General features: G+C 42.4%; 4 protein-coding genes across 9 annotated transcripts; 2 read left to right on the forward strand and 2 right to left on the reverse strand.

Annotated features, from left to right (window-relative positions):
- Nucleotides 1-5242: 5242 nt before the first annotated feature.
- Nucleotides 5243-23174, reverse strand: st6galnac5b (ST6 (alpha-N-acetyl-neuraminyl-2,3-beta-galactosyl-1,3)-N-acetylgalactosaminide alpha-2,6-sialyltransferase 5b). 2 transcript variants are annotated; one of them, XM_010900654.3, is made up of 5 exons: nucleotides 22946-23174; nucleotides 22251-22445; nucleotides 10448-10860; nucleotides 6834-6941; nucleotides 5243-5887 (listed from the first exon to the last, which is right to left on the reverse strand). In XM_010900654.3, exons 1-5 carry the CDS (start codon nucleotides 22958-22960, stop codon nucleotides 5653-5655), a joined length of 966 nt encoding a protein of 321 aa, XP_010898956.1. In that variant the 5' UTR covers nucleotides 22961-23174; the 3' UTR covers nucleotides 5243-5652. The 2 variants fall into 2 exon arrangements, with proteins under 2 accessions (XP_010898956.1, XP_019904316.1); XM_020048757.2 differs by lacking the exon at nucleotides 22946-23174 and adding an exon at nucleotides 22682-22910.
- A 17764-nt stretch (nucleotides 23175-40938) lies between these two features.
- slc44a5b (solute carrier family 44 member 5b) lies at nucleotides 40939-78223 on the forward strand. Of its 4 annotated transcripts, XM_034293790.1 has the most exons (24): nucleotides 40939-41135; nucleotides 54681-54729; nucleotides 59203-59276; nucleotides 60990-61074; nucleotides 62605-62689; nucleotides 62813-62941; nucleotides 63766-63826; nucleotides 64164-64287; nucleotides 64470-64514; nucleotides 64863-64895; nucleotides 67985-68068; nucleotides 68549-68661; nucleotides 70127-70264; nucleotides 70574-70673; nucleotides 70798-70890; nucleotides 71646-71733; nucleotides 72050-72312; nucleotides 72521-72615; nucleotides 72709-72812; nucleotides 72926-72999; nucleotides 73197-73267; nucleotides 73461-73549; nucleotides 73637-73721; nucleotides 77647-78223. In XM_034293790.1, exons 1-24 carry the CDS (start codon nucleotides 41099-41101, stop codon nucleotides 77763-77765), a joined length of 2238 nt encoding a protein of 745 aa, XP_034149681.1. In that variant the 5' UTR covers nucleotides 40939-41098; the 3' UTR covers nucleotides 77766-78223. The 4 variants fall into 4 exon arrangements, with proteins under 4 accessions (XP_034149681.1, XP_028977453.1, XP_028977456.1 ...); XM_029121620.2 differs by lacking the exon at nucleotides 64470-64514; XM_029121623.2 differs by lacking the exons at nucleotides 64470-64514; nucleotides 64863-64895.
- A 3621-nt stretch (nucleotides 78224-81844) lies between these two features.
- On the reverse strand, nucleotides 81845-92482 carry LOC105028132 (LIM/homeobox protein Lhx8). 2 transcript variants are annotated; one of them, XM_029121775.2, is made up of 8 exons: nucleotides 92218-92482; nucleotides 90967-91113; nucleotides 90659-90780; nucleotides 88885-88988; nucleotides 87073-87176; nucleotides 86190-86285; nucleotides 82441-82627; nucleotides 81845-81994 (listed from the first exon to the last, which is right to left on the reverse strand). In XM_029121775.2, exons 1-8 carry the CDS (start codon nucleotides 92308-92310, stop codon nucleotides 81915-81917), a joined length of 933 nt encoding a protein of 310 aa, XP_028977608.1. In that variant the 5' UTR covers nucleotides 92311-92482; the 3' UTR covers nucleotides 81845-81914. The 2 variants fall into 2 exon arrangements, with proteins under 2 accessions (XP_028977608.1, XP_019904499.1); XM_020048940.3 differs by lacking the exon at nucleotides 92218-92482 and adding an exon at nucleotides 91485-91554 and having other exon boundaries at nucleotides 88885-89105.
- Nucleotides 92483-100641: 8159 nt separating this feature from the next.
- Nucleotides 100642-120883, forward strand: erich3 (glutamate-rich 3). Its single transcript, XM_029121637.2, has 15 exons — nucleotides 100642-100812; nucleotides 106023-106116; nucleotides 107045-107170; nucleotides 107797-107868; nucleotides 108799-108927; nucleotides 111656-111814; nucleotides 112154-112366; nucleotides 113071-113248; nucleotides 114539-114725; nucleotides 115367-115590; nucleotides 115881-116027; nucleotides 116577-117050; nucleotides 118074-118208; nucleotides 118307-120615; nucleotides 120764-120883. The coding sequence occupies exons 1-15, from the start codon at nucleotides 100700-100702 to the stop codon at nucleotides 120881-120883; spliced, it is 4680 nt and encodes a 1559-aa protein (XP_028977470.2). The 5' UTR covers nucleotides 100642-100699.
- The last annotated feature ends 3750 nt before the right edge of the window (nucleotides 120884-124633 follow it).

The raw sequence follows: 124633 nt of genomic DNA on the forward strand, positions 1-124633 counted from the left end.
TGAAATAGGTTGCACATCCTTATAAAATATAATTTTAGATATGTGTTGTACCAAATAAAAAATAAAAATGTAATGGTAATTTATTCAGTTATATTATAGAGTAGTCTGGGGTACCATGCCCCCCCTAAAATCAATGTCTATTTACTGACACAATAAAGAAGGATTTAGTGATTTTCTTCGTATGTTGAAGACAACTATGTTTAGGGTAATGGATTATAAAGTAAAATATGTGGCTACAGTTGACAAATCTGTACTTAATCAAATGTATTTTTCGGTTTGGGGCATTTTTTCCCAGCTACTGGGGTAATATGCCCCCCCCCCCATGGGGTTAGTTGCCCCACAGGGATTCTTATACCAATAGAAGATAATGCCTTAGTGTTTTAAAGAATTGGCCCTGTTTTTTAACACCACTTACATTTTCCTTGCTCGCCATATCATACAGTTAAACTTATTATGGTTTAAATAAGGCAATATTTTAAATCCCAGCAGTCTTTAAAATGAGATTCAGAAGAAAACATTTTTAATAGTTGGCTGAGAAGGTGTGATGATACAGAGGAAATTAATGCCAGCCAGAGGATGTGTTGAAATAAAGAATGGTGCCATTTTGTGTTTTTTGTGAGTTAAATGGGGGGGGGCTTCCAGAATGAAAACCAGATTTGTACTGGCTATGAAAACTGACCTTGAGCCACAAACACAAAACAGCTGTAAAACTCCCATCAGATGTCCCATCAGATGAAGGACACAAACGGCCACTAGATGTCAGATCAAACCAGCGCTAAAGCACGCTGACACAATCATAATCCCTATAAAAGCTTGCAGCAAAATTTGAAAAGCAATTCTTACACTTACACCACATTGCTGTGTAAATATCTGTAGGACAAGTTGACTTTTATCAACATTAGTTAAATATTAGCTAATATTTTATTTTTGTAGGAGATTTACAGGATTATCAAAACGCTGAGCTGAGGTAGCATAAACGAACCAAGCCTAGTTCGCGATTAGAAGGGATGAATGTCGTTGTCCCTGGCTGGTTTCAATCTGCGCTTTTCAGTGTGTCAGACTGTGTCTTTAACCATTACTCTGTTTAAACAGTGGGAATGCAACTTTTACCTCAGCCATTCAATTTTTGATGAAATAACATGGACAAAAGAACATTTATTAATGGAACTAAAGTGTACTCATGTACAAAGATTACTGTAGATGGCTAACTAATAACTATACAGTATCTATAATGACCATGGCTCGTTTGTTTCTTTAGAAAACAAAAACAGTATAAAAGGGTCACTTATTACAAATATTCTTTTAAATATATGAGATTCATGGTATATCAGAGTGGATCAATTGTTGTGCGACGGCTGAAAAGTACAGAGTGGATAAATATTTCTGAGAGACAAAAATTGGAACGTCTGAGAGGGGAATTTAACCGGGATCAAAATAGAGAGTGTCAGGGATGTTCCCACAAGACCACAAGGCCTACTGGTATTCAGTCCCCCTCTGTATAATATCCAAATGCAACTTTTATCCCAGCCAATTTTGTTGAAATAACATGGGCAACAGTGCGTTTATTTACAAATCTAATGTGTACTCTTGTACAAAGATTACTGTAGATCCACCCAATAACAGTTGAATAGCTAACCACTACGCTATGTGAACTATGAGTACATCGAAAGCATTGGCTGAATCTCAAACTGCACACTACATACTACCTACTACAAGTATGTACTTCCCGGATGATGGTGGAGTATGTGCTGTTTTGTATATAGTAAGCTAGTATGCCAGTGTTGGGACCGACTGGGACATCTACCTTGTCAGAAAATTGCATCTCTACATTAGATCATTTTGTCATGCATTAACAACATGCCAAGTTTGAATATTTCGCTAGACACCATTAATCATTGTCTTAAACTGACTAGCATTTCTTATTAAGTTTACTTCCACCTAAAGTAACATCTATGTGTGACGTTTTGGTTTATCTGTTCTGTTTGGTTTAGCTTGTGGTATTGAATGCAGCCTTGTCCTTATTGTTTCCCCCTGTGTCTTGTTTGCCCCTCGTTGTGTCCCTATTTAAGTTCCTCCTGCCTCAGTTGGTCATTGTTTGCTGTTACTGTTGCCTGTTCCTGCCGTTTGTGCCTTTTGTTTCTCTGGAAGACTTATTTAATTTGCCCTTGACAACATCTGTGCTTGTGTCCTGCTTTCATGCAAAACCATGACACTATGAACTGTATGGCATTTATATAACTATCAATATAAAAAACTGACTTTTTTATACTGTCAAGTGAAAAGATGAGAAAATCGTGGAAACCCCTCTTTTATTTTGCAAGGGGTTGTGGTCTATATTATCCCAAAAAGGGATGCATTGATGTGTACTTCAAAACTCCACAAGAAATAGTTGCAATGTAACATACGTTTTATTTTAGGCTCACTGTAACATAACTGCTGAAGCTTGCAGCCAGCTAAGATTTTCTCTATATTGAACAAATCCTAATACATACTTTGTTCTGTCCACGGCGAGGATCAAACACCAGTCACATGGCAGTCCACTTCTCTAATCAATACGCTATTTAAGTGTATAGTGGTTAGAGACTTTAGTTCGGCAAAAACAGACCTTATTTGAACTGATTTTAAAGTACATTTTGGTAAATGAATGGTAAAATGCGAAAAGAACCCATATCACATTTTGCCTCTAGGCTTTATGAGATCCGCACGCTTTGACTATTTCAGTCTATTTCCCAACCTGATAAATGGAAGTTCTTACTTGGAGTTCAGGATTTCTAGTATTTTTCTCATTTGGGGAAATGAAGAAGGCTCTGCAATATCTTTGAGCTTTACCACCAGCTCAGTATTGATGGTGTGGGCTATGGGATATTTTCCTATAGCCTACTTTTACGTGTGATCTTATTTTACAATGTACAAACTGCACTGTATGACAGAACACATTTCAGCAACAACTTTATAATTCCTCTGCAGCCCTCTAGTTGGTCCACTAGATGACAAATTCGTTTGTTTTTACTGAGAAATTGTTCAGGAACCCACTCCAAGCCCTCTCTGCACAACCAGGGGATATCCACATTTGTAATTTCTGCCATTTCAAGCCAGTGCTTATCGATGTCAGAAATTGGGATATGTGTCATGCTGGAAATTGCGGCTCAGGAGATCAAAGTGTCTGACTTTGATAAAGAACATTGGCTGTTTATCCTCCGGCTCAAATGAAAGAGGTGTCAAATCCTGACACATACTCTAATGTACTCTGTACCCAGCCTCAAACTGCAGGCTTTCTAGGTTGAGTTAAGCACTTTTCAAATAGGAAGGAGAATAACAAACATGTTTCTTAAATCCTGTTTTGACAGGTTCGTTTGGGTACATAATCCTCTGCCATATCAAAAGGCAAGACTGTTAATTATTTGTAAACCAAATACACCGATGGCATTTTAGTCCAATCCAACTCACACAAACTTATACAACAGGGGAAAAAGAGGCAGGATTGATGGTGAATACAGTTTGTAACATTTTAAGAATTCCCACTGCAAACTTTAACAACTAAATAAAATAGCTCTTGAATTCAGAATGTTCCTCACTGTGATTAGTGTGCCACCCCGTAGCCATGGTGATTAGTGTGCCACCCCGTGGCCATGGTGATTAGTATGCCACCCCGTGGCCATGGTGATTAATGTGCCACCCCGTGGCCATGGTGATTAGTGTGCCACCCCGTGGCCATGGTGATTAGTGTGCCACCCCGTGGCCATGGTGATTAGTGTGCCACCCCTGGCCATGGTGATTAGTGTGCCACCCCTGGCCATGGTGATTAGTGTGCCACCCCGTGGCCATGGTGATTAGTGTGCCACCCCGTGGCCATGGTGATTAGTGTGCCACCCCGTGGCCATGTTGATTAATGTGCCACCCCGGGGACATGGTGATTAGTGTGCCACCCCGTGGCCATGTTGATTAATGTGCCACCCCGGGGACATGGTGATTAATGTGCCACCCCGGGGACATGGTGATTAGTATGCCACCCGGTGGCCATAGTGATTAATGTGCCACACGGTGGCCATAGTGATTAATGTGCCACCCCATGGCCATGGTGATTAGTGTGCCACCCCGTGGCCATAGTGATTAATGTGCCACCCCGGGGACATGGTGATTAGTGTGCCACCCCATGGCCATGGTGATTAGTGTGCCACCCCGGGGACATGGTGATTAGTGTGCCACCCCGTGGCCATAGTGATTAATGTGCCACCCCGGGGACATGGTGATTAGTGTGCCACCCCATGGCCATGGTGATTAGTGTGCCACCCCATGGCCATGGTGATTAGTATGCCACCCCATGGCCATGGTGATTAGTATGCCACCCCTGGCCATGGTGATTAGTGTGCCACCCCTGGCCATGGTGATTAGTGTGCCACCCCATGGCCATGGTGATTAGTATGCCACCCCTGGCCATGGTGATTAGTGTGCCACCCCTGGCCATGGTGATTAGTGTGCCACCCCATGGCCATGGTGATTAGTGTGCCACACGGTGGCCATGGTGATTAGTGTGCCACCCCGTGGCCGTGGTGATTAGTGTGCCACCCCGTGGCTGTGGTGATTAGTGTGCCACCCTGTGGCCGTGGTGATTAGTATGCCACCGCGTGGCCATAGTGATATATGTGCCACCACGTGGCCATGGTGATTAGTGTGCCACCCCGTGGCCGTGGTGATTAGTGTGCCACCCCGTGGCCATGGTGATTAGTATGCCACCCTGTGGCCGTGGTGGCAGCAGGGTGCACTGCTCAAAGCCAGACATTACACCCATCCAAAAGGTTGCACAGGTGGGTAGATAATAAATGCTATTAGGATTCCCACCTCAACACTGGCTCTCATGGTGGAGAGACAAAATGAACAGCAGAGCGAGAGGCAAGTCAATATTCTGTCAATGGAGGCCTGTAGAAAGGAGGGCCGCAGGCGGGCCTGTGGTGGAATTCTAAAAGACTATCATCTGTGAGGAGTGACCAGGTGACTGGCTGAGGGGCTCCCCCGCTGTGAATCAACCTGCTCTGGGCAAACCGAAGTGGCTTGAATAGAACCTGCTGTGTTGGGTTCAAAGAGTTAACACCCAACAATTGATCAGGCTAATTTGTACCAGCCATTAACTATTGATGTACCATGAACATCTCAGGGCTTTGTGAAACAGGGTGATCCTTGGCCTTTTCTAGTTCCACCCTCTGTCTGCTTGTAATACAATAACTCTGTATTTCTGTCCAATATAAACAGTGCCAGTAGGCTTTAATGTGGACCCCCAACTCCAAAACCAGAAAAAATACATGAAAACTATACAGTCAAACAACAGGCAGTAATGTATGAATGTGATCTCTCAAATCCATACAATCTTTTAAAGTATAAAACAGTAACAAAATGCATTTGTTGACAGCTCTAATGAATGGTTCCATTATGAAACTGAAACAATAAACACATTAACACATCCTCCAGACTCATCCTAATGGCTGTGCGCTGCCACTTCCTTAATGTCTGATTCTTGAACTGTTGCATTCCTCCCCCACACTCCGATAAAGGGAGAGGGGGAGATGAGAAGTGAGAAAACGTCAGGTCCTCCCCAGGTCATTGGGACCTGTCTGTCTGTTTCTGTCTGTTTCTGTCTGTCTGTCTCTCTGCCTGTTTTCAGGAACCTGCTGAAGCCAGTGTGTGTGAGCTGTTTTCATTGGCTGACGGGCTCCAGTCTGGCTGGTAGAAGTGGATGTCAAACGTCCGGGCCCAGCTGGCGAACACTGTCTTCTCCGTGATGAAACGGTGGTGGCTGCCGTGCTGGCTGTGCTCATGGGAGAGATACATGGAGCACTCGTCAGGCCCAGACGGTTCATAATAATGATATGGAACAGAGAGTTGGGAGGGAGCCCTGAAAAGGGGAGGTGAGAAGAGAGGAAGAGAGATACAGAGGAGAGAGAGGGGGAGGGAGAGATATAAAAAAGAATTGTTAGCTGGAGAGAATTGTGCTCATCAAAGCTGGCCCTATCCCTGTGATAGTATTGACAGTCCTAGACCAGTAGGCTCAGGCCTCTGAGGCTTTTGAGCCAGCATGAATCATTCACACACCACAGACATTTGATTTGGTCCCATGGGTACCAGCTTCATATCTACTGCTGCTGGAATCCACCACATTCTGTCTCTGTTGCTGTTAGAACTCTCTATTTTTAAAGGGGAAGTTCACAAACGTATTCAGTTTCCCTCATTTTTTTACTCTTGTTTGGTTTGTATTCCTCAGCAAATTGTTGGTAATTATTTTGTTTTGTTATAATGAAAATGTGTTGTCACTTAAATATGGTTGCTGTGAATGAGCTTATGTTGGATAATATCTTGGGATACACTGTTGTTTTTCCCACAGTGCCATTAATCCATGTTTAAATGATGCTGTTTACAAACAAATATGCAAATACAGATTCACTGGACTAGTTATGTGTTATTTCCAATATTCAGTGCATGAACATGATCCAGAAAGGCATTTTGATGTCATATGAATTGTATTAGAATGTTTTGGATCATTTAATCTGATAATGATGTCTCATTATCATATTGCATTATAGTCAATGACAAGTCAGCACCAAACATGACAAAAAAAAACTCTGTAATGAAACAATGAAACAACAAAAAGGGTAAAAAAAAAAAACATGGGTGATCTCCCTTTAAGATGCACAGTTGGCATATTCAGGACAGCAGGTACATTTCATTTGTTAGAACCATAATAGTAATAAATGACCATATTCATAACAAAAATAATAATAATAATATTTGCTTATGATAATTTTTGGTCGGACTGACCCAAGGCCTGGCAGAACACCACCCACCTGCAGAAGTCTGGAGACACCATGCCATAGACATTAACACGGTCACACAGCTCCAGGGCTACAGCCATGGTGAACCAGCCTGTACTCAACCACGAGTTAGAGCTCTTCCTGGATGACAGCAGAAGACAGTTTTATCATGATGTGTTGCATAACTCAATGGACTTAAATTAACTTTGTACAAAACAACACATTGATTTAAACAAAACCTTCCACATACATTCTACCTATTTGCCCAATGGAGAAGTTTTTATAACATGACCTTTTAGACCTGAATTCAAAAATATTAAAGAAATAAAGGTGCTCAAAGTTAACCTGTTTTGCATACCACCATCTCATCCATACATTTATCACTGGAAAAGATAGACAATATGTTGTATTCTGAAATTGGCATTTGTTGCTGGGTAGACCCTACACTACATCATCTATGGTCTTTGTGTTGTGCCTGCTATGAATATGACACAAGTCTCTTTGTTCTCGCACCAGCAGGCTCAGGAAGAGTTTCTTCCCATCTACCAAAACCCTGCTTAACTCTGTGACCCAGAGAACTCTGGGACCCATCACTTACACCCCCCCCCCCCCCCCCCCCCCCCCCCCCCCCCCCCCCCCGCCTCTCTGGGACCTTGGGGCACTACTCCCTTTGTACTACTCTGACACTGCCTTGTTGTGCCTGATAATGGAAGTTTTCAGTTGTTACAGGTACGTGTCTACCTCAGGAACCTCACCACTGCTATCCCTGCATTTCAGTTGCACATGCACCTTCACATTCAACTTGCCTCTTTGCACATTTAGAATTGCCATTGTGCCTGCATTTTTTTTAACAGTTGTTACACACGCATTTTGTTACACACTATACCTAATACTTGTCTGCCCTTTTCTATTTGCCTTATTGCACATTTAGTATTGCCATTTGTACTGCATTTGCCTTCATTGCACATCTACACATTCCACGGGTAATATACAGTTAAGCCCAAAAGTATTCATACCCATGCCAAATTTTGAGCCATAGTGAATTTTTATTGGACCAATAGGTTTCTACCGGCTGGAAATGACAAACACGGTAAGTGACAAAACATGGTGAAACATTGTGCTGGAGATACAAATGAATAACGTAACCCTAACCCATAGCTGATGTAGAAGGTTAACAGACCAACATACAGTGGGGAGAACATGTATTTGATACACTGCCGATTTAGCAGGTTTTCCCACTTACAAAGCATGTAGAAGTCTGTAATCTGTGAGTGACGGAATTTCAAACGAAAATCCAGAAAAATCACATTGCATGATTTTTAAGTAATTAATTTGCTTTTTATTGCATGACATAAGTATTTGATACATCAGAAAAGCAGAACTTAATATTTGGTACAGAAACCTTTGTTTGCAATTTCCTGTAGTTCTTGACCAGGTTTGCACACACTGCAGCAGGGATTTTGGCCCACTCCTCCATACAGACCTTATCCAGACCTGCCAACAGTTGTTGCCTTCTCACCAAGCTGCTTACCTATTGTCCTGTAGCCCATCCCAGCCTTGTGCAGGTCTACAATTTTATCCCTGATGTCCTTACACAACTCTCTGGTCTTGGCCATTGTGGCGAGGTTGGCGTCTGTTTAATTGAGTGTGTGGACAGGTGGCTTTTATACAGGTAACGAGTTCAAACAGGTGCAGTTAATACAGGTAATGAGTGGAGAACAGGAGGGCTTCTTAAAGAAAAACTAACAGGTCTGTGAGAGCCGGAATTCTTACTGGTTGGTAGGTGATCAAATACTTATGTCATGCAATAAAATGCAAATTAATTATTTAAAAATCATACAATGTGATTTTCTGGATAAAAAATTACAGACCTCTACATGCTTTGTAAGTAGGAAAACCTGCAAAATTGGCAGTGTATCAAATACTTGTTCTCCCCACTGTAGCTGCTGTAGTAGGTCAACAGACCAACATAACCAATGTAGAAGGTTAACAGACCAACACGGCTGCTGTAGTAGGTCAAAGCTTTATGCTGGAAGACCTTGTCAGAACATGGGTTCATTAACTGTGGTGATCATGTGAATTTCACAACTCTTTCAGTTCCCGGTACCCATTCATAAATAATATATATGTTCCGCACATACTACCACTGAATCACTGTATTGCTGATGTACATGATGTGACCATCTCAAGGCTGATGAAACACAACAGCGCTTCCTGTAAAACGGAGCTGCAGCCAAGACCAGTCTGTCCGGGTTGGTCCTGCCAACCCCTACCAACTACTCACTGGGCACTGGGGGATATCCCAGCTGGCAACCATGCACCTCCTGTCAGGGATCATCTTGTTTACTATTGCCAGCCTCTGCCAGGCGGCACATAGAGGGTGCCAGGGAAAGTCTGGTAGGACCTGTAATTGGTTTCTGCTCCCTGCTTTGGCTCAGTGGCGTCATCTGGGGAGGCAGCGCAGTAGTCCTGTCAATTCCTGTCACCAGTTAATGAAGACACTAATTACCTTGAAGCATGCTAGTATTTGTAACTGTCATGTAGCTGCTGGATGTCCTGACACATGGCTAAATTGTATTGCTAGCTGCTAATCAGTCCGCATCTATTAACAATTAGCAGGCCGGCATCTGGTTAGCGCTCCATAACATGAATATATACGTTTGTAAGTTACTGCAGGCCGGCGTCTGGTTAGCGCTCCATTACATGAATACATTCGTTTGTAAGTTACTGCAGGCCGGCGTCTGGTTAGCGCTCCATAACATGAATACATACGTTTGTAAGTTACTGCAGGCCGGCGTCTGGTTAGCGCTCCATAACATGAATATATACGTTTATAAGTTACTGCAGGCCGGCGTCTGGTTAGCGCTCCATTACATGAATACATACGTTTGTAAGTTACTGCAGGCCGGCGTCTGGTTAGCGCTCCATAACATGAATACATACGTTTGTAAGTTACTGCAGGCCGGCTGACTCACAATCCTAACTGCAGTTTGCTGGAGTGTTTAGAGAGTTTAGCAGATACAAAACAGGCCGTGAAAACGTATCTGTTGTGTCAGCCTTGAGAAATTACTTATTCCTGTATCTGTCATGCTGTGGTAATGGGAAATTGGCAGTTGACCTTGGATTCTATTAACGTTATTGCACAACCTCTTGTTTCTTGTTCTACTTTGTCCATTGACAACATGATCCAGCATTTTATTGGGGACAGAGTTACTGTACTTAATGTCGTAGAAGCCCACTGGAGCTCTATGTCCTGTTTTAATGGGACATAGCCCCTTGCTCTACTGTTAATCCTCTTATGTCCTAACATACAGTGTAGTCAGAGTGCTTTGAACTAAATCCCATTAATGATACTGCAAGTGGTTGGGTGGTTGTGGGGTTTTTGGCTCATTCTTTTGTCATGAGCGTCAAAAATGCTCAGCAGCTTATACATTAGAATGTTCAGTCTGGAGAGCACTGAACACAATGCCCTCAGCTTTTCCGGGAATATCCTGCCTCAACTGGTCTTTAAACACACTGACTGCATTTTTTAAGATTTCCTCCATGAACAGAATTGGGAAATATAGACAGATGTCAAAAACAGACATGCCAAAACAACATTGCTTCACTGATGAATTGACTGAGGAGTCAAAATGTCAAATCCGCACCTGTCTTTCCCCGTTTCCTTCTTGAAGAGCTCATCAAACTGCAGCATCTTGAGGCGTGGGATGACATAGACCCTGAGCTGAGGCAACAGCTGGTTAACCAGACGCAGGTTGTTGAAGACCAGGCCTTTGCCGTCGCGCCGCATGCAACTGCTCGGCCCCCAAAAGAGGAAGACTGAGTCCTGGCTGGTGTTGAGCAGCTCCTGCCGACTCCGCAGCACCCTCTGCAGGCTGGAGTGGGCGATGACGCGCAGACTGGTCCGCTGACCCACATCCTTCCGGAAGCCATTACTGGTTGGGGCGTCGTTCATGCGGATGACGCACTCGGTGCGATCTATTTCATCCCCGCGGTTGCTGCCGATCAGGTGACCCGAGCTGGTTACCAGGGCGCAACAGTTGCAGTGCATCCGCAGCGGCTGGGGGCAAAGGTCAAATGTCAAAGACAGTACAGTGAGAGTGAATGTTACAGGTTGTCAGATATTTAGAAATGGCCCTCTGAACTGTTTGTCTTATGCAGCGTACTGGCAGTGCCCAGGGGACCTGCAGAGGGCCGAGCAAGTTAGCTCCAGTGCTGCCTTGTCTTGGCACACTCTAGCAACTCCTAGTGGCAGGTTGGGCCCCTGCAAGCTTGTGGTTGTCAGAAGGAAAATGCCCTCCCCTCCTAGAGCAGAAGTGCTCAGCAGGGTAGCCCAGGTGTCAGCAATGTTGGGCCTGTGGTTCTGTTCCTAACAAGTTAAACCTCATTGCTCCCAGGTCGTTGTTGTAAATAAGAATTTGTTCTTTGCATACTGACCTGGTAAAATAACAGTAACAATATGTATGTGTACAGGAAAATACTTCCTGGTTCAGCAAAACATTACACTAGCTCACTTTATCACCACAAAGGAAAAAGATAAAGAAGCATGAAGGTCTCAAGTTTTCTGAAATCAATCCCTTTTAAAGGGGTCACACAAATCATTATCATTCTTTAGAATAATAAATCTCTTACTCCGGCAAAGTATCTACCGACGACTTCAACAAAGTAAAAGTGTGAATCCTCCCTGACATCGAGGTCCATAGACACACAAAAGGAGAAGATCCTTCAGATCTCCCAGCCAGGAGCCAAACTGCACTCCCAAAAATCTAACAAGACAGTCGATACCTGCTACAGCACAGCGTCGAAGGCCAGACACAAGGGCAGCCATCTATAACAGTAAAGGCCTTGAGACCGTCCCCTGAATTATTCTAAGGCTTAATGCAGAGAGGTCTGTTGGCATTCAGAGCAGTTCTCTGAGCGTCATGCATGACTCGGGTCCAGTGTGTCTGTACATGCACATACTGTAGATACACTGCAAACAGGTGAGATTAGCAACTTCACTGCCTCCTGTTCCCACTCTACAGTTTCCATCTGTAATCTCTCTTTTTCCACATAGATTAATATGCAGATGACCCAAAGCCTGGGACATAATTAGGTCTTAGCAGCCCAGACCTCTTGACCGTTCAGACGTGTCTGAATTAGGGCTCCAGGTTCGGGGGACATGAATCACAGGTTGGGAAATTTTATTTCCAGGGTTCCGACTAACACTTTTTCTTGGGAATAGTATGGATGTATCGTCCATTTCCAGACATCCTGCTAGGAGACATAAAGACATGGAATATACCCTCCTAACCCTAACCCATGGAATATACCCTCCTAATGACAACAGAAACACTATTCTTCTTCATAAAGACATGGAACATACCCTCCTAATGACAACAGAAACACTATTCCTCTTCAAAAGGCATGGAATATACCCTCATAATGACAGAAGAAACACTATTATTTTTATCTCTTAAAGCGGAACAATGTAATAAAGACAATGATGTCAGAGTGATAGTTGATGCTGGTTGGTTTCAGTCTGTTCTCTGTTGGCAGGTAGTTCTTCCTGGTAACTGGTTTCCCACTCTTTCCACTGCAACTTTATTTCTTCAACTTCAACTGAATATGGTGGTTAGTCTCCTGGGAAAAGGAGGGGTAATGTGTCCTTTGGGTAAAACCTAGGAATGGATAGAACAAAGGGGTACATGTATTGTTGACATAAGAGCTGTGCAGTATCTCACCACACCTGTTTACTCTATAAGTACTGATGGTTTTCTGAGCTTCTTCAGAGACATTCACTATACCTGTATTCCCTATATCTCTGTATGCAAACAAGAAACTGATATTGTGTACTAGAGATTTAGCTCAGCCTCGCCTAACAATTACTGAGGTTTCTTCTAATATAATGTAATGCAGTAGCCTATGTTGGGAAATACACAGGCTAAGTTTTTAATTACTGATGTGGATATTTTTAATGATCAGAGCACTGGAATTCTCAGGAATATCATTAGTGTAGCAAAATGCTTACATTGAACCCAGAGCAATAATAAACAATTTTATTACTGGATCCCTTTTGTGGCCTGGAGAACCGGGGACATTCCCCCAGTATTTGTAATAAAAAAATGTTGACAGGAAGATTACATGAGCTTGTCAGGTCATTGGCTCTATGGGGAAATAGCAAGGACTTATCAATTATCAATCACATTTAAAAAAACAAAGAAAATGGGAATCCTTTAATAAGAGACAAACCTTATCCACAAGGATTTTCAATACAGAATAAGCAGGTTCCTCATTTGTCACGTTAATCCAACGCCCTCTCTCCCTCACTTCATCATGGACACCTGTGTTAGTTGGTTATTGGCCACCCCGGCCTCCCTGTTCTCTGACCCTGTGTTAGTTGGTTATTGGCCACCCCGGCCTCCCTGTTCTCTGACCCTGTGTTAGTTGGTTATTGGCCACCCCGGCTTCCCTGTTCTCTGACCCTGTGTTAGTTGGTTATTGGCCACCCCGGCTTCCCTGTTCTCTGACCCTGTGTTAGTTGATTATTGGCCACCCCGGCTTCCCTGTTCTCTGACCCTGTGTTAGTTGGTTATTGGCCACCCCGGCTTCCCTGTTCTCTGACCCTGTGTTAGTTGATTATTGGCCACCCCGGCTTCCCTGTTCTCTGACCCTGTGTTAGTTGGTTATTGGCCACCGCCGCTTCCCTGTTCTCTGACCCTGTGTTAGTTGATTATTGGCCACCCCGGCTTCCCTGTTCTCTGACCCTGTGTTAGTTGGTTATTGGCCACCCCGGCTTCCCTGTTCTCTGACCCTGTGTTAGTTGGTTATTGGCCACCCCGGCTTCCCTGTTCTCTGACCCTGTGTTAGTTGGTTATTGGCCACCCCGGCTTCCCTGTTCTCTGACCCTGTGTTAGTTGATTATTGGCCACCCCGGCTTCCCTGTTCTCTGACCCTGTGTTAGTTGGTTATTGGCCACCCCGGCTTCCCTGTTCTCTGACCCTGTGTTAGTTGGTTATTGGCCACCCCGGCTTCCCTGTTCTCTGACCCTGTGTTAGTTGGTTATTGGCCACCCCGGCTTCCCTGTTCTCTGACCCTGTGTTAGTTGATTATTGGCCACCCCGGCTTCCCTGTTCTCTGACCCTGTGTTAGTTGGTTATTGGCCACCCCGGCTTCCCTGTTCTCTGACCCTGTGTTAGTTGGTTATTGGCCACCGCCGCTTCCCTGTTCTCTGACCCTGTGTTAGTTGATTATTGGCCACCCCGGCTTCCCTGTTCTCTGACCCTGTGTTAGTTGGTTATTGGCCACCCCGGCTTCCCTGTTCTCTGACCCTGTGTTAGTTGGTTATTGGCCACCCCGGCTTCCCTGTTCTCTGACCCTGTGTTAGTTGGTTATTGGCCACCCCGGCTTCCCTGTTCTCTGACCCTGTGTTAGTTGGTTATTGGCCACCCCGGCCTCCCTGTTCTCTGACCCTGTGTTAGTTGGTTATTGGCCACCCCGGCTTCCCTGTTCTCTGACCCTGTGTTAGTTGGTTATTGGCCACCCCGACTTCCCTGTTCTCTGACCCTGTGTTAGTTGGTTATTGGCCACCCCGGCTTCCCTGTTCTCTGACCCTGTGTTAGTTGGTTATTGGCCACCCCGGCTTCCCTGTTCTCTGACCCTGTGTTAGTTGGTTATTGGCCACCCCGGCTTCCCTGTTCTCTGACCCTGTGTTAGTTGGTTATTGGCCACCCCGGCTTCCCTGTTCTCTGACCCTGTGTTAGTTGGTTATTGGCCACCCCGGCCTCCCTGTTCTCTGACCCTGTGTTAGTTGGTTATTGGCCACCCCGGCTTCCCTGTTCTCTGACCCTGTGTTAGTTCCTGCTGCCCCATTGTGTGTGGTGGGTCTGTGTTGTGGTTTACAACATATGTAACATTGTTTCTTTGGTGTAGGTTCGTCATATTTTAGTTTCTTCATTAAATGTCCTACATCCTCCGTGTCCTGCCTCCATCCTGCATCGTTACATAATTACTATCTATTTGAAGCCTCGAAATCCAACAAAAGATATCTGCATGAATGGGAAAGGAACGTTAATACTGTAGGTCTATGCATTTCAAAATATTTCAGATTTGTTTCATTATTTCAGTCCTAAGTAACTAGGCAGCATGAACATGACTAATGCAACCATCTGTGGAATCAATCATTCATAAACAGAATGGATGCATATTGCATTAAAACTGTATGTCACAAATGGCACTCTTTCCTCAAAAAGTGCACTACCTTTGTCCCGGGGCCACACTATGTAGGGAATATAATCCCATTTGAGACGTTCCCAGAGCTAGCATGGTGGTGGAGCAGATTCCCACTTGACATAACTCTAATGTGGAGTAGATGAGCTACGATTAATAGAGCTAAAAAATGGGATAAATGGGAGCACAACTCCCAGTTACTAGTACAGCTCCAACCCAGTCAGTTACAACCAAACATGGCAGAGCCATTGTCCCCCAGGGGAAGACAGGACCATGATTGCTTTGAGAAGAACCCCATCTATTCAACTTCTATTTTTCTTTCTCTCTAGCTGGCTAGCTTTCTGAAAGGGCTAATACACGGCACCCTGGACGGAAAGCAGTCTGTTTTCCAGTTTGCAAGTTCTGGAAATCAGTTTATGCTGTCACATGCATTGTGGAAAAGGTTCCCCTTTGTAGTACAGACACGGACTGTTCAGATGCCCCCTATACTTGTAAATGTTCTGCCCTCTTCTATTTGCACTTCTGGCCAGATGCTAACTGCATTTAGTTGTACTGTATTTGTACATGTTCAATGACAATGAAGTTGAATCTAATCTAATCTATTGAGGATTACTACACCTCCTCCCTAACCAGACACCTTGTGTCTGTTCACTCTTGTAAACACGAGTTGAAGTAGATGTTATATGCATACATGATATTTCAGAAACAACAGAGTGACTTGTGAGTCCAGACAGACAAAGCCCATCCTTCATGATGAATGAGTACAGCCTCACACATCCGAGGACATAGCAGATCTGGAAGAGTCCACGCATATGAAGGGCTGAAGTGTATTATCTGTGAATATTTCACTTCACCAGAGAAAGATCATTCAAATAAAAAGCAAGAAGAGTCTGTTTGATGTTGAATAAAATAATAAAATGAGTGGAGTAAATACAATGGAACACAACTGGTCCTTCTGTATTTGTAACATTTGAAACATATTTGAAACATTTGCCAACCTTAAATGTTTGAGCACAATTTCCCTTTAAGATACTGATATTTTAAAAATGAATGCAGTTGTTTTTTCTAACTTAATACCGTAGCTTATGTTGTGAAAATACAGTCCAAGCTCAGAGTTACTATTGTGGATGTTTTTAATGATAAGAGCATCAGAATTCTCATTACACAGAAATTCCTCCTGACAGTTTGAACACATGAATCTTTTCACAAACTGACACAGATTTAGACTTTCTAAAGTTTTGTTTTCACGATGGGTGGGGGTACTGTAGATAATGAGAGAGTCAGGCATTGGTGGAGAAAACATCGTTTTCAAGGCCTGCTCTGTGATATTTTCTAAAATGTTTGATTATTAAATTTAATCAGAATCTGCTAAATACCCAAAATTTCAGCTTGTATACAAAATGGAACTGCCTCCTACGAGACGATGATCAGCTCTTTTCCAGGTTCTCATCATGTCAGTATATCTCTTAGAAAGTAGGTAGTAGCTTTGATTAATTAGGACTTGGATCCTAGAGAAGGACAGATGGCAGCAGGACAACTCATAATAATGAGCTCCTTCTGTCAATGACACCCAGACTATGACGTCTGATCTAGCCAGCTTCTCTTCAGTCCAACAGACTATGTGGTAAAGATATAACATTGATGTTAGGCAGGGAGGCATGGATTGTCTTTCTATGGGTACTTGTTTTTGAAAAGGATTCTGGAGCCTTTGTCTGGTTTTCTATACAGCTGGGATTTGTAGTCTCACAAAGAAGTAATTTATGCACTTCAGATTTTTTGTCTTGGTTATCTACATTTTCCTCCTTAGTTCTGTTTTAAAAGCAAAGGGGTGGATTTCAGCATTGGAATAACGATTTAGCACACCCTCACACACACACACAAGCATGCTCACACACACACGCAAGCATGCACACACACACACACCCTCACACACACACACACACAAGCATGCACACACACACACACACCCTCACACAAACACACACAAGCATGCACACACACACACACACACACACGCAAGCATGAACACACACTCACACACACGTTAGCAGGGAGATTTGCAGAAAGATTCCAGTTTTTTTGGTTATCATGTGAAAGGCCAGTGCAGACTGATGCAACTCACTACTCTTTAAAGGTCAACATCTCTTTTAGAGGAATCAGCAAAGCTTTAGAGTAGGGGTGGAGGAGGAAGACGAGGTGGGGTGGAGGAGGAAGACGAGGTGGGGTGGAGGAGGAAGACGAGGTGGGGTGGAGGAGGAAGACGAGGTGGGGTGGAGGAGGAAGACGAGCTGGGGTGGAGGAGGAAGACGAGGTGGGGTGGAGGAGGAAGACGAGGTGGGGTGGAGGAGGAAGACGAGCTGGGGTGGAGGAGGAAGACGAGGTGGGGTGGAGGAGGAAGACGAGCTGGGGTGGAGGAGGAAGACGAGGTGGGGGGGAGGAGGAAGACGAGGTGGGGTGGAGGAGGAAGACGAGGTGGGGTGGAGGAGGAAGACGAGCTGGGGTGGAGGAGGAAGACGAGCTGGGGTGGAGGAGGAAGACGAGCTGGGGTGGAGGAGGAAGACGAGGTGGGGTGGAAGATAAAGAAGGGGTGGAGGAGGAAGACGAGGTGGGGTGGAGGAGGAAGATGAGGTGGGGTGGAGGAGGAAGACGAGGTGGGGTGGAGGAGGAAGACGAGGTGGGGGGGAAGATAAAGAAGGGGTGGAGGAGGAAGACGAGGTGGGGTGGAGGAGGAAGACGAGGTGGGGTGGAGGAGGAAGACGAGGTGGGGGGGAAGATAAAGAAGGGGTGGAGGAGTCGGAGGGTGGGAAAGGGGGTGGAGTGGTGGTAAAAGGATGGAGGAGAGATGACAGAGGAGGAGTGCGAAGAGGAGAAGGGTTAGTGGAGGAGGAAGAAAACAAGGACTGGAGGAGGGAGGAGGAGGAAGAGGCGAAGGGTTGGAGGAGGAGACACGAGGAGAGGAGGGAGGAGCAAGTCATAGGATGGAGGCAGGATGTGCAACTAACTGTAGTCTAGTGTATCTGTGTGTCAGTGTGTGTGTTTGTGTGTGTGTGTGGGTGTCTATCTGTGTGTCTATCTGTGTGTGTGTGTTCCCTTGAAGGACAGAGACAGACAGAGACAAGTAGAGACAGACAGAGACAAATAGAGACAGACAGAGACAGGCAGAGACAGACAGAGACAGGCAGAGACAGACAGAGACAAACAGAGACAGACAGAAACATAGACAGGCAGAGACAGACAGAGACAGACAGAGACAGGCAGAGACAGGCAGAGACAGACAGAGACAAACAGAGACAGACAGAGACAAGCAGAGACAAGTAGAGACAGACAGAGACAGGCAGAGACAGACAGAGACAAACAGAGACAGACAGAAACAAAGACAGGCAGAGACAGACAGAGACAGGCAGAGACAAGTAGAGACAGACAGAGACAGGTAGAGACAGACAGAGACAGACAGAGACAGGCAGAGACAGGCAGAGACAAACAGAGACAGTCAGAGACAAACAGAGACAGACAGAGACAAGTAGAGACAGACAGAGACAGGCAGAGACAGGCAGAGACAGACAGAGACAGGCAGAGACAAGTAGAGACAGGCAGAGACAGACAGAGACAAACAGAGACAGTCAGAGACAGACAGAGACAGGCAGAGACAAACAGAGACAGTCAGAGACAAACAGAGACAGACAGAGACAAACAGAGACAGGTAGAGACTCTGGGAAAAATTTGTTTGGCACCCCTATTTTAAACTACTGCTATAAATTTGTCCTGCTCAAATAGGTGAAGTAACGGCCACTAACATGGACACTAAGGGAATTATCAGGGGACTGTACATCTTATCATCGCAAACCACAAAAGCTTTGTTGAAACTTGAAAGGAGTGCATTCAGGTGTAAAAGTAGAAAAGGTTAGCTTTGATTGGCTACTGAGCAAACCAATATGCGTGTGTAGCATGTAGGATGTGGGCCTTTATACTCTCAATGATGAATGTGGGGTCGTTTTCAGCCTCAGAGCAGGGAGAAGATTGGTTGGGGGGCTCTCAGATACACCATCACCACCCAGCTCAGTCAAATCTACAACATACACTACTAAACAGATCCTCCAGAGCTTTTGTATCATTTCAGCCAATAGTTTTCAAGGTAGTACTAAAGAGCCAAAACAACTCCCCAAAAATATTTTTACAAAATTTACCACGCCATCTATTTCTTATAATATGTATAATATAATATGCTGCACATTGCAACAAGGAGAGACACAGGAAATGGACGCATCAGTAGTGTTTCACAAAACAACAGAAAGAATTGAGGAGAACCCCAAAAACCAAAGGAAGGGAGGCTGCGTCACCGTTTGGACGCCTCACAGAGGTGGTTTGGGGCAGCTGTCTTCCTCATATTCTGGGGCAATAGGGGAGTAGCATCAGGGCTGTGAGGTGTGAAATCAAACTCTTCCTTCTCCTGCCTTCTGCAGCTTCTGGTTCTTCTTAATCTTCCTATTCTGCCTCGGATCGAAGCCCTTTACAAGGTCATGATGGGAGACAGCTGTGCAGGGCTGAGATGGTCCAGCCTGCCTCCAGAATGTTCCAGCACCTGCCGGCTTTTCCCCTGGGGGCCGCTGGTGCAACGCAGGTGTAGACAAGGGCACATTTAGACCACACAGTCTGTATATATTGCTCTGAATGGTTGGGGTGTGTTGTGGAGAATTTGGGGTTTGGGGGTGCGCGTGTGACACGCTCACGTTTCTGAATGATCAAGAAGCCCTGCAGAAGAAACCGATTCAAACTCTCCCTGGAATGTCTGTAGATTGATGCCAGGCTCAAAGAGCTTCGAGTTGAGATAGTCATGGATTTAATGGAAGCTAGAGTTCAGTCACTACAGCAGAGTGAAGACCTGAGCCACAGTGGTCCATGGTTGGAAACGTCACTCAGCCAGCCGTACAAACAATGACAGGGGAAGGCTGGAGGAAAGATGGTTCAATATCTACTGAACACCAGGCACCGTAACCTAAGATGGGGACCTGAAAAGACTAGAAAAAGACTTTGAAAGGAAACCTCACATATCCTCAGATGGTTAGCTGAACATGGAGTCGACACTGCTGCAGCATCTCTGGAAAACATTGCTCCGGATAAGAACAAAGAGCGTAGACATGTACATTCCTGTCACAGCCCTCTCTGAAGCGTGTAATCATTCAACAGCAGTGAACAGGCAGGCTCCTGACATTACAGTAATCTGGTTTTCAAAAGCCAGTCTTGTAACCTCTCCTGTCCAGCTCCACCTGAGTGACACAGTGTCCTTTCACACTGGCTCACTGCTTCCGTTACTCTGCTACTCTGAAGGAGCTGGCGAGGCAGGCAGAGCAGCACTATCTCTGGCCCTGCATTCTGATAAGCCTTAACAGAACCAACATATACAATACTGATGAGTCCACTGGGCCATCTCTTTCTCAGGAACAGCAACAAAAAAAAGTATAGGGATGGGGGTGGGTGGGTGTGTGTGTTGGGGATGGGGGTTTGTGCGGTATGTGTGTGTGTGTCTGTGTCTGCGTGATTGTGCATTTGTTGGATCATGTGGGTGTGTGTGTGTTCAAAGGCGAGAGGCCATCTCAAACAGACACGGTTATGAATTCATGCACAGTCAGTATCCCTGTATTCATTTGATATTTTGAATTGACACGCTGCTTGATTTTTCCACGGGCGGGAGCTTTAGAAGCAAGAGCTTTCTCTTACAGGGAGTACTTAGTTACCGAAACACATCATGAGCCTTTTGATTCACGTTAAGGTCAACAATGTGTTGTCTTCGTCATAGCTCTGAGAGCATGAGAAATACAAAGTAGGCTGAGCTCGTAAAATAAAGCAACCGTATATGATATAAAGTCATAGGTTAGCTCTGGCTGAAGAATACTTCTGGAGCTTTGGAAGCTTCATGGAGAGAAAGCTTTTCCTTTAAAGCTCTTTCCTCATTAAATATTTTATGTCAGGCAGATGCATCAATTATGAATTTGGAGAAAGAGTAGTACATTACACAGAGAATTTAAAGATGTTGCTTTTTTGCAGGGACTGATAAGGCCAAGCAGGACGCTAAAGACAGACAACATACCAGCACATGATTCAACTCAATGAGAGCCTGATTCAATTTAATGAGAGCCTAATTCAACACAATGAGAGCCTGATATAACTCAATTAGTGCCTGATTCAACTCAATGAGAGCCTCATTCAAGTCAAGGAAAGCCTGATTCAAGTCAAGGAAAGCCTGATTCAAGTCAAGGAAAGCCTGATTCAAGTCAAGGAGAGCCTGATTCAAGTCAATGAGGGCCTTATAACAATTTGAATCCCCTGTGCATGGCCGGGCTACAATAACAATGTATACTACTGGGGGTATGGAGGACTGGAGTTGGGAACCACTGGTCTAGAAAATTCAGGTTCTTGTTAAGGCTCTGCCCTATTGAGGGGTATTTCCCTATACATCAGCCCCCTGTCAGAAAGACAGAACCCAACTGGTGAAGGATGGGCAGTGGGGGGCTGGCAGAATCACACAGGCCCAACATTTAACTGTATCCCCATGGTAACAACAACACAGCACAGTCCAGTGAAAGGAGCACAGGGCAGTTAGAAACCTAGTACATCATTATTCAATATATGTATTAAATACACTGACACCCATCAGAACTGACCATGGCCAAAACTCTGCCATAATCCACAACCTGCTATAATTGCATTGATTTTGAGCCAATTTAATTAAATTACTGCTAAGGAGCAGGGAATCAAACACGTTCTGAAAACCATTTTTGAAGTAGCAAACACCCTGTTGGTGTGGTACAAAGGAAATCCCCTGAAGCTTTATCAATGAGCCATTTGAAGTGGAGTCTACCTGGGATATCTGTGAGCTGGCCTGCCAGCTTTTCCCGAATGACAGCAGAATACAAATAAGCAGTATTATACACACACATCATCATGAGTGCAATCAATGAGCCTCTGAAGAGCCTGATGCCCAAGACAGGCAACAGCCACTGATTAGAAATATACTCAGAAGACACAGAATCAAATACAGTATGGAACACAACGGCACTGGGTTGGCTGGTTTAACATTCTAATGACAAGCTGGTTAACAGCGCTTGGGAAAATGGACTTTAATACTAATGCCTACCTCCAAGCCTTTGTAATAAAGGATGCATAGAACAGCATTGGTTTTCCATTGAACTGTATATTGAGAGTGAATTCTGATAGCCTAGAGAATGAGTGTAACCTACTGTTTACCTTGTGATTGATGACTCCTGTGTATCCCTCTAGGGTAGATGGTCGTGCTTTAGGCTGCGCTTTCCTGGGCTTCTCTGCCGGTCCGGTAGCTGTAGCACCCGAATGAAACCCTGATGTGACGTTGAAACTGTTGTTGTATACAACCACAAGACTGGTACCCATGGTAATAACGATAATACCGAGAACAGCACTGCGCTATAATAGAGAAGAAAATAAAATAGGCAATATGATGTATTCTGGCGGTTTGTTAAGAAAAGTGACTCAAAAAGATATACAGAAATCTGCAGTAGTTCGCGATCTTAATTACTTATATTGGCTATAGCCTTTTTAATAATAGAATTCACTAGGTCTATCTTTGAGGTCTACAAAAAATGTATGAGATGACAATAAGCCTAAACAGCATATTTTGTATATTTGTAATAACATCTCACCATCTCATCTCTTTCTGTCATCTCACCACTCACAACAACAGATGGGCTCTTCATGATTAAAAAACAATGGCAGCAACACATAGGCACTTTACATTATAATCTTTAAATCCATCATCCAACCTATTGTCACAGAGATAAGAGCCGAACATATTTGAATAGCCGAGTAACTGTTAGCTACCTAGGGTACTAGGATAAGCATTAAACCGCAGGCTTTGTCTATTTCTACCACAACTTCCCTCTTTTCAAAAGAGTTTAGAAACATACCACCCGTGTCTTCATTTTGCGGATGTCCTACTTAAATGGTCAACTTCACATCCCGATTTAAAAGCCCGAGCCTACACGTTGCTGAAAATAGTTGCAGCGGTCCAGTTTGTGCCAAATAACACCTGGTTTTGTAACCAGTGACAACCAGCGCGTCTCTCAACGTACATTACCGCTCGGGCGGATAGCAGTGCTACTCTTTCCTCTGGTATCCAGGGCGCCCAGTAACTCCGCGTGGTCAAAACGAACGCTTTAAGGATACAATTTCGTGCTCATTCATGTGTTTGTTCCAATTAATACTTTGATATTTTCAATTAAGTGATTCATTTAGATCGAAGAGTGAAATGTAATCGTCTAAATGTAGCCTTTTTTATGTCAAGTAAGCTATACGCAATGCAAATTTCGCATAGACATATTTCTGTTTCATTTTGTTCATTTTTATTTTACTACATTTCAGAATTTTTTCATGATGGATGCACTTTACAGAAGGTATCCCAATTCTTGTTGTATTCAGTGCTTGAACCAGAAACCTGGTACCAATTGTGAGCGCGCAGCTAATGAACTATGGCGTCTTGACATCTGTGTGGGTAGCCCCGATAGTAGTGTCACAATTACACTTGCCGAGCTTTGCCATGCAAGCACCTACACTGGGGGGACCTAGTGAGAATAGATACCAATCACCCCATCTAAAAATGGCAAGCAGAGCAAGGCACCATCTCCTCACTGGAGAGCAGATTTGCTGGAAGCTGTAATCTAATCTGGAGCTGCTGGGAAATGGGAATAAGTCTTTTTATAGCAGCGCTCTGGAGTTTGTTGAATCTCAGACTTTCTCGTGGTGCAGCAATGGAAGACAATGCGTGGCAGTGCTGAGGCGTTCACTACAGCAACGATCTGGATTTGGGAAGGAAGGATTGTCAACATGGATTCCCTCTACTCCAGCAACACCCTCATGAGGGTTGGGCATCTGCAAGTTAAACTCAGGTCATTTGTCTAAGGATGTCTAGTTAAGGTGATTCTCCCCTTGAATTTTGAACATAGTATGGTGTGAGCCAGCTCTTGCTTTTAAATCTCAATAGAAAACAGTAGAAGTTGCCTTAGCTAAAGTTATAAGTAGGTGGAATATTCAGGTATTCTTTGTGTCCCTTTCTTCTCAGGCCTAGATGTACATTTAATGATACGCATGTCCTCATTAGTGAAATCGGCATGGATTTATGGTAATTAGCAATAATCAAAGTCTTATATTCAGATGCATGTGTTCATCTTCTCCCCTCATAACTGGCTCTAGGGTCTTGTAGCCGTAGCTAATTCAAATGAGTTTAACACTGAACAAATTCAGATGTGACTAATGGTGAGAGGCCGTATGAGGTCATAAATTGCTTGAAAGTTCCTGGACATATAGGACCTAGAGGCAGAAAGGTAGAGTGTAATAAAGATGCACTGGTAGAAAATTAATCATATTGTTCCCACTTCCCCCTGGGGAGAACATCTGTGATCATGGACGAGCAGCCAAAGGACACCACAACAGTAGAAATCACAAGAAAACATGTTGTTTTGATTATTGGAAGAGCCAGAATTTCCTATGTTAAAATTTTAATTAACACATTAAATTGGGCGGGGGGGGGGGGTATATTGTACCTCACCAGGTTTCAAGGTACAAGGCCACAGGCAAGAACAGAGGAAATCTTCAAAAGGAATCCCTGCTTTGGGTTTATTGATCCACACTGTCTGCATTAATTTCACTGGATAGGAAATATGTTGTGTCCACGCAGATGAGTTGGAGATTAAACATCTTTTACTTCTTATTCAACTTTCTTTCTCTTTCCCTCCCTCTCCCCTCATACACACAAATGATTACAAATGCAAGAGTAAAGTATTGCCGTATTTTAGTTTTAGGACACAACCCATCTGCTTAGAAAAAACGAAGAGGTGATTCAAAACACTTTTATGGGCAATTGGAAAATGAGCATTAGAGTACAGGATTACATTTACTGTTAACCTAATGTTTAACCATACAACCAAACCGCTACTTCTGTTGTTCATATTTTGAATTTGTGTCCATAGAATTTACAAGAACCTGGAAGTCAGTTGGGGGTTTTGGTTTGACATCAAGGTCAACACACAATTTCCTACAAAATAACTGCTGTGTGATGTAGTGCCCATGGATAGTTGGGGCATTTTCCGTTCCATCTGAAAGAGCCTACACAGCGCAGTGTCCCATCAGTGCCCTGGGGCATTGGGATTAGATGTCAAGACCAGAGGGAAGAGTGCCCCCTACTGGCCTCAAAACGCCACTTCCCTGCTTTGACAGATTAAATGACTATTCCTCAAGTGTGTCCCACAGGCTGTAAACAGTGTGTGTATTTAATTAGATAGCTCCCAGAGGTATTGTTCATCTCAGAGAAGAGTTTAGGGAGCCATGGTGACAGAATTGAGGTGATTGCTGTACGTGAATCCAAATAATATTTGTAATTAACTAGGCTCTCTGGTGAATCGACATACAGACGGGTCTTCCACAATGTTCCAGGCATATTATAAGAGAGCAGTAGACAGCTCGGCTGGCGTCTTGTTGATATTCCACAAGCTGTGTCACTCATTGATTGTCCAGGTCTGTGAAGTGTCATCTACACTATGTGACAATGATTATTTCCAATCCAATTTTGGCTTTGTAGACTGGATCTTCCTATTGGATGACTTTCAGCCAAACTTGTTTCATCTGAATAGTATCAACTTCGCAGACAAAATGTTCTTCTCAAAGTCTCACAATGCAATGCTATTAACCCTATATTGTTTCCTAACTTGCACTGATATAAAGGTTATGAGGAATATGCCAGAACATAATATGTTATCTGGTATTTGACAGAAAAACAAAATGGGTGAGCTGGGGATAACAGGACAGTTTGAGGACAGATACACTATCCACACACGTTACTGTAAAATGAGCTTAGCGGGAGGCAGAACAGTGGACACCACCCTTTCAACTCCAACAGGGTATAGTGGGGAAAACAGACAGCATGGACACAGCTGGATGTTCATTTATTCTGGATAGATGCTGGTTGGAAGCGTTAACTCTACTGCTCCAGGTGGGCCTAAGGGTTGGCCAGACCCATGTCTCAACCTGGGCCAACCACTAAGAGACTCAGCAGATCAACAGCTACTTTTAAAACAGTATCTGGCAAGAAGACAGAGTTGCCTGTCCAGTTCTCCGTTGCCTGCAGTCTGCATCATTTAGGAGATTCGCAAAATTAGTCTTTGAAGAAAGTGTCTGTGGGTACCATGCCTTTCATTATGGATATTATTTACTCTTATATAGACAACAATCTGCAGCATGGTACCCCACATTTTGTTTTCTCATCATGATCCTTTTTCATAGTTTGTTTTGTTTTTTTCGAGAGCTACAGCATTGCAGAGCGAACCTCGACTGAATCGCTGCCATTCCTCATTTTGAAACATGTTAGGTTTCAATTACAGGGAGTCGCTGGGGTTGATTGCAAACTCTGTTTCTTTACCTACTCAGCCGAAACAGAGATAGCGTTCAAAAGCATAGCTGTGCCCTCTCTGCTCGGATTGTGAACTTACTGCAGTTCGAAAATGGCAAAGTGAAATTGCAGGACGCATTTCTGCAAATAGAAAAGCAACGGACGCATTGTCTGCAAATAGTAAAGCAACGGACGCATTGTCTGCAAATAGTAAAGTAACGGACGCATTTCTGTAAATAGTAAAGCAACGGACGCATTGTCTGCAAATTGTAACGAAACGGACGCATTTCTGCAAATAGTAAAGCAACGGACGCATTTGTTCCAAATAGTAAAGCACCGGTAGCTAGTCAGTTTGAAACAATAGAAGGAGATGGGAACACCAGTGACCTGTCACATCTGTCATGTACTACAATTATATAAAATGGAATTATTAAGCTGTTGCTTTTCTCTTATTTCCAATGCATGTGGATCAGATGGCGTGACAGACAGCTTTTGGAAACTCTCAGTATGAGTGATTTTTGATAATCTGGCTTATGCAACTTTAATGTTGGGGTAGTTACTTTCCTCAATCGTATGCAAGAAACATATCCAGAGCAGAACAGTCATGATCAATTGCTTTAATTAATTTTCTAGAATTACTTGTTATTTTCAGATCACGTCTTGACCCATCTAGACCAGCAAAACTTTAACCGTCAGTCGTTTTCATTCATTTCAGCTTTGTATTAACCAAAAAACTACAAATGTATTACAATGTTCATTATAAGTCTTGTTTGGTCATTTGAAATGGTATTTAATAAAACAATAACAATGACATGGCCTTTTATTTTCCTATATAAGCTGATTTTAGAAAGCATTTATAGAAGTCAAATTAACAATTCAAGAAGAACAAGCAGGTTAAAGTTACAGGAGAAAACAAATGCCATCTTTTGGCCTTGAACCCCTATGAAACACTTGATTCTATCTTATAAAGTAAGGGTTTTACAAATTATTTAGTTTGATTGTCTTATTAAAATAAATGTGGAATTGTTTTAAGATGGTCACATCAATGGATCATTCTATTTAAGTATACTTTGAATCAAGTCAATCAGGTCTGACTTACAGGGAAAATCTAGGCGCCAGTGGCACATTTTTGTGACAGACTCCCCATTATAAATAGCGTAGTGGTTAGAGACACAGACAGCCACACAGGAGACTGGATATCAAGTCTGGCCAGGGACAAGTAACATTAGCTGTGGACAAGCTGCCTATAAGCATCAGTGGCTACATACAGTAAACCAAGCAAACAAGCCAAAAGGAAAATACAGCCTCATCTGCTGAACTGTCTGCAGAGGCTGGATATTTGCCACAAATATGTTCTTGTTTACAAGCTGCTGAAATCCACTGGAATGCTGTTTGGGTCTTTGTGCCTCAAAATGAACATGTTAAATAACACTATTTATTCAGCTGAATAAGCCTCTTTACCAATCAACACTAGAATATGAAGTCTTGACTTTATTCTTTACATGGACACTACTTTTTAAGGATAGAGATTACGCTATCATTCGTAATAAATATGTCACAGTGATTCATCGGTACGTATGTAATGAAGATAAAGCACTAGTCAGTTGTTATTATGGACAGGGTCAGGAAGTGGTTGAAGATAAAACACTAGTCAGTTGGTATTATGGACTGGGTCAAGAAGAGGTTGCAGATAAAACACTAGTCAGTTGGCGTTATGGACTGGGTCAAGAAGAGGTTGCAGATAAAACACTAGTCAGTTGGTATTATGGACTGGGTCAGGAAATATTTCAAGATAAAACACTAGTCAGTTGGTATTATGGACTGGGTCAGGAAGTGGTTGAAGATAAAACACTAGTCAGTTGGTATTATGGACTGGGTCAGGAGGAGGTTGAAGATAAAACACTATTCAGTTGTTATTATGGACTGGGTCAGGAAGTGATTGTCTGTAAACACTCATGCACTAATTAAATGTTCTGGAAGTCTATCTAGCCCTGCGGCCTTGAAATTGTTAACTTCTGTTACTCAAGTTAGTTACAGAGAGCCAGAACACATAGTTGCCTGGAACAGCATGTGCTTTGATGGATGTCTCAATGGTTCTTGAAACAAAGGGAGCAAAGAAAAGGCATTTAGCTTGTCTTGTAGGCTCCCGTTGTTGGTCAGTTCTCCACTGGGTTTCCCTTCAATGCTTAAACACAATTAATTACAAAAATGTAATGCAAGAAATATAATTAATATTTACAGGGGAAATCACATTTCTTTAATGCATTCTAAACTTCAGGACTTTTCACAATGTTCAGTGTATTAAACTGTAAAGCAGAAAGAAGGAACTACAATTTCCATCCCTATTAACAATAATGTCTCCTTGTTTCAGTGCATCAGATCAGTAAGTCACCATATGATCTGCCCGGGGGAAGTTAATCAGTTTTTAATGCCCTTTGGCAATTGGAGAACTTAAAATGGGTTTCTTCAACAGCAGCATTAGAGAGACAACACGTTCAGGTGTAAAATCTCTGGCAGTCACGTCACATAAACAGGGATAAAGTTCAGCATCTAAAATCTAATCTGTTTCACCATACTATTCATTGTGGAAAAACAAGTTACCGTTCATTTGAACATTAGGCGCTACCAGAGTAATTTCTTTTAGGTCAAACTTCCTGCCATGACCCAGCCTAGAATAGAGTGTGTGTTTACTGTATGGTTATGTGTGTTCCTGTTGCTTAGTCTCCCTGTCCTTAACCAATCTGCTGTAGCCTGTTTGTGTGTGAGGGGAGGGAGGGAGAGAGAGAGAGGGAGAGGGCGACAGAGAGAGAGAGCAAGAGAAAGAGAGCGAGAGAGAGAGAGATCGAGAGCGAGAGAGCAAGAGCGAGAGAGAGAGAGAGAGCGAGAGCGAGAGAGAGAGAACAAAGAAGTTCAGTTAGCAAGGGAGACAGGAGGGTGTTTCTAAAAACACTTGAGCAACAGGAGAGTGAACTGATAATGAAGTTGTGAACCTGTTAAAGGGATTCTTCTGATAATGACATTGTGGCCCTGTTAAAGGGATTCTTCTGATAATGACATTGTGGCCCTGTTAAAGGGATTCTTCTGATAATGACATTGTGGCCCTGTTAAAGGGATTCTTCTGATAATGTCTTTGTGAACCTGTTAAAGGGATTCTTCTGATAATGACATTGTGGCCCTGTTAAAGGGATTCTTCTGATAATGACTTTGTGAACCTGTTAAAGGGATTGTTATGATAATGACATTGTGAACCTTTTAAAGGGATTCTTCTGATAATGACGTTACGACCCTATTAAAGGTACTCTTGGTGGGAAGGTTAAAGTTCAACTTCATTGTTTTCTGGATGATGTAAGCCCTGTTGGAGACCACATGTACATAGATGACATATTGAGGCCTTCCTCAGATATTATACTGCATGGGTTCTAGTATTTATGATACAATTATGTGGGATATTACACTGCATGGGTTCTAGTATTTATGACACAATTATGTGGAATATTACACTGCATGGGTCCTAGTATTTATGACACAATTATGTGGGATATTACACTGCATGGGTTCTAGTATTTATGACACAATTATGTGGAATATTACACTGCATGGGTCCTAGTATTTATGACACAATTATGTGGGATATTACACTGCATGGGTTCTAGTATTTATGACACAATTATATGGGATATTACACTTCCTGCCTGTTGGGCCCTGTCCGGGGCCTCCCCCGGGTAGGGCCACAGTGTCACCGGACCCCCCCGTCTCAGTTCAAAGGTGTTACGCTGCTATATTATTGTGCTGGGGGATATGAGGGATGTACTACTAACAGTTTTAAATTTTAGGAGGAGATGAGGTCCTGGTCCACACCAGCGGATTACCTGGTTTGGGGGGCCCGTTGCTGTCCCTGTCCTTGTCCACCTGGTCATACTTCTGACCTAGTCTAAAATCAAATAGACTCTGGATTTAGCCCAGAGAAATGTATTTATTATTCCAATTGGACTCTTAATATCTCACCCGGCACAGCCAGAAGAGGACTTGTCATCCCTCTGAGCCTGGGTCCTCTCTAGGTTTCTTCCTAAAATTCAACCTTCTTAGGGAGTTTTTCCTAGCCACTGAAATTCAACACTACTGTTGTTTGCTCCTTGGGGTTTAAGGCCGGGTGTCTCTGTAAAGCACTTTGTGACAACTGCTGTTGTAAAAAGGGCTTTATAAATACATTTGATTTATTGATTGATACACTGCATGGGTTCTAGTATTTATGACACAATTATGTGGGATATTACACTGCATGGGTTCTAGTATTTATGACACAATTATGTGGGATATTACACTGCATGGGCTCTAGTATTTTAAGACACAATTATGTGGGATATTACACTGCATGGGTTCTAGTATTTATAACACAATTATGTGGAATATTACACTGCATGGGTTCTAGTATTTATGACACAATTATGTGGGATATTACACTGCATGGGTTCTAGTATTTATGACACAATTATGTGGAATATAACACTGCATGGGTTCTAGTATTTATGACACAATTATGTGGGATATTACACTGCATGGGTTCTAGTATTTATGACACAATTATGTGGAATATAACACTGCATGGGTTCTAGTATTTATGACACAGTTATGTGGAATATAACACTGCATGGATTCTAGTATTTATGACACAGTTATGTGGGATATTTTCCCTCACGATCAACACTTGAGGAGACTTTTCCTCAACCCTAAAATAAAATCTCTCCCAAATACAGGCAGGTAGATATGGATATTAGATAGTATCTGTGCTGTCACAAGACGCCCTGCAGAGGACAGTATTCCTCCATAATGGACCTATTGAAAACCTGAGTGATGCCTCACATGACAGGTGAATGTATTAGACAGAATATTTATTTTTCTGTAATATGATCTCTATGGTACACAGCAAACCAAACCAGTGTGGGGAAAAAATGGTATACACGACCAAATATAATGAAAAATAATAATGAAAAATGGTATACACGACCAAAAATAATCAATCAATCACATTTATTTATAAAGCCCTTTTTACAACAGCAGTTGTCACAAAGTGCTTTACAGAGACACCCGGCCTTAAACCCCATGGAGCAAACAACAGTAGTGTTGAATGTCAGTGGCTAGGAAAAACTCCCTAAGAAGGTCGAATTTTAGGAAGAAACCTAGAGAGGACCCAGGCTCAGAGGGGTGACCAGTCCTCTTCTGGCTGTGCCGGGTGAGATATTAAGAGTCCAATTGGAATAATAAATACATTTCTCTGGGCTAAATCCAGAGTCTATTTGATTTTAGACTAGGTAAGAAGTATGACCAGGTGGACAAGGACAAGGACAGCAACGGGCCCCCCAAACCAGGTAATCCGCTGGTGTGGACCAGGACCTCATCTCCTCCTAAAATTTAAAACTGGAGGAGACTGAGAAAAGTTAGTAGTGCATTCCTCATATCCCCCAGCACAATAATATAGCAGCGTAACACCTTGGAACTGAGAACAATAATAATGAAAAATGGTATACACAACCAAAAATAATGAACAATAATAATAAAAAATGGCTCACATGGGTGAAAGTTATTAACAGATCATAGGGCTCTCTGTTAATCTGTTAAAAAGATATTGGTTGTATCTGTTCTTTGTTCTGTAATTATGTAGCACATCTGTCTTGAAAGGATAATTTACAATGGTCATTTAGTGTCCTGGGGAAGGGGGGTCACAACCTGCAATGACTCCTATTTATCCAGCTTACGGACGTCATTCAACTAGCAGTGTGTTGCATACGAGACTGTAAGCACTGTTTCCTGCAATTTGTCTATTAATAAAGGTTCCATTTGAGTATTCAGACATTTCTTCATCATTTCTGGTCCTTTCCACAACATCATCCAGATATCTTCTTTGAAGAATTCTCGATTTTCCTGCTTATTCCCTTCCATTTCCAGCAGTCTTCTGTCTGGGGTTTCTGCTTTGCAAAGGGATATGTCATAAAAAAAAAGAAAGAAAATGTGTTGTGCCTAAAGTGTGTACGACCAACCCAATGGAATATGTTGTCAAGAACAATCAACATTTTTGTTTTTGTGAAATGGAATGATATGATGACTAAAGTATGAAAGATTGCTTCTGGAGTGATAAACTTTAATCCTCAAGTTCCTCGTCTTAACCAATGACATTAACTTGGACATGGGTATAATTATGGGCTTGATTTATAATCTAATGTAAAACATAATTTCTACATGAATTGTATATGACATATTATTTCTAAATATACATCTTCTAAGCAGCTACAGAGAAGGAGTGTTTTCAGAGAGGCCTGATTTACATCACAATATTGCTATTTCCTTGGTACCAAAACCTGTAGAGTGAAGCAGGGAAAAAAAAGATCCCATATTAATCTATTCAAAGTACTGTTTTTCCCCTTTTATCTATGCCTGGTGTTTGCTACTTGTTAAATACAGTGGGGAGAACAAGTATTTTATACACTGCCGATTTTGCAGGTTTTCCTACTTACAAAGCATGTACAGGGCTGTAATTTTTATCATAGGTACACTTCAACTGTGAGAGACAGAATCTAAAACAAAAATCCAGAAAATCACTTTGTATGATTTTTAAATAATTAATTTGCATTTTATTGCATGACATAAATATTTGATCACCTACCAACCAGTAAGAGTTCCGGCTCTCACAGACCTGTTAGTTTTTCTTTAAGAAGCCCTCCTGTTCTCCACTCATTACCTGTATTAACTGCACCTGTTTGAACTTGTTACCTGTATAAAAGACACCTGTCCACACACTCAATCAAACAGACTCCAACCTCTCCACAATGGCCAAGACCAGAGAGCTGTGTAAGGACATCAGGGATAAAATTGTAGACCTGCACAAGGCTGAGATGGGCTGCAGGACAATAGGCAAGCAGCGTGGTGAGAAGGCAACAACTGTTGGCGCAATTATTAGAAAATGGAAGAAGTTCAAGATGACGGTCAGTCTCCCTCAGTCTGGGGCTCCATGCAAGATCTCACCTTGTGGGGCATCAATGATCATGAGGAAGGTGAGGGATCAGTCCAGAACTACACGGCAGGACCTGGGCAATGACCTGAAGAGAGCTGGGACCACAGTCTCAAAGAAAACCATTAGTAACACACTATGCCGTCATGGATTAAAATCCTGCAGCGCACCCAAGGTCCCCCTGCTCAAGCCAGCGCATGTCCAGGCCCGTCTGAAGTTTGACAATGACCATCTGGATAATCCAGAGGAGGAATGGGAGAAGGTCATGTGGTCTGATGAGACAAAAATAACACTTTTTGGTTTAAACTCCACTCGCCGTGTTTGGAGGAAGAAGAAGGATGAGTACAACCCCAAGAACACCATCACAACCGTGAAGCATGGAGGTGGAAACATCATTATTTTCTGCAAAGGGGACAGGATGACTGCACTGTATTGAGGGGAGGATGGATGGGGCCATGTATCGCAAGATCTTGGCCAACAACCTCCTTCCCTCAGTAAGAGCATTGAAGATGGGTCGTGGCAGGGTCTTCCAGCATGACAACGACCCGAAACAAACAGCCAGGGCAACTAAGGAGTGGCTCCGTAAGAAGCATCTCAAGGTCCTGGATTGGCCTAGCCAGTCTCCAGACCTGAACCCAATAGAAAATCTTTGGTGGGAGCTGAAAGCCTGTATTGCGCAGTGACAGCCCCAAAACCTGAAGGATCTGGAGAAGGTCTGTATGGAGGAGTGGGCCAAAATCCCTGCTGCAGTGTGTGCAAACCTGGTCAAGAACTGTAGGAAATTGCAAACAAAGGTATCTGTACCAAATATTAATTTCTTCTTTTCTGATGTATCAAATACTTATGTCATGCAATAAAATGCTAATCAATTACTTAAAAATCATACAATGTGATATTCTGGATAGAGGTTTTAGATTCCGTCACTCACAGTTGAGGAGTACCTATGATAAAAATTACAGACTTCTACATGCTTTGTAAGTGGGAAAACCTCCAAAATCGGCAGTGTATCAAATACTTGTTCTGCCCACTGTAGGTCTTTAGCAAGCATGGAACTAAATTAGCAGGAGAGTGGTTCAATATTCTGATGCAGTTGTCACATCAACGCATTTGTCAGTGCTGCTGTAAATCGGATAAGATAAGACATGTTAAACAAGAGAGTCAGTTGCTTTGTGTATCAGCACATTTGCTTGAGAAGATTTCATTGCAAAACTGCCCACAAGTTTCTTGGCAAATATGCTATAAAGAGCTGTCTGTTAAGACAAGCACATGAATCCAAGCTCCCTGCCCACCAAACCTTCTAGGTAGTCAGCCTTAAGTACCTTTTCTAAAGATTTATTTCTGGAACAAAAGATTAAAGGTAATTTTTATTCAGTCAAGGGCCTATTTTTAGTGTGCAGATCACACAACACTGTGGTCTGTTTCAGATGTTTCAAATGTAATGAATTTAAGCCACTCTCATGTACTATACAGAATGGCCTCTCAAGTCCTCTCACAAGTTCACCCTTGAAAGAACGGGAGAATGCAGTACGCATTTTGAAACAGACCATGATTCAGTTTTCTTTTAAACAACCATTACAAGTCTTAGTTGACTTTGGCCACCACTTGCTGAATGTTAATGAAAGTGTTTGTGAGCATTTAAGAAAACACTGGATGAGTTTAAAGGGGCCATTTGTAAGATATTTAATGTACTACTAGCATAAACACAAACCAAAATGACCAGTAGACATCTGCATTTAATGGTTTAAGTTATTGTTAATTTAAAAAAAAAATCCTACAAAATGATTCAGAGTGCCAAAGATATTCCCCCAACGCTCTCGCCAGTTCATCTATCAGTTCAGATTTACTCTCCACATTCGCTTCAGACACTCACAGTACAATCTGTAGACACTCACAGTACAATCTGTAGACACTCACAGTACCATCTTCAGACACTCACAGTACAATCTGTAGACACTCACAGTACCATCTTCAGACACTCACAGTACCATCTTCAGACACTCACAGTACCATCTTCAGACACTCACAGTACCATCTTCAGACACTCACAGTACCATCTTCAGACACTCACAGTACCATCTTTAGACACTCACAGTACCATCTGTAGAAACTCACAGTACCATCTGTAGAAACTCACAATACCATCTGTAGACACTCACAGTACCATCTGTAGACACTCACAGTACCATCTTCAGACACTCACAGTATCAACTGTAGACACTCACAGTATCATTTGTAGACACTCACAGTATCATCTGTAGACACTCACAGTATCATCTGTAGACACTCACAGTACCATCTTCAGACACTCACAGTACCATCTTCAGATACTCACAGTACCATATTCAGACACTCACAGTACCATCTATTACTGATCGTAATAATCTCATGGTCTCTATAAGTGAGGGGGCCCTTGCTTATATCTTTTCAGGGGACCTAGGATTCCTGGTAACGGCCCTGCTAGCAAGTCTTGTGACCACATCTGATAACTGTTGCTTGAATTCTTGTAATGAGATTGTTAATTAATTTCTGCCAGACAGCAGAATTTATTTTTAGTATTTTTTCCTTAAAATTTCCCACACCATAAAAAATAAGTATCATCCTCTTTATTACACAGGTTCAGCCAGACCCATTTACCTGCAGAACAGAGGGAATTTACCTGCAGAACAGAGGGAAGATACCTGCAGAACAGAGAGAATTTACCTGCAGAACAGAGGGAATTCTTCGACATGTTTTACAAAGTGTTGGACATTTTCCAAAAGGACGTCCATTCTATCCCAGATTGCTACATTCGGGACACTTAATCACTCCACTGCTAGGCAATTTTCTGATGCCTTCATAGCTTCTCTGTTTACTAGCCTTACAGAGACAACCTCCTCCTCTCTGGGAACAGAAGAACTAGTTATTCTGTTTAATACCACCGTTACAGACATTCTTGATACTGTTGCCCCACTTAAACTCGACCCAAAGTCAAAGCTCAACTCTGGCATAACAGTGAGACTTATGCCCTTAGACAAGTGTAGGAAAGCAGAGAGGAAATGGATAAAGATAAGCTGCCAGTGTCCTATGAAATGCTGAGAGATTGCCTAGCGTCCTACCAACGTCTTGTCAAGGCATCTTAAGCAAACATTTCAGCTATTATATTTAAAAGTGCACACAGCCCCAAAACCTTGTTTAGTCTAATAAACTAAACCATGTTACTGTCCTCCCTGATGTTACTTTTGAAAATACAGTATACATTTTGAGTTTCTTCATCAAAAAGGTTGACATCATTAGATCTTGTATCTCACCTACTGATCATGACCGTTCTGATTTCATCATTTGCCCTGCTTCTCTCAATTGCTTGTAGCCTGTGGCCCTCTCAACATTGTTGGATATAATCTCACACATAAAGCTTACTTCTTCCCCTACAGACAGAGTTGCCCCATGTCTTTTGAAAGAGGTGTTAGATTCTGTTGGTCCCAGCCTGATGTCTGTAATAATTTGCTCTCTTTTAAATGGCACTGTTCTGTCCAGTTTTAAACATGCTCTGGTTCAGCCTCTTATTAAAAAACCCAATCTAGAACTTACAGATTGTAACAATTTTAGGCCCATTTTTAAATGATAATTTATGTCCAAAATACCGGAGAAGGTATTCTCCAACGTTCAGTCAGGTTTCAGAGTACACTATAGCACAGAATCAGCACTTCTTAAGGCACTGAATTATTTGTTGCTATTGGTCATTCTGGAACTGGTGCTGTTTTACTCTTGCTGGACCTTAATGCTGCGTTCAATACTGTTGATCATGTCATCCTCCTGGGTCGCCTCCAGATAGAGGTTGGTATTCAGGGTGTTGCTCTGCAGTGGTTCAACTCTTAATTGAAAGATTCTTTGGCAGCGATCACATGCAGGGTACCTCAGTTCAATCCTGGGGCCAGTTTTATTCTCTTTGTATATGCTCCCTTAGGGATCCATTCTCCATAGACACAGTATACCATATCACTGTTATCCTGATGATGCACAGCTGTACTTACCGCTAAAACCAGGTGATGCAGTGGTGTTCATGAGTTTACATACCCTGGCAGAAATTGTGAAATATTGGCATTGATTTTGAAAATATGACTGATCATGCAAAAAACCTGTCTTTTATTTAAGGATAGTGATCATATGAAACCATTTATTATCACATAGTTGTTTGGCTCCTTTTTAAATCATAATGATAACAGAAATCACCCAAATGGCCCTGATCAAAAGTTTACATACCTTTGAATGTTTGGCCTTGTTACAGACACACAAGGTGACACACACAGGTTAAAATGGCAATTAAAGGTGAATTTCCCACACCTGTGGCTTTTTAAATTACAATTAGTGTCTGTGTATAAATAGTTTGTTAGCTCTCACGTGGATGCACTGAGCCGGCTAGATACTGAGCAATGGGGAGCAGAAATGAACTGTAAAAAAACCTGGGTAACAAGGTAATGGAACTTTATAAAGATGGAAAAGGATATAAAAAGATAACCAAGATAGCCTTGCAAATGCCAGTCAGTACTGTTCAATAATTTATTAAGAAGTGGAAAATTCAGGGATGTCTTGATATTAAGCCAAGGTCAAGTAGACCAATAAAGATTTCAGGCAAAACTGCCAGAAGAATTGAACCCACTGGTAACCTCAGGAAATACAGACTGCTCTGTAAAAAGATGGTGTGGTTTTTTCAAGGAACACAATATGACGATACTTGAACAAAAATGAGCTCCATGGTCGAGTTGCCACAAAAAAGCCCAGTTACAATATGCCTGACAACACCTTGACAAGCCTCACAGCTTCTGGCACACTGTCATTTGGAGTGACGAGACCAAAATAGAGCTTTATGGTCATAACCATAAGCGTTATGTTTGGAGAGGGGTCAACAAGGCCTATAGTGAACAGAATACCATCCCCACTGTGAAGCATGGTGGTGGCTCACTGATGTTTTGGGGGTGTGTGAGTTCTAAAGGCACGGGGAATCTTGTGAAAATGTAGGGCAAGATGAATGCAGCATGTTATCAGAAAATACTGGCAGACAATTTGCATTCTTCTGCATGAAAGCTGCGCATGGGACGCTCTTGGACTTTCCAGCACAACAATAACCCTTACCACAAGGCCTAGTTAACACTCCAGTGATTACAGCAGAAAAGGTGAAAGTTCTGGAGTGGCCATCACAGTCTCCTGACCTTAATATCATCCAGCCACTCTGGGGAGATCTCAAACGTGCAGTTCATGCAAGATGACCAAAGACTTTGCATGACCTGTAGGCATTTTGCCAAAACTAATGGGCAGCTATACCACCTGCATGATTTGGGGGCCTCATAGACACCTATAACGAAAGACTGCATGCTATAATTGATGGTAAAGGGGGCAATACACAGCATTAAGAACTAAGGGTAGGCAGACTTTTGAACAGGGGTCAGTAATTTTTTTTCTTTGTTGCCATGTTTTGTTTTTTGATTGTGCCATTCTTTTACGACCTACAGTTGAATGTGAATCCCATTAGAAATAAACGACATGTGTTTTGCCTGCTTACTCATGTTTTCTATACAAATGGTACATATATTACCAATTCACCAAGGGTTTGCAGAATTCCCTTTATGTCTCCCTGAAAGATATTAAGTGTTGGAAGGCTAAAAACTTTCTCCAACTTAATGAGAGTAAGATGGAAGTTATACTATTTGGCACCCCCAAAATGAATTGAGGAACTGTCTAAAGATGTTGGGCCCTTCTCCTCAAAGCTGGATCCCTTTGCAAGAAATGTGTTATCTTTGATTCAGCATAAAAATTTGACAAACAAATTAATTCTGTTGTCAAAGGTAGCTTTTTTCACCTTCCTCTCTCTTAAGGACTTGGAGATTGTTATGCATCCACTTATATTTTCTCTAATTGATTATTATAATTCTTTGTACTCTGGAATTGGTCACTCACCATTTTCACGCTTGCAGCTTGTCCAGAATACGGCTGCTAGATTGTTGACTGGTACCAGGAAGAGGGACCAACTCTCCCTGATATTGGCCTCTCTTCACTGGTTACCAGTCAAATATAGAATTGATTTTAAGGTCAAATCAGTTCCTTTTAGCCATTCCACAGTCTCGAATGAAAACAAAAGGTGATGGTGCCTTTTCGGTTGTGGCCCCTAAACTGTGGAATAAACTGCCCATTATTATCAGGTCATCCCCCACCTGCAAACCATTTAAGTGTTGTCTTAAAACATATTTTTATTCTTTGGCGATCAAGTCAGTTTAGGGACATTCGTGCTTAACTGTCTTGTGTGTTTCTTGTTTCTTTTCATTGTTGTATGTTTTTTTTGCATAACCTTTACAGCAATTTGTTCAACATTGGTTGTTTTTATGTGCTTAATCAATAGACTTGACATTTTAGCGGGAGGCTTCACCTCATGGCAGATTGAAATACATTCATGCTGTTAACACCCCATTTCATTACATACCAAATATGGCCTGTTGGGTTGAGGTCTTGGCAATGTGCAGACCAGTAAACAGAAACAGGATTTTGTGGATCAAGCAGTGTTTTCCCACCGTTCTGTTCTCCAGTGTTGCTGAGAACAGTATATCAATCAATATATTTTCTCAGTGATTTCTTTTTTTCTTCACAAGTTCCATCGCATCTTAAACTTTTTACAAATTGTATATAAATTGGCCGTTTCTAGTGGTCCGAGAAGTAAATCCTCTCAAGTTCAAAATGTAAATGCACTGGAAAGCAACGGTACGTTTTGCTAATCAATATACCCTTTCAGCTAGCCCACTACCATTTTATTTTATAGAAATGTATGCATTGAAATTATTTTAGACAAGTTGCAGTCCGTGAAATTCGACTTGCACGACAGACCAGACGTCATTTAATATCAAAGTATTTTCTTTACCGGAAGACAAGAAAGCTAGCTACAACTTTCTACTAGACACTTTGATGACAATGATTACTTGGTACAAGATGTTTTTCAAAATTTCTGTTGGATATGCTGATAATAGGGAGTTCTGCAAGATTATTTAATTTTAATTCTTCAATTTCAACAGACAACAGTAGCAAAACTGTATGTTTGTTTGGGTTTGAAGTGAACATATTTCAACGCATTCTGTTCAGAGGAAGAGAGGTCCGGTTATTAAATGTTTCTTTTTTTATTGTGACTTTTAATGACTTCATTCCGAGCATCCTCGTCTGTCCCGCATAATGTTCAACGAAACAGTAACTGAATCCTTTATATAGCAAGTCACAGTCACGTGACATAGCGAGCGCAGCAATTTATGTACCTGACTATGGTGGTGTACAGTGCATTAAGTGTCATTGCACGACGCACAGTCCAGTACAACTATAACTGATGTCGCGTTATTACTTTATTGATCCACTCTCAGTGTAGATGACTGTCACTGCGGTAAATCAGTACTATATAAAGATTATTGTAAATAAAATAACACTGTCACGTCAGCATGTGCCAGCCCTCAGGCAGCGGCGGACGTCTGTGGCGTCCCCTTTAAGGTGACGGTGACGCTCTCTCGTGCTGTAAACACCGTGACGCTTAGCTGCGTGGCGGAGACTGCTCTTTGGATCGAGAGCTCGAAGTACTGTATTTATACGGGCCATTAAAACGCTATTCACGTCCCAAGCGTCATATGCTATCTCAAAAACAACAGCGGTGCAGAATATCCTGTCTGAGGTACAATGGCTAGAAAGACGGACATTCCCCCTTCATACTATGGTGAGTCGCCACATACGTCTTTGTTTAACGTCGGTACCTCAAGTTCTTTCTTTAAGACAATATGACAAAGGCACGGTGGACTACAACTGTACGCTTTGGATGCTGTTCTGTTTATCTTGGATCTGAATTTCACTACCACTGATGTTTTAAATGTAATATTGAATATGCGATTTCAAAATAAATTTAAATGTAGCGTTAACAGGGTTGTACTTTATTACAGTATTGGATGCCTATAAATTACAATTGCTTTATAATAAATCATATTTTTAATTCACTTCAGTCAAGAAATGTAATACAAGGAAAACTGTATTACATATTTATTTGTGGATCTCGGCTGTTTACAGAACAGTCATAGCACTCTATCTGGGGGATTGGCGCTTGGCAAGTACAGCCTCCAATGTCTAGGAACATAAACAACATGTCTTTGTGTGCCAAATGTTATTGTTAGTGTTTTAGACACAAACTAGTGAAATCAAATTGTTTAACAATGTCTAGTGTCCTGTTCAACCCTTTACAGTAGATGACAGGCGTGAAGGTATTGTGTTGAATGTCAAGATCAACAGCAACACTCATAAACAATACCCACTGTTATTTGGCCAACAGTCTGAAATACATGTTGTCTCTGTGAGATTCCTGAATGGTTGGAATATGGATGTTCAATCTCTAGGCAGAGTATGAAAGTATTTAAAAAAAAAAGAATATATATAGTAATCCTGGACTCTGCCAGATGCCTTATAAGCCCCATTATTACTGTGTTTCAAGTGTGAAATTACAGATTTTATAAGCAGACAGTAATAGCAGTTTACCCCAGATATGCTAGACAAAGGACTACTGCAGGTTGCAAGTAGAGGAATGCAAGCTGTAGCAGTGGATTATATATATATATATGGGGGTATTTGACTCATACCAATTGCTATTACAGAAAGTACACAGATGTCAAAACGTCTGACCAGTAAAGTTTTTACAGCCATGCTTATAAGATGGACACTCATTATGATGGACAGTGGCAGATAGTTACTGATCCGATGTTCAAACACAAGGCTATGGTATGAGCTGGCAGGGTGAAACAATCTGTCATGTCCTTGAGCAACACAGTTTACTGTAATTGCTCCTGTAATATACTCTGGAAGAAAGCATCTACAGAAATTACTGAAACGTAAATATAAAAATTAAATAAAGCTAATTCATATTTTCATTACTAGATGTGATCAATAACAAGTGAAGTCCAGCATCCATTACATTCATTTCATTGGTGAATGATCAAATGACCAGAGTGTTGGCCACTCCAGTCCAAGCTTGTCTTGATATAAATCATTCTGTTTCTGACCCAGCTAGCCGAATAACACAGTAGAACTGATTGACATGGTCTGGAAACTCCGTGTGAGGGAATGATCAGACTGCCCCGTCTCTAAACACGCTGTGTCATCAGGATTCCATGACATTCCTGACAATCATGTTTGTTGTTTTCCACTTAGAGTCAGCAGTTGGCTGAAGAACAAGCGCCTCTCACTGATATTTGTAAGATAATCCTAAACTAATCCCATTTTGGTGAAATTATCGAAACATTTGAAATGATTGTACGCTCCTCCCCTGAGGGAAGGTAATTAGGCAGTCTGGGAGACTCGCTCTCACTCACTCAGTCTGGGAAGTTGGAGACTGACTCCTCCATGTTCAGTCTGGGAAGTTGGAGACTGACTCCTCCATGTTCAGTCTGGGCAGTTGGAGACTGACTCCTCCATGTTCAGTCTGGGCAGTTGGAGACTGACTCCTCCATGTTCAGTCTGGGCAGTTGGAGACTGACTCCTCCATGTTCAGTCTGGGCAGTTGGAGACTGGCTCCTCCATGTTCAGTCTGGGCAGTTGGAGACTGACTCCTCCATGTTCAGTCTGGGCAGTTGGAGACTGACTCCTCCATGTTCAGTCTGGGCAGTTGGAGACTGACTCCTCCATGTTCAGTCTGGGCAGTTGGAGACTGACTCCTCCATGTTCAGTCTGGGCAGTTGGAGACTGACTCCTCCATGTTCAGTCTGGGCAGTTGGAGACTGGCTCCTCCATGTTCAGTCTGGGCAGTTGGAGACTGACTCCTCCATGTTCAGTCTGGGCAGTTGGAGACTGACTCCTCCATGTTCAGTCTGGGCAGTTGGAGACTGGCTCCTCCATGTTCAGTCTGGGCAGTTGGAGACTGACTCCTCCATGTTCAGTCTGGGCAGTTGGAGACTGACTCCTCCATGTTCAGTCTGGGCAGTTGGAGACTGGCTCCTCCATGTTCAGTCTGGGCAGTTGGAGACTGACTCCTCCATGTTAAGTCTGGGCAGTTGGAGACTGACTCCTCCATGTTAAGTCTGGGCAGTTGGAGACTGACTCCTCCATGTTAAGTCTGGGCAGTTGGAGACTGGCTCCTCCATGTTCAGTCTGGGCAGTTGGAGACTGACTCCTCCATGTTAAGTCTGGGCAGTTGGAGACTGGCTCCTCCATGTTCAGTCTGGGCAGTTGGAGACTGACTCCTCCATGTTCAGTCTGGGCAGTTGGAGACTGACTCCTCCATGTTCAGTCTGGGCAGTTGGAGACTGACTCCTCCATGTTCAGTCTGGGCAGTTGGAGACTGGCTCCTCCATGTTCACGTCAGCTGCTCTGTCCAAATGGTCTCTCTGGTGTTTTTGCTCAGTCAGCCAGTCAGTAAATGGCCTTTGACTCACAGTTTGCTCAGCCTTCAGCTTTCCGGCAGAGAGGGTTACTAGGAGCCAAACAGCCGGCTAATGAAATAGATGATGGTGACACGCTAGGCGAACAGGCTCCAATACACATCGATTTGTTGCACATTTGCAGGCTTCCTCCGTTTCTGCAAATACCATGGCACAACAAACTTTCACACTTGTTGTGTATTTTCACACAATCCTCAGTCATGTATTTGCATCGTCACAGACACTTCGTTCATCCTCACCTGATCAGGCCCACGTCGTGACATCCCAGAATCCACTCACTAACACCGCCATGATGGTCAGTCATTTATAAAGGTCCAAAGCACTTTATTGACTAGTTCCCAAATCAATACTTTAAAAGTGTTGTACTGATAATTAACACATTTATTACACAGTCAGTTTCCATGAGAGTAGCATTGCTGTACCCAGGCAATGGAGACAAAGACCCAACAAGAAGTTTCTCATCTCTGTATGAACTGGAGCCTATCCCTGTTTGGAACTGGGGTGCAAACTGACAGAAATCCTTTTCCCCTTTCATGTGGCTCATCTGTTCACAGTAGGCAGATAGGTGCCATGGTTGTATGCAATACTCCTACACACTTTACTCTCAGAGACTCACATACTCATTATTTTTAATGAGGTACTTATTACTTCTGTCAGGCTATTGTAGGATATCACTGTTTCCCAGATATTTCAGAGATTAGTGAGAGGCAGGCTTGAGGAAATACTTCCACAAATTTTAGGAAGAAACCTAGAGAGGACGAGGATGCAATGAGGGCCTCTGAGATTCATCCTGGATGAGGTGAGGGCCTCTGAGATTCATCCTGGATGAGATGAGGGTCTCTGAGATTTATCCTGGATGAGGTGAGGGCCTCTGAGATTCATCCTGGATGAGGTGAGGGCCTCTGAGATTCATCCTGGATGAGATGAGGGTCTCTGAGATTTATCCTGGATGAGGTGAGGGCCTCTGAGATTCATCCTGGATGAGGTGAGGGCCTCTGAGATTCATCCTGGATGAGGTGAGGGCCTCTGAGATTCATCCTGGATGAGGTGAGGTCCTCTGAGATTCATCCTGGGTGAGGTGAATGCCTCTGAGTTGTGCTGCGTTACACCATGTTCACGGCCAACAACGGGCTGATCTGAAGCAGAAAATCAGAGGGAGAGGGAGAGAACACGAGGCTTATGAGACTCTTTTAACTAGTGGATAATCACCACAGTTCTCATTGGATAATCACCACAGTTCTCATTGGATAATCACCACAGTTCTCAATGGATAGTCACCACGGTGTTCTCATTATCACTGACCACATTAAGGGGATGGCCCTCCCCTCAAGGCCTTAAAACCAATTCTTACTGTCACTCAATCAATTTAGTTTAGTCGGTCTGATTGCTTTGGGTTCTGTGAAGCTCTGTGTGATCGTTTATTTGTGTTTAATCTGTTCAGCTGAGTTGCCTCAGACCTACACAAGACACAGAAGGTGATTCAAGATGACTAAACAGTCATTCCCACAGCTCACCCCTAAAATCCATATCAACTTCTGCCAGTTGAACATGATCCACTAGGAGAGACTCAGTTCCCAGCTGCATCTGCCACACATCAGAGCCTGCTACATAACACACAGCTTTGGTTCTACAGTCAGAGGCCGGCACTGAAGTCCTACCCATAAACCCCTGGGGAAGCCAACCCTGTACCCTCTCCAACCCCCTGGATGAACCAACCCTGTACCCTCTCTAACCCCCTGGATGAACCAACCCTGTACCCTCTCCAACCCCCTGGATGAACCAACCCTGTACCCTCTCCAACCCCCTGGATGAACCAACCCTGTACCCTCTCCAACCCCCTGGGAAACCCTGTTTTTCCCTGGCCTATATATTGTGGATCATCAGTGGCTTCTGTACATTGCTGCTGATAGTGGATAGATTAAAAATTGCCCATGTGTTGCTGTATCCAGTCACCCTGTCAGAGCCAGATATCCCTGTTGAGTGTAGTTTGGATGGCTTTGTTGTGGCCCAGTTGGTTAGAACGTGGTGGATCCATATGGGCAGAAACAGCTGAGAAACTGGGTTAAGCTCTGTGAAGAGTCAATGTCAGATCTGTGTATATTTCCAGGGATACAGGGGTTTTTGTCTCTCAAATTAGAACGTTTATGGGGTCCGGGGCAGGAGAGGGGGAGGATGAAAGTGGGACAAAGAGGGGTACAGAAAAATGAATAAAAGGAGAGTGGGTTAGAGAGCGAGAGAGGTGGAGAAGTAAGAGGGGAAACAGGGGAGGGGGGAAGTAGAGTCCATGTTTTTAATAATCTGAAACATAATATGCCATCTGTAATTGTTATACTGCTTTGAATCCTTCTGAGATTAATTAAGTCTTATTTTCTTTTGGACAGAGAAACAGTGTGGGTGGTCTGGATTACAGTGTGGGTGGTCTGGATTATAGTGTGGGTGGTCTGGATTACAGTGTGGGTGGTCTGGATTACAGTGTGGGCAGTCTGGATTACAGTGTGGGTAGTCTGGATTACAGTGTGGGTGGTCTGGATTACAGTGTGGGTGGTCTGGATTACAGTGTGGGTAGTCTGGATTACAGTGCGGGTAGTCTGGATTACAGTGTGGGTAGTCTGGATTACAGTGTGGGTGGTCTGGATTACAGTGTGTGTAGTCTGGATTACAGTGTGTGTAGTCTGGATTACAGTGTGTGTAGTCTGGATTACAGTGTGTGTGGTCTGGATTACAGTGTGGGTAGTCTGGATTACAGTGTGGGTAGTCTGGATTACAGTGTGGGTGGTCTGGATTACAGTGTGGGTGGTCTGGATTACAGTGTGGGTAGTCTGGATTCCAGTGTGGGTGGTCTGGATTCCAGTGTGGGTGGTCTGGATTACAGTGTGGGTAGTCTGGATTACAGTGTGGGTAGTCTGGATTACAGTGTGGGTAGTCTGGATTCCAGTGTGGGTGGTCTGGATTACAGTGTGGGTAGTCTGGATTACAGTGTGGGTAGTCTGGATTACAGTGTGGGTAGTCTGGATTACATACAGAACCAGCAGGATCATCAAGGCTTTCTGTGAAGGACACTTACACTGGATTTGCATTTACATTTTGTCAGGATTTACTGCCAGCAAATTCAGCACTGTCAAACCTTTGGGCCCTGAAGACCTGCTGTCTTGACCCTCTCTGACAATACACTCTCTGTATTCAGCTGTGTCTCACTGGTCTAGTTCTCAGTGGCGACGACCAAGCAGCATAGTGGACTTTAGGGAAAACTGGGAAAAAATAACCTCATATGGAAACAGCCTGTGTGGCATTATTATGAGTCTATAGTGGCATCTATATGAAAACATGTATTCTAGTATCGAAGCTAACAAGAAAACACAAATGGAATAGTTTTTGTCATGAAATTTGTCATTGAAATTTGTATCAACATTATAAAATATCTCCTGTCCGGTTTGAACGTTTGAATTTTGTAATGAGCAACATAAAAACACTGGTGGTGTTATAAAAGAATACAGTTGCTTTACAGTAAATACAAACTGGAGAGAAGCCTAAAAACTGCTGCTGTTTTCTTATGGATCTGCAGAGAGCTTCAGCGTATCAAATATAAATGAAAATCCCCGCTGTCTCCAACCCGGCATACTGCGCCTGCCTTGTTAAATCATGATATTTGCAATGCGTAACGTTGAAGATTTCAGGCTACTTCAGACTCACTAGCGCGATAAAAGGCGAGGGGTTGATATGTCAAATGTGAATTCTGCCGTCTGGCACTCTCAGTCTAAATATGTTCTCCCAAATGGCATCTGGGTTCCAAGATGGGAAATGCAGCTGCATTGGTGGAGCTGTCTTCAGTGCTGTCTGCAGTGCTGTCTGCAGTACTGTCTGCAGTGCTGCATGGTGAAAGAAGCCTTCTGTTACCTAGTGGAGCATGTGGACTGTGGACTCACTGTCTGCCTGGGTTGGTGTGTTGATCAGCTGGGTATGGAAAAGGTTGACAACGGGAGAGAAACTGGGATAGTAGGAGAGAAACTGGGATAGTGGGAAAGAAACTGGAATAGTGGGAGAGAAACTGGGATATTGGGAGAGAACTGGCATGAAGTGAGATGGCACACTCAATCGAACTAACAAAGACAGGAGATTTTTTTGTTTGGCTAAAAATAAAAAAGGAGGCTATCTCCCTGATCAAAATGTATTTCTGTGTGCTACCTATCCACCCCCCCCCCCCCCCCCCCTAGAATCTCCATACTACAAAGAAGAGATTTTCTCCATTCTAGAAGAGATCAGTAACTATCAAGCCCTGGGAAATGTACTGATCTGTGGGGATCTAAATGCTAGAACCAAAGAAGATACAGGTGCCTGAGACACACAGGGGGACAAACACATAAACCTAAACTTTCCCCTCCCTTCACATCCTCCCAGAAGGAACTTTGACAAAATCCAAAACTATAATGGGAGAGAACTACTGCAGGTCTGTCGAACGCTGGGTCGGTACATAGTTAATGGAAGACTACGAGGGGACTCCTTTGGCCGTTATACAAACAGCTCACCTCTTGGCAGTAGTACTGTAGACTATGTAATCACAGACCTTGATCCAGGATCTCTCAGAGCATTTCCCACTAACACCACTATCAGACCATAGCAAAATCTCTATCTAAAAAGGGCAGAAACAAACCTTAAAGCTGAAAGGCCCCATGGACTACACCAAGCAAATCCACCATACAGATGGACTAATGAAACTACCAAAAAGCAATTAACAATGAACAGATTTCATTTTTTGGCCCACACATATCCTCACAACAAAAAGTTAATCTGGTTGTACAAAACATAAATAAAATATTTGACAAATTGGCGTCATTATTCGATTAAAAAAATACACCTAAATACAGTAAAAAGATAAACAACCACAAATGGTTTGATCACGAGTGGCAAATCTATAAGGAAAAAACTCAGAAATCTATCCAACCTAAAACAGAGAACCAGACAACCAAGATCTGCGCTTGATCAGCATTTGACTCAATTTGGCATGAAGGAATTTTTGTAAAGCTAATTGAGAGTGGGGCAGGAGGAAAAAACATATGATATTATCAAATCAATGTACACAAATAACAAATGTGCAGTCAAAATTTGAGATATTATAATAATTTATAATTATTTTTTCAAGGATGTGGTGTTAAACAAGGAAACAACTTTAGGCTCAAGCCTATTTAACATCTACATCAATGAACTGACTCTAATGCTTGAACAATCAACAGCCCCAGGACTCTAAACGACAGAAATAAAAGGCCTCCTGTATGCAGATGATCTGGTTCTACTGTCACCAACAAAAGTGTGCCTACAGCATCATTTAGATAGAACTGATGTAGTGTATCAGACCTGGGCACTGACCGTCAACCTAAAAAAGACAAAGATCATGATATTTCAATATGTCAAGAAAACAGATATTGGGCCCCACTCACACACCTACACATATTAGGGACTAAAAATGAGCTCCACAGGGAATTTCAACCTGGCTGTGAATGAACTGAGGTATAAAGCAAGGAGAGCTTTTTATGACATTAAAAAAATTAGACACACCAATTAGGATCTGGCTCAAAATATTCAAATATGTAATTGAACCAATTGCACTATATGGCAGTGAAGTGTGGGGCCCGCTTACAAAACAAGAATTTAACAAATGGGACAAACCAATTGAAAGCCTTCATGCAGAACTCTGGAAGAGTATCCTGAGAGTCCAGAGAAAACCCCCAAACAATGCATGCAGAGCAGAACTAGGCCGATTCCCCCTTTTGATTAATATACAAAAAAAGCCACCAAATGTTATAATGATTTAAAAACAAGCCACCCACACTCCTACCACCACAAAGCCTTCCAATACCAGGAGGAAAACATAGAGAAGAGCCCCTTCAGCCAGCTGATACTGGAACTACATTCACAAACCAATACCGACCCAATAAAACACCAGGACAATCTGGCCCAACCAATTTATTACAAAACAAAAGGAAAATGATATCACCTATAAAAACACCACAAAAAATCTAAGCAAACTTCACTGCTATTTGGCTCTAAACAGACAGTATCCAGTAGCAGACTATCTGACTGCTGTGACTGACTATCTGACCGCTGTGACTGACTATCTGACCACTGTGACTGTGACAAACTCAGTGAAAACACCCTGACCATAGAAACAGGTCGTCACAGACAGATCTGGCAACCCAGAGAGGACAGGTTGTGCTCCCTCTACCCAGAGAGGACAGGTTGTGCTCCCTCTACACAGAGAGGACAGGTTGTGCTCCCTCTACCCAGAGAGGACAGGTTGTGCTCCCTCTACACAGAGAGGACAGGTTGTGCTCCCTCTACCCAGAGAGGACAGGTTGTGCTCCCTCTACCCAGAGAGGACAGGTTGTGCTCCCTCTACACAGAGAGGACAGGTTGTGCTCCCTCTACCCAGAGAGGACAGGTTGTGCTCCCTCTACCCAGAGAGGACAGGTTGTGCTCCCTCTACCCAGAGAGGACAGGTTGTGCTCCCTCTACCCAGAGAGGACAGGTTGTGCTCCCTCTACACAGAGAGGACAGGTTGTGCTCCCTCTACCCAGAGAGGACAGGTTGTGCTCCCTCTACCCAGAGAGGACAGGTTGTGCTCCCTCTACCCAGAGAGGACAGGTTGTGCTCCCTCTACACAGAGAGGACAGGTTGTGCTCCCTCTACACAGAGAGGACAGGTTGTGCTCCCTCTACCCAGAGAGGACAGGTTGTGCTCCCTCTACACAGAGAGGACAGGTTGTGCTCCCTCTACACAGAGAGGACAGGTTGTGCTCCCTCTACCCAGAGAGGACAGGTTGTGCTCCCTCTACCCAGAGAGGACAGGTTGTGCTCCCTCTGCCCAGAGAGAGGTAGATACAGCCACATTTTCTCCTATGCTGCAAAAACTATGTTGATATACGAGAAATAATTTCCCCAAAATGTTAAACCCAAATTGAATGCTTTGAGAGGACAACTGAAACTGAGAAAATGCAGCTATTCAAGGAGAAAAACCTAGTTGTGCTATATTAGCAGCTAAATATTTAGTTTCCTGCCACACCTGAAGGGACAACAAACTTAATAACGTTTTAGTATAATGCATCTACAGTAATACCTGTATCCTTTCCCTTACTTACTGAATAATGTATTAGGATAATGAATCTACAGTAATAGCTGTATCCTTTCCCTTACTTACTTAATAATGTATCAGGATAATGAATCTACAGTAATACCTGTATCCTTTCCCTTACTTACTTAATACTGTATCAGGATAATGAATCTACAGTAATACCTGTATCCTTTCCCTTACTTACTTAATAATATATCAGGATAATGAATCTACAGTAATACCTGTATCCTTTCCCTTACTTACCTATAACTGTGATCGTTGTTGTTCACTGTTCTGTTTTCATTTATTTATTTTTTTGTCTATAGTTTTTATATATATTGATGTTTGCTTTGGCAGTGTATGTAGTAACACATTCCATGCCATGGGGAGAGGGAGCTGGAGAAACAACCGTACTGCGCTTGTATTGATGTTGGTGTGTAGTTGGACAGCAATGTGCAAACAATCTTCTTTATGAAACTGTATCTCCATAATATGCTATTTAATAGAGGAATATTCTACTGCTTTTGCAGCCTGAATAACATGTTGTAATAGACAATACATTCAGTCTGACATCCATGGACAGCCTATTCTTCAGCCCTGTACCAAGGACACCCAGCTCTACCAATGATAATGAGACAGTTTAGTTTGGTACAATTTCACAGTACTGTCAAAGGATCCTTGTCCACAAGTGTGTCTCCAGTAATAAGGCTGCATCCTTCTCACATGGAACTAGACCAAGAAATGACTGAATGAACTAACAGATTTTTTGGCAAGTAACAGTGAATTGATTTGGATACTAAAAGTCCTTATGAGTCCTGTGAAGTCTTCATAATACAACCAGGACAATCAGGATGTTGCCAGTTTAACAAGGCAAAACGCAACCCAAAAGACTTTCCTCTGAAGCATTTTCTTGATTCCACGGTGGGCTGTTTTGTTTGGCTCCGTTCCAGCACACAGTCTCATCTTGTCTATTGGATAGAAATTAGGATTGGTTTTCTATTCAGGGTGTCCTTTATCGTCCAGGACCTCCAATGATTAACCACCTAATGATTTAAATGTGGTTGGAGTTACACAACCTTGTTAAACCATCTGTTCTGTACAGTAGAACACTGTCAATGCTGTCAGGTCAGTGCTGGTGTCTGTTGTAGATTGACACACAGTAAGCCTGCTGTGCCAGACAGAGGATTGCGATTAATGACAAATCCTGTCTATGAATCTGATGTGTAATTCCATAACCAGGAGTCTCAGGGCCCAGACCGATGCTAATGACTGACGTTGCTTTTATTTTTCTCCCACAGAAATGGCAAACCTTAGACATTACATATTTCCTGAGGCTTGTTATTTGCTTTGCTGAACAGGCCAGGCAAAAAATTAACTAGCCTTGATTTTGCATGAAATACCTCACATTTCCTACATACTGCCTCCCATCATACACTGCCTTTTGAATACAGTTAATAACATCCTGTTTTGTTACCTAAAGCCTGTACATACACTATTAACCTATGACACTGGTGTGCCTCAAACTGGTTCATCATCTGTTTTCTTACACGACTCCGTGTGAGAGAATCCCACGGACAGTGTTCTTCTAGCAGACCCCTGGCGACCCGACACACTGGCATCTAACCGGCCCTTTGTGTCAGGCAGACATGTTCCACACGTTGGTGACAACAGCCTTTTGTCCGTCCGGAGACCAGAAAAACATCACTGCCACCAGACTAAACACTGTCACAATAATACTGTTAACAGTGAATTTCACCCAGTCGTGTTTGTATTTCCTGCTGCGGGAGTCGCCTGACATTAAGATCCAAGGGAGTATTCCTCCTGCAGTATGTTGAGACACCTACTGCTCAGCACATTGAAGGCCAAGCTCCTCCCTCCCAGTGGGCTCAGGACGCTGGCTCCTCAATGGTTGGACGATTGGATACCATGGAGCTTGTCAGCGACATGGAGAGAGAGATTGATCTCAGGCCCTCCTGAAACCACGTCCTCCGGTCCCTCGCCGTTGAACACCGTTCTCTCACCATTGGCTTCTTGTTCAGTGTGAGTTGTCCTGCCTTCTGTACAGACCACTCTGTTCTGACCACAATGGCTGACCGACACGATGGAGCCACTCACTCTGAGGTATTCACACAGCACACGGAGATCAATGAGAGGGATTTCTTTTTCATCCATTGATATTGTGCCTGGTTATTTGCCTGTCGGATCACAGTCCCCCCCCGGCAGCTGCTGCTGTAATTATCTGTCAGATGAGTTAATGTGATGCAACCCACCAGCCTCCACTTTCTGTGCCCATCTATAACTGCACCTTTAGGCAACTAACGATGCGTCCCACAGGGTTGTCTGGTTTCTGGAAGTGCATCAGGTGTGATGTGACAGATCAGCTGATCTCCCGTCACACAGGTTCTGCCCTCAAATATCTGGCGCTTGAACCCCACCAATTGGAAAACGTGTCCCTGATGACTGTGTTGCTCATTGGCAGTAAGTTGAATGGGCTTTGAAAGTGCTGTTGAAACCATCTGCAGGGCCGTGCTGCAGGTGACCTGGGACCCATCCAAAGCGTTCGGGGAGTTGTCCACGCCTGAGTCAAACCATGAGCCGGCTGAGAGCCTGGATTACACTGGTTTTACTCTGCATTGGCTGCTTGTGAATGTGAGAATGGACATGCTTTTATGCTGTCTCCTCTCTCTCTCTCACTCCCTCTCTCTCTCTCTCTCACTCTCTGTGTTCCAAGGTTGCTGTTGTCTCCTCCTGACAGCACCTGGCCCAGTGTCCTTGGTTGAGACATGCAGATTAATCCCAGAAATCCTTGGTCCTGGGAATCTTTATTTAGAACCAAAACACAACAGCCCTGCAGTGGAGAACAATAGATTGGATTCTCATTAGGTTGGAATAACCCGGGGCTTTCTGAAAAGTTATGGGATCAGCTCCCCTGGATCCAACACTGTTAATTTGCTTAGGATAAAAGTGTCTGCTAAATAATGAATGACTGCTTTAAAAAATTGCCACAGTGCTGCTTTGATAATGTCTCTAAATGTAAATGATGAAGCTCACAGCCATGTGAGAGATGTTTGACGTCAGAGCAATGGAATGTTTCATCCTCCCTCTTAACGCCTCAACCAATGACATCCTGTCCTTAGTGTGGGGGGGTCAAGTGGGCGGTGCCATTCTCCCAGCACTGGGTTTAGCCAAGTGGGCGGTGTCTCTGAGAGCAGAAGCAGGGCTACACTCTGGCAGATGGAAGCTCTCTCGGGCTCTTCGGAGAAATGACACTGTTTGATGATGAATTTGCTCACAGGAACAGTTCTTTCTGGAACTCCACCGGGCACAGACCGAAACATACAGTACAATACACACGCATTACGCAATACACACGCAATGACGTACTTGTACGTACACACACACACACACATTTACAAACTTGGGCCACACATGCACACAGGTTTAGGAGGGGCTTTGCAGGGTGCGATATGTAGATGTTTGGACTGACAAAAATTTTAGGGACCAAATGGGGTTTTCTATGCAGTGATCCAGGAAGGTCTTTTGGCCAGTGCAGTTTGATGATTTCTGAACCTTAATGCTCTGCTGGTCCTATCAGCTGTCATCCTGTTAACACCTCTGTAAACAGAATGCTATCCTAGTCCCTTCAGTGCCCTTCTTTGCGTAATATCTCTGAAATGTGAAAGACTATTGGTTAATGGACAGCAGACTAACCATGTAACTATGTGTTTCTTCTCCTTTTACAGGTGAGCCTCGTAAGTTTGACCCGACCTTCAGAGGACCCATCCAGGACAGGTCTGTACACACTGGTCAACACCTAAAGTCCTGCCTGTTTCCTGTCAGCTGAAGAAACATCCTCCCTGATTTTAGGCATCGTAGTTATTTTGTCAGTCTGACGCAGGATGTCATTGCTGAACCCCCGCCCACCCATAATTAAATGATTGACCTCACTGTTTCATAAGCTAGTTTGCTCGTCCATCTAGGTGTTGACAGATTGATCACTGGTCTGTCAGTATTAATAGGCGGCTTGGCTGAGTACTGTCTGGCTGCTCTCTGCTAGGTCACACTGATCAATGGCTCTTATTCAAACACACCCAGGACGCACACAAACCAGTAACACTAACTCACATTAGAAATATTTTTCTTTTACAGCAGACAACTATCACCTACAATCGAATGCATGATGGTGTTTTGTGGACTGTGTCTTAGGCTCCTACGTAGTTGGTTAAGAAGCGTTCCAATTCTCTGGCCTTTCTACGTGGAACAGTTACAAAAAAAGTCCCTGATTCGAATTGACTATTTCGAGGCTTCCATTCAAATGGAAGCGGACGGTCTTGTGTTGTCCCAACAAACAAAGGCAGATGTCCAAAGTTTGGGAACATCTCACTCAAAAAACTAAAGATAACTACTTTGTATCAGAATCAGATATGCTGAGTGTAGTAGTTTCAGTTTAGCTACGTTAGCGATGTGTGTTAGCTAGGTAGCTAGCTGCAGCCTACATGCGCAACTTTAGCGAAGACATGTCTCTGCTGATAGACGTTCCCCACTAAACCTTGGCCTTGCATGAGCAATGAAAGTGTATTTCGTGTGATATTCTTAGCATGTGGGGTTTGTTTTAATTACAAAACAAACGGAAATTGTAATCTATTCATTAAGCGTGAAGTGTAATGCAGTGCAGTTTTACTATTATCCAGCATATCGACATTTACATTTTTTTAACGAGTTATTAATTTAGTTTGATGAGTCACATTTTCAGTGAGTTCTGTAGACATCCTGATTTCCTTTTCAGTGTCTGAGTTCAACCTAGTTAACAGAACTGTTCAGGTACCAGCATGCTGCCCATAGCCTGCTATGTTTTTCTGTTGATACCCAAGGAGAATAGATGTATTGGAGAATAGATACTGTATATTCAAGAGCAGTTTCACAGGCTGGTGGGAAAGCATGTTCAAGTCCTCCCAAGCCTCTTTATCTCACAGTCTGCCGCTCGTTTCAGTACTACAGCTGTGTGCACTAAGTGAAGGCACTTTGATGTTTCTCTGGCTTAGAGACGTTTTTTAATGAGAACTGGGAGAGAACTGACTGGTAGTCTTTTTTTTTTTCTTCACTGAAGCTGGCTGCTGTAATATCTTTATGTGTGGGTATTGAATAGTCCTCCAGAGAAGACAAAAAATGGACACTATTGTTGATCACTGATGGACTAATTCCACTCTATGTTCTGCTGCTGTATGTGGGGTACAGATGGCCAGTCTGTAAGATTTCTCTGTGTGTGTGTGTGAATAATTCATTCAGTAGTTTTGACAGTCAATAGTGGAGCGCTCACCGTTTGGTCAATGCCTGAGGCACGTCCATAGAATGAAACCTTGACACTTCAATCCGAAAAGTTGAAAAACCTTTGACAACCCTGCGGCCTCTTCCTGCTGTTTGCCCTCCGGACCGTAAGAGGGTTCCCTGTGTGTTGGAATTAATTCCCTCCCAACCGCTCCAATTCCCCACGAACCGCTGCACCCCCACAACCGCTTCATTCCCCCCAAACAGCTCCACTCTCACCAAACCACTTCATTCCCCCAAAACAGCTCCACTCTCACCAAACCACTTCATTCCCCCCAAACAGCTCCACTCCCAGCGAACCACTTCATTCCCCCACAATAGCTCCACCCACACCGAAGCGCTTCTTTCCCCCCGAACAGCTCCACCCCCAATGAACCACTTCATTGTCTCCATGTGGGGACAGGCGGCCCACCAGATTGAATTGGAGTCAGCATTCTGAATTCACCTCTCTGTCGCTCACATGGTGCTGACAGGAATACCGGCCAGTTCTCACTGCCTCAGAGGAAATGCACATACCCACCCAGCAAGGGAAAAGTAAATCGTTCCAGCCGACAGCCTTTGGTTCAGATACGGGAGGAGATCTAAGTCTTTGGTGGTAGGCCCGGTCCGGAATCAGAATGAGTGAAGACTGGGACTGGGATCTGGCTTTGGACCACATTTGCAGTCAGTGTGCGTTTGCTTCTCAGAGATAAGAGAGAGAGCGAGAGCTTTTTTCCATTCTCTGGCAGCTTCTTGTCAGTGTTCACCTTTGAATGACTCAAAAGGTGATTTTGTATTGGCTCTGAAGTGCTAGCTTTCACTTTGCTTTAATGAGGCACTCTGTAGGCCCTGGGAGGGTGGCGTAGGCCCTGGGAGGGTGACGTAGGCCCTGGGAGGATGACGTAGGCCCTGGGAGGGTGACGTAGGCCCTGGGAGGGTGGCGTAGGCCCTGGGAGGGTGGCGTAGGCCCTGGGAGGGTGACGTAGGCCCTGGGAGGATGACGTAGGCCCTGGGAGGGTGGCGTAGGCCCTGGGAGGGTGACGTAGGCCCTGGGAGGATGACGTAGGCCCTGGGAGGGTGACGTAGGCCCTGGGAGGGTGGTGTAGGCCCTGGGAGGGTGGCGTAGGCCCTGGGAGGGTGGTGTAGGCCCTGGGAGGGTGGCGTAGGCCCTGGGAGGGTGGTGTAGGTGAGCTTGACATCTCAGCGAGGCAGTAAAGCGGTGGCAGATGTTCTGATTCACGGCTCCACCCCCTGGATCTCGGTGACTAATCACCTTGGGTTTCTAGCTGACCAGTTGTCCTCCACACTACCTGATCTAGCTCGTAATCCACACAGGGAGATTTATTCCTCACTGTGGCAACTTTAACAACCCCCCCCCCTTCAAATGATATTGACGGGAATGAGTCCCTGATCTCTGTTATAGGGTGTTTAATGTTACAGGTGGTAGTGCCTCTGTCCTAACAGGTCCAGTTTCCACTGAGTCACATCAGCTCCAGCAGGAATGTCGTTGGTCTGAATGTGAGACAGGAAACCATTTCTGCCTCTACTCCCTTTGTCTGGGTGTGTTTGGGAAATATAGCTTCATATTCAGTCTCTGTTCCATAACTTTTGCGTTATAGACCCGTGTGATTTCTTGAATCTGTGATTTACGTTCAGGAGATTTCTGGGTAATGGTGTGTGACGAGGTGATCTGGGCAGATGATCTATGGGTCAGCCTTTAGCTGTAAGGGCGTACGGTCAATGTCATTTGGGGAGATATCGCATAATTATAGTCTCCAGACTATAGAATTCAGATTGGTAGTGAAATTGTTGTTTAACTCATCAGTGAGGAATCACTTTTACTATAGATAGGGGAAGAAATCCCAATTTTAATGTTATTGATTTGGTCGAAGCCCCTCTGCTGTTTCATCACAAAATGGCGCAGGGAGGCTGAGACCTCCAGTCATGTACTTATGAGGTTGAATATATCGTTGTACCATGCAGCATACAGAACAAGCTGTCACCTCTGAAGATCTCCACGGTAGATCTGCTTTAAACACCCGCAGGCTTCAGCCTCTACTTGAAACAGGCTCTAATCCTCTCAGTGAAACAGGAAAGGGTTTCTGCCAAAGGTCTCTTGTTTGGGTGGGTCGATCTTTACACCTCTTGCAGGAAGTGCTCTGTAGGGTTGAGGTTTGCCTTGTACTATTTGAAGAGCTGAGGTTTTGGGGAAGGTTTTTGAAGTGGTGCCTTGTGGGATTGATACCAAGGGTGAGAATCTAAACATCTAATACCATGTTTTATGTGGAGAGGGTTTGAGGGGTTTTGAATGTCTCATTTTAAATTCAGTAAATATTATTTTCCCCCTCTTTGTTCAAATGCCACCTTGGGTCTGTACAAGCTTACTGTCAAAGATGTACAAGCAGAATATAACAGCAGTGTATTTGGCCATTAATATCTGATTGAGATTCATGAGCAATCTGGTCTCTGCCATCTACTGGCCAGGTTGTGGAACTGCTTCTATGCGATCGTACAGAAACCAAAATGATTCAACTAAATTAATAAATACTCTTTGACTAAAAATATCCTTCATATGGCTTGAAAGTAATTACATTTATTTGAAACTACTTAATGTAGCAAGAGACTGCAAAGCTATACTGCTGTCAATTTAACGTTTGTTTGTCAGATTTAAGACTTTTGGGTTTGTTGTGTCTTTTATCTACATCCTGAATCTGTTCTTCTGGAGGTATCAAGATAATCACAGCCTTTTAAATTAAAACTGCAAAAATAACAGACCTGATTAAAGGTCAGTTTGAATGAACATATCCTTACTGTACCCCTTCCCAGAGGATAAAAACACTTCCAACAATCCCATCCAATTGCTGGAATCTGGTCAGTTAACCCTGTCTTCTCCCTGTCTCCTCCCTGTGTCCTCCCTGTCTTCTCCCTGTCTCCTCTCTGTCTCCTCTCTGTCTTCTCCAGGGGCTGCACAGATGTGGTTTGCTGTGTTCTGTTTGTTGTTGTCATCCTTGGCTACATCGCTCTTGGCACAGTGGGTGAGTTCGGATTTCCTCAGACATGGTGGTTTTACAGTAACACGGCCACCCTGATGTACTACGTACTGTGTTTGTGATCCCATCTTACACACTCAATAAAACATGAATTTTAAGGATCCTTTAGGGGTTCTTGAATCATATTGTCAGAGAACCCAATCTCTATCTAAAATGGAATTTTAAATAACTTTTTTAGTTTTTTGTCCTTATTTGGTAGTGGAGGACTTCCTCCCAAGTCTCTAATTGACAGATTGTCAGTGTTTTGAGATGAGCAACAGAGCCTCTGATTGTGGGGAGTGTGTGGGAGGTTGAAATGTGAGTGCTTGAATTTCCCCAGAGAAGCGCTGCTTAATGAGTGGGACTTAGCAACAGGAAATATAGCCAAGTGTTACTTTCTGTTTTCTGTATTTTATTCCTGTATGGCATCTGCTTAGTCTGTGAAGGTAATGTGTTGATTGGGGATTTGACCCGGTTCTCTGGGGATGGGTGACATGTTCTGACCAGCCTCTTTGTGTAATGAGGGAAGATCGTCAGGCTAAGAAGTGTTCCCTTCAAGAGATTGGAACCAATCATGCGACTCTCCTCACACACTACGGTCATGTGCACACACACACATTGATATACACACCCAAAACGTCCCTCACCCAACACACACTACACACACGTCACCCATGCACCCCGAGTGAGTCAAATGAAATCAAATGTGAGGTCTTCTCTCTAAGTGCAGTTAGACTCCAGTTGGCAGTTGAGTCACGTCAGAGTCTGGGCAATGGATGGACTCTGTCTGTTGCCCAATTACTCCAAGAGAGCCGGAGCAAAGAAAATGGAGGTGACTTCAGATAGACACTGGCATATCCGCAATTACGTGAAGAGCTTTTTATTCTTTCTCCTCGCCCGTGATTTTCCACATGCGTAACTTCTGTATCTTGTCGTCCAGATAGTGTTGGTCAGATGCAGGGGAGCTGGCAGGAAACACCCTCTGGTTTAAAATACTCTGTGATTAGAACTGTTGTGGTCCAAGGTAATTCTTTGCTGTGTCTCTTGAATAGGTTAGAAAAAGAAATGAACACCCGATTTGTTATGTTAATTTACTTTTAGAAAACGTTTGAAGATGCCAATTGGTGTTTGCCTAATAATTAAAGTTTGCCTTGTTTTTTTTAGCGGTTTCCACTCGTTGTCTTCTTGATAAGGATAGCCTCAAAGGGTTATCAGGTTGCCCTTTAATTGCTGAACAGCTAGCTCACAGTTTGACATGACAGTCTGTCTTCTTGGAGTGTGATTGGTAACAGTATTCTCCCTTTGATACCATCTCCTTGCTTTTCTGCTCGGATGCAGTTGTGTGACGTGATTGTGATAGAGAGTTACAGGCCTGGGGTGACAAGAATGGACTGAACCTCTGACCTAATCTGAATATATTTAAATGTACAGAGGATAAACTGTTTTATTCACCTGAACATGAGCCAAAGGTGGAGCCAAAAACTGAAGACTGCTCAAATTCTTTTTCCAATTTATTTGATTGATTACCAATCTAGCTTTCTGGACTAACCTAGTGGTTTAGTCCTAGATGACATTGTTATTGTTATTATTATTTATTGCGTATAACAGGCCTAAAGAGGCTGTGGTCACGGACAGGGTTCCCTCCAAGGACAACATCTCACATACTGTCAAAACAGCCCTGTCAACTGAATGAAGACGTGTCTATCTGTCTGCCTGCAGCCTGGATCCATGGCGATCCCAGGAAGGTGGTTTATCCCACAGACAGCCATGGACAGTTCTGTGGACAGCAGGGGACCCCCAACGAGTAAGTACCGAAGAAAGAGAAGTGTAAGTGTCTGTAGAGGAGCAGTACTGTATCTCTGATGTAGGAGGCAGTAATGCACAGGAACAGGTTTTCTCTATGCAATTGACACTCAGCCGTGGTCCAGTGTGAACTCTTTTTTTAATGTCCTTTTCCGCTACTAATTCCCCATTTGTTTTCTAAGGGGACAAGGGCAAAATGCGTGAGAAGCCCTTTATAGAGTACCACCAACCACCACAGACCTTCCTGTAGTCTGCATGTTCTCTTGTGTCCATACCTCAGTTTGATAGACTGTCATTGTCTGGGATATTTGTCCATACCTCAGTTTGATAGACTGTCCTTCTCAGTGGGATATTTGTCCATACCTCAGTTTGATAGACTGTCCTTGTCTGTGGGATATTTGTTCATACCTCTGTTTGATAGACTGTCCTTGTCTGTGGGATATTTGTTCATACCTCAGTTTGATAGACTGTCCTTGTCTGTGGGATATTTGTCCATACCTCAGTTTGATAGACTGTCCTTCTCTGTGGAATATTTGTCCATACCTCAGTTTGATAGACTGTCCTTCTCAGTGGGATATTTGTCCATACCTCAGTTTGATAGACTGTCTTTCTCAGCGGAATATTTGTCCATACCTCAGTTTGATAGACTGTCCTTGTCTGTTGGATATTTGTCCATACCTCAGTTTGATAGACTGTCCTTGTCTGTTGGATATTTGTCCATACCTCAGTTTGATAGACTGTCCTTGTCTGTGGGATATTTGTTCATACCTCAGTTTGATAGACTGTCCTTGTCTGTTGGATATTTGTCCATACCTCAGTTTGATAGACTGTCCTTCTCTGTGGAATATTTGTCCATACCTCAGTTTGATAGACTGTCCTTCTCAGTGGGATATTTGTCCATACCTCAGTTTGATAGACTGTCTTTCTCAGCGGAATATTTGTCCATACCTCAGTTTGATAGACTGTCCTTGTCTGTTGGATATTTGTCCATACCTCAGTTTGATAGACTGTCCTTGTCTGTTGGATATTTGTCCATACCTCAGTTTGATAGACTGTCCTTGTCTGTGGGATATGTGTTCATACCTCAGTTTGATAGACTGTCCTTGTCTGTTGGATATTTGTCCATACCTCAGTTTGATAGACTGTCCTTGTCTGTTGGATATTTGTCCATACCTCAGTTTGATAGACTGTCCTTCTCTGTGGAATATTTGTCCATACCTCAGTTTGATAGACTGTCCTTCTCAGTGGGATATTTGTCCATACCTCAGTTTGATAGACTGTCCTTTTCTGTTGGATATTTGTCCATACCTCAGTTTGATAGACTGTCCTTGTCTGTTGGATATTTGTCCATACCTCAGTTTGATAGACTGTCCTTCTCAGTGGGATATTTGTCCATACGATAGTAGTCTTTGACAGACTACTCAAACCGCTGTTTTTTAATACAATGTTTGTTTCCAGTGTTCTCTAATTAAGCAGTCAGTGTGCTCGTGTAAAACTAATGACTGTTCTGTACAATTCCCTGTGGTTGCAGAAAAAAAGCCATATTGTTCTACTTCAACATACTGCAGTGTGCCAGTCCTGCCGTGCTCATTAACCTACAGTGCCCTACAACGCAGGTGAGATCTGGCTGGGAAGCGAATCAGACATTATGCTGTAATGTTCCTACTCCTTCCTTTCCGGCTTGATTGTACACGGCCGTGTTCTCTGTGGTTGTTGAATTGTCTCCTTTGTCTCTCCAGCTCTGTGTCTCCAAGTGCCCGGACAGGTTTGCCACCTACCTTGATATGCAGTACAATTACAGGTACAATAAGAGCTACTGGGACTACTACAAGCAGTTCTGCAAGCCAGGCTTCGACAACCCCAGAAAGGTACAGAGGCTTATGATCTGAAGTCCTTTAGTTTTCAGACGTGGTTTTCAATCTGTAAGGTGTCAGTCGTAATGAATAATCAATAATCTTCCCTGGCATTCAATTGAGATCCAAAACAATTGCTTAGTACTATGGACTAAGACTTATTATAGGGAAGATAATTTAAACCATTTTGAGAAACATTGATATGCAAAGCAATATCGGGTTGTATTGCAGTGATAGGAAAGAAAAATGTGTGCCATGAAAGTGCTGAAGCCCGTCCAGTAACTACGCAGGACAGGGAGCATAATTAGACTTTTTCAAGTCCTGTGACAGACGAGAGAAGGTCGGCATCTGCAGATGTCATTCACGGCTTGGTCGAGTTATTTTACAGAACGCAGACTGCAATAATTGCCCATGTTCGTCAGACATGCTGGCAGAACACCTCAGAAGAGATGGAGAGACTGAGAGGACAGGAGGGAGATGGGTAATCAGATAGTCACCCTGTGTTGACTCATTTGCTCTCTCAGTCAGTTTCCAGACCAGATTAAACTGACGAATGCCACCCATCAGATCGCAGGGTTTCCCAGCATTCTGTGCCGTGTGAGAGACTTGTGTTCCTGTCCAACGCTGCCACACACCCACTCCCCTCCTGGTCCTGTTTGATCAAAACTCTTAGGGTGTTGTGACGCATCTCTCACAGTATTTTGTCTGTATGTAGTGAAACTAACCTCTGAGGTGAAAGCCCAGTTTACCCACCCAGTCAGTTTTTTTTGTAGGAATTGGGTAGTAAATGTATATTATAATTAAAAATAGGTTTTTTTCTTCCTCTCTCGTTGGTTTAGTCCATTGCACAAGTCTTGCGTGATGAGGATTGCCCCTCCATGATAGTTCCAAGCCGACCGTGTAAGTGAATCCAGACTGTCTGTCAGAACTTACACACCATCTACTCAAACTCTTTGATGTTGTGGAAGGGTGTTAAGTTGGGGATGTGAAAGGCACTTATTTTTTACAATGCATGTCTGATTTTATTAACTGGGTGGTTTGAATCCTGACTTCTGATTGGCTGATAGCCGTTTTGTATGAAACCATATACAGTACAACAGTGTAATTCCTTGCTTTAATGCCCTGAGGGGTTTGTGGAATATTGCTAATACAACAGCTTTAAGCATATAAACCCAATAATGCACAATGGGATAACCATCAAAATATCAGATATAATAAGGAAATGTGTTTGTTTCAGTCCTCCAGCGTTGCTTCCCGGACTTCATCACCAGGAATGGGACGCTAACTGTTGCCAACAAAACCAACTTCAAAGACGGGCTTGGTAACCTGAGGAGTGTGATCGATCTGCGACACGCCGCCAAGTAAGTCCTGCTCTCCCCAACATCCCTCTGCAGACTTTGGTTCTGGTGTTTCTGCTGAGTGAGACTATTGATTGGATTCTGAAAGTGCAAAAATAAAATTCCCCAATATGTATTCCTTAAAAACCATGTTGTACAAATCTGTTCACTGTTTGGGGGATTTATATGCTATGATGTTGTCATAGGGATTCCAACCTTGAACCCAGAGTGAACTGGACAACTATTGCAGGGTAGGACTAAGAGGTGTACATGACCCGGGCCTGGTACTGCGGCTTGTGGATCACTGGAAGACCTCCTGTCATGTTTGCATGAATAAGCAGCTGAGTCAGTAGCATGAGAGTGGTGGAGCGATCTCCTTCAGGCTAATGTATACAGCCTCTCAAACTATCAATCCAGGTGGATCCATCTGTGGGATTGATAAAACAGAGGATACATTGAGGATTGCAAGGTTTTGATCGTTTCATAGCAATGAGCTGCCATTATAAAGTCCTTGTTTTTAATGGTTGCATTGATTTAACTCTGTTTGTTTGCCTTGGTAACAATTAATTAATGACCAGCTGAATGTTTTTTCTTTATAGCCAAGTTACAGCCATGCAGCAAGGAGTGGAAAGGTCTCGAATTTATTAAAAGAATTTCCAACCTTAACTGTGACCTAGTATTACCCCAAACTCACTGTCTGTAAACTAACCTTTCCGCCTGGCCGTGCATCATGGGTAATGTGGTCCTCTCCAGCTCTGGAAGGGAAAGCACATCACCTCCAGGTCTGGTCTCTGATGTGGCGTTAACATCCATTAATTGTAGCTCACCACGTTGGTCAAAGCTAAGCGTTGCTATTGTTCCCTCCATGTTTTCCTTCACTCATACTTTATTCTGATGTTTGCAGAGATTTGGTAAAACTCTAAAAAAAAGGCCCAACGTCAGAATAATGACGCAATGTCCCCTTTACTGCTCTTCAACATTTGAGTTTAAATGTAAATGTAAATTTTTAAACCAGAGGGAAGAGTGCCCCCTACTGGCCCTCCAACACCTCTTCCTGTAGCATCTGGTCTCCCGTTCTGGGAACTACCAGGACCAGCCCTGCCTGCTCACTGGTTTTCTAATAATATTTTGTGTTATTATTATAATTAGGCAGTGTTTATAAAATATAATTAGAACATAGTTATACTTAATTTACTTATCTGGATACAACTATTTTCAATGCAGAGATTCACTCAGCTAGTTGGCCAACTTACTGCACCAAGAATTTGAGCAATATGGAATTATTGACCGTCAAAAAAGGTGGGAAAGTTCTTACTTTTTTTTTTTACAATTATAGTCACTCTAGCAGAACAAATATGTTTAGAATAGCAGAATAAATATCCAAAATGTATTTTGCCTAAATAGCGTGACATGCTAATAAGGTGTTGCAACTGAGAGGACTTGGTTGCAGTTTGTGTCCCAATAGAGAAAACAGTTTAGAATTAATGTTATTTTATGTGTCATTTACAGACTGGTTTTGACTGGAAAAGCTACTGTCATTTATTTTGTTTCTGCGACCTCTGTATATCTAGTTACAATGAAAATACAACCTGTTAAGAATGACAGTTATTTGCGAAGAGCATTTCTTAAAAGGTTGTCCCTGTTTACTCTGCTCAGAGTTTAACCCTTCAGGCTGGAATCCTTCAGGCTGTCCCTCAGATGGGACTACACAACCACCCACCACTGCCTTTCAGATGAATACCAAGCATTTCAACAAGTCCAATTACATTGCCTACCACAAAAACCTTCAACAAGGCATCTATTGTTTTGGTTTTGACAGGAGGTTTCTCTAAACTCCATCTGTTAGAGCTTGGAACACGAAGGCACATCACTGGTAGCTTTATTACATCTGCGACTCCCTTTTCGTAACTAAATTACTTGATGATGCGTTACTATATTTGTTTTAAAGATTAATATGATGGCCCTGTTTAAATGAATACCTATGGAGCTTTGCTCCTGATATGAGGGAGCTGTCCCCATGGAAACGTTTCTGAGCTTGGTACTCGACTCTGGAGAGTGGAAGGTTGGTTGTGTCTTTCCAACAGACCTGTAGTTGCTGACAGTCTAGTGAGCAGTTCGGTTCAGATATCTAATCAGGGTCCGAAAATAACACCTGCTAAACGCCAAATGCGTGTAGATTTTCCATTTTGCAAGTAAATCTCCGAAGGCCTCCGCCTCACTTGGGGGGAAATGTTGGTACCAAAATAGTCATGTAATAAAATATCTGTCATGATGGCTCGGAGGAAATTACTGATGTTTGCATTACATTGAAATGCACCATTACTTCAGTGAGAAAATGTGCGTGCATGTTTTAAGGAATACGGTGCTAAGTAGTGCTAAGTAGTGCTAAGTAGTGCTAAGTAGTGCTAAGAAGTGAAAACTGGTTTCGGGCATGTCGATTTACAAACAATGTGCAAGGTGACCATGCATGTTATTTGTAAATATGTAATTGACCAAGCTTTTTAATAAAATTTTAAATATAAAGTAATAATATCTAATTCATTTCAATATCCCCCTGTAACTGCTTTACACAATTCAAATACGTTTTTAGTTTTTGAAATATTGTGAACTAGTGAACCAGTGACTGAACCAACAGAGACAGAGTGGCCCAGAGAGGAGTGAGAAATTCAGCAGTCAGCAAGGTTTTGATTTAGTAGTTATAGAAATAAAGTGCTGAGCAAATATAGTATACATTGTTAATATGAGTGTACGTAGTTATAAAGCCTTTAATAGATAGGGGTTTATAAGGTATTTATTCAATATTTTCACAAGTCATGTATACTAGTTTTCCTATTAGTGACACCTCCATCCCCTTCTTTTAGCCAGCCTAGTAAAACGCAGGGCAAAGAGGTTGGATCCTGAATAACTTCAATGTAAATGCCCCCCCCCCCCCCATAAACAGCACTGCGTCCTGACCCATCCTGCTTAGAGTCATACAGCCCCCCTGATAAACAGCACTGCATCCTGACCCCACTGCGTCCTGACCCCACTGCGTCCTGACCCCACTGCGTCCTGACCCCACTGCGTCCTGCTTACTCAGAGTGATGGTCACACAACACAGGTCGCTGGTGGTCTCAATGAGCATGTTCTCTCTCCCACTCTTCCTCTTTCTCTCTTCCACCCCCCTCCTCCTCTCTGTCTTCCTCTCCTCCTTTTTCTCACTCCCCTCTCCTTCTCCTCCTCCCTCCCCCTCCTCCTCCTCTCTCCCTCTCTCCTCCTCCCTCCCCCTCCTCCTCCTCTCTCCTCCTCCCTCCCCCTCCTCCTCCTCTCTCCCTCTCTCCCCCTCTCTCCCCCTCCCCGTCCTCCTCCTCTCCCCCTCCTCCTCTCTCCCTCTCTCCCCCTTTTCCTCTCTCCCTCTCTCCCTCTCTCCCCCTCCTCCTCCTCCTCTCCCCCTCCTCCTCTCTCCCTCTCTCCCCTCACTCCCCCTCCTCCTACTCCTCTCCCCCTCCTCCTCTCTCCCCCCTTTCCTCTCCTACTCTCTCCTCCTCCTCACTCCCTCTCTCTCCCCTCTCTCTCTCCCACTCCTCCTCTCTTCCCCTTTTCCTCTCCTCTCTCCCCCTCCTCTTCCTTCTCTCTCCCCCTCCTCCTCTCTCCTCCTCTCTTCTCCTCTCCCCCTCCTCCTCCTCTCTCCTCCTTTTCCTCTCCTCCTTTCTCCCCCTCCTCCTCTCTCCCTCTCTCCTAGTGGCATTACCAGTCTGCTAGATGCCAAAGAGGTTGGCATGAAGATCTTTGAGGATTATGCCAACTCCTGGTACTGGATCTTAATGTAAGACCTGTGTTTCTGTGCTGGCATCTGTTTTCCTGTCAGATGGGCATTTTTCCTTTGTACCTTGATGTGTGGGTGTAGGTGGATTTGGGTGGGTGGGTGGGTGGGTGTGTGTGTTTTAGGTTTAACTATACTCATGGGGACTAAATGTCCCCATGAGTATAGTAAAACCAGAAAAACTTTGACTCATGGTGACCTTTTGCTGGTCCCAGTGAGGTAAAAGTCAATTTCCAGCTCTGGGTTTATGGTCAAACTTACAATTTATTTTATAGTTAGAATGAGGGTTTCTTTAAGGTCCAGGCGTTGTTGGTTAAGTTTAGGGTTAAGGTTAGGCATTACATCTAGGTAAAGTTAGGGTTAGGGTTAGGGTTAGGGTTAAGATTAGGGCAAATGAGCATGCAATTTCTATTTTCTGGTCCCCATGAGGATAGCCATACAAACTTGACGTGTGTCTGTCTGTTTGTCTGTGTGTGTGTCCAGAGGTCTGGTGATAACCATGCTGGTCAGTCTGGTCTTCATCTTGCTGCTGCGGTTCACAGCTGGAGTTCTCCTTTGGCTTGTCATTTTTGGAGTCATCGCCGTGGTGGGCTACGGTTAGTCACACACTCATCCACAGCGGCGGGCTACGGTTAGTCACACACTCATCCACAGCGGCGGGCTACGGTTAGTCACACACTCATCCACAGCGGTGGGCTACGGTTAGTCACACACTCATCCACAGCGGCGGGCTACGGTTAGTCACACACTCATCCACAGCGGCGGGCTACGGTTAGTCACACACTCATCCACAGCGGCGGGCTACGGTTAGTCACACACTCATCCACAGCGGCGGGCTACGGTTAGTCACGCACACTCATCCACAGCGGCGGGCTACGGTTAGTCACGCACACTCATCCACAGCGGCGGGCTACGGTTAGTCACGCACACTCATCCACAGCGGCGGGCTACGGTTAGTCACGCACACTCATCCACAGCGGCGGGCTACGGTTAGTCACGCACACTCATCCACAGCGGCGGGCTACGGTTAGTCACGCACACTCATCCACAGCGGCGGGCTACGGTTAGTCACGCACACTCATCCACAGCGGCGGGCTACGGTTAGTCACGCACACTCATCCACAGTGGCGGGCTACGGTTAGTCACGCACACTCATCCACAGTGGCGGGCTACGGTTAGTCACGCACACTCATCCACAGTGGCGGGCTACGGTTAGTCACGCACACTCATCCACAGTGGCGGGCTACGGTTAGTCACGCACACTCATCCACAGCGGCGGGCTACGGTTAGTCACACACACTCATCCATAGTGGCGGGCTACGGTTAGTCACACACACTCATCCACAGTGGCGGGCTACAGTTAGTCACACACACTCATCCACAGTGGCGGGCTACAGTTAGTCACACCTGACCAAAACCAACAGCTAGTCATGTTACTTTAATCAGCTGTGTATTTATTCTGTCTGATGAGTTATGAGAGGTTTGTCAGTGTTTCCATTGGTCAAATTCAAGTAGGTCCCGCACGGTTTTATTTTGTTTGACGAATCTGAGAGGGACCTGCCTGATACAGCCCAACCAGATGAAAAGTACCTGAGGTGTCAGGTTAGGTCTGGAGGAACAGTGACACCTGTCAGTACCCTGAGGACTGGAGGGGAACACCCTAGATCTTCCACAACCATTGACATTCTAGTTGTTTAACAAACGCTCTAGTCCAGAAACACTCGAATGAGCAATTACAGTATAGTGCTTTAGTCAGGAGGACTACAGAGATTTAATCCAGTTGGCTTTGGATTTTGGACAAGCAGCCTTTCAGTTGCTGGCCAAATCTCTAACCACTAGTCCACTTTCCACTCCAACCACTACTTCTGCCTCATCAAAGGCCTCTTTCATTGAAAGGCTGACCTTAGCGTGTGTACAGTATCCCCACTATGGCTACAGTATATCTCTGTGGGAACCAGGGCCCTCCACTCCCAACACGTCTGTTGTCATGGCAATCTAAATGCAGATAGAATGTTTTAGCTTCTCACCTGTCTCACTCTACCCTGTCTGTCTCTCTCTCAGGGATCTGGCACTGCTACTGGGAATTCAGCACACTGAAAGGGAAGCGTCACCTTGATAGTGATGTCACCATCTCTGACATTGGCTTCCAGACGGACTTTCGGGTTTACCTGCAACTCAGCCAGACTTGGCTCGTCTTCAGTGAGGCGTCCTCCACTCACATCCTCCATCACAGCTGTCCTTATTCTATCACATCTCTTTAAATTGATGTAAAGCAGCAAGACATGTCTGCTTGTTATGTTCGTTTTCTTGTTCCTGCTTCTAAATATGCAAATAATAGATGAGAAACCCTGGATTTTCCTGTTAACTGTATGCAGCTGGATCATTTTGAAACTAGGCCAAATCCCCTGAGACGCTGTGGCCCGAGTGTCTAGATGTTTGTCCATCTAAGCTGTATGTTCATATTTATTTGATTGTTCTTCTACTAAATTGTAATGATTCATTTTGCAGTGATCTCCCTGTCCGTCATGGAGGCGGTCATCTTAATAATCCTGTTTTTTCTGCGGAGGAGAGTAAGGATCGCCATCGCTCTGCTGAAGGAGGGGAGCAGGTGAGGGACCTCCTAGAGGAAGACCTGACCTTTCACCTTTGTTGCCCACCACCATCTGTGTGCTAAATGTTGGAACATGGAGCAAACGTTGACCTTTCCACCCTTGTGTCTGTCTTTTCTCCAGGGCCATTGGCTACATTATGTCCACTCTTTTCTACCCGATCCTGACCTTTGTGCTGCTGGCCATCTGCATAGCGTACTGGGCTGTCACCGCTGTGTATCCTTTATATACGCAGCAGATATCAGACCGGACCACGACTTACTGCAGACAGGACCAAGACTACAGACAGGACCAAGACTACAGACAGGACCAAGACTTACTACAGACAGGACCATGACTTACTACAGACAGGACCAAGACTACAGACAGGACCAAGACTACAGACAGGACCAAGACTTACTGCAGACAGGACCAAGACTTACTGCAGACAGGACCAAGACTTACTGCAGACAGGACCAAGACTACAGACAGGACCACGACTTACTACAGACAGGACCAAGACTACAGACCGGACCACGACTTACTGCAGACAGGACCAAGACTACAGACAGGACCAAGACTTACTACAGACAGGACCATGACTTACTACAGACAGGACCATGACTTACTACAGACAGGACCAAGACTACAGACAGGACCAAGACTTACTGCAGACATGACCAAGACTACAGACAGGACCAAGACTTACTACAGACAGGACCACGACTTACTACAGACAGGACCAAGACTACAGACAGGACCACGACTTACTGCAGACAGGACCAAGACTACAGACAGGACCAAGACTTACTACAGACAGGACCAATACTACAGACAGGACCAAGACTTACTACAGACAGGACCAATACTACAGACAGGACCAAGACTTACTACAGACAGGACCAATACTACAGACAGGACCAATACTACAGACAGGACCAATACTACAGACAGGACCTAGACTCGTGTTTCCTTAACGGATTTCACCTCAGCTTTTTGGCCTCGTCTGGTGACCCCGTCTATAAGGTCATGTCAACGCAGGACAAATGCATGTATTCCAACATCACCTGTAATCCGGAGGTCTGTGTTTCTCTGTTCTTTCTCACTGGGGTTTTACTGCTGCTAGCAGTCCATCTCAATATACTAGATTCTCCCACAGTACTACATGTTATTAGCCTTGACATGCTGAATTAGACCACAACACTTGACCGTGACCACGACACTTGACCGTGACCACAACATTTGTACATTTGTATGACAAATCAAATAAGCAGTCAGATGTGTAAATCTCACATTTCCCCCTGTTTATCATAAGATTTGTGACCCAATAAATTCCCTGTTATGGGGAATCGGTCAACACATTTGGACTGAGTCAGTACCCTGTCCCTCTCCCCAGGCGTTCAGTCAGACCAACGTCACAAAGGTCTGCCCGGGCTCCCAGTGCACCTTTGCTTTCTACGGTGGCGAGAGCCTCTACCACCGCTACATCCTCGTGCTGCAGCTGTGCAACCTGCTGGTGTTCCTCTGGCTGGTGAACTTCACCATCGCCCTGGGACAGTGCACCCTGGCTGGGGCATTCGCCTCCTACTACTGGGCCCTACAGAAGCCCCAGGATATACCCCCATGTCCTGTGTTGTCCTCTTTCAGCAGGGCTGTCCGGTGTGTGATCAGGGCTGGGCACATGGGGAGGAGAATGCGTTTAGAACACTGAATATTGGAAGGGTTTTAGCCCAGGGATATGTCCCTGGGCTAAAACCTACTGTTATTAAAGTGTTAAGGCTGTGACGGGAAGATTAGTGGATGTATGAGCTTCATTGTTTGACACACATGAACAGACTGGTATTAAATGGGTTTGTGTATATCCTAGGTTCCACACAGGTTCTCTGGCATTTGGTTCTCTGATCCTGGCTATAGTACAGACGTTCCGGGTTGTTCTGGAGTATCTGGACCACAGGCTCAAAGGTGTGACATTTGCTTCTATCAGTTTGTTTGCAGTACTCCTGGATATTTACCGTGACATGTTGTTTCATGAGGATCTTACTCATGTCTTTTCAGGTGCTCACAACACTTTTGCCCGTTTTCTCATCTGCTGTCTGAAATGCTGCTTCTGGTGTCTGGAACATTTCATTAAGTTCATGAACAGGAACGCCTACATCATGGTGGGTTTTGACATGTTTAGGGATTTTTGGAGGGGTGCAATTTTAGTACAGCAGATCAGTTAGTTCTTACAATATATGCAACTGTCAGAATTGTTATAATTTCTTGCCCCCAGATTGCGATCTATGGGAAGAACTTCTGCACATCAGCCAAAGATGCTTTCTACCTCCTGATGAGGAATGTAGTGAGGTACTGTAAAGCCTGGCTTTGTGTTATATATTCTGCCTGTCTCTCTGTCTACCTGTCTCTCTGTCGGTTTCTGTCAATCAGTCCATCTGTATATCTGTCTTTTGTGCCTGTATATCTGTCTCTGTATGCCTGTCTCTCTCTTCCTCTGTGGGTTATTGTCTTTCTCTGGGCCTCTGAACTTCTCCTCCCCTCTGTAGGGTGGCTGTGCTGGATAAGGTGACAGACTTTTTGCTCTTCTTGGGAAAAGTGCTTATTTCAGGGAGTGTTGGTGAGTTCCCACAGTCTTTCCCACACATAGGTATAACTAAAGTGGTGTAGTAACGTTGGTGTAGTAACTAATGTGTAACCACTGTATCACCTTCTCTGCAGTGGGTTTTTGTAGGACCTCATAGCTGAGTACAAACATCTTCCCTCTCTGAAAGTTATTTTTTTTCACATGACAAGCAATTTGTCTTTTCCAGGTGTTCTAGCCTTTTTCGTTTTCACTCGTAAGATACCTGTTATTCAAGAGGAGGTGCCGTCTCTAAATTATTACTGGCTTCCACTTCTGGTAAGGAATGGTAACGTCAAATGGAGTTTTAATCAGCATTGCATGATTCTAAGCCTGTTCACTGACTGTCTCTATTGTCATTGGCAGACGGTGATATTCGGATCCTACCTGATTGCCCACGGCTTCTTCAATGTCTATGCAATGTGTGTGGACACCTTGTTCCTCTGTTTCTGTAAGTGAATGGATCACTTTAAATCTGGTCTCAGTGTAGGGTGATTGTGTGATACATGGTATACCATATGGAAACCACAGGGCTTTAGAACTGACAAACGGTTCTTCTGAACCAATTGAGAGTTTCTGTTGTTGTCCTCTGATAACATTAGTGGTGTAGATGTTTCTGTTGTTGCCCTCTGATAACATTAGTGGTGTAGATGTTTCTGTTGTTGCCCTCTGATAACATTAGTGGTGTAGATGTTTCTGTTGTTGCCCTCTGATAACATTAGTGGTGTAGATGTTTCTGTTGTTGCCCTCTGATAACATTAGTGGTGTAGATGTTTCTGTTGTTGCCCTCTGATAACATTAGTGGTGTAGATGTTTCTGTTGTTGCCCTCTGATAACATTAGTGGTGTAGATGTTTCTGTTGTTGCCCTCTGATAACATTAGTGGTGTAGATGTTTCTGTTGTTGCCCTCTGATAACATTAGTGGTGTAGATGTTTCTGTTGTTGCCCTCTGATAACATTAGTGGTGTAGATGTTTCTGTTGTTGCCCTCTGATAACATTAGTGGTGTAGATGTTTTTAAAGGAGGGTTTAGGCTGTCGCTCGTCATGGTTATCTGACCTGAGGGAAATGGACACAAATTATCTAGAACCTTCCTCTTGTTTTACTACGTATTTCGCTGCCTATTATCATTGTTTAACCAATAAAAGCTTGTTCTTCCAGAGATGATTGACAATATTCACGTTGTACTGGGCTTGTGTTGTACACTAATCACTAAACCAGGAAGACAATGGCTGACTAAAACCAATAGAAGCCTTTTCTTAATCTTCCTGCCTGATTTTCCAAATTGCCTGGCTCTGCTAACTCCTGTCTTACTTTGTCTTTGTTTCTTTTCCCGCCTTTCTACCTATACATGTTCTCTCCTCTTGCTACGCCTCTTGCTCTGCCTCTTGCTCTGCCTCTTGCTCTGCCTCTTGCTCCTCCTCCTCCCTGGGGCCTGGTGATCCAGGTGAAGACTTGGAGAGGAACGACGGCTCACCCCTGAAGCCCTTTTATATGTCCCCTCAGCTGCACAAGATTCTGCGCAGAGAGAAGAGCTCCAAGCTCTACACTACCTCCTGATAGGCTACAACACTCAACGTCTGCCTTGTGATTGGCCAGTACACCGAGCATCTGTCTCCTCATAGCCCACAGCATTGAACATCTGCCTTGTGATAGGCCAGAATACTAACGGCCTGGACCTATCCATTTACAGCCTGTTGGTTGTCCGGAGCACAGCGGAATGAGGCTCTAACTGGGCAGGAGGACCTTGGCAGGACATGGCTGGACCTAACGTGGGCGGGTTTAGAAAGGGGCGGGGCTCTATTCAACTTCCTGAAAGTTCTGATTCTTGCCTTTTCTTCCTTTGTCCTCCTTGTGTTCCTCCCTCTGCTGTGCTGACATTGGTGACCCCTGCTTCAGAGCTCTGCAGCACCTGTGTGAGTGTGTGTGTGTGTGTGTCAGAATTGCAGTTACCCCCAACACACTGCAAGGGGCAAAAAAAGGATGTATTTCAGATGCAACTGTCTTCTTTTGTGATTGGTGGAACACTCTGGAGTTGTGGGGTGAAACAGTACAAGGGCACCCCCTGGTGATACTACGGTGTTTGTGCAATGGTTTCATGTACTGTAATGTAAGGTCATGTCTAGGACGAATCTGTTCTTAGACAGTGATCCTGGGTCAGTTTAGCTTTTTCTTCTCTAATGATTATGGTTAGGACTGGTGCTAGATCTGTGCTTAGTGTAAAACGTCACCCTGGAGATATTTTCAAAAAATGTCTGTGGGGAAATGAAACTGAGGTGGCTTTTCTCTCTTGCTGGAATGTTTTTGTTGGTTGTTTATGCTTAAAATTGGTTGAAGAGGCACTTTTGGTCCATTTATTGACACAGTTCTGGGCACAGGAACACAACTCCAGACTTTACGTGACACTAAAGACACAAAACACACTAACATTCGATGTACATTAAGAGTGTGTCAAATGACACTTGTAGGACGTTAACAACCAACACTTTGGTTTTACCCTCATTCATATAATGTAGGTGATAGTTATAATGTAAGCTAAGGGAGGTCATCCCTTCTGAATACACTGGATGCTAAAATGTGGAGATTTTAATAAGAGCCTGACATTTCAGGAAGTCCGAAAGCAGTTGCTAGTAAATGTGCCTAGTTCTACATGGAGAAATGTCCCTCTTATTCTTTAGCGATTTTATAATCTACTGCTGAGAACTTTTTAAAATTCTCTTTATAAAAGGATGGTAAAGCCATTTTTGGTAATTTTATATGGATTAGTATGGATGTATTGTAGTGATGTTTTTAATACTAGGTTCTGTAACACATCAGTTCCCAGGTGACTTAATGTTTTTGTACAGAACACTTTTGTATCAACAGCCTCATGATAATGTGAAATCACTTTTATAAATAAATCTGAATGGTGTGATGATATCACAACTGTTAGGTGAGTACATTGTATTTGTATGCATTCTAATATTATCCCTCGTCTTTGGGTATTACAAAGAGGATTTGGAAAAGGCTGGCTGTCTAAAGGTAGATCAGTTGAAATCTGAGGTTGTGATCAATGGGTTTTTATAAAACTGAAGTATATTACAATGTTTAGTATTTTAAGTGGATCTAAAGGAGTTTACAATCAGTGAGTTTGGAGTACATTTCTTTTATAGAATGTTTAACTGTAGGTTGAGGTGTGTATGACTATTTAGAATGTTTAACTGTAGGTTGAGGTGTGTATGACTATTTAGAATGTTTTACTGTAGGTTGAGGTGTGTATGACTATTTAGAATGTTTTACTGTAGGTTGAGGTGTGTATGACTATTTAGAATGTTTAACTATAGGTTGAGGTGTGTATGACTATTTAGAATGTTTAACTGTAGGTTGAGGTGTGTATGACTATTTTGAATGTTTAACTGTAGGTTGAGGTGTGTATGACTATTTAGAATGTTTAACTGTAGGTTGAGGTGTGTATGACTATTTAGAATGTTTAACTGTAGGTTGAGGTGTGTATGACTATTTAGAATGTTTAACTGTAGGTTGAGGTGTGTATGACTATTTAGAATGTTTAACTGTAGGTTGAGGTGTGTATGACTATTTAGAATGTTTAACTGTAGGTTGAGGTGTGTATGACTATTTTGAATGTTTAACTGTAGGTTGAGGTGTGTATGACTATTTAGAATGTTTAACTGTAGGTTGAGGTGTGTATGACTATTTAGAATGTTTAACTGTAGGTTGAGGTGTGTATGACTATTTAGAATGTTTAACTGTAGGTTGAGGTGTGTATGACAATTTAGAATGTTTAACTGTAGGTTGAGGTGTGTATGACTATTTAGAATGTTTAACTGTAGGTTGAGGTGTGTGTGACTATTTTGAATGTTTAACTGTAGGTTGAGGTGTGTATGACTATTTAGAATGTTTAACTGTAGGTTGAGGTGTGTATGACTATTTAGAATGTTTAACTGTAGGTTGAGGTGTGTATGACTATTTAGAATGTTTAACTGTAGGTTGAGGTGTGTATGACTATTTAGAATGTTTAACTGTAGGTTGAGGTGTGTATGACTATTTAGAATGTTTAACTGTAGGTTGAGGTGTGTATGACTATTTTGAATGTTTAACTGTAGGTTGAGGTGTGTGTGACTATTTTGAATGTTTAACTGTAGGTAGGAGAACAATAACTTATTGAATTGTAGGTAGGGGTAAATTACGCATATAATGTGTAATGTAGGTTTGAGTAAATTACTCATAAAATGTTTAATTGTAAGTTGGGGTAAATGACTGTTATATAATGTGTAATTTAGGTTGGGGTAAATGACTTATATAACGTTTAATTGTAGTTTGGGGTAAATGACTCAGAGGTCCTGTGTTATTTGATTGTCTTTGTGTTTCTATCCATAGTGGTGGATCTGGAGGTGAACAATGGTTCTGCAGCCAGACCTTTCTACATGAGCAGCTCCCTGAGACACATCCTCAATAAGAAGAACCAGAAGAGGAGGAAAGACAAAAGTCTAAGATGAGGCAGGAGAAGAGAAGGAGATACTTGGGAACTTTTCTCAACTGTATGTTCCTTACCTCACTCTACTCATCTACATCACATAACCCAGTGGAGGAGCAAACCAGAAGTCCTCCCCTTGGACATTCTCCTTCAGTGGGTTTTAAGAAGGAGGTGAGGGGAGTATATGCAGTCAGAGGCAGGAGCGAACATTGAGATGGGGAAGAAACCAGTGCATGATTGACATACTGTAGCCTGGCTGTATGTCTCCCGCCAACCATCCAGGATTTGGGCCAAAGGTGTGAGAAAAAGCACAAACATATCAGGGACCAGGCTAATGATGATGTGTAGAAAAGACAGTATGAATGGCATCATTACTATCCCCTTAGGACATAACCGGGGAAAGATGTCTCCATACAGTACTTGTTATAATACACATTTACAACATGTTTAGTAAAACTGTAGCCAAATCATTTGTGTAAAAGCATTTGTCACTGTATCCTTTGAGTTTAAGTAGCCACAAGGTCTTGCTGGAAATGTTAAGAGACAGTGTTTCCCAATCCTCATCCTCGAGACCCAAAGGGGTGCATGTTTTGGTTTTTGCCCTACCACTCACACACCTGATTCAAATGTTGCCCTACCACTCACACACCTGATTCAAATGTTGCCCTACCACTCACACACCTGATTCAAATGTTAACCTACCACTCACACACCTGATTCAAATGTTACCCTACCACTCACACACCTGATTCAAATGTTACCCTACCACTCACACACCTGATTCAAATGTTGCCCTACCACTCACACACCTGATTCAAATGTTGCCCTACCACTCACACACCTGATTCAAATGTTGCCCTACCACTCACACACTTGATGTAATCAACCTATCATCAAGTCTTTCATTTGAGTCAGGTGTGTGAGTGCTAGGGCAAAATGTGTGTCCCTTGGGGCCCCCAGGACCAGGATTGGGAAACACGGTACAAAGAGATTACACCAAAATAAATCATGAAGGTTCAGTCAGTTTACCCATGATCCTCTAAAACAGTGCTAAGGTGTGAGGAGTCAGGGGTGAGGGGTCAGGGGTGAGGAGTCAGGGCTGAGGAGTAAGGACCGTGGGGAAATTGCAGGGTAGAAGATGCCGAATTGAAACCAAATTCAAAATAATAACCAGCAGAGGGAAGTCTGGGCATCTCTGCTTAGACTGCTGCCCCCGCGAACCGGCCCCGGATGAAGCGGAAGAAGTATGTATGTATAACCAGCAATGTATTTAGTGTTTTCAAAGTGTCTCTGCCAAGAAAATGCTAAAGACCCCCGGCTGTAAATGAAAACTGCACATTATATGTCAATACCTACTTAGTATATTCATTTATAAATATGCTTTTCAAACTCCTTGGGGGGTTAACTTACATTTTTCTCATATTGAGAATGATTTGCCATGCATTGCTAATTTCTCTTTGTTTCATTTGTGTAACTGTAAGTGTGTAATAGTGGAACGATTAAAGTGATTTACGCCCAAAACAACGTGAATCCTATACACTCTGTACTTCAAAGCAGCTAAGCCAACAAGTAGTGTTTGAAGAAGTTTATTCAGATCCTTATTTTGCTTTTGCCAAAGCAAGCGTGGGTCCACGCATGAAAAGCAGGATTGTAATGGAAATGCTGTGAAAAGTGCATGGCTCAGTTTACCAGATGGAAAATATACCATGTGTTTTTCTGGGACCTGCCGTTCAGCTTCTGCATATGCAGTGATGCACATCTTAAGGAGACGATAAGTGTGAGGTGAATAAAATCATCTCTACGGGAAGAGCATGTCTTTTTTTCAATACTGTAAACAAATCATTAAAATTAAAATTGTAATGGGGCATTAGTGGGCTTTAGTTACCGTCTATTTCTGCTATAACATGTTAATGGAGCACTAATGTCAGAGATAAGATGGCGGTAGATGTGGTTGGAGAACAAGAGAGAGATTTCATGTAAATGGCATTGAATCAATTTGTTTAAAATCTTGAACTTTGCCTGAACTTATTTCCATTTTACTTTGCTGTATTCATTTGTTTGTCTACTGTTGGTTGTTGATGTGAGTAGTGACACTATTTTATAAAATAATTCCAAGTCACTTTGTCAGTATAGACATTTAATTTCTTAATCACACACAATAAATTAAACAACAATAATTCAAATACGATGTACAAAGATTTTATGACTTTAGAATAACTTCACAATGGTTGTCAATGGCATCAAACTGTCACCCTGCAACAAGAACAAATGACCTCCATGCTTTCACCATAGAAGATGTTAGAGGCCTCTAAATGGACATTGCCACTGAGAGCGTCCAGGTTGTCAATTGTGTGGGACTTCCTAAACCTTGTCAAAGAAAGAACACGTGAGACATTTAGTTAAGATAAAATGAATAGGTCTAAGTTCAGAATGCTTTAGTTGTTATCGGTTCACTGATCTGTACACACATAAAATACTGGGATGTTATAGAGAGGATCTGCTGTCAACTTTCTACTGACTGATCTAGAAATGATTGTATGTCTATATTAATTTATTTTTCCTGGTAAGTTGACTGGGAACACTATAATTTACAACAACAATCTGATATCAGTTGGAGTTAACTGTCTGGCTCAGAGGGAACAAATTATTTTGATAGTTTGAATCCTGAATGCTGATTGGCTGCTAGCAAAGGATAAATGAGACCATATACCACAGGTATGACATCAAATTCAATGCGATAATTGCCTTGGTAACCGGTTTATGAGTGCAAAATGGCATTTTGGGGGTTTGTGATATATCAGGGGTTTGTGATATATTGGTCATATACTACAATTGCTCCAGCCATGTTGCTTAAATATATCACGATTCAAACGTCTGCCCAGGTAGGTTGCATTCTAATAAATGCACATTTTAAATTCTTATAAATCACATTTTCAATGTAACTTGTGATTGTATTTCTATATATTTGCCTTATTTCCATTTTCCATGTCTTATTGTTATAAGGCTGAGCAGTGAAGGAGACATTGGTAGCAGTTGATTTCTCTATAAAGGGAAATAAAACCATTGACTACTCATTCAGTAAGACAGTTAACTCTTATTGCTCCCTCTGAGATGCAGAGGGATTGCTGCACCTCTATAATATTCTCTTTCCCATCCTAATTAACATAGTTTTGGACCTGAGTTTGAGGATCAATAATCTCTGTTGTGGCAGAGACGTCACAACACTGTCTCTGATCTGGTACTGCCCACATAGATTCCATAATGTTCCTATTCTTTATGCAGTTGATCGGCATGAAGAAATTATACACAGCGATTTAGCAGTTTCTCCACAACAAAAACTTTTGATCCAAATGCATTGTCCATTGACTGTAAACCTTGAGTGTGTGTGGGACAAATAAACACACAAATCCACTACATAAATGTTTCATTGTAGGCTTCAGATATGGACCTTAGTGAGATTAAATGTATGTGTGATTGTGTAACATGTAAACAGGTTTTACTATATAAACAGGCACAACCCCCCCCCCCAAACTATGGTTAAATCAGATAAAGCAACTAACAGGGAAAGGTTCTCTGTACCCATTTTAAAACTGTTTTTTTTTTTGGCTTTAGTGTTTGGTTTAGGGGGAAAGTTAAAATTGGGGTTAGAATTGGCATTATGAGTTAAGTTTCATCAGGGCAATAAACTTAGAAAGCTAGGTGGTGTGTGTTAATTAGGCGTGGCTCACAGGCAGAGGTGTGTGTTAATTAGGCGTGGCTCACAGGCAGAGAGGTTGTGGGTGTGTGTTAATTAGGCGTGGCTCACAGGCAGAGGTGTGTGTGTGTTAATTAGGCGTGGCTCACAGGCAGAGGTGTGTGTGTGTTAATTAGGCGTGGCTCACGGGCAGAGGTGTGTGTGTGTTAATTAGGCGTGGCTCACAGGCAGAGGTGTGTGTTAATTAGGTGTGGCTCACGGGCAGAGGTGTGTGTGTGTTAATTAGGCGTGGCTCACAGGCAGGGGTGTGTGTGTTAATTAGGCGTGGCTCACAGGCAGAGAGGTTGTGGGTGTGTGTTAATTAGGCGTGGCTCACAGGCAGAGGTGTGTGTGTTAATTAGGCGTGGCTCACAGACAGAGGTGTGTGTGTGTTAATTAGGCGTGGCTCACAGACAGAGGTGTGTGTGTGTGTGTTAATTAGGCGTGGCTCACAGGCAGAGAGGTCATGTGTGGGGGGGGCAACAGGGGCGGGAACATCATGGACTGAGGAGAGTGAACTGTGGAGAGAGAAAACAACCATGAGACACTTCAATGCATTGAAGACTGTCAGCAAAAAATTTACAAGAAACAGTCGGTCCAGGGCCAGTTCTAACCTCTTAAGGGCCCCAACCGCTATGAGGGCCCCGGACTGCTATGGGAGAGGGCCCCAATCAAAACTAATGTGACCCAATCTGTTGCGTGTTAGTCATCGTACCTCACAGTCTTTTGTTAGATGTTAAAATAGCATTTGGTAGAACTGTTGGTGAGAATACGGTCCCTAAAACTGTAATTGACAGTAAGGACATTGCATCCTTGTGCGTAGAACATTTTATTTGGGGCCCTCCCGGTAGCAGCTCCTAGAGGTCATGGGCCCTAAGTGACTGCTTATGTTGCTTATGCCTGGAACCGGCCCTGCTCACAAGGGCCCTTAAGTAGTGAACTCTAACAGTCCCTTCTGTCTTACCGTCGATGTAGGAGTGCAGTGCGGACAGCATTGACCCCTCCGGAGTGGCGTAGGAGGTGTACTGCAGCTCCTCTGGCCCCGGGGTTGGCTGGGCGTGGCCACCGGTCTGTAGGGAGGCGTGGCTAGCTGTGGAGTGGTTGGGGCTCACATGTTTCTTATGGCGCGCTCTGCAATTCTGGAACCAGACCTGAACCAGACACAGGAGGAGCCATGGTTTCAAGAAACAGAAAAACATTTAAGGCTAAATATGATCAAACCTGCATTGCAGTATTTACAGAATCAATGCTTTTCTTGAGGACTGTAAAAAAAAAAAATGGTACTACCAGGGCAAACCCCCCGTACTGCCATGCTTTCTTTTCAGAATCACAAGTGTCAGTGGGGGATATTTTAAAAAGAGTCACAGCCTTTTAATCAATGTGTGTAAAAAGCAGGAACCCCACAACATGCTTTGATAAACTGATGGACCTGAGTGCTACAGTTGAGCTGGAGTTGAATTGTTTGTCCAACACATCTTACCCCCAAAAAGATTACAAAATGAAAAATCGAAATTCAGTTACTTTCTAACTTACTTTCTGATGTACAGTATCTCACAAAAGTGAATACACCCCTCACATTTTTATAAATATTTGAGTATATCTTTTCATGTGACAACACTGAAGAAATGACACTTTGCTACAATGTAAAGTAGTGAGTGTACAGCTTGTATAACAGTGTAAATTTGCTGTCCCCTCAAAATAACACATTATGTGAACCGTGAACAAATTAATGTCTAAACCACTGGCAACAAAAGTGAGTACAAAAAACTCATCTCTACAGCACGGTTTATAATTAGGTGTAGCCTGGCCCGGGGGCGTGAAGGTGACCAGTAGGCTTGATACTGTCCATCCTTGCTGTTTTGCCAGGTGGGCTCTCGTCGCCACTGGGATGCCCTCCCTCCAATGCCTTTCGGGGGAAAAGTCACTGGCTTGTTGTTGTCTCTCTGTTGCGCACTTGTGCAATTGGGCTGTACTCTGCTGGCAATACTCGGCCCTCTTTCAGGGGGGTTGCGGTTGGTGGGTGTCCCTTTGGTTGATGCCTGGCAATGTGGGTGGATTGATTTCTTACCTGTTGGTCACAGTGTCGCCGGACCCCCCCGTCTCAGTTCCATGGTGTTACGCTGCTATATTATTGTGCTGGGGGATATGAGGAATGCACTTTCTAACTTTTCTCAGTCTCCTCCAGTTTAAAATTTTAGGAGGAGATGAGGTCCTGGTCCACACCTGCGGAGTATCTGGTTTGGGGGGCCCGTTGCTGTCCCTGTCCTTGTCCACCTGGTCATACTTTTGACCTAGTCTAGAATCAAATAGACTCTGGATTTAGCCCAGAGAAATGTATTATTCTAATTGGACTCTTAATATCTCACCCGGCACAGCAAGAAGAGGACTGGTCACCCCTCTGAGCCTGGGTCCTCTCTAGGTTTCTTCCTAAAATTCAGCCTTCTTAGGGAGTTTTTCCTAGCCACTGAAATCCAACACTACTGTTGTTTGCTCCTTGGGGTTTAAGGCCGGATGTCTCTGTAAAGCACTTTGTGACAACTGCTGTTGTAAAACAGGCTTTATAAATATATTTGATTGAAATAAATTTGATTGAATGAGTATGGTCTGAGCACTGACAGGCTGACCCCCCACCCCTTCCACCTCTGCAGCAATGCTGGCAGCACTCATACGTCTATTTCCCAAAGACAACCTCAGGATATGATGCTGAGCATGTGCACTCAACTTCTTTGGTCGACCATGGTGAGGCTTGTTCTGAGTAGAACCTGTCCTGTTAAACCGCTGTATGGTCTTGGCCACCGTGCTGCAGCTCAGTTTCAGGGTCTTGGCAATCTTCTCATAGCCTAGGCCATCTTTATGTAGAGCCAAAATCTTTTTTTCAGGTCCTCAGAGAATTCTTTGCCATGAGGTGCCATGTTGAACTTCCAGTGACCAGTATGAGGGAGTGTGAGAGAGATGACACCAAATTTAACACACCTGCTCCCCATTGTAACACTAACGACCTTGTAACACTAACGAGTCACATGACACCAGGGAGGGAAAATGGCTAATTGGGCCCAATTTGGACATTTTCACTTAGGGGTGTATTCACTTTTATTGCCAGTGGTCTAGACATTAATGGCTGTGTGTTGAGTTATTTTTAGGGGACAGCACATTTACACTGTTATACAAGCTGTACATTCACTACATTACATTGTAGCAAAGTGTAATTTCTTCTGTGTTGTCACGTGAAAAAAATATGTATACAGTGGGGAGAACAAGTATTTGATACACTGCCGATTTTGCAGGTTTTCCTACTTACAAAGCATGTAGAGGTCTGTAATTTTTATCATAGGTAAATCACATTGTATGATTTTTTAATAATTAATTTGCATTTTATTGCATGACATAAGTATTTGATTACCTACCAACTAGTAAGAATTCTGGCTCTCACAGACCTGTTAGTGTTTCTTTAAGAAGCCCTCCTGTTCTCCACTCATTACCTGTATTAACTGCACCTGTTTGAACTCGTTATTTGGGACAACAAAGCTACAGACAGGCAGAGGGCGAAAACAACTGTCCACTGGCCGAGGTGACCATCAACTCATTTGAATGTCACTCAACAACCGTAGGATGACATCAAGTGACCTACATGAAGAATGGCAAACAGCAGCTGTGGTGAAGTGCACGGAGAGGACGGTTCGAAACAGGCTCCTAGGGGCAGGGCTGAAGTCGTGCAAAGCTAGAAAAATGCCCTTCATCAATGACAAGCAAAGAAGAGCCAGGCAGAAGTTTACAAAAGATCATAAGGATTGGACCATAGAGGAATGGAGTAAGGTCATCTTCTCTGACAAGTCAAATATTCAGCTTTGCCCAACACCTGGTTGTCTAATGGTTAGACCTGATGAGGCCTACAAGCCACAGTGTCTCACACCCACTGTGAAAGGATCGGTGATGATTGGTGGAGGATCGGTGATGGTCTGGGGATGCTTCAGCAAGGCTGGAATCGGCAGATTTGTCTTTGTGAAGGACACATGAATCAAGCCAAGTAAAAGGTTCTCCTAGAAGGACACCTGCTTCCTTCTGTTCTGACAATGTTCCTCAACTCTGAGAAAAGTTTTTTTCCAGCAGGACAATGCTCCATGCCACACAGCCAGGTCAATCAACGTGTGGATGGAGGACCACCAGATCAAGACCCTGTCATGGCCAGCCCAATCTCCAGACCTGAACCCCATTGAAAACCTCTGGAATTGGATCAAGAGGAAGATGGATAGTCACAAGCCATCAAACAAAGCCGAGCTACTTAAATGTTCGTGGCATAAAGTCACCCAACAGCAATGTTACAGACTGCTGGAGAGCATGCCAAGACACATGAAAGCTGTGATTAACTATCAGGGTTAAATATAGATTTCTGAACTCTTCCTAAGTTAAAACATTAGTATTTTGTTTTTGAAAAATGTATATGAATTTGTTTTATTTGCATTATTTGAAGTCTGAAAACAGTGCATATTTTTTTTACCAGGTCATATTTTCTACAAATAAATACTCTAAATGATAATATTTTTATTGGAATTTGGGAATAATGTTGTCAGTAGTTCACAGATTTTTGATTTTACTGAAACACATACCTATAAAACCAGAGAAACTGAGAATTATGCAGTGGTCTCTTAATTTTTTCCAGAGCTGTATATATATATATATATATATAATATGTACTGTGTATATTAATCTACTCACTTGAATGACCCTCCTACTGAGGCCTGTCTGCTCTGCCAGCTTCTGCAGGGTTTGGGCATCAGGGTTGTTGTCTTGGGCAAACTGAGCCTGCATCACCTGTGGGAGACAGAGGTCAATCACAGATCAATCACATGACATCATCCCCATGACTTGAGTTAACCCTGGCTGGGAAATGTCTCACAAAGGCTTGTTGAGGTCTGCACAGACAGGATTTGTACTTTTAACATTTTTGCAGTTGAGCAGATTCTATTATCCTGAGCAACTACAGTTCATCTTAAGGTAGGTTATGGTAACCTAAAGATTGTTAACTTGCACATTACCAAAATGAATCAATGAGAGCCAATTCTCTCCTTTTTTTTACGGTTTGGAGTCTATGAACTGTGACTAATCATTTTACATGTGAATTGTGCACATACTGTAGTCCATTCATGGGTGATGTCAAAGGAAGTTCCTAGTTTGAGAAGCCTGGTTCACCTCAGCCTGGGTCACCTCAGCCTGGTTCACCTCAAAACTGGATCACCTCAGCCTGGTTCACCTCAAAACTGGATCACCTCAGCCTGGTTCACCTCAAAACTGGATCACCTCAGCCTGGTTCACCTCAAAACTGGGTCACCTCAGCCTGGTTCACCTCAAAACTGGATCACCTCAGCCTGGTTCACCTCAAAACTGGATCACCTCAGCCTGGTTCACCTCAAAACTGGGTCACCTCAGCCTGGTTCACCTCAGCCTGGTTCACCTCAAAACTTGGTCACCTCAGCCTGGGTCACCTCAGATGGGATCACCTCAGACTGGATCACCTCAGACTGGATCACCTCAGACTGCCTTAAAAGAATCCACTAATTAAATCCTGCAGGTAAGTTTAGTGGAAGGCACTGATGCTTACCTGTAATTGGTCAGCAGTGAAGCTGGTGCGTGCTCTCTTTGACGGTTTGGGCTGATTGACTTCCTGTTCTGTCGGCATGGCCCCTTCTATGTTCACACCACTTCCTGAAATGACATCACTGCTCTAATGAGTTTATAACCAAGCCTTTAAGGGGAAATCAGGACTGGCTACATTAATGTAATCCATGGATTATTAAAGGATATCACTTATGCCTAGGCTTAAGGCCCTACTGAGATTAATTTAATCTGTTGTACTGGAACATAACCCCAAATATCAGCTTGTTTTACTCAAATATTTGTAAACAAAGTAATTGTATAGAAATCCTACCTATCATAGATGGTCAGTCCTGTCATCTGTAGCTCTCTGTCTATACATTTTAGAGCAGTTGCTTTAGTTTAGTGTGACTTATTGAACATGAACTGTTCTCCTGTCACCAATTCTCAACTGGGTTTAGAAAAGGACATTGACTAGGTCTTCCAAAGCGTCATGTTTTTTCTGATGTTTTGTTGTCTTTTTAGCTATTCTGATGTAGACTTGCTTGTATATTGAGATCAATGTCTTGACCATGATATAATTCAGTTTCATCTTACTGACAGATGACCTGACACTCTCCTTTCGAAATTCCCTGATACAGAGCAGAGTTTGTGGTTCCTTCAACAATGCCAGGTCTTCCACGTCCTGAGGGACTACAGCATCCTCTAAACAACCATTACCACCGTCAGGCTTCTCAGCACACACAGGGCCAACAATGATCAATCAAATGTATTTATAAAGCCCTTTTTACATCAGCAGTTGTCACAAAGTGCTTTACAGAGACACCCGGCCTTAAACCCCAAGGAGCAAACAACAGTAGTGTTGAATTTCAATGACAAATAGTGTTTGGTTTTTGACAGATATAACGAGACACAATCTGCTCACAAATTAAACTCAAGTTTGCCAAAAAACACCTTGAATCTCCTGGAAGGACGTTTTATGAACATGTAAAGTGAAAGACTATTGGACAACATGGAAAAACTGGCATCTGAGGTGCATCTGGGTCATGCAGCTAGAATATTATACAACATACACAAGCGTCTCCCCAACCATGAGCATCCAGGCTTGAACACGGGTCAGTTGAGAACATTCTCCTGTATTTGACAAAGACCATTCACTCTGCCTCTCCTTGATTTCCTCAGATCGGTGTCTCTGACACTGTGATAACGTTGTTCATCAATCAATTGAAGAAGTATAAAAAAGATTGTGCAATGTCACCGAAATCAACTGAATTTAACAAACCTTGTCAGTATCAAAATATGAACACAAAAAATGTTCATTAGGTAAATACTTTTTCCTGGGACTGTGTGTATATAAATATATGTCATCTAATTTTCCTGCACAAGGATTTTTTGATTTTATTCATTATCAGTATAGAAAAGTTATAAATACTGCATCATGATCGCTTAGAAAATATTAATCAAATGCATTTATTTAATCTAAGACAATTATTCTGTTGTTCTGGGGCGTTATCAAGAGTTTCCTACATAACACAACAGAGTTGTACAATGAGGAGTATCTCGTGCAATGGGTCAGTAGTTCCCCAGACATCACCAGCACGAAGCATACATTTAAGAAAATACTTTGAACATCTATCTTACTATTCCCATTGACCATAGTGGTTAGCACAGATCTATATAATATTTCATAAGTATACATTATTTATGGATGCACAATTATACCTATTATGATGTGTGATTCGATTATATCGAATCTATCATTACAGTTCCTATTCCAGTAGAAGTTTAACATATTTAGCCTGCGCTGGAGAATGCTCACCTTTCTCAACCGCGCGTTTCAAATTGTCCAGCATACAGTCGTAATGGACCCGACACAGCACCTTCTCCTCTACCAGGGCAAACTCTTCACCGGTGGACAGCTGCCTTTTACAGGAGAAACAGGCGAAACACGCAAGATGGTAGACGTTTCCCTTAGCCCGACGGACCCAGTCCGTAGCATGGATATTTCGGCAGCAGCACGCGCACCATGTTCCATATCTTCTGCAGTAAACACAGGTTTTAGAAGTCTGGTAAAACTTACGGCGCCCGGAAAGGAATTACCGTCCCACACAGAGGCAACCATTGATAGTGAAGGTGTTATAAACAAGTTATGATCAGGATAACAAACTAATAAAAATACGATTAATAATCTGTTTATTTATTGGTTTATACTTTGGGCTAAATCCTGAATTATTTGCACATGTAGTTGTTTTTCCCAACCGTTGAGTTGCAACACAAATTCGTTTTTGAATGCTTTATTTATGAAAATAATACTTCAGTCTGGCTATAATTTCATAAACTGAAATCTCGTTTTATTCAATCACACTAAAGCTCCGAGAAAACATCGGGCAAATCCCTTATATATTTCAATATTTTAAGTATTTCAGATTAATATTTCGATAGACATCGTATAAAAATGTTAAATAAATTATTCATAAATTGCCAGTGGATTAATGACAACTCCACAAGACATAACTAAACTCTTAGATACTTTAAACATATGGTGCACAATAGTAATATAAATATGTTTTTCATAATAATGACTTAAGACTTGACACTTATGGAGAAGATACGCTCATCATTTAAACTTTTAAAATTATGAATTTAGAAAATGTTACTTGGTTGATCTTATATGGAGTTTCCCTAAATGTTATCTCTCTATATTTAAGTGGTGTACAAGGTAGAATTTTTTTTGCCTCAGTTAATTTATTACTTCAAAACCCAAGTCAAAAGAAACATAGTAAAACTAAAATTGATTGTGTAGCCAATAATGTTTCAGGAAGATGGAGTTAATATTTAATGGTTTTGACCATAGTAATTTGAACATTGTTTGTTTAAATTCAACAACATTAATGAACTTAACAGTCATAGGATGTTCTAATTAAACTACATAATGAGGTTATGAAGCAGAGGTCCTTATAGGTGACATTGCTAATTTCTGATTAAGGATTTTAGGCAAATCAATTTTGAAACAATATTCAGGAAGCACAGTTTTTAGTGAAATATTGTTTTAAGACCGTTCAATAAAAAATATTGTTTTAAGATTTTTTCAATTAATGATAACTATTTCCATATATTTAACACCTATTTTTGGAGTTTAAAATGTTATTGTTCTAGATGTTAATGTTATTTCCCAAAATGTAAATTTAAGATCAATTCATGGTTATTAATTAATATTTATTTCCTACTGTACGTTTTAATAGGACAAGGATTGTCCCAATTTTCAAAAATCCCTGAGCAAAAAATTGGGCCTGTTTGCATTCGTCATCCGTCATGAGCACTGTAGAAATATTGGAAACATCTCGGAACGTTGTTCAGTATTATAATAGAATTACTAGACATACTTAAAGCAATTTAACAAACTTAAAGCTCAAAATAATTTGGATGCGAATTCTGGATCACATTTGAAACTACACAGCTCAGTGTGGGTCTCGAAGCAAAACCAGCTGAGAACCATTTGGCACGGCTTCATAAAACCACACTCCAAAAATGTAAACATTTCTATTTAGATATGGTAGCCTATGCACAAAGGATTCCAAAACAATGTGAAATACCTAAAGTAGTCCAATTTACAGAAGACCTCTTTTTCTTTGATGTAACAGCTGGTATGACTGCCAAGCGACGTTTGGCACACGCTACAGCAGAGACAACGCACATGCCAGCACAAGTCGTTAACCTATGAAAAAACACGATCATAAAATAACATAAGAATAGAATGACACTTCACTAGCAGGCAAATGCAAAAAAAATATATTGTTGCAGCCTACATTATGTTATGTAAAATAAAAAATCACAAGAAGCATGAAAATAGCACCCTAAAAAAATGTGAAATGTTGTCACAAGATGAGACCACACATTTTACCTTTAGCAAGTATTTGTCCACAATCTCCTCACTGCAATTTGCACAAACAGTTCTACCCAGCAAAGGTCCAGATACCATCGCTTGCAGCGAAGGGGACGTTGAGCCGAGGGAGCATGAATCGTCATCCAAAACATCCACGGGTGTTCCCTGAATAGAACCACATGGCGAGTTAGGACGCACGTTCAGAGGAATCCGATTCATACTTTGTGCACGCGCAGAACGGAAATGTTTGCGCTAGCATAGGTTTCTACGATAGCTAACCATGAATTAGACGTAATGTTTTCCATTATCCATTCCATCAAAATCAAAATGTCTGTTTGAAAGTTGCTCACAGTTGCATGCGGATGAAAAAAAACAACCCACTGCTTCTAATTTAAAACAATCGTGTTTAGCCTAAACAACATAATTATTTTTTATACACACACACACACACAGACATATATAAGTCAAACTATATGTGTGATTAAGGTAGTTTCTTTTAAATAAAATTATTCAGTATTTAAATTATGACATGTTACCATTAGAATGTCTCTCCTGTCCTCTCTGCACCTGCGGATAACCTCAGCGTCGACTTCGCAATCTTCACACATCACGATAAACTGGCAGTAGGAGTTTTTAGTCTGTGGCTCAGCAGCTTTAAAACCTCCCAAAGATATCCTATGGCTATCATCCTCTTCACCTTTCACCATGACAACCCCCGTGATTATCAAAATGACATTTAAAAAGGGAAGGATAGTCATTAAAACAGGCGACACTTGAGGTAATAGTTATCCAATGTGCATTATGCTCTTGAGATTTGCATTTCTGGGTTCTGAACTGCAAAGCACAATGGTTGACTCCCAACATATCAATTTCGCATGTCAATCAAAACCATCGCGAGGTCGCCTGGGAAAGGGAATTGATTTATTTAATAACACCAATTAAAAGCCTAAGTTTGACACAAACGTTTGCCCGGGAAAACCTCAAAGGTGAAGAGGTCTCATTAACTACTTGAGTCTTAATTGCAGAATATTTAGGAAGTAAAAACACTAAACTTACTGATATATAGGACGGGTGGTATAATATTGACAGGTGTAATTGCTTATGTAATTTCCAGCAATTTCATTTCAAACCCTTTTACCACTTTCTGCTCTCTTTTATAATAACTCTATAGGGAGGCTTTTTATTTTGCAGGCTGACCTGAGTGTCTTATTTCGAGGAAAACACGATTTTTTAAAGGACACCTAGGTTTGAAAGGAATAGCTTACTTACCCCATCTTTAGACATCAACACGGACCCGTTTTCTTTCTGATCAATGTCATTGCAACGGTCTTGATTTAGTTTCTGTTCACCTTTCCAGTGCATGTCCTCAGTGATTATTGGTATAGTACGGCGCAAAACAAATGAAGATCAACGTGGAGACTGTTGTCAACGTTCAATATCCATTTTAAGAGCCATTAAACAGGTGTGAAAAATAATTTCCTTTGTCTCCTTCAACTCAGAGTTAGATCTATTAGTAAGTTATGGTATACATCAACCAGAGACGAATGCTACATGCGAACCAGGAGGTTTTTCTTTCTTGAGGGCGGAACGTAATTGATATTTTCCTGTCTGATTTGGCCGCGCCTCCCAGTCACATTTTCACTATCGTTTTATAGGCCTGTAGGATATCATACAAGTGCGTATAATAAACCAGTGTTAGTGGGGTCTTCAATTTGGACCAATTGTTTTCAAGTATTTGATATTGGATAAGGCATATACGTGTAGGGAAGTGTTGCATTGAGGAAATGATAGGCTGTTTGTATTGTATTTATATAATATTTATTATACTATATTACATTTGTTATATAAAAAACATACAAACTTCACATTTGGTTTCTTCCTGTATATCTCAAGTTTCATAACAAATGTTTTGAAACAAAACCTCTCAGGATATTGAAATAGTAATTTTACAGAACAGTTAGTAATTTTACAGAATAGTGAGTTGTGATGAATAGTTCTGCTCAAACTCTATGGTATTCTGCAGATCTGGTATTTTTAGAAGGCTTTTATTAATGCGTGGCATAGAACAACTTCAATCAATAAAAACATTTTCTTGTTCAAATATCTGTTTGACTTGATCGCCCAAGCGTAAAAACAGTTTGTCAAAACGACACCTTTTTTCATGCGTGATTTTGCGTTCCTTTTTGGGAAAGATTGATAATTTAATCAGAAGAAGATACTTCCTTAATTGAATCAACGATAAGGATGTAACTTTTTTGGTTTAATAGTTAGAGCTTTTTTATTAAGAATAAATCATTTGCAAATCACATTTCTAAATGTTTGCACATTAGACAGTTCACATTAGAATTTCACAATGCATTGACTCGGTCCATGGAAATGTATCAAGCAAACTCATACTCTCAAAAGGCAAATCCTCTTACTATTCAGATGGGGATGGCAGTGTTTTTCCATTACTGAAAGTTATCATCCCATTAGCATATATTGTATCTCAATTAACATTATTTATTTCTGAGCAAATCATGAACATATCCATCTTAACTCCTATCTTCACTTTATAGGTGAATATAGGAGCTATTTCTTATGACCCTTATAGAATATTCAGTAATATGATATAACCGATATTCAGTGAGATATGATATAACCTCCATAAAAACATGAGACAACAAAAAGTGATGACCTTCAAAATAACCCATAGGTGATAACATTCATAACAACACATAAGAGATAACCCTTAAAACAAAACATGAGACATCCTAAATAAAAACACACATATATATATATATATTTATATATAACCCTCATACCAAATAATCTAAATAAAAACAGATGAGATAACCTAAATAAAACACATGAGATAATTTAAATAAAAACAAGAGATTATCTGAATAACAGAAATTATAAAAGAAAGTCACAACTCTGATAATGCTCCAACAGACAAAAACACACACATTGATAATGTTTCAATCCCAAACGGATCTTCGTCAGGTCATGACAAACAACAACAGGAGATAACCCTCATAACAAAACATGAGATAACCTAAATAAAAACACATGAGATAATTATCATAACAACACATTAGATAACCTAAATAGAAACACATATAATATCCCAAATAACAACAAATGAGAATACCTAAATGAAAACACATGAGATAACCTAAATTACAACCCACAAGATAATCAAAATAAAAACTTGAGATAATCTAAATAACAACCCGATATAACCCTCATAACACAACATGAGATAACCCTCATAACACAACATGAGATAACCTAAATAGCAAAACATGAGATAACCTAATTAGTAACACATTAGATAACCTAACTAGCAACACACGAGATAACTTAAATAAAAACACATAAGATAACCTAAATACTACACATGAGATAGTGTGTCACAACATTTATTCATCAGAAATAATTTTGGGTACATCAAACAAGAACATCCACAAATGGTGAATTTCTGTTGTTCTAAGTCAGATCGGAAATCATTGTGCCACCAATTTGCTTTTTTCGATTTTTAAAATATCCCAAAATATGGTTCTTACAGATTTTGTAGCTGATTGATAAAGAGTTAAAGTACTGTATAACAATGAGTAAAGCAAGGCACTTCATTGCTTATGTAAATTGCCTTGAATAAGAGTGATTTATTCTGATTATTGTTTTGAACAAATAATCATTCAGGACAATCGAAGCAAGGTGTGGGGATAACATTGATGAGAAAAACAACACGATTTTGCACCAAATGAGTCTCCTAAAATTCCATAATTTGCTACTTTGAAATATGCTCAACCTTTGCTTTCTTTTAACCTTTGGGGGTGTAACTACTTATTTGTTTCATTGAAATGAGGCAAAATTGGGGGGGTTCACAATTGACACAACGACTTTGAGGTGACCTTTTCTCCTTATGGTGAATGGGCCCTTGTCAAGCCTTAAGGATGCCTACTGTTGGCTGGGGGCCGATGAGGGATTCACTGGAAATCACAACGGTGAAAATGGCAGTGGCAAGAGGTCCCTGATTGCATGGGGACAGCATGTGAAGGAGAAAGACGTGCTTGGGCCCAATCAGGACGACGCAGAGGAAAAAGTGCCCTTATCAGCCAGTAATGGCCCACTTGACAATCACACAGGCACAAAACTGCTCTATTTAACACTGATTGCAAAGACCACCACCCCCCTATTCCCAAACCGCATGACTCCTCAAAATCTCGCTGCCACCCCCTAACCCCCTCAAACTTAAACCAAGCTGGCCCCCTCTGAAAGAAATTGATATTCACACCACGTCTACTTGTTGGCTAATTGTTATTTTAAGACTCTTATTAGCTGTTTATTTCCAGGGAAATGCCTGCCTTGATTACAGTGCAGTTAGGCCGTCATACTGTATTTCTGATTCTACCAGGTTGATGAGAATGGAATGCAACACAATCTGGGCATCTTTTTTTCTATCTGTCCACCTGTCTGTCAGTATATTGGTCCACCCGTTTGTCTGCATCTGTCCATAGTCATTCATCTGACTCTGATTTTTGCTCCTACTGTAGTCTCAAAGTTAAATTTTGTGCAAATAATGCAATTGTGAGTCACACTTGAAGGTCTGCTTCATTTTAGTTTATTATTTAAAATAAATACCCACGTATTCTTATAATATCTTATACCATTTCTTAAAAGGATTGCATATGTTTATTTCCTTTTGTGGAAACCACTTACTTGGAATCATTGTCTTATCATATGTCTTAAATATATCAAAAATATTAAACCAAAATATATACATTCAGACCCCTTGCCGTGGCATTCCCAATTGAGCTCTGATTCATCCTGTCCTTTGATCATCCCGGAGTCTCTAGAACTTGATTGTAGTTCACCTGTGGGTGATTATATTGATTGGACAGAATTCAGAAAGGCACACATGTTTATATAAGGTTACACACTTCACAGTGCATGTTAGAGCAAAAACCCCAAAGTCCAATAAACTCTGTGGATCACCTAGAAAAAGTTATATCAAAGATCTTGGGAAGGTTATAAAAAAATTGCTGAAGCTTCGAATGTTCATTGGAGCACAGTGGGCTCAATAATTATGAAATGGAAGAGGTTTGGAACCGCCAAGACTTTTCCCAGAGCTGCCAAAGTAAGTAATCGGGCAAGAAGTGCCTTGATCAGGGAGGAAACCAAGAACCCAGTGTCCATTCTGAAAGAACTACAGAGTTTCTCTGCAGAGATGGGAGACCTGCCAAGAAGAAAAGCATCTCTGCAGCACTCCATTTATCAGACTTTTTTGGCTGAGTAGCTAGACAAAATTAAAAAGCATGTGACATGCTGCCAGAAAGAGGCAAAGTGCTATGTCTGGTGAAAACAAGGTACCACACATCATCTGGCTAATACCATCCCTAAGGTGAAGACAGGTGGTGGGAGCATCATGCTGTGGGGATGCTTCTCAGCAGGAGAGACTGGTCAGGATTGAGGGAAGGATGAATGGAGAAAAAAACTGGGAGGTTCTTGAAGAAAACTTGATCTATAGCGCACAGGAAAAAAGACTGGGATGAATATTTAACTTTCAAAATAACAATGACTCAAAGCACAGAGCCAAGCCAGGACAAGTCTGAGATTGTTCTTAAGAGGTCCAGCAAAAGCCTGGATGTAATTCACATTGAACATCTAGTGGGAGTCTTAAAGGTTACAGTTCCCTGATTCTCCTCATCCAAGAACGAGAGATACTGCCCAAATCCAGTTGTGCAAATATGCTAGAGGGATACCCAAGAAGACTTTAAGCTGTGATTGCTGCCAATGACGATTCCCAATAAAATGTGGGGAAAAGTGTCTTAATACTTTATAAAGGCAATGTATATGTTAGATCAGTGTTTCCCAATCCTGGTCCTCGGGATTGCACATTTTTGTTTTTGCCCTACCACTCATCCACCTGATTCAAATGTTTTCCTACCACTCACACACCTGATTCAAATGTTACCCTAGCACTCATCCACCTGATTCAAATGTTTTCCTACCTCTCATCCACCTGATTCAAATGTTTTCCTACCACTCACACAGCTGATTCAAATGTTACTCTAGCACTCATCCACCTGATTCAAATGTTGCCCTACCACTCACACAGCTGATTCAAATGTTACTCTAGCACTCATCCACCTGATTCAAATGTTACCTTACCACTCATCCACCTGATTGACGCAACCTGTCATCAAGTCTTTAATTTGAATCAGGTGTGTGAGTACTTGGGCAAAAATCAAACGTGCACCCCTTTATGTAACGAGGACCAGGATTGGGAATCACTGGATGAGATTGACTCCAAAGTATGAAATTATTATAACTTGTAAAACCATACAAACTTTAGATGAGCAAAAACCAATAAATAAAGATGTATTGACTAAATAACCTTTTAAAGTTTTTTAATGTTACTAAAACCTATTAGCTAGTACATAGTGACATGCGTTTTATTGCTCTTTGGAGATGTTTGAGTAACCACTGTTAATTAATTTAATTAGTTAGGAAGTTACTATTCACAGTGTAGTACTGAGAAAATCTCCTTTTTTGCAGAAAGAAGGGAAATACAAGCAGTGAAAATAACAAAAATTCATGACAAACAGTGAAAAAATAGTAGTTCCACTGTCACTGATTTCTCATGTAGGTCAATCAATCAAATGCATTTTATAAAGCTGTTTTTTCATCAACAGTTGTCACAAGTGCTGTTACAGATACCAAGCCTAAAACCCTAAAAAGCAAGCAACACAAGATTTTAAGAAATATTTTCTAGTAGGGTTGTAACCAAGAGAGGAGATGGAGGTGGCCAACTAGTCAATACATTTTTGATGTGTTTGCAAGTTCAGAAAACCAGCTGTTCAATAAATTCAGGTAGGATTAGTCTTTAGGCAGAATCCAAAATCCAGATCAGCTACACAACCAGGTGGACAAGGACAGGGATGACCATGTAGGCTGTGAGCAGTGGCAGCAGGAATCATCAGGCAGCAACTACATCTGAAACACCACCAGGAGGGCTTTGGACAGGGATAAGGTTAGAGTTAGGGTCCATGGGCAGCTGTGAGTTGTCAGGCTGGGGAGGGTTAGGGTTAGAGTTAGGGTTAGGGTTAGTTATAGGGTTAGAATTAGGGTCCATGAGCAGCTGTGAGTTGTCAGGCTGGGGGGTCCTACGGAGTGATCCAGGGGCTCAGGTCCTTCTGAGTTTCCTTAGATCCAAAAGGATCTCAGCACAGAACTTGAACTGACACTAGTCCCCTGATGTATGCACTATTACAACCCTAGACACGGGCAACCAGTTACTCTGGATTTAGTCCACCTGTTTGGGCAATGCTTTGTGTGGTTTGAAAGAATGTTTTTATTTGATCTAGAAAAAACATTGAAAAAATATGGCAGTTTCTGGAATTATTTTTTTGTTTCTACAGAGCATATTCTTTATAGAGTAAACACATTTCTTTCTTTCAAGTTCCATTATTTTTGTATTTCCGGATGCCTGGAATGCTGTGATGTAAATAAAAGATGTAGGGGCATTTTCACAGACACAGATTAAGCCTAGTCTAGCGAATACATAGCATTCAATGAGGAATAGATTAGTGTCACAATATTGATGAGTCTTGAATGTGGGAAGATAAGCCAAACAATATTGACGCTAAAAGAAAAGTTTGACATGGAATAGGCGTCCTGACAGACCGGCAGACAGACAGACAGACAGACACACATTCAGGCAGACAGGCAGACAGAGAGGCAGACAGACAGACAGACGGACAGTCAGGCAGACAGGCAGACAGAGAGGCAGACAGACAGACAGACAGACACACATTCAGGGAGACAGTCAGGCAGACAGGCAGACAGACACATTCAGGGAGACAGTCAGGCAGACAGGCAGACAGACACACATTCAGGCAGACAGTCAGGCAGACAGGCAGACAGAGAGACAGACAGACAGAGTGGCAGACAGACAGACAGACAGTCGACTGTCCAGGAGGGAGGAGACGGGATGGAAAGGGGGTGAATGAGGGAGAAAGAGAGATATAGAGAAGAGAGGGTAGGTAAGGGATGGAAAAAAGGAGGTGGAGGAGGTGAAGGGAGACAGACAGCATAAAGAGAAAAGGATGGGGGAGGAGGAAGAGAAAAGGGAGAGGAAGAGTGTGGGATCAGAAATAATTAGGGAAAGAGAGACGTGTCAGTCTGTGTGTCTATCTGTCTCCCTGTCAGTAGCTCCCTTTGATTGTGGCTTCTGGTTGTGAAAGTGTCACTGTCCAGATGAAAAGGACCTGGAGAATGGTGTGGTAATATGCCCTCCATGTCATCAACACCCCTTTCTTTCAAATCCAGAATGTCATGGCTTATTTAAGGCTGATAATAATTCTCCTTATTATTCAGATACATGTTTTGTTGAGCACTTTACAAGAGATGCTCACCTCAGACACTCTGTTCATATCCTGAACCCCTGGACAGGCTTAGACCACAGTTCATCCCACATGTCTTGTCCTAGCCTATCCAGGAAGAATCACATGTCTTCTCCTAGCCTGTCCAGGGAGAATCACATTTCTGCTCATAGCCTGTCCAGGAAGAATCACATGTCTGCTCCTAGCCTGTCCAAGAAGAATCACATGTCTGCTCCTAGCCTGTCCAGGGAGAATCACATGTCTGCTCCTAGCCTGTCCAGGGAGAATCACATGTCTGCTCCTAGCCTGTCCAGGGAGAATCACATGTCCTGTCCTAGCTTGTCATAACACAACTGGCACTCATGCTTGACTGATATTTTTGGTCTGTTGGATAACAGATAGATCAGCCCATCTAGCCTTTGCCAGTATTTCCCCATGGCCTGTCCACCCCTACAGAGAGGACAGCAGAATGTGAAAGCCTCCATTCCCATCTGGCATTTAAATGCCTCATTCAATAAATCTATAATTGATCAGGGCCTAATCAACATTAAATACAGTTTAAAACTTCAACTCACTGATTGAGAGAACAGCCGTCACTGTAATTAAGGTGGTAATTGTAAATAAAGACAAAAACCTGATTGGACAATTGTATGGCACCCTCTACTGGTCAACCGCTGTTCTGCAGAGATTTATTCAGCTAAGTTTTGCCTCGACTGTGGATGACAGGTTAGCGCTCCCCCGACGTCACTAACGTCATCCTATTGACATAATAGGTTTCGGGTCGAGACTTCGCAAGGATCTTTTATCCGTAGCCTAAAACTTCTATTGTGGACAACCCGTAGTATTTGTATATTATTAGTATGATCACTTTACCTCATGTGGTTCACATAACTGAGAAAACCTGACATACAAAACAACACCACTTAACAGTCATGCACAAAAAGGCCGAGGTTCTTCCTGACCGAAAAGACAGAAAGACTGAAATGGTCTGGTACACGTGTAGGGAAATTAGTCAAACAACATCGCCCAGGCACAACATTTTGCGGATTGAAGGATTGGGGATTCAGCAGCCACCTCAATTGATCATTTGCTTTTTAATGGTCAGATGATCTCACCTGCCGCCCCGAAATCAAATCTAGGTCCGATAATACAGATGTGTTTTTAATAATAGAAATAGAATAGAACCGGTTTGGTGTAACTGTAGTTGTAAGCGGAGACCACTGTTGGAGACCTGCCTTGTCGATAGGATAGTCATGTGACTCCCATAGCAACCGAGAATGTCATCAATTCCGCTCGAGAAGTGTACAGTAGCAACGACCGTGGGTCCTTACCGGTGAATTCTGAGCCCCTGAAAAAATAAGCCTGAATTTTACCTTCTATTTATGAGATATCTGATAGCTGGAGTGTTTGAGCAAGACGGACAGTATTCTAACCCGGAGTTCTCCGTACATTTTAGAAAACTACTTCCCGAAATTATGAGTCACGTAAACCCAGGGTAAGTGCGATTCTTTGCGTATTTTCTACAGGTTAATATAAGGATGACAGATGTTTAGTACAATAGTCAACAGATGCGTCTACAATCCTTGACAGTGTATGTCTATTGTTTGTGTAAAAAGGAAATAAGTTATTCATACGCTAATAAACTACGGAGGTTTTCTAAGAAAGGCTGGATTTTTGAGGCAATTGAGTAAATGTGAAATAAAAAGTATAAAAACATTTTCAAATTAGCAGGGTTACCCTGATCAAACTGAATCTTCATCCTGAGGATGTCAATGCAACATCCATAGGGACGGTTTGACTGTTCAGGCTTTTTAGCAGGTTTTGTATAGATTTGTGGTGTTTTATTTAGCTGACAATTTTTCGTTTTATTTGTTTTTTTTATTTAAAAAAATGTCCATCTTACATCTCACCAAGCCATTCCGCTAATTATTGCATTGTCTGCTCGACATGGGAGTATTCACATACACGCTGGAGGAGAGTGCATCTCTCAGCCATGCTTTTAGATTGAGCCAGTAAAGTGGGACTCTATTACAGACACAGATCTTCCTTTTCATGCTTGTTCTTGACTATGGTGATTGTATTCATCAACATGCAGCTGCTTTAATACTCTTATGCTGTTTATATACAGAAACCTGAGTGCCATACAGGTTTTAAGGAAGGGTTAACACTTGACATTCTCTGGATGCTCAGTGAATTGGGCAAATCTGCATTTATTTTGTTACACCGTGAAATACATGAAATACAGTAATTACATGCTAATTAGTCTAGACCATGATGTTCCTGTACAACAGAGGCAAATCTAACAATTGGTTAGAGGAAATGTAGGAGTTTCTGTGGGGACTGTGATGTACATTATTTTATTGCATTTAGTTTCACTCTGATCTTGTAGTATGCTTTTGATGGTGTGTTGTTAAACAGGTCCCATTTGGAAATAAGAAGTAGATATAAAATGTACCCAAAAGATTTACAAAAAAGAATAGTATCAAAATTACAGTGTTTATGATTGCTATGTGGTTATGTACAACCCTGTTTCCAAAAAAGTTGTGATGCTGCGTAAAATGTAAATAAAAACCCAAGGCAAAGATGTGCAAATCATTTAAACCCTTCATTCAGTAGGAAACAGTACAAAGACAACATATACAGTGTTGAAACTGAGACGTTTGATTGTTTCTTGATAAATATATGCTCAATTTGACACCAACAACATGTTTAAAAAAAAGTTGAGACAGAGGCAAAAAGACTGGAACATTTGTGTAATGCTAAAAAAATCAACCTAGCCAAATATCACACAACTAATTAGATCAATTGGCAAGGGATTTATCAATGGGGAGGGGTTCCTCACTCTGTGAAAGACTGCATGGGTAAATTGTAACAATGTAAGAATTATGTTTTTCAATGTAAAATTGCAAGAGTTTGGGGATCTCATTTTCTACGGTACATAATATCACTCAAAGATTTAGAGTATCTGGATAAATCTCTTTATGCAAGGTACCAGCCTGAAAGCCAATACTGGATGGCCTTGATCTTCAGGCCCTCAGACGGCACTGCGTTAAAAAAAGACATGATTCTGCAGTGGAAATCACTGCATGGGGTCAGGAACACTTCTGTGAACACAATACGTCGCTACATCCACAAATGCTAAAAGTCTACCATACAAAGAAGAAACCATACATAAACCAGATCCAGAACTTCTGCTGCCTTCTCTGGACCCGAGCTCATTTAAGATGGACTGAGACAAAGGGGAAAACTGTCCTGTGGTCTGACAAATAAAAATGTGAATTTTTTGGGGGGGAATCATGGACACCACATCCTCTGGACTGAAGAGGAGATGGACCATCTGGCTACTTATCAGTGCACAGTTCAAAAGCCAGCATCTGTGATGGTATGGGGGTGCATTAGTGCACATGGCATGGGCAACTTGCACATCTGTGAAGGCACAATTGCAGAATAATGGATACAGGTTTTGGAGCAATATATGCAGCCATCCAGTCAATGTCTTTTTCAGGGAAGGCCTTAAATATTTCACCAAGACAATGCCAAACCACATTCTGCACGTATTACAACAGCATGGCTCCATAGTAAAGTAAAGAGTCCGTATGCTAAACTGGCCTGCCTGCAGTCCAGACATGTCACCCATTGAAAACATTTGGCGTATTATGAAATGAAAAATACGACAAAGGACACCTTGAACTGTTGAGCAGCTGAAATCAAATATCAAGCAAGAATAGGAAAACATTTCACTTTCAAAACTACATAAAGGTACCAAGCTTTTGCACACCTGCAGATTGCCCTGAGCATCGGAGAAGACGACGGAAAGGCTGAATAAAGTTGAACAAAAAACACCTGCACACTGTCCCCATAACTTGCAATGTCAATAATAGTTTTAATAAGAACAACATTTTGGTCTGAGGACCAGGTAATCAGGTTCTTTTACAAACTTTCACAACTATAGCAATTGGTCTCCTCAGTTCCTAAATGCTTACAGAGTATTGTGAAAAGATGTGATGCAACACATGGGTTAAATATATGGAGAAATTATTTGCACATCATTGCATTCTGTTTATATTTGCATTTTACACAGCGTCCCTACTTTTTTGGAAACAGAGTATTTGTTATTTGTCGTATGGTACACTACCACATCAACCAGGAAGTTGTGTTTATGTAAGATTAGTCAGGTGCGAGAGTGTGTAAGTCTATGATCAGACAAGATGGAGTGTGTAAGTCTATGATCAGACAGGCAGGAGAGTGTGTGGGATGTGTGTGTGTTTAGGTGTGTGAGGTAGGGTGTATGAGGTAGGGTGTGTGAGGTAGGATTTGTGGGGTGGGGTGTGCAAGGTGGGGTTTGTGGGGTAGGGTGGTTCAGGTGAGGTGTGTGAGGTAGGTTGTGTGAGGTAGGGTGTGTGGGGTAGGGTGTGTGAGGTAGGTTGTGTGAGGTAGGGTGTGTGGGGTAGGGTGTGTGAGGTAGGGTGTGTGGGGTAGGGTGTGTGAGGTAGGTTGTGTGAGGTAGGGTGTGTGGGGTAGGGTGTGTGAGGTAGGATGTGTGAGGTAGGGTGTGTGGGGTAGGGTGTGAGGTAGGTTGTGTGGGGTAGGGTGTGTGGGGTAAGATGTGCGAGGTAGGATGTGTGGGGTAGGATGTGTGAGGTAGGATGTGTGGGGTAGGGTGTGTGGGGTACAGTGGCGGCTGCTGGTCTTTCAAAGATGGGAAGCTCATTTTCGGCCTACATTATAACCCTCTGATGGTCTTCATTTGTAGTGACACTCGGGGTCTTTGGGGTCTTTTGGACCTCAGACAATAACATTTAATTTTGTAACAGAACAATATCATATATTATTTTTTTTATAAATATAATTTTACTCTGTTTATTAATGACTTCGCTAAAATCAGGTCGACAATATTAGCACTGTCTGCCATCAGTTTCACCCACGTATGACGCTAGCCTAGCCTACTACTGTATATGAATGAATGAACTATCTAAAAAATATATATATATTAAACTTTGTAAAACTGAAACAAGGATTGTGGTGTAGCCTATAATTGTGTTAAATGTATGATGAAAATCAGCTTGAAATTTCGCCAAACAAATATCAAGAAATATTGCAGCAGTTTGTCTTTCGAATACACTTCCGCGATGGGACTGAGCGTGAAATAGCTTCAGTGACTTCTTATAGTACAGACCGCTGTCAGTCAAAAGGAGATGCAGTTTGACAGATTGTCAAATCCTCCAATCATCATGCGGAAGCCCGGAGTCCGGGCCAGCCCACTCCTCATTCACCCCCAGAGACGCTGAGCGTCCGTGGGCGGGACATAATCGCAGCATTTATTCAATCACCGTCTACTTTCGGAGCACTGAAAAGGTGGGGTGTGTGGGGTAAGGTATGTGGGATAGGGTGTGTGAAGTAGGATTTGTGGGGTGTGTACGCTCTTCCATTTATCATTTACTCACACTCACCCTAATTTTCAACAGCTCAGTTTTACTCTTTTCTCAGGACTACAACAGTTGAATTATTTATCCATTTTACTATATAGTAAAAGTGAGGTGTTGAAAATATAAAGGGTGAGTAAACAGTAAATGGAAGCGTAAATTACATTATTTTGTAACTTATTTTGTTGGCTTATAGTAGGCAAAGAAAATGATTAAACACTTTTTTAACAATCCTTTTAAATAATTTACTGACATTTGTCATTGCTAGGATTCCATATTAATTGGACATGGTAGTGCTAAAATGCTCACACAGTTTAGATTGAATTGCACTCTTCCCATTGACTTACATTGTTCCCTTTGCCTTGCACTGTCCTCATAGACTTTCACTGTCCTCATAGACTTGCACTGTCCTCATTGACTTGTACTGTCCTCATAGACTTGCACTGTCCTCATAGACTTGTACTGTCCTCATTGACTTGTACTGTCCTCATAGACTTGCACTGTCCTCATAGACTTGCACTGTCCTCATAGACTTGTACTGTCCTCATAGACTTGCACTGTCCTCATTGACTTGCACTGTCCTCATAGACTTGCACTGTCCTCATAGACTTGCACTGTCCTCATAGACTTGCACTGTTCCCACATGCATTGGATTTGAGCCACTAATACAAAATTACCAGGTAAACAAAGCAAAGCATATTACGGTCACACCTTGACTACACACCAGGTGAGGAAACAATATGTACATTTGACTTTGGAGTGAAATATCACTTTTATTTAGCTATAATATAATTTTTAAGTATCTGAGATTTCCTCACACTTAATCATTTGGCCACTCTCACTGTAGGGTGACTGCTCTCGGACAGACTGTTGACACTGTCCGTACCTATGGCCTCCAGAGCAGTAGAGAAAGACTTAAAGGGATGACTGGGTTAAGTGCTGTCCTTCCCTTCTAATCCCCAGGTAATTGAACCCTGGCAGTGTGGATACTGTTGTATCATTGACACACACTGTAGGAAATAAAATCTGTGTTGGAAAGAGCCGTGCCGAGTCGAACGCATCCACGGTTCTGTCATTTGACACCACACTAGTCCAGTTAATTACAAAAACTAAAACATGGAGCAGTTTGTCGCGGTTTATTACTAATGATCTGAGTGACTCATACATTCAGGCAATGAAGCGTCGTTGCAGACCAGTGAACCACTGTACTGCATTATATCAGGCCTTAAGTGAATCCATTACAAAGGTACTATCAATCTTACTGATTTCAATCTGTCTTCAGACTCCTCTCAGCCTACAACAGTCTGACAGACAAACACCTCACTGGATACTTCAACAACACGCGCATCAGAAGACATCTGCAGAGAGTTGGCCTGGTATGTCCACAACTCCCATCAGCAATATTCCCCTTTATACTAGCTGAAGATGGTTTAGCGCTGTTCCAGGGTGTTATGTAACATGTAATCACAGCTAATGATGATGATCATGAATGTGATGATGACGGAGGTGTGTGAAATATAAAAGAAAGAATAAAGAATATGGGATAGTAAAAGTGTCTCGTGTAGGGGAAAAAGCCGAAGGCAGATGCAGGAACAAAACAATGTTTATAAGTCAAGGGTTAACAATCGTAGACACACTGCCAAACACAGACGGTTAACAGGCTCTTCTACCTAAGCAGAAAAAAAGAAACTGGTACTCGGAAAAGGGGCATAAGGCCAAAATAGATATCCTAGTAGAACAGGTGCACAGGGCTAGACACGGCTAGAAACGAATGAGCACTACCAGCTACCAGACAGCGTGACATTGAGACAGTACTAGACAATGAACTGGGAAGCTGAGGGAACACACATAAACCCACCAATGGGGAATGGGAATCAGGTGAGTGTGGTAGAACGAGACAGTCCGCTACATTCAAGAGCGCCCCGTTGAGAGGGATAGAGAACGATGGTGACTAAAAGGCAGATGACGTGGACCGGCGCAGGGGAGGCGGACCGATGCAGGGGAGGCGGACCGGCGCAGGGTAGGCGGAGCGGCGCAGGGTAGGCGGACCGGCGCAGGGGAGGCGGACCGGCGCAGTGGAGGCGGACCGATGCAGGGGAGGCGGACCGGCGCAGGGGAGGCGGACCGACGCAGTGAAGGTGGACCGACGCAGGGGAGGCGGACCAGCGCAGGGGAGGCGGACCGGCGCAGGGGAGGCGGTGTAGGAGGCGCTGCTCCGGGAGAGACTGTGACAAAAAGTCTTATTCTCAGGGCTGTCCAGGTTAAATTAGAAGCCTTCCTAATGCAGTCTGTGTTTGCTGTCAGATCACCAGGAGCGGGCGAATTGTCCCAGACAAGGAGTACAGAATCAGAGTGATGCAGAAAGCCCATCAGAGGAATGTGAGGGAATGCTTGGCTCAGGCTGTCTTCCACAAGGTGCTCCACATGGAGGTAAGAGGCTGAAGAGGGTTGCCCCATGGTCTTTCTTTCCATTCCCCAAAGCAGAAGTCAAACGGGAATTAGGAGGACACGTTAATGTTATGAAGAATGTCAAAGACTCTCCGACATGTAAAAAATCAAGTCAACTCTACTATTATTACATGTCAATGCTACATGTGAAATAGATATCCTGATAGTCCTGTGTGTCTAAGTGTTCAGTACGTTGTGTTGTCCTGATATTCCTGGGTATCTAAATGTTCAGTACGTTGTGTTGTCCTGATATTCCTGGGTATCTAAATGTTCAGTACGTTGTGTTGTCCTGATATTCCTGGGTATCTAAATATTCAGTACGTTGTGTTGTCCTGATATTCCTGGGTATCTAAATGTTCAGTACGTTGTGTTGTCCTGATATTCCTGGGTATCTAAATGTTCAGTACGTTGTGTTGTCCTGATATTCCTGGGTATCTAAATGTTCAGTACGTTGTGTTGTCCTGATATTCCTGGGTATCTAAATGAAAACATGTCTTTTTCATTCAGATTCTACTTCTTTCAGTACATTGTGTTGTCCTGAATGCCAACAACCGTGATTCTACTCCTGTGATTGTCAGGTTGTGTCCATCTTTATCCTTTCTATCCAGCGCCTTCATCAGATTGAAATCAAGAGGAAATTAGAAGATTTTGCCCGGAGGGAGAGAGTACATAAAATGAAGGTGCAATATTCTGTGTTACCTGACTGTGAAATTAAACTGATTGTCTCAAGCATGTCGAACACAAGCCAACAGTGCAGCTATAGAAAATGGGACGATCAACAGTTAATTTATCAGCATCAATATAGAAAGATTTACATCCCTCAGGTTTATGTATTTTGGAGGAACAAGTAAGCACACGGAATGTATTATAACCACAGTCATTATAATCACTGTCATAATCACAGTCATTACAATCACTGTTATTGTAACCACATTCACAGTTGTTATATACAGTCATTATAATCACATTCACAGTTATAACCACAGTTATTATTACCACAGTCATTATAACCACATTAATTATTATCACAGTCAGAGTAATTATAACCCCTGTAATTATAGCCACATTCACAGTTATTATAACCACAGTCATTATAACCACAGTCATTATAGTCACAGCCATTATACCCACTGTAATTATAACCACAGTCACAGTCATGATAACCACTTTCATTTTGGCCGCATTCACTGTTTGGCCTAATCATGGTCATAATCACAGTCATTACAATCACTGTTATTGTAACCACATTCACAGTTATTATAACCAATCATTATAATCACATTCACAGTTATAACCACAGTTATTATTACCACAGTCATTATAACCACACATTCACAGTCATTATAACCACTGTCATTATAACCACAGTCACAGTTATTGTAACCACAATCACAGTTATTGTAACCACAACCACAGTTATTGTAACCACAATCACAGTTATTGTAACCACAGTCACAGTTATTGTAACCACAATCACAGTTATTGTAACCACAGTCACAGTTATTGTAACCACAATCACAGTTATTGTAACCACAATCACAGTTATTGTAACCACAATCACAGTTATTATAACCACAGTTATTGTAACCACTGTCATTGTCTTGCCTAAGGTGGAACGCTCCAAGAGGTACGAGGATGATGTCATCCAAATCCTGTCTCCCCGACCCCCCACAGGCCCCAGAGTTTCCCACGCACTGCATTCTGGGCCGGAGGGGGAGCATTCTGAGTCCTCTGAATCTGTGAGACAGTCATTTTAAAAACCTGATTTAAGTATTACTTTGTAGTTGTAGAAGTCTCCTGACCACATTTGAATGGTTAAGAAATAGAGGAATATTTATTGTTTTTTTATTTAAGTTTTGAAAGTAGTAAATTGGAAGTTGTTTCAAAATGTTTTGGGGAAAAGTGGTTTATCTAAGTTCAAACTGGTGGCAAATGTTTGCCAAAGAAGTAATGTTGGTGATTACAATGTTTATTTAAAAAGATCTAAACACATTTTAACACATAGAGATGGCCATCTTACAGTCATGAAACAGCCTGCACCTGCTAAGATAATTGCCAAGATTATGTTGATATTCTAGTCAGCAGGTCTGGACTGCCCTTCTCTGTGTTTACTCAGCATGTTATTTAAGAGTGAATTTAGTGAAGCAGTTGGATTACACAAGTTTCTCTCCTCTTTTTAAAAACACAGGATTTGACAGGTCTTAATGGCATGATGAACAAATGACAAGGGGGAAGGCTTGCCAGGGATTTCCTGTCTTTGTTGTATTTACTACAAATGGGACTTGGTGTCTAGATAAAGTCTGTAGACATAGTGTATGTATAACAAGCATGTTCAGGCATGTTCAAGATGGTCTATTTGGATAAAATAATTCAACTATTATATAAAAGCACAGTTAAATGTAGTTTATGTGTACAGGGATTAAACATGTGTTTTATGTGTACAGGGATTAAAAAAAGTATTTGGTCAGCCACCAATTGTGCAAGTTCTTCCACTTAAAAAGATGAGAGAGGCCTGTAATTTTCATCATATGTACACTTCAACCACGAGAGACAAAATGAGAAAATGAAATCCAGAAAATCACAATGTAAGATTTTTAATGAATTTATTGGTAAATTCCTCTGTAAAATAAGTATTTGGTCACCTACAAACAAGCAAGACTTCTGGCTCTCAAAGACTGTAACTTTTTCTTTAAGAGGCTGCTCTGTCCTCCACACGTTACCTGTATTAATCGCACCTGTTTGAACTTGTTATCAGTATAAAAGACACCTGTCCATAACCCAAACAGTCACACTCCAAACTCCACTATGGCCAAAGAGCTGTCAAAGGACACCAGAAACAAAATTGTAGACCTGCACCAGACTGGGAAGACTGAATCTGCAATAGGTAAGCAGCTTGGTGTGAAGAAATCAACTGTGGGAGCAATTATAAGAAAATGGAATACATACAAGACCACTGATAATCTCCCTCGATCCAGGGCTCCACGCAAGATCTCACCCCGTGGGGTCAAAATGATCACAAGAACGGTGAGCAATAATCCCAGAACCACACGGGGGGACCTAGTGAATGACCTGCAGAGAGCTGGGACCAAAGTAACAAAGGCTACCATCAGTAACACACTACGCCGCCAGGGACTCCTGCAGGACTCCTGAATCCTGCAGTGCCAGACGTGTCCCCCTGCTTAAGCCAGTATATGTCCAGGCCTGTCTGAGTTTTGCTAGAGAGCATTTGGATGGTCCAGAAGAGGATTGGGAGAATGTCAGATGAAACCAAAAAAGAACTTTTTGGTAAAAACTCAACTCGTCGTGTTTGGAGGAGAAAGAATGCTGAGTTGCATCCAAAGAACACCATACCTACTGTGAAGCATGGGGGTGGAAACATCATGCTTTGGGGCTGTTTTTCTACAAAAGGACCAGGACGACTGATCCGTGTAAAGGTAAGAATGAATGGGGCCATGTATCGTGAGATTTTGTGAAAACCTCCTTCCATCAGCAAGGGCATTGAAGATGAAACATGGCTGGGTCTTTCAGCATGACAATGATCCCAAACACACCGCCCGGGCAACGAAGGAGTGGCTTCGTAAGAAGCATTTCAAGGTCCTGGAGTGGCCTAGCTAGTCACCAGATCTCAACCCCATAGAAAATCTTTGGAGGAAGTTGAAAGTCTGTGTTGCCCAGCAACAGCCCCAAAACATCATTGCTCTAGAGAAGATCTGCATGGAGGAATGGGCCAAAATAGCAGCAACAGTGTGTGAAAACCTTGTGAAGACTTACAGAAAACGTTTGACCTCTGTCATTGCCAACAAAGGGTATATAACAAAGTATTGAGATTAACTTTTGTTATTGACCAAATACTTATTTTCCACCATAATTTTCCAATAAATTCATTAAAAATCCAACAATGTGATTTTCTGGATTTTTTTTTTCATTTTGTCTCTCATAGTTGAAGTGTACCTATGATGATAATTACAAGCCTCACTCATCTTTTTAAGTGGGAGAACTTGCACAATTGGTGGCTGACTAAATATTTTTTTGCCCCACTGTAACCATTTATAATTATGAGCTTTCAAACAATCAAATGAAAAGTATACTTTTAAAATGCTAATACTATCTTATTTACACCCTCTGTACAGTTTGTGTAATTAAGAATACATCTCATGATCATTTTGAGTTTGGTGTTTTAATATTTAATACTGGTCGTGTTACTGGGCGGGGCATAATATCTTCCATGGTAATTCAGATGTCAGCTGACATGCTCTGTGATTACTGTGAATTGTAGGGGGAAAAACTTTTCAGTTCCTAATGGACTTTGGAGTGAATACTAGTCCAGGAATGTCAGGGGTTACTGGGAATACTTTATAAACATTATCTACACTGTAGGATAATGTATATACATTATCTACAATAGCAAGTAATTTGAATAGATAGGTAATGTACAACTACCGAATCTGTGGTTTGCTTTTATTGCAGCCGGGTTCGTCTCGACCCAACACAGCTCCAGGGAAGATGCAGAGACCGGTGCGCCTAAAGCCCATCAACAGTAGCAGAACCAGGGCCTCCAAAAGACACACCTTCCCCTACAGACCACAGGACGGCTCCCACCACACTGAGCAGCCTTTCAACTGCACTGTGAGATCAGCATGGACTGGAAATGTACTGTGTATTAATGACACTACAGTAGAACCCAGGCTGGAAGCATAACAATACAGCATAACCCAGGCTGGAATTATAACACTACAGCATAACCCAGGCTGAAAACAGCACTACAGCGTAACCCAGGCTGGAAACATAACACTACAGCATAACCCAGGCTGGAAACATAACACTACAGCATAACCCAGGCTGGAAACACAACACTACAGCATAACCCAGGCTGGAAACATAACACTAAAATAATAGGATCTCCCTCACTAGCCCCACCTCTGGCAGGAGAAATGGTATCACATTGATTTTGTGTTTCCTTTCCAGATAGATAAAGAACCCAGAAGGCAGGTGACTGTGACAGAGTCTTCCCCGGGTGTGTCTCCCTACCGTCTTCCAGTCATCAACAACTTTGTCACCCCTGTTCCCCCTCCACCCAAGAAGAAGGAGAGGGGCGGTTTCAAGGGTACCCCCACTGGTACTCTAAGGGGACGGAGACTGCGCCCCACTACAGCTCCAAATGGCCTCAATATGACAGAGGTTTTGCCTTTCCTTTTCTCACACTGTTTCCTCTAGCTCTCTCCATACGGCCCAGAACTCTGGCTGCTGAGCTGACACGGTGTAGAACAGCTTGGTAGAAGAACACTGACTATGCAAAAGATCATGTAGCAACAGGAAATGTGAATTTTAACATGAAGTATGACGAATGGAATTCATATAATCATCTTCTAGGTGTTGATTCAGTCTTTGCTGGAGCCCTTTGAAAACACAACACGTCTGCATTTCCTGCTGTAAAGAAAACTCCTGCAACTCATGCATGATCAAATCATGTAGAGCACTCTAAATACAAACCTAGTATTATGTACAGTACTCTAAATACAAACGTTGTATTATTTACAGTACTGTAAATACAAATGTAGTATTATGTACAGTACTCTAAATACAAACATAGTATTATGTACAGTACTGTAAATACAAACATAGTATTATGTACAGCACTGTAAATAAAAGTATTAGTCCTTCCTCAGCGTTCAGTAGTGCTTGTCTGTATTCACAGGGTGAGGGATGTTCTCTGGTACTGGTGAACACAGACAAGAACTGGTGAACACAGACAAGTACTGGTGAACACAGACAAGTACTGGTGAACACAGACAAGTACTGATGAACACTGGGGAAAGCTTTACCTTTGTAGTTTTTAGCAAAGCTGACTACTGATCATAATTGATAGATGTTTTTGCATTCAGGACCTAGATCCCGTGCGGACCTCAGTGCAGAGTAAAGTCTGTGTGAGCATGGTGTATTTTGGGAAGACGGTTCACCTGTCACATGACCTCATGGACCTGAGGGATGAGGTCAAAGTGTTTCAGCAGCACTGTGGAGGGGAGAACCTGTGTGTGTTCAGGGGTCGAGTCCAGGAAGCAGGTCAGTATGACAAAGGGGAGAACCTGTGTGTGTTCAGGAGTAGAGTCCAGGAAGCAGGTCAGTATGACAAAAGGGAGAACCTGTGTGTGTTCAGGGGTAGAATCCAGGAAGCAGGTCAGTATGACAAAGGGGAGAACCTGTGTGTGTTCAGGGGTAGAGTCCAGGAAGCAGGTCAGTATGACAAAAGGGAGAACCTGTGTGTGTTCAGGGGTAGAATCCAGGAAGCAGGTCAGTATGACAAAGGGGAGAACCTGTGTGTGTTCAGGGGTAGAGTCCAGGAAGCAGGTCAGTATGACAAAGGGGAGAACCTGTGTGTGTTCAGGGGTAGAGTCCAGGAAGCAGGTCATTATGACAAAGGGGACAGAGGATTGCGTGTGGAAAATGTTGTCCATACAGATTGGCTTCATACCAAATCCAAGACTAGGTTTTTCAATCTTTATTTAACTGTTCACTATAATATGCTCTCCAAGAGTATGGCTATGACTGCCCCAGAAATACAGTTAATTGGATAAACAGAATGTCTGGGGAAACTATGACTGCCCCAGAAATACCATTTTCAGATATGGGAAATTAGAGTCTGCTGCATAACATCGTCCTGCATTTCAAAATGCATCACTATCAACACGTCACTGGCGCAGCATGGGAGGAGAAACTAGGCACTTAAAACTCAAAATCAGACCAGCTGGATTGCCTGGAATATATTCATACTTGTTCAGTAAATTCTTTCATAGTTCAAGATCTTGAGACTTAACCTAGATCCACTACATCTTGGGTGTCTCAGAGGCTCAACATACAACTGATATTTTAAAGGCTAATTTTGACAAAAAAAACAATCTGGATATTTTGGGAGGAGGAAGAGGTTGGGACTGAGGGAGGAGGAAGAGGTTGGGACTGAGGGAGGAGGAAGAGGTTGGGACTGAGGGAGGAGGAAGAGGTTGGGACTGAGGGAGGAGGAAGAGGTTGGGACTGAGGGAGGAGGAAGAGGTTGGGACTGAGGGAGGAGGAAGAGGTTGGGACTGAGGGAGGAGGAGGGCTTAGCAAAAGGGTAAAGGGGTCCATTTTCTGTTCAGTCTTCTTTTGGTTGAATAAGATTCACTACTTTACAACAAACATGTCCATTCTAACTATGACTAAAATGTATGTACTGCCCAAATGTTGTTGTGTTCAATAAAAACATAAATCAGAGATTAGTTTGTGTGTGTGTGTGTGGACTTCCACACAGATTTCGTTGCATATACTGTAGATATAATACAACATTATAATAGAAAAGTCCTGCCCTTTCTGTTTCAGAGACGTTCCAGTTTGTGTCGCGGCGTCACCGAGGTTTCCCCTTCAGCCTCACGTTCTTCCTGAATGGACTGCAGGTGGAGCGGCTCAGCTCGTGCTGTGAGTTCAAACACAGGAAAGGTTCACGGCTCGGAGGCCGCAATGGCCATTTTGGCTTCTCCAAAGTGGAGGGAGCCTCGCCCTGCTACAGGTGGGAGACTGTTAAAAAACATGCTGTTAATGTGTTAATTAGAGTCTGTGAATGGAGTGGACATGTCTCATCAGAGGTGTTGACCTGGGTATTTGTTAATCAGAGTCTGTGAATGGAGTGGACATGTCTCATCAGAGGTGTTGACCTGGGTATTTGTTTATCAGAGTCTGTGAATGGAGTGGACATGTCTCATCAGAGGTGTTGACCTGGGTATATGAAAATGTATATTCACTTGGACAATGAATTAATTATTGTGTCATGACAGAATTACAGTCTTTCTGCCTTTTCTCATTAATTTTGTAGAATAATAATGACTGAAATACAAGATGTATACATTGTATACAGTATATATTATATATTTTAGTAAAGCCAGACTAACAAACTCAGTTAGCTTGCAGGCGCCCATCCCCCATATTTGCATTGCCCCATTGGAGACGATGGCACAGTCAGGGCTCGATCTTCAAATGTAGTGGACAGCTCAGCACTACAATGCAAGTTAGACCACTGGGAACACTGGGAGTTCAGAATGTCTTCCACATTTCAAACAGTTAAATCCCTAAGGATGAAGAAACCTGTTCATTGTCTGCAGGCCAATCAGGCTCACTTGGCTTCAGTGTGTCAGATCCTTCTTCATCCTGCAGGTGTATCATCGCCATGGGGTTAGATAAGAAGCCCACGCCTCCTCCAAAGAGAATCAAAGAGGACATCATGGTTGACAGCCCCAGTAACACTGGGAAGGGCACTGCAGGGGAGGAGGAGGAGAAAGTCAGCTGCTCCCAACCAGAACCTGAGACCATCCAAGCACAGAACATGGAGACTGTTAATAACGAGGACAAACCGTCAGAGGACGACAAACCTAAAGATGGTACAGTTAGCTACACAGACCATGGGTTAGCAATGTCGACAGTTTATTAATACTGTATATTGGTAACAATTCACTGTAGCCTTCATATAGCCTTTATAACAGCACGCTGAAGATATACCACCATAGGCAGTCATAAACATGATTAAAAAGGCAAGAATGGTTTATAGAAGCATAATAGATACTTAGCGTACTTATCGACGATAGACAATGAATTACCATAAAATAACTAATCGTGTACATCTGATATAAGAGGTATTCTTGGATTAAAGAAACAGTTCTTCCTCTTATAGATTATGATGAGGACTTTGAAGCAGATGAGGAGGATGAGGATGGACACCCACAGAAAGAAAAAAATTTTGCTCCTGCTTCCAGAGAAAGAGAGGAAGATCAACAAGAGATAGATGACCACTCTGATGTTGAGGACTATGAAAAAGATGGTTCGTTAATAATGTTGAATGGACTTTAAACTATAATCAGAGTGAAATTATTTAGAGTAGAGTATTTCAAGTACTTGATATAGATGTTTTTCCAGTGCTTGCCTTGAAATATGAGTATTTCCAGTGCTTAGGTTGATATAGGAGTATTTCCAGTGCTTAGGTTGATATAGGAGTATTTCCAGTGCTTAGGTTGATATAGGAGTATTTCCAGTGCTTAGGTTGATATAGGAGTATTTCCAGTGCTTAGATTGATATAGGAATATTTCCAGTGCTTGACTTGATATAGGAGTATTTCCAGTGCTTGACTTGATATAGGAATATTTCCAGTGCTTGACTTGATATAGGAGTATTTCCAGTGCTTGACTTGATATAGGAGTATTTCCAGTGCATGACTTGTTACTGGAGCCAGTAATCATTTTGACATTCCAGTACAGTTTATATTCAGGCTTCACAATATGTTTGAGCTAAAGTTCTTTCATAAATATGTTTTTCATTTTTTTATCTTCAAATCATGTGTTATTACTGTGTTATTACTGTATTTCCTTATAGAACAGAAAAGGTCAATGTCAGGCTCCAGTTCCTCAGGCAGTGAGAGGGACGACAGCGAGGCTGATGACGAGGAGGACCAGACAGTCAAACAGGGAGCTGATATACCCAAAAACCCAGAGGAGGAGGCACTACCCCAGGCTGAGCAGGAGAAAGACACCGTCACCACAACCACTTCTGCCACCATAGCACCTGATTCAGACCAACAACCCACAGAGGATGGGACTGACATGGAGACCAGCTCTCCAACCCCACCCCAGACCACCCCCACTGGGGGGGAGGACACAGGGACTCTGGGTGACAGCCCTAGGTACAGTGTGGGAAGAACCACAGAGCTGGAGGTGTCAGGCACTAGTGCACAGTCAGAAAGGGATGGGAAAGGGGATGAGGACAGGGATGAAGCTGAGGGGGAAGAAAAGGAGAGAGTGGCTAAAGTCAAGGATAAGTCCACCCTGGAGGAGGAAGAGCTTGAGAGGGGTAAGTACGAACCCCCCAGGCCCGTCTCTGTGCTGCCAGGGACACCTGAGTGACAGCTGCATGTCCTCCCGTTCTGGGTCCTTTTCCACCATCAGAGTTGCCAGTTTGGCTTCAAGTCATCATTTCAATTTGAACAAATGTCTGGTTATTTGACCCTCTTATATCATCATTCTTTATATGAGATTTTATCAAAATGACATTGATAAGAATGGCTCTTGTTTTGATAGTGGAAATGATCCTGGTGTTTTGGCTTTTGGCCAGATTATATTTTCCTGTGTGCAGATCTGCTGTTTCCTTGCTTTACTCCACTGACATTTTGTCTTCCTCCCATATGCCACTTAAGAGGAAGGAGAAAATTGTCCAAACTGATTGCGAACATAATTTTAATATCATGTTTTTATTCCAAAGGTCGGCAGTTTTTCTTAATAATCACTTTTCTAAACATTGTAATGTAGTATTACTGAAATTATTGAAAGGCACTAAAATTACTTAGTGATTAATAAAAACTTCCACATTATGTAACATAATAAATACAACTCTTTACTGTATAACATATTTCAGCTGAAAATACTGAGCTGGGGATAATAAATGTCTGTTTTTGATTGTGGTTGTTTTTTTTTACGCATGTGTCTTGGTTGAGATAATGTTAGTGTGGGTAAGACAATCACAAATCATGCAACAATCATTATTCTCTACTTTCTAGTTTGTTTATCAGTACCTCTGTATTGAGTTAGGGTTTGTATACATTATGTCATGCATGCTGAACGTCTGCATGTGATTGACAACATAAGAATGCTGTCTGTCTTCCATTAGCATGTGTGGATATTAAAATATTTTTTTCTGAAGTGAAGTTTCATTTTCCTTTGTTGTGTGTGATGTCCAGTCTTTGGTTCAGTTCATTTTGTTGTAATGGCTACTAATGATGTTTCATTTGGATATGATGATATTGTCTGTATTGGTTGAAATGTAAATAGCATTCATCGCATGCTTACGTCTCTATCTCCTTTCCACGCCTAACCCAAGCCAAGTCTGTTCAGGATAAATTGGTGGAGGCCATTTTCAAAGAGATCCAGAGTCACTCAGAGCCAGAGCTAAGTGACTCCAGCACTGAGACAGAGGAAGATCCCACTGAGAAAACCCAACAACGAGACACTGCTGGTGCTGCTTCAATTGTTTGTCCTTAACATCAGTGCATTATTTGTATGTAATAAAACTATATTGGTCACTTACCTCTCTAGTTTTTTTTTCTTCTGCAGGTGTGGAACCAGAGAAAAACCTAGCTTTTACTCTGCAGCAAAAAATCAGTACAGAGGAGGTTAATTCTGGAGACAATTCTGTGAATGTGGCAATAGAATCTTTTAAGAATGAAGAGGGAGACATTTCTACTGTGGATTATGGAATTGATAAGGTAGAAGAGGTTTCCCATACTGAGGAATATGCTCTAAAGGATAAAGGAAATACTGAAGAGGAAAGGGAAGAAGAAGAGGCTGTCCAAACTGAAGATGTAAAAGATGCAGACAATCCTAAAGAGGACAGGGTAAAAAAAGAATTTGTCCAAACTAGAGAAGATGGTGAAAAAGATGAAGATATTATGGAAGGAGATAAGATAGAGGAAGAGGCTGCACAAACTGAAGAAAGCGATGTAAAAGATGAAGAAAATACTGAAGGAGATAAGGTAGAGGAAGAGGAGGCCCAAACTGAAGAAAACAGTGTAAAAGATGAAGAAAATACTGAAGGAGTTAAGCTAGAGGAAGAGGAATCCCAAACTGAAGAAGAAAATGTAAAAGATGAAGAAAATACTGAAGGTGATAAGGTAGAGGAATCCCAAACTGAAGAAGAAAATATAAAAGATGAAGAAAATACTGAAGGAGATAAGGTAGAGGAAGAGGAGGCCCAAACTGAAGAAAACAATGTAAAAGAAGAAGAAAATACTGAAGGAGATAAGCTAGAGGAAGAGGAATCCCAAACTGAAGAAGAAAATATAAAAGATGAAGAAAATACTCAAGGAGATAAGGTAGAGGAAGCCCAAACTGAAGAGGAAAATATAAAAGATGAAGAAAATACTGAAGGAGATAAGGGAGAGGCAGAGGGAGCCCAAAGTGAAGAAAACAGTGTAAAAGCTAAAGATAATACTGAAGGAGATAAGCTAGAGGAAGTGGGAGCCCAAATTGAAGAAAATGTTTTAAAAGATGAAGAAAATACTGAAGAAGATAAGGTAGATGAAGGTAATGTTGTAACTGAAGAGTATAAAGTAAAAGAAGAGACTGCAGAAACTGAAGATGATGATGGAAAAGATGAACAAAATACTGAAGAAGCAAAGGAAGAAGAGGAGACAGACAAAGTAAATACAGGAGCACATTTTGGAGCTGATGATGAGAAAGTTAAGGTAGACAAAATTGAGAATGATCAAGAAAAAGATGACGACAAAAAGGCGGCAGAAGGAGATAAGGTGGTGAGTAAAGATTATGTTGAACAAATGGAAAATGTGGAAATAGGTGAAAAAGTTAAACCAGATGGAGAAGAAGACAAAGAAGATAAGGCAAATGCAGAAGAAGACATAGAAGATAGGGCAGATGAAGAAGACAAAGAAGCAAAGGCAAATGCAGAAGAAGACAAAGATAAGGCAGATGAAGAAGACAAAGACGATAAGGCAGATGGAGAAAAAGGAGATAAGGCAGATGGAGAAAAAGGAGATAAGGCAGATAGAGAAGACAAAGAAGATGATAAGAAAGATGAAGAAGACAAAGAAGATAAGACAGATGGAGAAGACAAAGAAGATACGGCAGATGGAGAAGAGAAAGAAGATAAGGCAGATGAAGCAGACAAAGGAGATAAGGCAAATGGAGAACAAAACAAAGAAGATAAGGAAAATGAGTTAACAGAAAATAGAACTGGAGATAAATGGGAAGAGGAAGTACTAAAGGAAAAGGTTGTGGATTTAGAGGAGGAACTCCCAACAAGTGAGATTCATGCTCATGAGACCAAGATTCAAGAAGATGAGATTGATCAATGTGAATCATATAAAGAGAGTGAATCAGCCCAGACTTCCAAGGACAGCACTGAAGAAAGAAATGGGACGTTATTAAGTCGTGATGAAACCAATAAAAAGGACAATGATGTAGAGACTGTGAATGGAGAAGTAGCTGCAGCATTAGAGGCTCAGAGCGAAACCGCGAGAGAGTGTACAGAATCCACAAGCCACGACCCTAAAGACAAAGAAAACTCAGAAGGAGTGGACACGGCTGTTGAAACAGGCATGGAGGCAGAAACAAATACAGATGAACTAAATCAGGTAGACAGAGAGGAAGAGGCTACAGACCAGGAGGCAATTGGCAAATGGGAAGGAACCAAATTAGATCACAAAGTCAATGGAGACAAATCTAAAGAGGAGGCTATGGCACAATACACTGAGGGGTCTGTGGATGCTAAGAAGACAGAGGAATCTGAAGAGACCCGAGAGACTTCTGAACAAAATGCGGAGTCAAAGGACATAGTTGTAGATAGTACACTTGAGAGTCGTGGTAGGAACCCAGATTCAAGCACAGAGAATTTGGATGAGAGCAAGGTAAATGATGATACTACAGAGGTGGCTGTTGTTTCTGTAGAGTCAGAAGCTTTAGCCAACAAATCTAAAGATATTTTGTTTGACAATACTACAGAGAGTAACCCAGACTTTCATGAAAAAGAACCTAAAATGGAATACGAATCCACAGGAGAGGCAAGCAAATCTTCTGAAGAAGGAGCAAGTGTTGTACTCAAACCTCAATCAGAAACACCTCAACAAGAAAAGAGTGAATCAGGTACAGAAGCCAATGGCCTTAAAGAAAGTGTAATTGCTGAGGACAACACGGTAACTCCAGAGACCTTGGAAGAAGGATCCACTAGGGATCTTGTAACTAACTGGGTGAACGTACATCAGTCATCAAAATTCTTTGAGACGTTCATAGAGCCCCTTGATGACTATTCTTTGAACAGTGGTATGAATGAATCTAATTGGGAAATCCAGACGATAGATTCAACACACATGACCAAGCATCCCATACCAGAGAGCCCTAATAAAATGCTTAAGACATCAGACCTGAAACCGGATGATCAAATCAATGCCTTGGAAAGTAGCAATGACGTTGAAGGTGGATGTGATGTCATTGATGAGAGTGCAGTCGCAGCACCAACAACAGACAATGAAAATGAACTTGGACCAACCAAAGACTCACTCGAGACCAAAGAAGAAACAGAAGTAACTATATTCAAATTCTCCACTGAACCTGAACACAGCAGCAGAGAAGAGACACAAAGACCAATGGAAGTGGGACAGAGTCCTTCGCAGGAGCTCAAAGGAACAGGGATGTCTGAGGATGACAAAAATACCACAACACAAGGAGAAACTGAGCTAACAGACATTTCTAAAAAACAAATTGAAAGCACACATAGTTCTAGCCATTCATTTACCAATGTCATGCCTGAAAATATCAGTGAGAATCCAACAGAGACTGAAGAAACCAAAGATGATTCTGGGTTGAATGAGCAACAAACAACAGTGCAGGAGATAACCAACCACACAACGATTATGACCCAGAATAACAATGAAACACAGAAGTCTGAGACTCCAGAGAATCCCTCTGAATCTGAGCCTATTGGCAGAACATCAAGAGAACCGGATGACACCAAAGAAACAGTTATGAAGGAACCAAATGTGCATGATATCGCAGAGGTTACAGAAATAACAGATTTAGCAGTCATTTCTAAATCTGAAAATGGGAGCCAGGAAGACCTCCAAAGTGTACAGCTCCCTTCCATTCAACAAGATGGAAGCAGGAGTGCAGACAACAAAGATGTGCGGCCCATGGACCAGTTGAGCACCTTCTCGGTGGAAGAGTCCTCACTCTTTGCTCACAACTCATATCCTCTATTGACCACTGCCCCGACTGACAGTAACTATTAGAAAGCAAGAAATAGACACAATGGTGAGTTGCGAAGGCAGTCTATTTCTGAGCATTTGTTTGTATCTAAAAAAGCAATATAACACGTAGGTGATCATTTGAATCATGTTTCCACTATTTTATACAGCACTGAATTAGACAGTTAGATGCTGCATGATCAGGTAGGATGTTCTTTGTATTTACATTCTCATTAGATGGTTTCATTGATCGCTCCAGATCCATAAATACATGATTGAGAACTTTTTTCCTCTTTAATTAAGAGTATTTTTTGAAGATGTAGATAGTATAGACATAGAAATAGATATTGTCAACAACTCTCCCTGCAAGAAAATATTGATGCCTAATCCGTGGGGAGTATCAAGCCTAGGTAGTGTAATTAGCCCCCTGTAAACAGATACCCCTCCACTCACGCTGCACAAAAATTTAAATAATTCATAGTCCTTTATGCAGGTCAGCTTGCCCCAAAGCACAACAAAACCCTTCACAGGGCACAGTGATGATTGGTTATGAGGGGAAAAATGCTCCTGGCAACCAGTGACTTGAAGCACTTTCCTATTGATTATAGTTTACTGAAGAGGAAATACAGTCAGCTCTTAATACTGGCTGTGTAAGATTAATTACTTCAAATTGTTTTATATTTATATGCTGAAATAAGATTAATGAGAAGTTCTATGAAGTTTCCATATTTAACATTTTTATAATTTCCAGAAATTATAAAAATCTGTTTTCCAGTTAGTAAGGAATAATTTATTTATTTCGCTTTGGGAGAAAAAAAGTAAATCACAAGTAATTAGTTCTACCACCTACATTTTTAGTTGCCCCAAACTTTGTTCCAACTTGATAAATATATATTTTGCTAAAAAAACTAAATGAGTTTTATGAGAATGAAGGATTTACACAAACATTATTCCCATTAAATATCCTACATTTCCATAACCCTTAAAACAACGCTTAACTCTATTTGTTAACTTTCACCATAACCCTAACCCCTAGGGCCGGTTTCACAGATACACTGGGGAGAACAAGTATTTGATAACCTGCCGATTTTGCAGGTTTTCCCACTTACGAAACATGTAGAAGTCTGTAAGGTACTCTTCAACTGTGAGTGACGGAATCTAAAACAAAAATCCAGAAAATCACATTGTATGATTTTTAAGTAATTAAAAGGAGGAAACCCGGGGAAGACCTAGGACACGCTGGAGGGACTATGTCTCCCGGTTAGCCTGGGAACGCCTCGGTGTCCCCCCGGAAGAGCTAGAGGAAGTGTCTAGGGAGAGGGAAGTCTGGGCATCTCTGCTTAAACTGCTGCCCCCGCGACCTGGCCCCGGATAAGCGGAAGATGATGGATGGATGGATGGAATAATTTGCATTTTATTGCCTGGCATAAGTATTTGATACATCAGAAAAGCAGAACTTAATATTTGTTACAGAAACTTTTGTTTGCAATTACAGAGAACATACATTTCCTGTAGTTCTCTGTAGTGTTTGCACACACTGCAGCAAGGATTTTGGCCCACTCCTCATACAGACCTTCTCCAGATGCTTCAGGTTTCGGGGCTGTTGCTGGGCAATACAGACTTTCAGCTCTCTCCAAAGATTTTGTATTGGTTTCAGGTCTGGAGACTGGCTAGGCCTCTCCAGGTCCTTGAGATGCTTCTTACGGAGCCACTCCTTAGTTGCCCTGACTGTGTGTTTCGGGTCGTTGTCATGCTGGAAGACCCAGCCCCGACCCATCTTCAATGCTCTTACTGAGGGAAGGAGGTTGTTGGACAAGATCTCGCAATACATGGCCCCATCCGAGTGGAGTTTAAACCAAAAAGCATTATTTTTGTCTCATCAGACCACATGACCTTCTCCCATTCTTCCTCTGGATCATCCAGATGGTCATTGGCAAACTTCAGACGGGCCTGGACATGCGCTGGCTTGAGCAGGGGGACCTTGGGTGCGCTGCGGGATTTTAATCCATGATGGTGTAGTGTGTTACTAATAGTTTTCTTTGAGACTGTGGTTCCAGCTCTCTTCAGGTCATTGACCAGGTCCTGCTGTGTAGTTCTGGGCTGATCCCTCACCTTCCTCATGATCATTGATGCCCCATGAGGTGAGACATTGCATGGAGCCCCAGACCGAGGGAGATTGACCGTCATCTTGAACTTCTTCCATTTTCTAATAATTGCGCCAGCAGTTGTTGCCTTCTCACCAAGCTGCTTGCCTATTGTCCTGTAACCCATCCCAGCCTTGTGCAGGTCCATCCCAGCCAATTTTATCCCTGATGTCCTTACACAGCTCTCTGGTCTTGGCCATTGTGGAGAGGTGTCTTTTATACAGGTAACGACTTCAAACAAGTGCAGTTCTGTGAGAGCCGGAATACTTACTGGTTGGTAGGTAATCAATACTTATGTCATGCAATAAATTGCAAATTCATTATAAAAAAATCATACAAAGTGATTTTCTGGATTTTTGTTTTAGATTCCGTCTCTCACAGATGAAGTGTACCTATGATAAAAATTACAGACCTCTACATACTTAGTAGGAAAACCTGCAAAATTGGCAGTCTATCAAATACTTGTTCTCCCCACTGTACCTATTAAGCCTAGTCAAGGACTAAACAAGATCAATGGAGTTTCTACTGAACTTGAATTTTTT

Source organism: Esox lucius, chromosome 8 (assembly GCF_011004845.1).
Source record: "Esox lucius isolate fEsoLuc1 chromosome 8, fEsoLuc1.pri, whole genome shotgun sequence".
Classification (NCBI taxonomy): domain Eukaryota; kingdom Metazoa; phylum Chordata; class Actinopteri; order Esociformes; family Esocidae; genus Esox; species Esox lucius.

Bases quoted from the DNA above. Each gene is read 5' to 3' on its own strand.
- st6galnac5b (XM_020048757.2), bottom strand. From the start codon at position 22,762: ATGTGTTGCTGCCATTGTTTTTTAATCATGAAGAGCCCATCTGTTGTT. The intron at 22,446-22,681 runs GTGAGATGTTAT...TCTCTATTATAG, and splicing joins TGACAGAAAGAGATGAGATG to CGCAGTGCTGTTCTCGGTAT. The intron at 6,942-10,447 runs GTGCGGATTTGA...GCTGTCATCCAG, and splicing joins AAGGAAACGGGGAAAGACAG to GAAGAGCTCTAACTCGTGGT.
- erich3 (XM_029121637.2), top strand. From the start codon at position 100,700: ATGAGATATCTGATAGCTGGAGTGTTTGAGCAAGACGGACAGTATTCT. The intron at 111,815-112,153 runs GTGAGATCAGCA...TTTCCTTTCCAG, and splicing joins AGCAGCCTTTCAACTGCACT to ATAGATAAAGAACCCAGAAG. The intron at 112,367-113,070 runs GTTTTGCCTTTC...TTTTGCATTCAG, and splicing joins ATGGCCTCAATATGACAGAG to GACCTAGATCCCGTGCGGAC.
- slc44a5b (XM_034293790.1), top strand. From the start codon at position 41,099: ATGGCTAGAAAGACGGACATTCCCCCTTCATACTATG. The intron at 59,277-60,989 runs GTGAGTTCGGAT...GTCTGCCTGCAG, and splicing joins CATCGCTCTTGGCACAGTGG to CCTGGATCCATGGCGATCCC. The intron at 64,896-67,984 runs GTCTCGAATTTA...CCTCTCTCCTAG, and splicing joins ATGCAGCAAGGAGTGGAAAG to TGGCATTACCAGTCTGCTAG.
- LOC105028132 (XM_020048940.3), bottom strand. The intron at 89,106-90,658 runs GTATTTCACATT...TGTTTACTGCAG, and splicing joins TGTAAATTGGACTACTTTAG to AAGATATGGAACATGGTGCG. The intron at 82,628-86,189 runs GTGAGTAGATTA...TGTCTGGTTCAG, and splicing joins TCAGTAGGAGGGTCATTCAA to GTCTGGTTCCAGAATTGCAG.